The following is a 128,878-nucleotide window of genomic DNA, read 5'->3' on the forward strand; positions in this document are numbered from 1 at the left end:
CTTTTCTCTTTCCCAATACAACTTGTTTTTGGCCACTCTGCACTGAGCAACAAGACTAGAAGGAAAAACCTTACCTCAAAAGAAAGAATCAGAAACAGTCCTCTCTTCCACAGAGTTACACAATGCCAAAGTTAAGACATAATTCGATAATACTACACTTATACTTGGACTTATACTTGGTGACTTCAATCTAGCACTTTCTACACTCAATAGGTCTTCTAAACACAACATCTACAAAGAAATGAGAGATTTAAATGATACACTGGACCAGATGGATTCCACAGATACCTACAGAACTTTACATCCAAACTCACCTGAATACACATTGTTCTCAAGTGCACATGGAACTTTCTCCAGAATAGACCACATACTGGGTCACAATCAGGTCCTTAACTGATACTAAAAGATTGGGATCGTCCCCTGCATATTCTCAGATCATAATGCCTTGAAATTAGAACTAAATCACATAAGAAGTTTGGAGGACTTCAAACACGTGGAGGTTAAGGACCATCTTGCTAAAAGATGAAACGGTCAACCAGGAAATAAGGAAGAATTAAAAATATTCATGGAAACTAATGCGAATGAAGATACAACCATACAAAATCTTTGGGATACAGCAAAAGCAGTCCTGATGGGGGAAATACATCGCAATACAAGCATCCATCCAAAAACTGGAAAGAATCAAATACAAAACTAACCTTACACCTAAAGGAGCTAGAGAAAATACAGCAAATAGATCCTCCACCCCACAGAAGAAGGGAGTTAATTAGATTCGAGCAGAACTCAACGAAAATCGAGACCAGAAGACTGTGGAACAGATCAACAAAACCAGGAATTGGTTTTATGAAAAAATTAATAGGATAGATAAACCATTAGCCAGCCTTATAAAAGAAGAGAGAGAAGACTCAAATTAATAAAATCATGAATGAGAAGGAGAGATCACTACCAACACCAAGGAAATACAAACGATTTTAAAAACATATTATCAACAGCTATACGCCAATAAATTAGGCAATCTAGAAGAAATGGACCCATTCCTGGAAAGCTACAAACTACCAAAAATCGAACAGGAAGAAATAGAAAACCTGAACAGGCCAATAACCAGGGAGGAAATTGAAGCAGTTTATCAAAACCCTCCCAAGACACACAAGTCCAGGGCCAGATGGCTTCCCAGGGGAATTCTATCAAACGTTTAAAGAAGAAACCATACCTATTCTACTAAAGAGATGGAGTACTTCCAAATTCGTTCTATGAAGCCAGAATCACCTTAATTCCAAAACCAGACAAAGACCCCACTAAAAGGAGAATTACAGACCAATATCCCTGATGAACATGGATGCAAAAATTCTCAACAAGATACTAGCCAATAGGATCCAACAGCACATTAAGAAAATTATTCACCACGACCAAGTAGGATTTATCCCCGGGGAACAAGGCTGGTTCAACACTCGTAAAACAATCAGTGTGATTCATCATATCAGCAAGAGAAAAACCAAGAACCATAGGATCCTCTCATTAGATGCAGAGAAAGCATTTGACAAAATACAGCATCCATTCCTGATCAAAACTCTTCAGAGTGTAGGGATAGAGGGAACATTCCTCAACATCTGAAAGGCCATCTACGAACATCTCACAGGAAATATAATTTTCAATGGGGAAGCACTGGGAGCCTTTCCCCTAAGATCAGGAACCAGACAGGGATGTCCACTCTCACCACTGCTATTCACCATAGTATTGGAAGTCCTTGCCTCAGCAATCAGACAACAAAAAGACATTAAAGGCATTCAAATTGGCAAAGAAGAAGTCAAACTCTCCCTCTTCACCGATGACATGATACTCTACATAGAAAACCCAAAAGACTCCACTCCAAGATTGTTAGAACTCATACAGCAATTTGGTAGTGTGGCAGGATACAAAATCAATGCCCATAAAACAATGGCATTTCTATACACTAACAATGAGACTGAAGAAAGAGAAATAAAGTAGTCCATCCCATTTACAATTACTTCACCCAAATTAAAACGATATAAAACAATTCAATGAAACACTTCTATTTTAAGTAATTTTGAAGTTTTGCTCCTTATGTGCAATCTCATTTTTTTTAAACATAAAGATACTCTTAATTTAGTAAAGAATAAGAAAGAAGAAAATCTTTACAGTGTCAACCTTGGACTGAGTGCCAAATGTGGAGCATTTTTCTCTTTCTTCAAATTTTTGTTCATTAGATTTTTTGTTGTTGTTGTTCATTAGATTTTTTTAAAATGTTTGTTGCCAAATAAAAAATCATATTGGCTGTAATTTGGAAGATGATCTATAAATATGAAAGAGTATTAAATACCTTATCTTCTCACTTATGTAAAAGGATGTAAAAGAAATCAGCTTAATTTTCCACATGAGATCAACTAGAAAAGTAGATAGTTAAGAAAAATTTTTTAGAATTTTTTTTATAATAAATTTATTTTTATTGGTATTCAATTTGCCAACATACAGAATAACACCCAATGTTCATCCCGTCAAGTGCCCCCTCAGTGCCCATCACTCATTCACCCACACCCCATGCTCTCTTCCCCTTTCACCATCCCTAGTTCATTTCCCAGAGTTAGGAGTCTACATGTCCTGTCTCCCTTTCTGATATTTCCCTCTCATTTTTTCTTCTTTCCCCTTTATTTTATTCCCTGTCAATTGTCTTCCTCAATTTCTTTCAGAAGTGTTCTATAGTTTTTAGGGTATATATCCTTTACCTCTTTAGTTAGGTTTATTCCCAGGTATCTTATGCTTTTGGGTGTAATTGTAAATGGGATGGACTCCTTCATTTCTTTTTCTTCAGTCTCATTGCTAGTGTATAGAAATGCCACTGACTTCTGGGCATTGATTTTGTATCCTGACCCCTCCCGGCCTCTGACTGTCCCAAGGGGAGGCTGGATCCTGGGCTGTGTCCCCAGCGCCCTGTGCTCCTGGGCCTGTGCTGTTGGATTCATGCTCCTGGCCATGCAGCCCCTTCTGAGCTGATCCTGTGTCAAGCCCTGCTCATGCTGCAGTGCTATAGGGACCTCGGTGCACTCTCCTGGAGGTGCAGGTGCTCTGTTAGTGTCCCAGGGAGCCTGGGGGCATCCCCGCCCTCCTGGGGTCCTGCTCTAACTCACTGCGGGCTCCTTTTTCCCCGGGAAGATTGGTGAAGCTCCTGCTTCTCTGGGACGGGGCTCTCCTGTCCTGGGGACACTCGCCCCGGCCTTTGCCTGGCTCCTTGCGGGGCCCCTCCCGCTTGGATGCCTTTTGTTTCTTTATTTCTTTTTTCCCCGTCTTCCTACCTTGATAGCAGCACAAACTCTTCTCACTGTAGCATTCCAGCTGTTCTCTCTTTAAATCTCAGGCCAAATTCGATGATTTGAAGCTTATCTAGGTAATTTGGTGGGGACAGGTGACTTGGGGACCCTACTCTTCTGCCATCTTGCCCCTCCCTTCTGACCGCATCGTATTTTAACTATTTATTTTGTTGTGGCCCCAACTTGTTAATAAACTCCTTGGGAGCAGTCAGTGCGCCTTTTGTCTGTATGCACAGTGCCTAGTGTTTAGCACATTGTAAATGGGCAACGAATGTTTTTTGATTGGGAAAAAAAAAGAAAGGGATCCCCTGGTGGCTCAAGGGTTTAGCATTTGCCTTCAACCCAGGATGTGAACCTGGAGATGCAGGATCGAGTCCCACATCGGGCTCACTGCAGGGAGCCTGCTTCTCCCTCTGCCTGTGTCTCTGCTTCTCTCATGAATAAATAAATAAAATCTTTAAAAAAATCAAATTTGTTCGGGCTATTTTTTTTCTAATTCCTTTAACCCTTACATGATACAGACGTTATTTTCTGATTGGTTACCTCTGAAAATGTACATGCCTTTTTTTTAAGACTTATTCATTTACTTGAGAGTGAGAGAGAGATTGAACACAGGTGGTGAAGGTGCAGAGGCGCGAATCTTCAAGCAAACTCCCTGCAGAGCCAGCTCAGGGTTAGCAGTGGGTCTCAGGGTCCTGAGTTCTTAACCTGAGATGAAACCAGGAGTCTGATGGTTAACCAAGGGAACCATCCAAACACACTTTATTTTTTTTAATTTACATCCCTTTTAAACAAAGTCTAAAGTTGAAGTCTCAGCAGAATCAGCCTATAATATTTAATTCCACTCATTCAGAATATTTGGGAACTTTGAAATCCACAAATAAGACTTTTTAAAAATAACATCATGAATGCTTTATTTTGTCAGGTTTATTGAAGCATAATTTACTTGCATCATGTTCACCTTTTTGAGTTTATAGATCAGTGAGTATTCTTGAGCGTATGTAGGTAGGTACATATGCCACAATCAAGATACAGAGCAATTCTGTCCCCTGAAAATGTCCTCTCACAGCATTTTGTAGTCAATCTCCTTTCCCTGTGTCTTGGTGACCCTGGCCTGTGTTCTGCACCCATAGTTCTGTCTTTTCCAAAATGTTATTATTTAAATGGAATCATATGGGACATCTGGGTGGCTCAGTGGTTGAACGTCTGCCTTCGGCTTGGTTCATGACCCCAGGGTCCCAGGATCGAGTACCACGACGGGCTCCCAGCAGGGAACCTGCTTCTCCCTCTGCCTGTCTCTGCCTCTCTCTCTGTGTCTCTCAGGAACAAATAAATAAAATATTAAAAAAATGAAACTGAGAAATTGTATTCCATGTTGGTCGAACCATTTTGTATTCCCACTAGCAATCAATGTATGAGAGTTACAGTTGTTTTGCATCTTCATCAGCACTTAGGATGTTTTTTTTCCTTGCGACTCTAATAATAATAATACTTAATGGTATTTAATGGTATTCAATGGTATATAATGGTATTTAATTTTGGTTATAATTTGCAAATCCATAATTACTAATAAGCCAATCAACTTTTCACGTGCTTATTTGCTATCCATATCTCCTCTTTGATGAAATCTCTGTTAATTACATTTTATCATGTAATATTTTTAATTCCTGAGGAATTATAAGTAGATATGGATATTTTTAAAGACAATTTTACTAACCCAGTATAAGTAAACTCAAGTGCTTTAAAATCCAAAAGTAATAACCTCATAATTGACATTACCTTGTTGCAGCAAATAATTTGTATCTAAATAATTTTAAAAGGTTAAAGTAGAAATGAAGATATATCTCAGAGCTCGAGTCACTACCTTTAAAACTTTCATGACTAATAAAAATCAGCCAGTTTCCAACCACATAAAAATGCTTCTGATTTCTATTACTTCATACTTAGCCAAACATGTATAAGAATTAAATATGACAGTTAAAAACATCATGTGTTTCAAGCATTTCACACTAAACTGCTACAACTCAGGGACTGATGTGGAAAGCCTCTCTCGCTTTCTTTTTCCTCAAACAGCTAAAAAAATGTATTCCACTCATATTAAATACTGAAATGTTTAATACATACATAATATCACAAATAAAAATATATAATTGGCAATATATTTGGCAAAATATATATTGGCAAATATATTATTGGCAATATATTTGGCAAAATATATATTGGCAATATATATATATATACTGATTATAAGCAGTAATCAGATACCAAGTTATTATTTGATAATCAATAATCAAGGTTTCTTCTTTTTGTCATGATCCTCAAATATTCTTTTCTTTAAAATATTTTATTTAGTTATCCATGAGAGAAAATGCCGAGACATAGGCAGAGGGAGAAGCAGGCTCCCTGCGGGGAACCTGGTGTGGGACTCGATCCCAGAACCCCAGGATCACAACCTGAGCCAAAGGCAGATGCTCAATCACTGAGTCACCCACCCTCCTCTTTTTTTCCCCCAAACACGTACTCCAAATGCTTTATTATTCTGTTCAGATGCTTACAAATACTGAAAGTCACCCAGCCTGGGGCCTAGCAGCCACTGCCCAGTGGTGGGCAAGGAGGTGGGCTTAGTGTTAAGGTGTGAAGGGCCAAGGCCAGGCAGCTGGTGGCCTGGTCCTCTGCTCTCCATTTCTGTCACCCTTCTGATGCTGAAGGGAGGGCAGCCACACCTCAGGATCCTCTCTCTCTGCTGCCTCCTCTCCTGCTCAGGTTCTCCCTGGAGCGTCTGAGCAGCCCTCCAACCCTGTTAGAAACCCAGCCTGTACAGAACCCGTGTAGCCGCAGTTCCCATCAGCTCCCTTCCTCTTCCAGTCTCTGGATGTCAGGGGCTTCGTCCCTTCTGGCTCTAAGCAAGGCACCAGTGGAAGGGAGAGGGCTGGGCTGGGGGGCCACATGCTGTGCATCAGGCCTGGAGACACAGGTGGAGGGCAAAGAGGGGGTGTCTGGTCCCTTCCCCCACTCCCAGCGTGAGAAGCACAAGGTCCTGGGCTGGAGAGATGGCAGGAGGTACCCTCAGGTGGGCCCACAGTAGAAGCATGGGCAGAGCCACAGAGCCCAGGCTAGGAGTCTGTAACCATGGCGGTGAAGCAGTCACCATGGAGATCAGAGTTTGGGGTCTGCAAAAAGGGGACGGGGCTGGGACCTCAAGGATGACACCTGAGGTCTCTGGCCCTTGAACAAAGTAATAAAATGCAGGAGAGCAGGGTGGAGCGGGGTTTGACAAGTGCACCGCCTGAGCTGGTTCCCCAATCTGGATGTGGCTCTCCTCAGCCTCCGAGGCCCCTGCAAAGGGGGGCTGAGGCAGGAGGGGATCTTTGGCAGATTCCGGTACCATAATTTGTCCTTTGTGAAAGAGAACACGGGCTGGGGAGCGCAGGGGCCGGTCAGAGCTCGAGGCCCCCTCTGCACCGGCTCCTCAGCCCGGGCAGGCCTGGGTCAGGACCCCGAAGGGTTATTGCAAATTCTGAGTTCCCAGGAGCCTCCCCACTTTTTATCCATTGGCCGGTACGTTAGGGGCCGAGCTCCGTACAGAAGAGCACGCAGCCTGGCACAGGAGCCCCGGCGGCGCTCCGCTCCCCCCACCCCCCAGGGCCCGGGGAGCGCTCCCGCGTGGCCGAGGGCCCAGCGTGCGGCTCTGTCTCGGGGGGCAGCAGGAGTCCGGGCCCCGACCACAGTCAGTTCAGGAGCTGAGTGTAGGCCTCCGCTCCCGGGACGATGACGTCCGTCCAGGTGCGCGTGGCCTCTGCGGGCGGGGCCACCCTGCAGCACCGCGGCGGGGCTTCACCCGGAGGTGAGGGCTGGGTTCGGGCTCTTGGCCGCACTGCGCAGGGGGTCGGCGTACACTTCCGCGATGGCCTGGAAGCAGATGACCCCCTTCAGCTCCGGCTCGTGCCTGTCCACATAACGGGAAAGGGTGCGCCTGAGCCGGTCGAGGCCAACCCGGCGCTTCTGCCAGGACTGAATCTCGCCAGCATCTCGACCGAGGACCGGCAGACCTGGCTGCTAAGCACCGCGCAGGCAGCCAGCGGCGCCGCCGACACTCGACGTGGGTCTTCAGGTCAAAGTCCTCCTTCGGGACTGGCACGTAGCGGGGCAGGGGTCGTGCCTGGGAAAACTGTTTCTCTCGCATCTTGACCTCCTTCTCCACCAGCTGCTGCCTCCTGCGCTCTCCTGTGTCGCCTCCGCCGCACCGGTTCCCGCCTCCTCCGCTCCTCCGCCCGGGCCTGCCGGGAGCTCCGCCTGCGGCTCCCTGGGCTCCAGGAGCCGCTCTGCTCGGCGGGCGCCGCTTTCAGCATCTTCTCCATCTCCTCCGGGAGGATCACTCCCGATCCTCAAACATGCTTGAGCGATTCTCCAATTATCTCTCCAGAAAATTTAAAAATAGTCTCATACAACAAAATGAGGAGTTATACCCACCTTCCATATAATTTGACAGGAAGCCTCCTTAGTGGCGTGAGGAATGCTAACTGATCCTTCCCATTTCTTTTTCAGTAATTCAAACTGGAGAAAACAAAATGAAAGTCAAACAGCAGGAAATGTGATCTGTCCTTTCTAACTAAACCTTCTGTCATCTCATGAACAGAAATCTCACAGAGGAAGACACAGACATGGCCAACACGCACATGAGAAAATGCTCTGCATCACTTGCCATCAGGGAACTACAAATCAAAACCACAATGAGATCCCACCTCACACCAGTGAGAATGGGGAAAATTAACAAGACAGGAAACCACAGATGTTGGAGAGGATGCGGAGAAAGGGGAACCCTCCCGCACTGTGGGTGGGAATGTGAACTGGTGCAGCCACTCTGGAAAACTGTGGAGGTTCCTCAAAGAGGTAAAAATAGACCTGCCCTACGACCCAGCAATTGCACTGCTGGGGACTTACCCCAAAGATACAGATGCAATGAAACGCGGGACACCTGCACGATGTTTCTAGCAGCAATGTCCGCAATAGCCAAACTGTGGAAGGAGCCTCAGTGTCTATCGAAAGATGAATGGATAACGAAGATGTGGTGTATGTATACACTGGAATCTTCCTCAGCCATTAGAAATGACAAATACCCACCATTTGCTTCGACGTGGATGGAACTGGAGGGTATTATGCTGAGTGAAGTAAGTCAATCAGAGAGGGACAAACATTATATGGTCTCATTCATTTGGGGAATATAAAAAATAGTGACAGGGAATAAAGGGGAAAGGAGAACAAATGAGTGGGAAATATCAGAAAGGGAGACAGAACATGAGAGACTCCTAACTCTGGGAAATGAACTAGGGGTGGTGGAAGGGGAGGTGGGCGGTGGGTGTGGGTGACTGGGTGATGGGCACTGAGTGGTCACTTGAGGGGATGAGCACTGGGTGGTATTCTATATGTTGGCAAATTGAACACCAACAAAAAATAAATTTGTAAAAAAATAATAATAAATTTAAAAAGCCCCCTCCTTTCCACGCAGTGGCCCAGTGCCGCAGCTGCCTCCTCCAGGCTGCCTTCCATGAACTCAAAGAGATGGAGAGCTGGGATATCAAGCCGGAGAGCAAGTACTTCCTGCCCGGGAGCTCCTCCACGATCATCAGATCATCGCTTGTGCTGTGGGAGGCCAGGGTGTTCCTGGCAATGGTTTCAGCCTCACCGGGGTCCACCCGGACAGTCCCTGCCTCCGGGTGCAACGGCGCTCCCGCCGTAGCCAGGTGGGCTTCCAGCAGGTTGGCGTGGAGACCTCTGCTGTGGGATCTGGAGCACCCGGTCCGACGGGGACCTGACCTTGACTGGACGCGTCCTTGTCAAGTGCCCTCCCTCAGGCCGGCTGGGTCAGCGGCTGGGGCACGTGCACCGGCCCATTCTCCCCATCCCCCACCTGGCCATCCCTCTGCCGTGAAATGTCAACGAGAACTTTGGGCCCCACAGGGAGCTGCCCTTAGTCCCCATTCTTGCCGCAGCTGTCCCGGAGGAGCTGGAGAAGGGGACTCCTGAGCCTGGGCTTCTCAATGCTGCAGATGACCGCCACCACTCCTTCTCATGTCCCTTCTGTGGCCCCTCTGGGACTGAGCCCCGAGGAGATCTTGGAGGTGGAGCTGGGCCTTGCTGGCACGCAGCCTGCGGTCCTGGCTGGTGCCTATGAGGAGTTCATCTTTGCGCCTGGCTAGACAATCTGCACAGCTGCTTCTGTGCCCTGCAGGCTTTGATCGACTCCTGTGTGGCCCCTGCCTCTTTGGCCCTGGAGCCCCACTGTGCATGGTCGCTCTCTATGACAACGAAGAGGCGGGCTCCGAGGGTGCCCAGGGGGCTCAGTCACTGCTGACAGCTGGTGCTGCGCCGCATCTCGGCCCCCTCCCAGCACCTGACGGGGGTAGAGGAAGCCATCCCCAAATTCTACATGATCAACGCAGATGTGGCCCACGCCGTGCACCCCAACCACCCAGACAAGCACGAGGAGAACCACAGGCCCCTTTTCCACAAGGGCCCTGTGATCATGGTGAACAGCAAGCAGCGCTGTGCCTCGAATGCGGTTTCCGAGGCCCTGATCTGACAGGTGGCCAACAGTGTCGGGGTGCCCCTGCAGGATCTCATGGTGCGGAATGCCTCTCCCTGTGGGACCACCATCGGACCTCTCTTGGCTTCTCGGCTGGGCCTGCAGCTTCTAGATTTAGGCAGCCCCCAGCTGGCCATGTACTCCATCCAGGAGACCGCCTGCACCTCAGGAGTCCTCCAGACCATCAGCCCCTTCCAGGGCTTCTTGGAGCTCTTCCCTTCTCTGAGCTGTAACCTCTTAGTGGATTGAGGCCTCTTGGAAAGACTTCTCTTACACTTGAGAAGTTGTCAACTGAGCTGAAGCTAGATTATTAAAGTGGATTTTTCGCATAAATAAATGGAAAGAAAGAAAAAAAGAAAGAAAAAATGCTATTATGAGTTAGAATAAGCACAAGTGGATTGCCACAGTTCTATTCTGGTATTTGGTATTATAAAGAATGACTGTATTTAAAAAAATGCTTGTATTTTAAAAATCTCATCTTACCGGACCTCTACCTTATCTACCAAATTTGGCCTTAAAACCTTGCTTAAAAAAGTAATGTAATCCTATACATTCACCAACATTTAAGTCTTGTGAAGGGTAGGAAGTAATTAGTATCAAATGTTTCTTAAATTAAAGACTATATGCTTTTAATTTTTCCTCAGCTGTCTTATCCACTTTCACTATGGAAAATATTAACTTTCCACAGATTAGACACGATTGAAACAATTTTTAAGAGGGGAGAAGTATTGGTAGAACTATTATACAATAAAGTTGAAATGAAAACATCTCAAATATGCAAGTGAGTGCTTTTTTTCTTAACTACTTTGCAAATGTTTCAACTCAATGCTTCTTATTATATGACTACTCGCTTAAAAAAGGAAATAAATATTCATGTGGCCTTCTGAATTATTTTATGTATCACATTCAGGCATAACTGATGAGGTCTAGCAATCAGATTTTGAACATTATGTAAAATAATTTACTGAAGTCTTAGAGATTTTTTTTGTTATACCATAGTGAAATGTATTTCACTATATTTCAACACATATTAAATTAGTTGTTTCGAGCAAAATAAAGTCAATCTATAGTTTTTACTTAATATACAGCTTATAAACTTCAATGTTAAATGATTTTTTCCTGATTTCAGAGTTGTCTTGCACACTGCTCATTGACGCATGATGTGAATAAGAACTGAAAAGGCATTAGACATGAAGGGAGGCATTTGCAGATTCGTGTAAATGTAGGCCAAACAATAAATATAAGAATCCTGTTAACTTGCCATTGTAGTTTTCAGTTTTAAAAATGCTAACCCAATAATTAAGCTATACTCCTTAAGAAGCATATTTAATTAATATGAAGCTCACTAACTAAAAACATATTCACTAGTTTTAAATGTTATCAAAATCACGGTTTAATTCAAATGGACATAAAAATGTTTTTCTTCAGATAATTCCATTTATATACATGTTGATGTTCTCACAGGCTGTATAAAGTCCCTGCCATGTTCATTTCAAGATGGAGATATACAGCATTTACTTCAGTTCACAAAGTGTGGGCATAAAACAATCTACAGAAGCATTTTATAGGGTTTAAAAGAGTTCTAATCACCCATGCCAACTGCACTCCTCTCTCAACACAAAACTGCTTTTGAAACCAAGCATTCATTTGCTAAAACAAGGCATCTGCTGTTAAAGAGATTGATTATCCTGGGGCCTGACCTAATTGGAAGATTAGATATGCTTCTCTACTATGGATAGCATGGTTTATAAAGAAAAAAAAATTAGACCAAAAAAAGAGCAAACTTCTTTTGGACTCCAAGTGCACTTTTATTTATTTCTAATTTTTTTAATGATAGTCACAGAGAGAGAGAGAGAGAGAGAGAGAGAGAGGTAGAGATACAGGCAGAGGGAGAAGCAGGCTCCATGCACCGGGAGACCGATGTGGGATTCGATCCCGGGTCTCCAGGATCGCGCCCTGGGCCAAAGGCAGGCGCCAAACCACTGCGCCACCCAGGGATCCCTCTAATTTTCTTTAAATGGAAACAAACAGTATTACAAATGTCAGGTTGGTGTGTTACAAGTTAAAAATTCATTGGGTTCATGTCATTTCTTTGGTAACAGGTACACATTCACTTGCATCACATAAACCAAACATTAACAAAAAATGACATGTTGTCATATCCTACTGAGTTAAGATCATTATGTAATACATACACACACACATGCACACACACAAAATCTGGCCTTTTACTGATTCATTTCAGTGTTTTCTATTGCCAGTTAGGTGTCGATTTTTTCCCCCAAACACAGACATCACCTCATTGCTGTGGCTAATTGCATTTTTCTTTCTAGCCTTTGACAACCAGACCTTTGTTAATGCTATTCACCAATATATCAGACTCAGGTCATCCATCCAAAACATGACAAAAGACCCAGATGCTCATGTAAATTGCACTCCCCAAAAGTACTGCCCTCTGCCTCCATACAGATACAGATCTGTGACCCCCCCTTTTTTGTTCACTCCCTTTGTTTTCACTTAATCTTTCATGGTTGGAAAAAGTGATTATTTATAGGCTTTCAGAAACATTATACTTTGTTTACATAATAAATCAAATAATCAAGTTAATTATGAAGTTGGATAAATTGTCTACCCAAAATTCAAAAATTGCTTATTCCAGTTGAACTTCAAAATGGATTCATTTTCCACAATAAAGACTTCTTTCTACCCATTTTTTACCCTTTCTTGAGCTCTTGAGATAAAACCAAGTTTGTCCTCTTTCACTGAAGAAAAAGGAAGAAAAAAAAGTTCATGTAGAAGCGTCCAAGCAGAAATGCAGGAGTGAATCATTTATGAAATATAATTTAAAAGACGATCTTAGGTACTCGATGTTTTCTTACTGCCTTTGGCACAATTTGCATTAAGCATTAGTTACTCAAAATTTCTACTTTCCTAAAGCCTTAAAGATAATTTTGAGATACTTAGAAACTAGTGTAATGATGCTTTTAAAGGAAGGTTATTATGGATTCAAATGGCAGAGGGAACAAACTGTTGTGTAGATATATCCACATGCCAGATCCAAGACTACTTTCTATTCATTTCCATTCATTTTTATATACATTTTCACCTCATATACTTAAATGTTTACTATGTTTCAGAGTCTAAGTCACTGTAAGGGAAGGCAGAAACTGAGAATTTATTAAATAAGAAAACAATGTATCCAGACAGAAAACCAATGGCAATATTTTAGTATTCCAAGGTGAGCTTCAAGATCAAGTTAACATATATGATTTTCTGAATTTAATTTTAAAGACTTTCAAGTCCGAATACAATTATGTGAAAACTTAATAAACGTATAGGGTTACTGGAGCAACTATCCTTATCTCCTACTCAAAAATACAACCACACTAAATTTGACATGCTCATCTGTTAGTTATAATCCCATGGAAAAAAGAAGAAATACTTTATTGAATTTATTCAATAAAATGACATCAAACATTAGTGACCATTACAGCTTAGCAAATATTATGGAATATGGCAGTAACATTAGGAACGGAACATCAGGTCCTCAGTTGATTGGACTCTCCTGTGGCTAGGCCCAAATGTGCAGGCTTACTCTCTGAATCAAGTAAGAACAGAGCAGAACAGCTCATACAGATAGAGCAGTGGAAGACAAACCAAACAAGGCCAACAGCAAAGGGTAGGAGCTAAGAAGAAGACTGAAAGTTTGGAAGAATTAATGAAGCAGAAATCAAAGATACCGAAGATAGGAAAAAGTGAGGGGGGGGAGTGATGACTTTATGATGATGGGGTAAAACAGGCTTCTCCTGGTAATTACAACATTCACCAGATTTAAACAGTGAAGAAAGTCTTGAGTGCTTCTTGCCTAGACTGTTACAGAGCTTTCCAATCTGTATTTCATGGCAGCTACCATCATGTTACTAAAACATCACTTTAGTTACATTCTTCCCGAGTTTCAGAACTTCCAATGGCTTCCTCATGTCTCCTGGGAAAAGTCCCAACTTTTCCACCTGCCACACAAGGCTCTCTAGAAAGGGGACCCCGATGTGATCTAATTACATGAAGACTGTGTCCTGGGTAAAAAGTGAACTGGTTTGGCCCTTCCATACTTTTGGTCTGTTGATTTTAAGTTCTGTGCTTGTAATGTCCTACCTATATGTCTACATCCAAAAAGGTTATTGTCCTACCTTTTCTTTATGATCCACATAAGACTTCATGTGCTCAATGTAACCTTCCCCAACAGCCACCCACCATCTTTGCCTGCTGAAGTTCCAAGTACCCTTCAAGAACTACTATGTCCTCCAAGAAACAGTCCCATAGTTACCTTTGCATTCATTTTGCATTTACAGCATATATTCACTTGGTTCTTATGTTATACCTCTTCCCTTTACAGCTATTTTTGTGTATTGGCTCCCCAGATAGATTTACCTGGAAAAGAAAAGCTGTTTTCTCTCCCTCTTGTATCCATACAGCTCCACATCATGTGATAAATAGTACTCGGGAAACATCTATCGAGGAACAATGCTCTGTGCTATTTTTTTTCCCTTGGTTGATTTATCTTCCCATTTCTCAGAATGGCTACCCCCAGAATCTTTCCAATCCCTTTTCCTTGTTTGCCTATCTTTGCCCTCCCCAACTTCCCTATCTTACTTCCTCCTCCATTGAGAAACTGAAGGTCATTCCGCACTTCATGTAATGCTTCCCAAAAAATAAAAGTTCATCTACACTCCTGCCTCTCCTTTCTTATATATTTTGATTTTCCAAGAAGGAAATGTCTCTTCTAAGGCTTATTCTCCAGTTGGGTCCTTGATGTCACTGCTTTCTGTGGTTTCCAGTGTCTGGCTCTATTAGTTCCACCTTTCTGACCTTCAACTTTAGTTTTTATATTGCTCTGGCTCATCCTTCCTCTTTATTTTATTCCTAAAAATAATTTAAAATTAAAATTTAAAAGAATAAATTAAATTAAAAACACATATTTCCTCTTTGTTTTATTTCTAAAACTAAAATTCCTCAAACCCAGCAATGGCTCATGTTATTTCCCCACTCTCCAATTTTCTTATTCACGAAACTTTTGCTTCTATCTCCTCATCCCTCACTTCAAAACTCAGCAAGACTTCTGTCCCTACCACGTGGCCCAAATTGCTTCCTCTTAATTCATCAAAGATCTTCTAAATACAAAATCTGATGATGTTTTCCCTTTCTTATTTGTGTATAGTGTACTAAGCTACTAAAACTTTTTTTTCACCTAACTCAAATAGGTGCCTCTAACTAAATAGGTTTTTATGACATTCATCTCCCATGATTTGCCTCCTACTTCTTCTGACTTTCCTTCATCGCCTTTTTTTCCTCTGTGTGACATTTTATTAGTTACTACCCCTAGATCCTTCCCTCAGTCTCTTCTCTTCCTGACCTAAACTCACTTGAAGGAAAATGAATCTGATCCCACAAACTTAGTCATCATCTCCATGTATACAACTCTACTATGATCTCTAAGATTCCAGACTTTATTTATCAGAGATCAACCAAACACATATGAACACATTTTCAAAATGTCTCTCAATATCTCATCTTTTTACATTCTTTAAGATATTTATTTATTTATTTATTTATTTATTTATTTATTTATTTATGGCACACACACATGTGTGCAAGAATGGTGGTGGTGGGGAGGACCACAGGGGGAGGGACAGGATAGGGGAAAGAATCCCAGGCCAACTGGTTCTCACGCCCCTGAGATTCTGACCTGAGCCAAAGCCAAGAGTCCTGCACTTAATGGACTGAGCCACCCAGGTTCCCCCCCCTGCCCTTTACACTCTTACTGTACTGGATATTCTTTCTCATTTCCTTTTGCCAGAACTATCCACAGAATTGGCGAGCTGAGCAATAGACTGGATTTCAATCATTCTGTCCCTGGCCAGGGCATTTGTAAACAGCACAAAATAGAAAACAACTTCTAATGTTGTAACCCTACTCGGGATACCCCTTGGGCTACCTACTCAGAAAAGCTGATACTCCAACCTGGATCCCACTTCTGGTCTCTCTTACTCTACTTAGGACCTCTTCCCCTCATTTCCACCCTTTAAGATAATATCTTAAAGTGCAGGGTCTTCTCTTTGAGTGTCCACTAGGTTTCTGGCCATTCATCTACATTGTATTTCACTGCTACATGACTCCAAGGAGTTTTATGTCAAGAATGGAGGGGGGGACAGGACATAAGGGCCCACTGCCCATCACCTCAAAGGAGATTATTTAAAATATAGCCAGACTTTTCATATTTTCAGGATTCACATCCTGCTGCAATCTAGATTGTCGGGACTTGACCTCGGTTCTCTAAGTTGGGTGACCTTGGATAAATTTTTCAGATTCCTTCTATAAGTTAATTTTCTTAGCTATAAAATGCAGGCAATAATAGTACCTAACTTGCATGCTTGTGAAAGGATTAAATAAGTAGATTCACATAAAGCCCTTGGAAGAGTGCCTGGCAGAAAAGAAGTGCTCAAAAAATGCTAGCCATTATAATTCCACCTTGTTTGCCATAATGGTAAGAGAGTGTCTGTTCTCACCTTTTCCTTAGGTTGCATCATCTGAGGACTCCTTTAGTTATCCTAGATGTATCAGGATATGCTGGAGAAACTTGGAAAAAAGCTATCTAAATAAGAATGATAATTAATAAGAAGAATAGAACAAGAATAATATATTTAAAATAACCAAAGCTTCAGTTTTATTATCTCCTGTAATCCTCACAAAAATTTTATGTGACAAGTTCTATTGTTTTCTGGCGCATGTGCCCATGAACTATGCTTTTGGTAGACTGATTGGAGATTGCTGCTCCCTTAGATGATCCCATGACATTCCACCTCTGTGCTACCAGTAGTAAAATTATTTTACGGGATCCAAATGGACTTTTACCACATGAGAATTGTTGAAACTCATAAGAGGGTTTTTATTCTGTGCCTTCAGTAAGCTTAAGTGGAAAATGAATGGTGTCCAAAAGTCTGGGGCACCCTTTCCCAAAGAAATAATGTATTTTCCTCACAGGATTGGTCTGGCAGAGGCGACATGGAAAATGATAGCTCAACTTTCCACACAGGCAGGTCAGTCATCCAAGCTGCTTCCTGAAGGAAAATGTCTCTCAATTTCTCATGTCTACCTGAGAGTGGGGGCAAGCAGGGAACACTACCATCCCCAACTCAGGATGCCTTATCCTTCAGGCAATAGGATTTCTGTACACATACTTTCAACTAATGATTTGCAAAGTGAGATATGTGTACAAAACAATCCCTTGTGGGTATCCCCAGTGGTTCAGTGGTTTAGCACCACCTTCGGCCCAGGGCATGATCCTGGAGACCTGGGATCCAGTCCCACATCAGGCTTCCTTCATGGAGCCTGCTTCTCCCTCTGCCTGTGTTTCTGACTCTCTCTCTCTCTCTCTCTCTCTCTGTGCCTCTCATGAATAAATAAATAAAATCTTTATAAAGAAAACAAAACAAAAAAACAGTCCTTTGGGGGTATACAAAGAACTCTTAGAACTTCTACTTAGGTTGATTTTTTTAATCTAAGAAAATAAACTAAACTGTAATAAAATGTAACAAATGGATTGACACCAGCACCCTCAAGCAGCCTACACATCAGAAAGTTACAGGTCACTATTGGTATCTTGAGGAAATGAAAGTCAACTGTTTCAAGTTTGCTCACCCTTTCTCTATGGAGGTAACACGTGGTACTGGGCTATCTGACAAGAATTTCAGAAAAATTAACACCCAAAATATTCTTTTAAAGAAAACGTGACTTTTTTAAATGAATGAGCAAATGTTTTTCAAAAGACAGTCATGCTGCTGAGAGAGCATGTTGTATCAATTATTAAAAAAAAAAAAGAACAGGGGCAGCCCCGGTGGCACAGCGGTTTAGTGTCACCTGCAGCCCAGGGCATGATCCTGGAGACCCTGGATCGAGTCCCATGTCAGGCTCTCTGCATGGAGCCTGCTTCTGCCTCTGCCTGTGTCTCTGACTCTCATTCTCTCTCTGTGTCTCTACGAATAAAAAAAAACAACTTCACCTGTACAATTGAAAAACTTGGAAACAAATTTTTCTAACTTGTTTATAATTTTTCTAAATTACAAATTATTTCCAAAGGCAATTAAAAGATGGGAAACATTTAGTTCTAAACTAATAGAAAGATGTATTTTCATATTTTTAAGAAATGGGTCAAAACTGATTAATTCTTTCTTTTTAGATACATTCATTAAAATTAAAAATACAGATAAATAAAAATAAATAATAAGTCAATAATGAACTTTTTCCATTTTCATCTTCATATCTTTGTAATTTATCTTTTTAACTTTAATGGTCAAAAAAATTCAAAAACAAACAAAAAATATAACATTTGAAATACATTTGGTGTTAAAATAAACCAAACTCAGTATCCGACTTTTAAATAATTCTTTACAAATAATTAAATCAACTTTTAAAAAAGTGAGGCATATTAACCACATACACTTTAATATAGTTACTAATACATGAAGTGAAAGTAAAAATAAATTATCTTTCAATGTTATAATAAAAGTCATTTTTAAAGATTTTATTTATTTATTTTAGAGAGAGAGAGAGAGAGAGCCTGAAAGGAGGGAGGAAGAACCGAGTGGGAAGGAGAGAGAGAGAGAGAGAGCCTGGTGCAGACTCCATGCTGAGCTCAGAGCCAGACTTGGGGCCTGACTTCACAACCCTGAGGTCACAAGCTGATCTGAAACCAATGATGCTTAACCAACTGAGCCACCCAGGCTCTCCAACAAGAATCATTTTGAAAAGAAACATTTATCTCATCGTTCTCCAATTTCTAACTTTAGTATGTTTTAATATATATATTTATTTATTATGTTTAAATATAACATATATAAAATATAACAGTTGAAATACACATGTAAATATATATTTTAAATATATATAAAGTATAATAGATAGCACAAGTGCCTAATAGCCTGGAAATGTTTATAATTTCGAGATAAATAAACCATATTGGTGTATATTCATCACTTTTTCTGTTACTAATGGGATACACTATTTTAAACAAGATCTTTGAGAAAGAAAAGAGGCAGGTATATTCACATTTCCAGAGTCCTTCAAGCAACCTTCCTTCAAGTGCCAAGTGTACTTGGGGCATTAAGTAATGGCCTGCTTTTCCCATACTCCTTATCATTATCCTAAGGCAGGCAGCCATCCTAGGGATAGAAGCACAGAACTTCCTAAGTCCCTAAGATGTTTAGCTGTATTACAGTAGCATATTTGGCTGCCCTTAGGAGCTAAATATTATAATTTCTTATTAATTCAATGGAAAATAAAAATAACTCAAATTTAATAAGAATCTTGATGTAAAATTCCAAAACTAAAAAGGAACCTATCTTATTAATAACTGTTTAATTATATGAACTCATATCATCACTTTTAAGAATAACAAAATTCTGTGAATATCTAAATGCTTCAGCCTGTTGTGTCTCATACTAGGGTCTGCAAGAATATTCTTGGAGACCTAGAAATTAATGAAACTTCATTTCAAGTTTCCTTTGATACTAATGTAACACAAGCTTAAAAAGGTATATTCTGGATCATCCAAAAGACTACCTGTCAAAAGATGATTGCCATCTATTTCAGTGTGAAAAGTTAGCATCTTTATTTATAACTATACTGAGACCAAGGAATAATAAAAATATATCATTTAACTTTTAATCCACTTGATCTCCAACACTAAACCAAAAACTCTAGGGTTCAGTAAGTCTTTTTGTTGTCAGTTGATGTTTTAAAGACTATGTACATTACTCCAGAATAAAAAACACTGTCATATTCAATTTTTAAGGGGGAAATCCCAGCAGAAATAATAGAATTAATGTGCATGACTGATCTGTAACCTGATAAATATAGCTTGACTACTACATTGTTTGAATGAGTTATAAATACAAGGCAGGTTATAAGAGAATTGTTCCAGTTGAAAAAACCAAGTTTATCCAAAGAGAAAAAAATATAAATTTAAAGTAAAGTGATTTTCCATGTTTTCACAAAGCTTTTTCTTCTCATAAGTATTTTATAAATTGGTATTCACAAATATTTGATAAAGACCCGTAGGTATGGTTTCTTTATTTTGTCTGTAAAGCTCAACAAGTATCTTTCCATTCACTCAGATAACATCTTAGTCTATTAGTTGATAGATTTACCAGAACCAATTCACCTTTACTTACATATAGATAAATAATAAAAATAACCCTACAAACAAAATATTCAGAAACGATAAGCTAAAAATGTATCATGGGCAAACGATGTTTGATCAAATTTAGTATATAATTATAAAATCATTTAGGAAATTAAATCTATTTTATTAATTTAATAACAACCATGGCTTGTTAATTTTTCATAGAGGCTCTGTATTGATAGTTTCTATATCTGAAACTGTTCTAAGTTGTTTTGAATTTCAATTATACTTTAAACACACTGTGCTGTCAAATCCAACTGACTGCAGAACCCATTCTTCATATATACATCATACATACACACATACACATTCCATCAAACAGTCTCCGGGGATTAAATATGAATAAGATTATCACCTACCTTTCAAATTATACCTTTGGTACCTAACATGGTTGAGCCATGAAAAGACTTCTAAGTGACTATTTGCCATTACCATAACAGAATTAAAATATCAAAACAAAATCATAACAAAACATGGTAATACTTTCTGATAAGAAACAACCCATATTGCTCTTTATAAGAACTTATGGAATTATTAATATGTTCTCAATAATACTTGGTTCTTAATTTTTACTAAAGATTATATTCTGTATAAGCAACTGGATTGTTAAAAAATATAAATTATTCCAGTATGGAGATATATTTGTTCACTTTATTAAACCATTACTTATTAATACAATGTCATGATTCAAATTTGTTTTGCTACTTTTTTGAACATGTGGGCCAACAATCAAAGAAAGTTCTTAGCAGGAAATATCTAAGGGAAATAAATGTTTATAACAACATCCATATTTTAAAAAGAAAAAAGCAAATTCCCCAAAATGACATAATTGTTAATTTATTAACTAGGTGCACAAGAATCTTATTCAAAATTTAGTAAATGCATTTATTATTCTTCTTCAAAAACAAAGGAATCGGGTTGGGGTTAAAGGGGTGAGCCGCAGCCCTTGTCCTGTGCTGTCAGCCGGGAGCCGCAGGGGCAGCCTCTGTGCCCGGGAATAAGTTGCTCGGGAATAAGTTCCCCCACCAAACAGGCCCAGACACACTGAAGAAGTTGTCAGGGAATTTTGACCCACGAATTCACGGATTTACCTTAGGATGAGAAGCTTGGAAGAGAGCGCACAATCCATGTCAATTGCAAAAACAGTGTAGTCCTTGAAGGAGCTAGAAATATTATTTGTAAAACTCAAGCCTCGAAAACTACCTACCAGACATGCTATCCTACTTGCTTAAATGAGAAATGCCCTAGTGTCTTACTGTTCTATGATTGCATGACAAGTTACTGCAAATTGATGGCTTAACACACATTTATTATGGTCGGGTAGATCAGGGGTTGGTGTGACACAGCTGGATGCTCAGCTTAAGAGTCTCACGCAGTTGAAATACAGGTGTCTCTGCAAGTGGAATCTCATCCACTTGCATCCATCAACCCAGAAGATCCAGGGTTCTCTTCCAAGCCCCTTGGTTGTTGGCAGAATTAATAACTTTGTGTTTCTTGGACTGGCGTTATTGTTTTGCTCGTTGGCCAGAGGGGAGTCTTGTGCCTTAGCCAGATGGCTCTTCCATAGACCTTCTCATACTGTGAGTCTCTCTGACTTCATGGAGATCTCTTTTAAGGATTCATCTGATTGGATTAGACCTAGTCAGTTAATTTCCCCTTTGATGATTTTTTTTTTTTTTACCTTTGACGAATTTAATCCGGGAAGTGAATCCCATCATAGTCATGGGCTCTGGCCACACTCAAACAGAGATTATCTAAAATGTGCAGAAATGAAATTTCTAAAGCTAAAATCAAGTGGAACTTTAGAGGCCATGGATTTTTCTGCCATCTTAGAATGCTGCCTATGACAGTGTTACCATATATTGATCAGTTTGAATCATAGGTAATAGGTCAAGTAGCCCTACCATATTTTCCTTACACCCTTTAGTCTTTTGTACCTGTGTATATACACAGGTGTGTTTAAATCACCATCTTTTCACTCCTTCCACCAGGAATTTAGAGGCAGAACTCAGGCATCATACCGGTAGAGCCACATGCTCAGCTTACTACAAATAAAAATTGTTTCTCTTTCTGAGGAATTTTATATCGATACTCAGCACTTAAGGAAAAAATTTTCTTCGGTTTCATTTATCTGAATATATAAATAATTTTTGGTATAATTTTGGATATTCTAGAATTTAAAAGGCTGGCAAAGTATGTTTTTCATGTATAGAAGAAGCACTTATTAAATGCTTTTTTAAAGATTTTATTTATTCATGAGAGACACACAGAGAGATAGAGGCAGAGACACAGGAAGAGGGAGAAGCAGGATCCACGCAGGGAGCCCCACATGGGACTCCATCCCGGGTCTCCAGGATCATGCCCTGGGCCGAAGGTGGGCACTAAACCGCTGAGCCACCTAGACATCCCTTATTAAATACTTTTTTTGTGCGCTATGAGGAGATGTGAAATATTTAAGTTTAGAAGACCAGGTCTATACCTTTGGAGGAGTTTGTAATCTAGTTTTGTTTAAGTATGCACACTTGAAAAAAAAAAACCAAAATTGAAGTCTCATAAACTTGGCTTTATCTGGCTTCTGCCTAACTCTATGGCTGTCTTTCAGATTACTTTACCAATCTGCGTATTCCTTTAGTCACTTTTCCATCTCAGGGCTTTTCATAATGTGCTTACTGCTGCCTAGAAATTTCTGCCTGTTCAAATTAATTAATTGATTGATTGATTTTTACTTAAATGTAACTGTATTCTAGAAATTTCCTTTGGCCTCTCAGGACTATAAGATCCTGCCCTTATGCATTCTCCTAGCATTTCAGAGCACTATTTCAAAGCAATGCTTCCATTGTTACAATGAAAACGATGACATTGTAATACTTCTGTAATGATTTGTGTTATATCTTCCCTGTTACCATGGAGGATCCATGATGAGATTTAGTGGGTACTCCATCAATATTTGTTGAATGAATGATCATTTGACTATTTGCCTAGGAAAATTTCATGGAAGAACCCAAGACCTTTTCAAATTGGAGAGCAGGTTGGATGGATGAGGTGAGGCCACATTTTGGGAGCTTCAAATATCCACCTGAGTTGGATGTACCAGGGATTTCTAGGCTCTTAGAACTGACATAATTAAAGGGGCATTTTTTTGAAGTGTAAATTCAATAGTGGTTGTAGAGTGGATTGTATATAGGTCAGTCTAGAGTGGTGGTCCTCAAACTTGAGAGTGTGAAAGAATCACTTGGGTATTTTGCTATATGTAGACTCCTGACTTTTATTCTCTTTTCTTCGAATCTGATTCAGTCCAGTACCATAGCCACTAGCCACAGCTGGCTCGTAGGCACTTGAAATGTGCTTGTCTGAACTGAGATATGCTACAATTATAAAAATACCAGATTTCAAAGACTAGTATAAAAAAAAGAATGTAAAGTTTCACACTGATATGGTTTTTAATTGATTACATATTGAAATAATATTTTCACATGCATCAGGTTAATTTTACTTGTTTCATTTTAGTTTTTGAATCTGACTACATGACTATTTAAAATTACGTTTGTGACTCATCTGAAATTTCTGTCAGACAGTGCTGGTATAGGAGATGACACACTTTAACCAGCATCCCAGATGATCCTTACATTACTTTTAGAAAAGCTTTTATGCTTTTCAGATATTCCATAACGGATATTTTAGTAATGCAGGCCTAGGAAGTTGAGAGCCTAGACTAGATGGATGCCAAAGAGTTTGAATAAGAAGGTATATGTGTATTAGAACAAGATATTTTGAAAATTGAGTTAATGACTCAAAGGAAGAAGGGTACACTAAATAAATCCGAGGGGACAAGCCTGTAATACAGGCTAGTGTTGGTAAAATCTATGGGGATGTTAGGAAGAACTGCCCAAACTTGAGCCTATTCTGTTTCTTATTTATTTTGTAAACACTTAAGAATCCAGAAGCTTTGGAGAGATTTCTTTTTTTCTTTTTTAAGATTTTATTTACTTATTCATGAGAGACACAGAGAGAGAGGCAGAGGCAGAGGGAGAAGCAGGTTCCCCACAAGGAACCCGATGTGACTCCATCCCAGATCCTGGGATCTGGACCTGCGCCAAAGGCAGATGCTCAACTGCTGAGCCATCCAGGCATCCCTGAGAGGTGTCTTTGCTATTTTAATTGCTCGGTTTGACATTGACATCTTATTTAAATCATCATGAAAGTTTTTAAAAACTTGTTTTCAGTTACTTCAGTTTAGTTTTATTTACAATTCAGTGATGTCTTTCTAATGTGTAGGAGAAGGCTATTTGGGCAATGAGAAGGATAAATATAAATTAAGATTTATTTCTGTAGAAAATTCAAGCAGAGAGCATAACCAGACAAAACCACATCAGTAAAAGAGATAACTATGAAAAAGTGTCATAAACAGGCCTACACTCAATATTGGGATGCTAAAACCAGAAATGAAATTTTTAAACTAAAAATCAAGTGGAACTTTAGACTGAAAGTAACTTAATTAATGACTTAGTTGAACAGTTGAAGAGTCTTATTTCCTCAGTTGAGGAGACTGAGGTCCTGAGTAGATATGTGATGAGTTTAAGATTCAATATCTAGTTAGAATATTTAGTAGTAGAATCTAGAGTTCCTGACTTAATCCCTTTTTAAATTTTATCAATTTAAAGACATGGTAATGAATGCTTTTATTTTTAAAGGCTATTTAAAAAAAATCAACTGATTTTAGTTTAAAGTTATTCCCCCCAAGACTTATTTATTTATTTATTTATTTATTTATTTATTTATTTAGAGAGTATGCATGAGTGGGAAGGGCAGGGGGAGAGGCAGAGAATCTCAAGCCGACTCAGAACTGAGCTCTGAGCCCCATACAGGGCTCAATTCCAGGACCCTGAAATCATGATCAGAGCCAAAACCAAGAGTCGGAACTTTAACTTCCTGAGCCAACCACATGCCCCAAGATTATGGGTTTTTATTCGTTAAACTACACATTACTTGCCAAGAAAACGACAGTACAATCCATAATGAATTGTAGGTCAATACACAAATAGTTTCAACTGCCAGAAGATGGCACTGTTTACATGTGAAATAATACCTCTTAAAAATTCAGGGTATATGTTTAAATTCAGCTCAAAGTAAAATGAAGGAAAAATGTATTTAATGGCTTCCAAGCTATCAGTATATGTGAAATACATCAAAATGAAAAGCTGAATCATAATACATTACATATTTCATATCCTTGTAACTATTATAGGGATACCATTTATATTTACATTCACTTTGCATATTAATTTTTTACATGGACAAAGTATTGAATCATTTTTCTTCTTTTTTTTGAATCATTATTCTTATAGAAAGGTTTCTTTCAAATCACTAAGTGTTATTTTATTCTTGAGGCCAACATCTTGTCATAAAGCAAGTTTGTTCTAAATCTGAGAAGAATGTATTTATTCACGATAGACACACAGAGAAAGAGAGAGAGCGAGGCAGAGACACAGGCAGAGGCAGAGGCAGGCTCCACGCAGGGAGCCCCACGCGGACTCCACCCCTGGGCTCCAGGGTCAGGCCCAGGCTGAAGGCGCGTCAACCGCTGGGCCGCCCGGGCCGCCCCCAATTTCTTAAAAGCTGCGCTGGCAGACAGTCACCAGGCCCTCTCCAGCTGTGCTCGGTGCCACGCAGGCGGCTTCTTGACTGGCTCGAAGCATCTAAGCAAAAGTTTGCGGGGGGGGGGGGGGGGGGGGTCCCTGGGGCCACGTTAAGATGCAACCGGCGCGCAGTTCACATCACTTTGAAAACAAAAGAAAACAGAAAATCGCTTTGAAACTGCCGAACTGGGATCCTGGGCCTCACTCCGCAGGCCTCGGAGCGGGCGTCAGAGCCAGGTTTTGCAGTCCTCTCGCCTCAGCTGCGGCCCCGCGACCACAATTCCAGGTGCCCGCCAGGACCCTTCGAGCCCCGACAGCCCGGAAGCGCCTGACCACGCCTACCCACTGCGCCTGCGCGAGGCGCCCCCTCCGGCGAGCGGGGAGACTGGCGCTGGGCGGGCCGAGAGGCTCGTCGCGCCTGCGCGAAGGCCCCGGGGAGCAGCGTCGTTACTTTCCAAACGACTGGCGGGAACCGTTGGAGGCCGTGCGGTCGCCGTCTGGTCTGCCGGGCAGCAGCGCGCTCCCTCGTCCCTAGGCCTGGCCGTGGCGCCGCAGCTCTCCCGCGAGCAGAGGCGGAAATCGTGGCCCAGTTCTTCTGTGAGTCCCCCTCCCGCAGGCCAGAGGGCGGGGACAGCTGAGGCCAGCGGCCCTGGAGGCCCGGCCGGCCCGGAGGCGGGGGCCGGGGGTGGGGGGCGGCTCTGCTCCAGCGCCCGCCTGGCTGGAGAATCTAATCTAGGCGCCTTGCTCCTGGGGGAGCGGGAAGCCCAGGTGCTGCCCGGCCTGCCTCGCGCCGCGCCCCTGCACCAGCAGCCTTGCGGGAAACTGCGGATCCCACAGGCCGCCCAGCCCGGCCGCCCGGCACCACCCCGAGCGGTGGAGCCCAGTGCACTTTGAACAGCCCATCCACCAAGCTTTGATTCCGGTACTGAGGGCGATGGGCTAGATTTAGGACCAGGCCATGCTTGTACCCTCTGATAGACTCTGGCAGGAGAAGAGGAGGGAAAAGTGAGGGAGAGGCTTGCTCTGGAGCATCCGACCGGTTAATCAATCAATTGCTAATCCAGACGCAAAAGCCTATTTCCACACCCTGTGATCACGTAACCTGAATTGGGGCTTGCATTACCCTGAGCTTGTAGTTCTACTTGGACGCTAGGTTAATGCAGTTTGGCATTTTTATTTCCGCATAAACGCAGGTATCGTGTTCTTTTGATTTAGAAGCAACATTTTTAAGGATTTTCAGTGGCACTTTTCCCCTACTCTGCTTTCCGCAAGACACGCACAAACGCACGTTTAGGCTTTTTCAGTTTGATGCCATGAATGAAACCGCAGCCACATCTAAATAGGCTTTATTTTCCAGAGTTACAAAGTGGAAATAACTTTAACATTCCTTTTGTTTTCAGCATTTGGCATCAACAGCATTTTATATCAGCGTGGCATATATCCATCTGAAACCTCTACCAGAGGGCAGAAATACGGACTCACCTTGCTTATAACAACAGATCCTGAGCTCATAAAATAATTCAATCATGTAGTGGACAAGTGAAAGGTATTTAATTGTTGAAAACCAATTTGAGTTTTGCAGGTCTTCTTGGACCCGTACTTTCTGGCATCTTGGTGTTCATTTTTCAGCTCTATACAAAGAGGTGTAGAACACTGCAATCTCAAATATAGTGATTCTCCATCGGAAGGAAGCAAATAATAAAGTGAAAGAAAGTCCACTCTTCCCTACCACATTTTGAGTGGGTTAAATATGTTGATGTTAGGAATCTGATCTGGCTTCACAAAACAATCTCTATCAACTCCTTTTGAAGTGATTTTTGCAGTTCGTGTAGCCAGGTGGAACAAGTTGGAATTTTACATAACTATGATGATGTTTATTATTGGAGAGAAATCCACTACATATTTTTAATATGATATATTTTCTATAGCTGCCTAGAGTTTAAAACCGTCATTTAAGATAAATGAAAATGAAATTGGATCCAGCCTGGGAACTAAACTTAAAAAAATACTACTAATAGAATACCCAATAAAGTTTTTTAATGTCTTACTGTCTTCATTTGTCTTTGTTAAAATCCTGCCTGTCCGTTAGCCATTTCTAACTGAACACCCCTTGTTTTTTCTTAGCTCAAGAAATTACTGAATACTTGTTGAATGGATACTTGTTCTCCATCTATTCTGTCTCTTTTTTCCCCCATGTTTTTCTCTACTTAGGATTCTCACTTCTAATTTTTCTGTGTTATAGGATGTTTCTCCCTGGCTCCTCATTTCACCTTCCAAAACTAGTTCCAAAAAAAAAAAATTACAGTAATTTTTTTATACCTGAGTCATATATATATATATATATATATATATATATATATATATATATATTTTGTTTGTTTGTTTGTTTCAAGAGGCTTTATTTTTAAAATTCTATTAATTGTGTTTTTATCATCTTCAGGGCTAAATCACCCAGGGCGATACTCAGATTACTTAGCCTGAAACATAGAAGTAACTAAGAATCTATGTCACCTTAATTTGATGAAGAAGCAAGCCCTGCCTAAGTTACTGGTTTTTAGGTTGTCTCCTTTAAGACTACACTTAGGACATTTCACCTCAGTTGTATGTAGACCTTCCTATTTAATTTGTCCCTTTTATTTTAGTTAGAATGGAGGAATTGCTCTTCTTAGAGGCAAATTGTTCAATCTCTTTGAATCCCCATCCCTCTAGCCTTCTTAAGGAATCTACCCTAGTTCTTCTCTGGTATTTCTGATTTCTTTGTTTTGAGATATTTTCATTGGTTTCATTTGTCTTCAGTTTTAAAAGAAAAAAATTTCCACCCACCCCAGATCTTTAAGTGACTACCCAATCTCTTCCTTTTCCGAGCAAAATTGAGACAAGGTTGGTTTTTGTCAAGGGGTCAGCAAACTGATGGCCCATATCCAGCAAGTGGCCTATTTTTGTACTACCTGCAAACTGAGTGTTTTCAGATTTTTAAAGGCTAGTTTTTAAAAAACTATGCAAGAGACCTAGGTGGCCCACAAGTCCTAAATATTACAAGATTGTTTTTGTGTCTTAAAAAAAAACAAAACTGTGTATTCTTGAGTATATTATCCCAAGTTCCAAGATTAATTCAGGGCTCATTATGAGGCCCCCTTATTATAATCTCTAAGATGACTTCTGACACATACATAACTTTACTAACAATCTTTGTGTAGTTGACTCATAAACATACATCCAACCCAAGTCTTCTCTTTGCTCATATAGTAAGTGGCTCCCTTGATATCCACATGTGGCTAACCTAGTGATACTTGAAAACTAAATTTAAGGGGGTCCTGGCTGGCTCAGTCAGTAGAGCATGCAACTCTTGATCTTGGGTTGTAAGTTCCAGCCCCACATTGGGTGTGGAGATTACTTAGAAATAAAACCTTAGGGCAGCCCGGGTGGCTCAGCAGTTTAGCACTGCCTTCAGCCCAGGGCATGATCCTGGAGACCTGGGATCGAGTCCCACATCAGGCTCCCTGCATGGAGCCTGCTTCTCCCTCTGCCTGTATCTCTTCCTCTCTCTCTATCATGAATAAATAAATAAAATCTATGAAATCTCTTGACTCTACCTATACTGATCCATCTCTACCAATTTATCCTTCTATAAGCCTTCAGTACCTCTTGCTTGAATTACTAATCAATTAGCATCCCTAGATCCTCTCTTTACTTCCACTCTACTTTCCACACATCACAGCCTAAAGGATAGTTCTGAAATATAAGTTTAATCACATCACACCGTACTTCAGACACAGTAATGACTTCCCTGATTCTTGAAGTATAAGTTCTTTAATTTACCCCATGTGACCTTGCGTGGTCTGGCCCCTATGTATCTTGCACAAACCGACCTTGTTCATTCTCCCTTTCTTAACTGTATTTGTATTACCCTTTCAATCCTCTGGTCAGATACTTTTCGCTTTTCAGTATTTTAGACCTGTACCCTTTTCTGTAATCTTTTGCATATTTAATGGTATTTAAGTGTAGAACTGAAGTCAAGTGAGAATTCCCTGAGTCAAGTTTTCCTATATTCTCTCATTGGATCACATACTGCACCTTCTTAACATTTATTACAATTAAAAATTTGCATTTATTGCTGCAGTGATTAGATTAATGCTCATCTTCTGGAATTTACCTTGGATTAGAGTATACTGCATGTTCACTACTCTGTGCTTAGCATTCAGTACTAACTACATCTGGTACGGATACTGAGAATTGGACAACGGGAGCTAGGTTATTGTGAGGCAAGTTTTCTGTACAGGTTGGAGGAGTTCCAAAATACCAGTGGTAGGAATTTGCTAAGGGCAGAAAGTGAGACCTGGGAAGAGTTACTTTGTAATGCAGTGAACCAAAAAAGATGCCTTGTTCTGTATTGCAGATTGGTTATACAAGTGTTCAGTTCAGAAACTGGTGGTATTCATCTCAAATATTGAAAGCGGTGAAGTCCTTGAAAGGTGGAAGTTTGATATTGAGTGCGACAAGACTGCAAAAGATGACAGGTAAGTATGAATTAAACTGCTTCCACCTTCATAGATTTTTTTTCCAAAACTTGTTTTCTTGACTCAATGAATTCTAACTATATTGAACTAGTTTCGTATAAGGTAGTTTGTTTCTAACTATGTTAGATCTCCCGTGGAGAAGAATAAGACTCACAAACTGTGCTCACAAAAGAGTCGTGCCTATTATGGACTTGTATAGTGTACTTTTAACATAACTGCCCTTAGTCTAAAATCCATAAATTTCACCCTTTAGTATTTATGGTGCTATATGTAAGCTACACATGATGTATTAGGTGGGCCATTTAATGGATTGTGTCAAGGTACTTTTAACCATGAAGTATTATCCTAGATTTTCTCCTAGCTTGATATGCAGCTCTACTGTATTTCATTTAACGCTATTAACTTCCTAAGACACTCTGAACTGAAGTTCTTAGATCCTCTGGATGGGAAATGCCCCCTCATTATATGCTAATTCTTAGCATTGTCCCAGGCATGCTTACCTGTAAACTCAGAACTCTCTCTCATAATGAAATGTAGTTTGTTCCTGAAGCCTTTGGTCTGTTTTAGAAAATGTTTATTTTATTTTTTTAGTAAATTTATTTTTTATTGGTTTTCAATTTACCAACATACAGAATAACACCCAGTGCTCATGCCGTCAAGTGCCCCCCTCAGTGCCCACCACCCAGTCACCCCCACCCCCGCCCTCCTCCCCTGCCACCACCCCTAGTTCGTTTCCCAGAGTTAGGAGTATGTATGTTCCGTCTCCCTTTCTGATATTTCCCACACATTTCTTCTCCCTTCCCTTATATTCCCTTTCACTATTATTTATATTCCCCAAATGAATGAGAACATACAATGTTTGTCCTTCTCCGACTGACTTATACTGCACTCAGCATAATACCCTGCAGTTCCATCCACGTTAAGCAAATGGTGGGTATTTGTCATTTCTAATGGCTGAGTAATGTTCCATTGTATACATAAACCACATCTTCTTTATCCATTCATCTTTCGATGGACACCGAGGCTCCTTCCACAGTTTGGCTATTGTGGACATTGCTTCCAGAAACATCCGGGTGCAGGTGGGTGCAGGTGTCCCGGCGTTTCATTGCTTCTGCATCTCTGAAGTAAATCCCCAGAGGTGCAATTGCTGGGTCATAGGGCAGGTCTATTTCTAACTCTTTGAGGAACCTCCACACAGTTTTCCAGAGTGGCTGCACCAGTTCACATTCCCACCAACAGTGTAAGAGGGTTGCCATTTCTCCGCATCATCTCCAACATTTGTGGTTTCCTGCCTTGTTAATTTTCCCAACTCTCATGGTGTAAGGTGGTATCTCATTGTGGTTTTGGTTTGTATTTCCCTGATGGCAAGTGATGCAGAGCATTTTCTCATGTGGGTGTTGGCCATGTCTATGTCTTCCTCTGTGAGATTTCCCTTCATGTCTTTTGCCCATTTCATGATTGGATTGTATGTTTCTTTGGTGTTGAGTTTAAGAAGTTCTTTATAGATCTTGGATGCTAACCCTTTTCATCTGATATGTCATTTGCAAATATCTTCTCCCATTCTGTAAGTTGTCTTGTAGTTTTGTTGACTGAATCCTTTGCTGTGCAAAAGCTTCTTATCTTGATGAAGTCCCAATAGTTCATTTTTGCTTTTGTTTCTTTTGCCTTCATGGATGTATCTTGCAAGAAGTTATTGTGGCCGAGTTCAAAAAGGGTGTTGCCTGTGTTCTACTCTAGGATTTTGATGGAATCTTGTCTCACATTTAGATCTTTCATCCATTTTGAGTTTATCTTTGTGTGTGGTGAAAGAGAGTGGTCTAGTTTCATTCCTCTGCATGTGGATGTCCAATTTTCCCAGCACCATTTATTAAAGAGACTTTCTTCCAATGGATAATCTTTCCTCCTTTATCGAATATTAGTTGACCATAAAGTTCAGGGTCCATTTCTGGGTTCTCTATTCTGTTCCATTGATCTATGTGTCTGTTTTTGTGCTGGTACCACACTGTCTTGATGACCACAGCTTTGTAGCATAACCTGAAATCTGGCATTGTGATGCCCCCAGATATGGTTTTCTTTTTTAAAATTCCCCTGGCTATTTGGGGTCTTTTCTGATTCCACACAAATCTTAAAATAATTTGTTCTCTCTGAAGAAAGTCCATGGTATTTTGATAGGGATGCATTAAACATGTACATTGCTCTGGGTAACATTGACATTTTCACAATCTTAATTCTGCCAATCCATGAGCATGGAATATTTTTCCATCTCTTTGTGTCTTCCTCAATTTCTTTCACAAGTGTTCTATAGTTTTTAGGGTATAGTTCCTTTACCTCTTTGGTTAGGTTTCTTCCTAGGTATCTTATGCTTTTGGGTGCAATTGTAAATGGGATGGACTCTTTAATTTCTCTTTCTTCAGTCTCATTGTTAGTGTATAGAAATGCCATTGATTTCTGGGCATTGATTTTGTATCCTGCCACACTGCCAAATTGCTATATGAGTTCTAGCAATCTTGGGGTGGAGGCTTTTGGGTTTTCTATGTAGAGTATCATGTCATCGGCGAAGAGGGAGAGTTTGACTTCTTCTTTGTCAATTTGAATGCCTTTAATGCCTTTTTTTTTGTCTGATTGCTGAGGCTAGGACTTCCAGTACTATGTTGAATAGCAGTGGTGAGAGTGGACATCCCTGTCTTGTTCCTGATCTTAGGGGAAAGGCTCCCAGTGCTTCCCCATGGAGAATGATATTTGCTGTGGGCTTTAGGTAGATGGCTTTTAAGATGTTGAAGAATGTTCCCTCTATCCCTACACTCTGAAGAGTTTTGATCAGGAATGGATGCTGTATTTTGTCAAATCCTTTCTCTGCATCTAATGGGAGGATCCTATGGTTCTTGGTTTTTCTCTTGCTGATATGATGGATCACATTGTTTGTTTTATGAGTATTGAACCAGCCTTCTGTCCCGGGGATAAATCGTACATGGTCATGGTGAATAATTTTCTTAATGTGTTGTTGGAACCTATTGGCTAGTATCTTCTTGAGAATTTTTGCATCCATATTCATCAGGGATATTGGTCTGTAATTCTCCTTTTGGTGGGGTCTTTGTCTGGTTTTGGAATTAAGGTGATGCTGGCCTCATAGAAAGAATTTGGAAGTACTCCATCTCTTTCTATCTTTCCAAACAGCTTTAGTAGAATAGGTGTGGTTTCTTCTTTAAACGTTTGATAGAATTCCCCTGGGAAGCCATCTGGCCCTGGACTTTTGTGTCTTGAGGGGTTTTTGATGACTGCTTCAATTTCCTCCCTGGTTATTGGCCTGTTTAGGTTTTCTATTTCTTCCTGTTCCAGTTTTGGTAGTTTGTGGCTTTCCAGGAATGTGTCCATTTCTTCTAGATTGCCTAATTTATTGGCCTATAGCTGTTCGTAATATGTTTTTAAAATCGTTTGTATTTCCTTGGTGTTGGTAGTGATCTCTCCTTTCTCATTCATGACTTTCTTAATTTGAGTCTTCTCTATCTTCTTTTTAATAAGGTTGGCTAACGGTTTATCTATCTTATTAATTCTTTCATAGAACCAACTCCTGTTTATGTTGATCTGTTCCACAGTTCTTTTGGTCTTGATTTCGTTGAGTTCTGCTCGAATCTTTCTTAACTCTCTTCTTTTTTTTTTTTTTTAATTTATTTATTTATGATAGTCACAGAGAGAGAGAGAGAGAGAGGCAGAGACACAGGCAGAGGGAGAAGCAGGCTCCATGCACCGGGAGCCCGACATGGGATTCGATCCCGGGTCTCCAGGACCGCGCCCTGGGCCAAAGGCAGGCGCCAAACCGCTGCGCCACCCAGGGATCCCCTTAACTCTCTTCTTCTACTGGGTGTAGGATCTATTTGCTGTTTCTTCTCTAGCTCCTTTATGTGTAAGGTTAGCTTTTATATTTGAGATCTTTCCAGTTTTTGAGTGGATGCTTGTATTGCGATGTATTTGCCCCTTAGGACTGCTTTTGCTGCATCCCAATGATTTTGAATGGTTGTACCTTCATTCTCATTAGTTGCCATGAATCTTTTTAATTCTTCCTTAATTTCCTGGTTGACCCTTTCATCTTTTAGCAAGATGATCCTTAACCTCCACGTGTTTGAAGGCCTTCCAAACTTCTTGTTGTGATTTAGTTCTAATATCAAGGCATTATGGTCTGAGAATATGCAGGGGACGATCCCAGTATTTTGGTATCGGTTCAAGCCCCATTTGTGACCCAGGATGTGGTCTATTCTGGAGAAAGTTCCATGTGCACTTGAGAAGAATGTGTATTCAGTTGAGTTTGGATGTAAAGTTCTGTAGATACCTGAAGTCCATCTGGTCCAGTGTATCATTTAAAGCTCTTGTTTCTTTGGAGATTTTGTGCTTAGAAGACCTATCCAGTGCAGAAAGCCTTAAATCGAAGTCACCAAGTAGAAGTGTATTATTATCTAAATATGTCTTAATTTTGGTTATTAATTGATTGATATATTTGTCAGCTCCCACATTCAGGGCATATATATTGAGGATTGTTAAGTCCTCTTGTTGGATAGATACTTTAAGTATGATATAGTGTCCCTCTTCATCTCTTACTACAGTCTTTGGGGTAAAGTTCAGTTTATCTGATATAAGGATGGCTACCACTACTTTCTTTTGAGGACCATTTGAATGGTAAATGGTTCTCCAACCTTTTGTTTTCAGGCTGTAAGTGTCCTTCTGTCTAAGATGAGTCTCTTGTAGACAGAAAATAGATGGGTCCTGCTTTTTTATCCAGTCTGAAACCCTGCACCTTTTGATGGGGTCATTAAGCCCGTTCACATTCAGAGTTACTATTGACAGGTAGGAGTTTAGTGTCATCATGATATCTATTCAGTCCTTTTTTTGTGGATTGTTCCACTGAACTTCTTCTTAAAGGGAAATTTTAAGAGTCCCCCTTAAAATTTCTTGCAGAGCTGGTTTGGAGGTCACATATTCTTTCAGTTCCTGCCTGTCTTGGAAGGTCTTTATCTCTCCTTTTATTCTGAATGAGAGCCTTGCTGGATAAAGTATTCTTGGTTGCATGTTCTTCTCATTTAGGACCCTGAATATATCCTGCCAGCCCTTTCTAGCCTACCAGGTCTCTGTGGAGAGGTCTGCTGTAACCCTAATACTCCTCCCCATAAAATTCAGGGAATTCTTGTCTCTTGCTGCTTTAAGGATCTTCTCTTTATCTTTGGAATTTGCAAGCTTCACTACTAAATGTCGAGGTGTTGAGCAGTTTTTATTGATTTTAGGGGGGGAACACTCTATCTCCTGGATCAGAATGCCTGTTTCCCTTCTCAGATTAGGAAAGTTTTCAGCTAGGATTTGTTAAAATACATATTCTGGCCCTCCGGCCCTTTCGGCGCACTTGGGAAACCCAATTAAATGTAGGTTTTTCTTCCTCAGTCTGTCGTTTATTTCTCTTAATCTATCTTCATGGTCTTTTAATTGTTTGTCTCTTTTTCCCTCAGTTTCTCTCTTTCCCATCAACTTGTCTTCTATGTCTCCCTCTCATTCTTCTGCCTCATGAACCCTCGTTGTGTGGACTTCTAGTTTGGATTGCACCTCATTCAATTGATTTTTAATTTCTGCCTGATTATATCTAAATATTGCAGTCATGAAGTCTCTTGAGTCCTTTATGCTTTTTTCTAGCCCCCAGTAGGTTTATAATAGTGCTTCTGAATTTCCTTTCTGACATTGAATTGTAATCCAGATTTTGTAACTCTGTGGGACAGAGGACTGTTTCTGATTCTTTCTTTTGAGTTGAGGATTTCTTTCTAGTCATTTTGCTCAGTGCAGAGTGGCCAAAAACAAGTTGTATTGGGAAAAGGAGAAAAAGAGAGGAGAGAAAGAAGGAAAGAAAAGAGAAAAAGAAATAAGAAAAAAGGAAGTAAAAAAGAAGAAACAGAGATAGAAAAATAAAGAAAGGAAAAAGAAGGGCAGGGTAAGCAAACAGAAATCAAAAAGCAAAAAAAAAAAAAACAAAAACAAAAACAAAACACAGGGGAGTATCTTCTGTTTCTGTACTTTAATTCCCTTGACATCCCCTGGAATTTGTCCGTCTAGTTGGTCTTCTGGGGGACGGGCCTGTTGTGCTGATTTTCAGGTGTTAGCACTTGGGGGAGCTGCTCTGCCCCCTGCCTGGTGCAGGGCTCAGTGGGGATTGTTTACCCCTTGAGGCTCCAGAGGGAACAACTGCAGTGGTGGCGGCCAGCTCTGGAGCCCTGGAGTCAGCTCCCGCAGTAACTACAGAGCTCTCCATCTGTAGGGGCCTGGATGCTCCAGGGGCATGGCCGCTATCTGCTCAGTTCGGGGCAGGAGCGTCCTTCCCGTCCTGGGCCCTCCTGGCCTCTGCCTGTCCTTGGGGGAGGCCGGATCCTGGGATGTTTCCCTGGTGCCCTGTGCTCCCGGGCCTGCGCTGTTGGATTTGCGCTCCACCGCATAGCCACCTCTCCGCAGAGCTGCCGTCTGAGCCCCTCTGAGCTGCTCCTGGGTCCAGCGGTGCCACGCTGCAGCCCTTTAGGGAGCTCAGCGCACTCTCCCCTGGGCACAGTTGCTCTGTTAGTGTCTCAGGGAGCCTGAGGGCATCCCCACTTTTCTGCGGTCCTGCTCCAACTCCCTGCGAGGCCTTTCCGCCCAGGAAGATTGGTGAAGCTCCTGCTTCTCGGGGCCTGGGGTCTCCTGTCCTGGGGACACTCACCCCGGCCTTAGCCCGGCTCCTAGTGGGGCCCCTCCCCCTCGGATGCCTTTTGTTTCTTTTTTTTTTTATGATAGGCACACAGTGAGAGAGAGAGAGGCAGAGACACAGGCAGAGGGAGAAGCAGGCTCCATGCACTGGGAGCCCGACGTGGGATTCGATCCCAGATCTCCAGGATCGCGCCCTGAGCCAAAGGCAGGCGCTAAACCGCTGCGCCACCCAGGGATCCCGCCTTTTGTTTCTTTAGTTCTTTTTGCCCCATCTTCCTACCTTGATTGAAGCATGAACCTTCTCACTGTAGCATTTCAGCTATTCTCTCTTTAAATCTCAGGCCGAATTCATAGATTTTCAGGATGATTTGAAGATTATCTAAGTAATTGGTGGGGACAGGTGATTTGGGGTCCCTCCTCTTCCGCCATCTTGCCCCTCCCCTAGAAAATGTTTAATTATAAATACACCTTGATATAACATCTTCTTTGAAGCACTACAGAATTAGACATTTAGGTATTCCTAAAAATACCAAAATGATTATACCAATTAAAGATCTTAGATACTAATTGTTATCTTTATTTTACAATATGCTGAATGTTTCTTGACTTGAAGCACTCTGCAGGTTTTCTGGTCATCTGTTATTTAATGACCTGATACTAAGATCAGCCTTAATAACTGGAATAATAAATGAAATTATAATTGTTTTTTTAAAAACTCGTTTGGAATGCATTACTTAATTTGAGTTTTGAAGCATTTAATCAAACAAATAATCTTACCAGTGTTTTAAATAACTTGTTAAAACTTAAAATGAATCAAATCATTTAGTTTCTTTGGTAGCACACCCAGAGAAATGTCTCAGAAGGCCATCCAGGATGAGATCCTCTCCATAATCCGACAGATCACAGTTACCGTGACGTTTCTGCCCTTGTTGGAAGTCTCTTGTAAGTATTATATGACTTCACGTTGGTTCAGATTTCTTGTGGAAAGACTAAGGTATTACTTTAAGAATTAACCGTTTTGTTGAATTTTTTCTTAATTATCCATGTCATGGTATATAAGTGAGAAAAACGTCATGAATCTAAGGCAATGCTGGTTGTGTTTTTTTTTTTAATTTTTTTTTTATTTATGATAGTCACAGAGAGAAGGAGAGAGAGGCAGAGACAAAGGCAGAGGGAGAAGCAGGCTCCATGCACCGGGAGCCTGATGTGGGATTCGATCCCGGGTCCAGGATCGCGCCCTGGGCCAAAGGCAGGCGCCAAACCGCTGCACCACCCAGGGATCCCCTGGTTGTGTTTTATTTACAAGTGCTGAATAGGGAAAGAATGAAAGTTTTCTACAGTACTCCTGAATATTTAGATTTAATTTCTTCCATTACTTTTATTTTATACACATTTCCTTGTATATAATTAAGACTTAGGTATAACTGTGTCTTTCTTTTCTAGCTTAGTTACTCCTTCATTAATCAGATATACCCTAAATGCCTACTGTATGCCTAACACGGTTCTGGGCATTGGGATACAGCAGTCACAGAACCAAGATGTTCTTTTTCTCTGGCTTAGATTCATGCTGTCTCGTGATTAATTATATACTTTCTGCAAATATCTTTAGTGGCTCTTTGAAGAAAAAAAAATCAAGTTTTTCATTAAGTAAAAGGGAGTACAGTATTTTCTGTACTAAAATTTCCATTGAAGAAAAGCAATTAGCTAATATAACTGATTAGAGATCAAGCTAAACTAGCTTTTCTGACATGATAGCTGGCTCACATGTGAGGGAGACAGGAAGGATAGTTGTACCTTTCAAAAAATAATTGTACTTTAATGATCTTATCCAATTTAGGTTCATTTGACCTACTGATTTATACAGACAAGGATTTGGTTGTACTTGAAAAATGGGAAGAGTCAGGACCACAGTTTGTTACCAATTCTGAGGAAGTCCGTCTTCGTTCATTTAGTACTACTATCCACAAAGTAAATAGCATGGTGGCCTATAAAATTCCCACCAGTGACTGAGGATGAGATAAGGACAGTGATGTACTTGTAGTTCTCAGATGCGGTTTTCCTGAAACCAAGTCAACTATAGTTGATAAATTTTGTATCACTGGTTAATTTTTAGACTGGGAAAACTTAACATTCTACATCTATTGAACTGTGCATAATTGTCCAATTTTTTCTACCTGTATAACTTTATACAGGGTTGACATAAATTATTGCACATTGTTCAAAAGGGAACTAGCAGATCACATCAGCATTGTTGTCAATTCCTTGAAAGTGGTAACTGTAGATGGATAACTTTTGCCATAAAACTAAATGCCTTCTTAAATCAGACCTTTTGGTCAAGGACTTTGACTCTGGAATATAGGTAGGAAGATATTAAATGTAAAATACAGCAACAGAAGTCTGAATATTGAGAGTGTTTGTTTAGATTCTGAAATTATCTAACGATAACTTGCAAGTAATGAAACATTGCTCATAATAGGTCTCTGCCATTTATTTTATTTGTATATTTTCCATATTGAAAACATTTCCAATGATTTGATTTTAATTTGTTGTAGAACTCGAACCTACAAAGCTACGTATATTGCCACTGTTTAAATTCCTGTGATACAGAACTCTTAATTTTTTTTATGTTTTCTAAAATCAAGCTTTAAATGATGATGAAATAAAGTTAAATATGTATGTTTAAAATTTGTCTTAAAATATGTTTATATTGGTGTGGTATTAACACATACAATAGAATGGATTCAGTATAGCAAATAATATCTTGTGCTTACTGAGGCCTAAGGATACAAACTTGAATAAATCTGGAGGTACTTTCAATTTAATGAACAAGCTTTGATTATATCTCTTTAATCTTATAACCTTAGACTTAAAATAAGCATCATTCTCTGTAAAAAATAATAGATGTCATTGGAATTAATTCATTTTAGCATGTAGTGTACTGGAGAACTTTTCTATCCTCTTAGCCTTATTGCCAGCCTAGTTTTCCTTATTTTTTAAGGGTCAGTTTAAGGCAAACTTCTGACGTCTTTTCTCATCTCTATTCTAAATGTTACCTTGTTTTGTAATTAAGTGCTTAGTATCAGACACCGTTCTAAGCTTTTTATATGATTTAACTCATTAACCTTCACTATAAAGTAAAAACACATGGCCTGTATCACTCATTCAGAAATTACAAAGTGAGCACCTGTTAAAGTGCCAAGTATTAGGATGAATGAAATAAAGTCCTGGTCTTTCTAAAGCGTGAGATATGGAGAGGAAAATAGATGGCAATCTTCCAGGCAGTTACTACACAGGTTTATCTCATTATGTATTTGTCTTTGTTTTTTCACCTGAGTAATCTAATCTCTTTGATCCAGTTGCCTGCTTGTTAAGAATAAAGGGCAATTCTCTCATTGCAAGACAAATAAGTGCCAGTAATTGATGACAGGTATCGTGAATGCTATTGTGAAAGCCCATTGCCTTGAGAATTGTTGAAGCTATCTAATTGAGGTCCACCCACATGTGTCCTTTTCCTGAATAAGAAAAGTAGTTCTAGGGATCCCTGGGTGGCGCAGCGGTTTAGCGCCTGCCTTTGGCCCAGGGCGTGATCCTGGAGACCCGGGATCGAATCCCACGTCGGGCTCCCGGTGCATGGAGCCTGCTTCTCCCTCTGCCTTTGTCTCTGCCTCTCTCTCTCTCTGTGTGTGACTATCATAAATAAATAAAAAAAAATAAAGTAGTTCTGCAGAAATGAAAATGATGTTGAATTAAGGTATGGTCAAGAGTCTGGTTTTCCAAACATGAGGTATGTTACAAAGTGAACACTAGTAAGATTAAAACATTTAAATACTGGGCTGTTTGTAACCTCTAAACATGAAACATTAGGTTGAGAAGGAAAACAGAACTGGAAGTTCAGTAAAAATATGAAGAGTTAACAATTCTGGTCCTACTTTTGGGACAAAAGTTTGAAATTCTTTTTAGAAAGCAGTAACTGCTTTAGGAAACACTAAATGACTCTGCTAAATAACCAGAAATAATGTGGTCATTCCCTGAAAAATGTTCACCAGTAGCAACTTTCTTAATAGGTCACGGATAATACTTTAATTTCTGTCAGTTGTTTTTATTCATCAAATTAAACTGTCCTAATATTGCCACTTATACTTTGTGGCTTATAACACTACTGACTCCTACTAGTACATCTATTAGAGTTGAGTGGGAGCCAAGCTACAAGCTTTATTGGCAAAGCTCAATCGGAAAAGCTTTGGCCTATGGCTCCAACTAAACTTGTCCTGCCCTCTTTTCCTATACCTTGAAGTCCACCTTAAGAGGAAGATATTTATTTATTTATTTTTTTAAGAGGAAGATATTTAAACCAACAGATGCAAGAATTGCGAATGACCTATGAACAGTGGGTATTATGTGTAATTGATGAATCACTAAATTATACTCCTGAAACCAATATTACACTATATGTTAACTAAAATTTAAATAAATGTTTGGAAGAAAAAAAGAGCCCTACATGACTTCCACACCATGTTATACAGAGAAACCAAGATTCTAAGAGAGCCTGATGGGCCTGCCCTGGACTCTTGACTCAGTTTTGCTTACCATAGGTGGAGGAATGGAAACATGTTCCGACTGGGCCTATCAGGGTCTGAAATAGAGCCCCAGAAGGGACTGAACCACACGTCTCCAGGATTCTTCTCCCAGTGTCATCAATTGGAGAGAGGAGTCAAGCCTCCATGGGAATTCACACAGAGGTGTGTAATAGTCTCATGTATTAATTGGCTTTTACACAAACAACCATAGAATAACAATTTTTTCCCTGTAAGTCTGTGGGTTATCTGGAGTGCTTGTCTTCTTCTCCTGCAAATCTGCAGGGCACGTGTCTCCTTCTATCATTGAAGGGGCAATGCCTCACCAGGACTGCTAAAGCTTATCTTCAGAACTTTCACACTGACATTTTTGCCCATATTCCACTGATGCAGGTAAGTCTTAAGGCTAAGCCAAACTTCAATGGGGCCAGAAAGTACACTCTTCTCATGGACTTGGGGAGAGGGCTGTGTGAAAATCTGATGAAAGTGATAGTATAAAAAAAAAAAAAAAAAAGAAAGTGATAGTATAAAGGAAAGATCAGGATACCTAAATAATGCTACACTGTAACTCATTTTCCACCAGATGTCATTAATGCTACAATATTCAAATTAAGGTGAACTTTTAACTTTAATGTTCAGCCTTTCCTATTGGAAATTAACTTTGGGATTTCTGGCTACAAAGATATAAAGACATCAGAGGAAGAAAACATAGCACCTGTATTTGTTAGGTAATATTTCATTTAATTTTCCTGCTTTAGTGCACAAGTAGAATTGCAGGATCAATGGACACACAAACAGCTCTACATTTTTTAAACTTTAGATGGTCTCTTCTGTCCATGATCAAGAAGCTCATTTGGCTCCTCAGCAAGCTCATCAAGAGCAGTGTTTCTTCACCTTTCCTAATGGCTCCTACCCTTTTACATCCTTTTAGCAATTGAATGTCCATAACACATTACTTTCCATTTACTGTACTTTACAAAGCTCCAGGTTTCTTTTTTTTTTTTTTTTTAATTTTATTTATTTATGATAGTCACACAGAGAGAGAGAGAGGCAGAGACACAGGCAGAGGGACAAGCAGGCTCCATGCACCGGGAGCCCGACGTGGGATTCGATCCCGGGTCTCCAGGATCGTGCTCTGGGCCAAAGGCAGGCGCCAAACCGCTGTGCCACCCAGGGATCCCAAGCTCCAGGTTTCTTTGGGAGCATTGTAATTACACTGTCCTCAGATGACTTTAACCAATTAATGGCAGGAACCAAAAGACAGAAGACTTAATCCTGTAACTTATCTATATCGTTCAAAGAATAAATCAAGTGTGAACTTGTAAAAAAAAAATAAAAAAAAAAAAAAAAAAAAAGTGTGAACTTGTGAGCTGTGGTGCAACACTTTCCCAACCAGTCAAAAGAATTGTTTATTAAATAGCCTTTTACTCTTTAGGGAATTAATTTTTGGCTAAAGTTGTAAATAATATCTTCATCTTTTTATTAAATATGTAAAGTTCTGTTTTAATTAATTTTTGTTCAGTGTAACCATGATAAAAACTTGGTGTTGGAATAACTATGGAATAGAAATGCTGCTAAATTTCAAATTTTATTAGTTACATCTTCTTAGAGCAGATCTTTATTTTTTATTTCTTTTTTTATTTATTTTTTACTGGAGTTCATTTTGCCAACATAGAGCATAACACCCAGTGCTCATGCCATCAAGTGCTCCCCTCAGTGCGTGTCACCTCGTCACCCCATCCCCCTACCCACCTCCCCTTCCACTACCCCTTGTTCATTTCCCAGAGTTAGGAGTCTCTAAGAGCAGCTCTTTAAAGATCTTTCCATTCTTCATGAATATGGCTTTGAAAGCCCGCAGCATTAACTGATGCTTATTTTAAAAAAATCTAGTTGGGAAAGCTACTTAATCTTCATTAGAGTTGACAATCCTCTTCCAATATGGCAAAAACATTGTAGCCTTAGCAAGAAAACTATTAGAAAAAGCTTAGAGAGGAAAATGTCAAGAGTTGACTCTCTGATTACACAAGTCAGTTTATGTTACCATTTCACCTACTTTTGTGCTCTTACCATTTGATCTATTTTTATACTAGAGAAACATTTCATTTATTTGTATAAAGTCCATTCATCTGCGTTTATCTGCACCATTTTGCTAGGCAAGCTTGTTTGCACAAAGGAACACATGAGATCAAAATCTTTATTGTTTTGGCATTTTATCTGTGCTAAAAAAAGCCTATGAGTATAAGCACGACCACACATACTCCACTATCCATGCAAGGGAAAGATCTCAAACCTCTTCAAAAACTATCTAGTTATGGATATACCCAGTGGATACCTAGACATGGATCTAAATTTCTTTCTGAACGGCAGTGTCACTGACTCACATGCATTATTACTTAATCCTCACAAGAAATCTAGAGGGGTTATTGTTCCCATTTTACACGTATAAAACCTGAGACTCAGGAAGGCTAGGTAATTTGCTGAACTTCAGACATCCAGGGTCTAGCCCCAGGCCTAACCCTAAACCAATATTCTTTCTCATTGGTTTTCAGAAACTAGACAACAGCGGAAGGTGCCCTGCTCCAGCTGCAGGGACTCAGCCAGAAAGACTGGAATACTACATGACTCTACCTGCAAGTTGGGGAAGGAGAACTCAACACTATTTGAGTATTGAGTTGCATTCATTTTTTTAAAAACACTTTTTCAAAATAAGCTATCATTAAATTTTATATATACATAGTATTTTTGCTGTATAATAGCATCATGCATTTTCTTCCATCAATGTTTTCTTCTCTCATTCTTTCACTTGTTTTTGTAACTACATGCTGTGTTGGAATTTGCACTTCTTTACGGGTTGGAACCAGTTTGAGAAAGGGGAGACAGAAGGCAATTGAAATGTATGTTATCATCCAAATGATAGGGTTCCCTAGTAAAGCTGGGTAGAGGCTTAGACCTCATGCAAAAACAGGGTTTGCTACTGCATCTCCATAAACAAGCCATGGGATGGCCAGAAACTGCAGTTGTCCTCACTCAAGCCCACTCCAATAGGGGACCAAGAAACACTTTAAGTACAAAAGCTCTACACAGCTTCTATAGGTCTTAAAAAAGGTCTGTTCTACGTTGCTTGGGATGGTGTGAGAAAGTGAAGAGAGCGACCCCAAATCTCTTCTCCAACACCATGTTCTGTCATCAGGATTGGAGTCGAATCCTGAAGAGGGGAATAACGCGCATCCCTCTGAATGTTTGCCAGCTTTTTAATTTTTTAAATATATTACATTGTGGGTTCCACTGGCATCATGTGAGTTGTTTAAGTAGCATACTCACAGGCATATTTTTTTCAGTTTTAGTAATTATGTATGTATTTTCATCTGTAGTCAGAAAGATACCTGTTTTTTTTCCTAACATGTTTTAACACATATTACCCTGAGCAAAGATTGTAAAGTCCATGCTGAATACTTAAAAACATGTATTTGTAGAAAAGTCATGAAGGTGGTGTACACATGATGGAAGGCTGAGAAACAATGTCATAACCCTTTGTACTCAGGCATCAGAAGGGGACCAGGCAGCTGTCCCTCTCAGCCGAGTGGTGCATGCTCACAGTGCTGCTGTGCTCACACAGTCCCCAAGTCTGCTTCTCCCTACACAGAGTCCTTCTGGGACTTCTTGAAGGGCATTTTGCTTTTTGCCCATAAAAGACTAGCACCATGAGTCAGATAGTACTAAGCTGAAAGTTCACTCTCTAATTCTATTTCTTATCAATAATTATGCCCAGTCATGTTGTCCAAAATAGCTCACCAGACTTTATGATATGAATACAGAGAACTATATCCATATTAAAATGTCCCAAATTTGAACAATATGAAACTCATTTTTGTTACTCAACTTCCCCACAAACTAAATCCCCTTGCAAATAAAAGCTCTATGAGCTTTTATTTAAAGTCCAAATGCTCTCACTCTCCATTTTATACAATTGGCTCAGTGTCAGCCAGAGGCTTTTACTCAGAGCCAAGGTTCCTATAGCTGCAGCTGTGTCCTGGGATTTCACAGGAATGAGTATAGCTTCTTCAGCTTCTTCAAAGTTGCTTCAAATCTCTAATTAGTTCTAGTCTCCAAGGGGTCAGCAATCACAAAAGAAACTGTCCACTATAGAAGTTGTCACAAACAAAACTGTGGTACCCCACTTAAGTGACTATGTAATGTCACCTGACACTGCTATCAGAGCACAGCAGATAACTTAGTAGCACCTATGCTGGAGACAGCGAGGACCTGGTCTCAGTCTGGTGGCAAGCCAGCCAGCTGCACCAGCACTGAATCCACGGCCTGTGAATCTGTATGACTGAGCAGAAAGTGCCCATCAATAGTTGTGCTTCCACATGTTTAATATAGGTATTCCTTTGCTTTTGCTGTTGTTATTGTTTTGTTTTGGTGATGTGTCCCGGGTCTCCCATATATATTACCTACTTTCTCTCAGAGAGTGACATTTGAGACATTATTGCCTTCTTCAAAAATATAGATAGGTATTCTGGTTTCTTCATTTTTTTGTGTCTTGTGTCTCATGTTTTGGCTACTTTGGTACAAGATTGTGAGACCACAAGTCTAGAGAAAACCTCTACTCCCAAATTCTTCCAAGTCTGTTCTCTCTAGAACAGGGAAGTACACTCTCCTCTGTAAATGCATGAGGAATGGGATGATGAACATCACCCTACTCCCTTAGTACTATGTTTAACTTACTAGTATATGACGTTTCATTTATTCTGAAAATGATAATTGTCATCTCTTTTCCACAGACATTTCATTCCTACCTAGGCAGGTTGAGTTGGGCCAGGCAAAGCAGTAGTTGGCCAGAATCAAGATTCTAAGAAAATAAAATACTGTGATCACAGTAAGAGGCAATGACTCAGGATTAGTCTTTTGTCAAGAAGTAAAAGAAGCTTGAGGGATCCCTGGGTGGCGCAGCGGTTTGGCGCCTGCCTTTGGCCCAGGGCGCGATCCTGGAGATCCGGGATCGAATCCCACGTCAGGCTCCCGGTGCATGGAGCCTGCTTCTCCCTCTGCCTGTGTCTCTGCCTCTCTCTCTCACTGTGTGCCTATCATGAATAAATAAAAAAAAAAAAAAAAAAAAAGAAGTAAAAGAAGGATAACAAAGTTTAGCAAAACTTTAAGGAGATTCTAGATATCACAGATTAAAGTAGTCAAAAGTTAGTATTCCAAAGAGTTCCACCATTGAAAAGATAGAACCCAAGCACAAACCAAAAAGATTCCAAAAAAAAACTTAAATTCAGGACAGAAACTTTTCTAGTCTCTTTTATTCCTTCCTGCCTCCATAGGATCTGACTACTGGTGTGAGGAGAGAGATTGCAGATGGGAAGGAAGTGGTGCCAAGAGCTGCAGCTGCAAAAAGTTGAGTTGGTTTTGTTTCTTCTAACTTTTCAACTTAAAATTAATACATACACACGTTTTAAAAATCAAGCAGTAGAGAATGATACCAAGTGAAAAGTAAATTCTCAGCCTGAACTTGTTCCCCGACTCATTTCCAGCTCCCTGTTTTTAAGTATTTTCTGTTCTCCTGGTGGTTATCACAGTACCTCTGAAATATATGTTAATACTTGATTTCTCCTTTTATCTTGTTTATCAACTTTAGATAGCATCTATTGGAAGATGAGAAACTTATTTCTTTGATCCATCCATGTCTATGTTTTTCCAGTTACATTGCTTTGATATTTCTGGTGATTATCATTTTAAAGAGTATACTTAAACTCTATTTTGTTACATCAATTTTAGACAGTATATAATTGATTTCTTGCTATATAAATAAATAGGTGAGAAAAATCTGTGACATTATCTTCCATATCTCTCTGCTGCTTTAATATTCAGACTTCCATTGTTTCATATTATCAGTGTTACTATTAGTCAGATTCTCTTTTACAGTTGTTGTCTTCCAAGCTTTGTTTGTATGTTGATTCTACAAATTAAAATAGCATTTCCGTTATTCCAATGATTAAAATTACTCCTTACTGAAGGACTAAATAGCTCTAGTTACTGAGAAAAAAAGGGTAACCTTAGGTCAGGAAAACTGAAAGATGAATGTTCCAAGTGCCAAGGTCAAATGGGATTCCTTGAACTCAATCTTCAAGACTTTCTATTAAATTCAATTTGGTCGATGATACTTTTAATATACAAGAAATATTTATCTGCCTTTGTTCTTATTTCATAGCCACCTCTTTTTTGGCTTCTTGACTCTAAAGATGTTAGTTGGTTTTGTTTTCTTAATTTTTTTTCCATTCTCTTGTTTTCCTCAGGAGTCTACTGTTATAATATCTGTTCCACTTGCACCTTTTTTTTTTTTTTTTTTTGGTTTATTCTAAATTTTATGGGTCTTTTTCCCAAATATGCGAGTGATGAAAAAGGTTCATCAGCACTGGTAGCATGATTTTCTACTGTGGTATTAGACTTCTTTCTTGAATGAAAAGATGGATGGCAGGGTCTTTGTACACATAAGCTAGTAGTACTGTTTTAGGGTACATTTTGGTAGTTTGTTCATCATGTATCTTTTGAAAATTGACTTCTAAAAATATTAAATTAAAATATCATATCTTATTTACTTAGTTTTTTGGTGCATCTCAAATTTTGTGTGCCTGGTTTCACTCACTGCAGTATCTCTATCTGCTTTGGGACATGGACCTGGAAGGTTAAATGTAATTTCCAGATATGGTCAGTAGAGGGCAGCAAAGGGTAGTAGAGTGAACACTCAACTGCCAAGGCCTGGGCATCCCTTTTTTCCTTCTTTATAGAGATCAATTAGTGGTAGTAGAAAATTCAGAGTGCCAGAATCAGGATAGAGATTACTCATAATACTGATCCAGGATGGGTATCAAGCTTAGAAGGCAGTGGAAATGTTTAGCCACAAATTCATAGCCTGGTATCTATCAATGAGATGTGAACCACTGGACATTGGGAGGGGAATCATTAGGCTTTCACAGTCCTGACTCTTACTCCCAGCCTGTCTAAAACCTAAGATCTTGTTCTGTAAAGTCCCAGGAATCTCCTATCCACATTGAGAGCTTTGCAAATTTCCTGTCTGACAGTCAGTTCATGGTACTAGCAGTGGCTCTGGGATCCACAACCAGCCATTTCCGGGAGAAGAGACAGAGTGGGACATGGGCACCTTACGTAAACACTGACAATTGATGAAAACACTCACTTATGTTTAAGTTAAATAATTTGTGAGCCAACCTAAATGGGATGTGGCTTAAAATATATTTTCTTTCCTCTTCCAGGAGGGAAACATTCTTTAGGCAAGGAAATATTATAGGACTTTGAAATTAGACAAACTTGACTCTATGAATTATTAGGTATGTGGTTTTCAGTGCCTTAACTTTACTAAACTTCAGTTTTTCCAACTATAAAGTGGAAATAATGATTCTTACCTCACAAACCTGCTGCAAGGAAATGAGATGATGTCCATAAACTGCCTGGCAAAGAACTTGGCAATTTGCATTACTCAATTGGCATTACTACAATCTCTCCCTATCTTTGGTCATGGAGAATACTCATGATATTGTTACTATTTCTGAATAAAAAGTCTCATTGTCTCCTATAAGCATAAGTAAATCATTTGAAGGATTACTCTGTTAGATATCATACTAAGATTTCTGCGGTATGATCTCATTTAATTCTCATAACAGCCCTATGAAGCAGGTGCTTTTATCACCATCCGGATTTTATAAATGATAACAGTGAGGCTTCAGAAGTGTAACTAGTTTACCCAGTGTCATGTAGGTAGTAAATTATGAGGAAGGATTAAAACTACGTAATTTGATTCCAGACCTCGTGCTCTTGCCATTACATAATGTTTTCTGATGAACACATGTAATCAAAGATTTAAAATTTTAAGCAAAGAAATCAAAGAAGAAGTTTAAAAATACTTGGAGACCAATGAAAATGAAAACACACTGGTCCAAAAACTTTGAAATCCAGCAAAAGCTGTTCTAAGAGGGAACTTTAGAGCAATCCAGCCCTACCTCAAGAAGCAAGAAAAGTATTAACCTAACCTTACACTACAGAAGCTGGAAAAAGAAGAACAAATAAAACCCCAAACCAGCAGAAGAAATAAAATAATAAAGATTAGAGCAGAAATAAATGAAATAGAACCAAAAAAAACAATAAAACAGATCAATGAAACCAGGAGCTGGTTCTTTAAAAAGATCAACCAAATTGATAAAACTTGAACAAATCCTAGCTGAAAACTTTCCTAATCTGGGAAGGGAAACAGGCATTCAGATCCAGGAAATAGAGAGATCCCCCCCTAAAATCAATAAAAACCCCTCAACACCTCAACATTTAATAGTGAAGCTTGCAAATTCCAAAGACAAAAAGAAGATCCTTAAAGCAGCAAGAGACAAGAAAGCCCTGACTTTTATGGGGAGGAATATTAGGGTAACAGCAGACCTCTCCACAGAGACCTGGCAGGCCAGAAAGGGCTGGCAGGATATATTCAGGGTCCTAAATGAGAAGAACATGCAACTAAGAATACTTTATCCAGCAAGGCTCTCATTCAACATGGAAGGAGAGATAAAGAGCTTCCAAGACCAGCAGGAACTGAAAGAATATGTGACCTCCAAACCAGCTCTGCAAGAAATTTTAAGGGGGACTCTTAAAATTCCCCTTTAAGAAGAAGTTCAGTGGAACAATCCACAAAAAAAGGACTGAATAGATATCATGATGACACTAAACTCCTATCTGTCAATAGTAACTCTGAATGTGAACGGGCTTAATGACCCCATCAAAAGGCGCAGGGTTTCAGACTGGATAAAAAAGCAGGACCCATCTATTTGCTGTCTACAAGAGACTCATTTTAGACAGAAGGACACCTACAACCTGAAAATAAAAGGTTGGAGAACCATTTACCATTCAAGTGGTCCTCAAAAGAAAGCAGAGGTAGCCATCCTTATATCAGATAAACTAAAACTTACCCCAAAGACTGTAGTGAGAGATGAAGAGGGACACTATATCATACTTAAAGGATCTATCCAACAAGAGGACTTAACAATTATCAATATATATACCCCGAATGTGGGAGCTGCCAAATATATCAATCAATTAATAACCAAAATTAAGACATATTTTGATAATAATACACTTATACTTGGTGACATCTAATAGTGCTTGGTACACTCAATAGGTCTTCTAAGCACAACTTCTCCAAAGAAACAAGAGCTTTAAATGATACACTGGACCAGATGGATTTCACAGATATCTACAGAACTTTACATCCAAACTCAACTGAATACACATTCTTCTCAAGTGCACATGGAACTTTCTCCAGAATAGACCACATACTGGGTCACAAATCGGGTCTGAACCGATACCAAAAGATTGGGATCGTCCCCTGCATATTCTCAGACCATAATGCCTTGAAATTAGAACTAAATCACAACAAGAAGCTTGGAAGGCCTTCAAACACGTGGAGGTTAAGGACCATACATGTACAAATCCTCAACAAAGTATTAGCCAACCAAATCCACCAATACATTAAAAAAGTCATTTACCATGATCCAGTGCGATTTATTCTTAGTATGCAAATGTGATTCAATATTCACAAATCCATTAACATCATACATCTCATCAACAAGAGAAGGGTCAAATCCATGATCATTTTAATAGATGCAGAAAAGCATTTAAAAGTACAACATCCATTCATGATACAAACTCAACAAAGTAGGTTTAGAGGGAACATACCTCAACAGAATGAAGACCATATGTGAAAAAAACTATAGCTAATGTCATACTCAGTGGTGAAAAAGTGAGAGCTTTTCCCCAGGATCAAGAACAAAACAAGGATTTCCACCCTCACTACTTTTATTCAGCATAGTACTGGAAGTCCTAGCCCCAGCAATCAGACAAGAAAAAGCAATAAATGGCATCCAAATGGGTAAGGAAGAGGTAAAACTTTCACTATTTGCAGGTGCCATGATACTATATGTAGAAAACCCTCAGGATTCTACCAAAAATGGACTAGAACTGATAAATGAGTTCAGGAAAGTCACAGGATACAAACCAATATACAGAAACCCACTGCATTTCAATACACTAATAATGAAGAACAAAAAGAGAAATTAAGAAACAGTCCCATTAATGATTGTACCAAAAATAAGATACCTAGAAATAAATTTAAACAAGGAAGTGAAAGACGTGTATATATATATATATATATTGAAAAAAATTGAAGACATTCAATATATATATATATTGAAAAAAATTGAAGACAACACAAATGGAAAAATATTCCATGCTTATTGATGAGAGAACAAGTATTAATAAAATGTTCCATACTCAAAATAATCTACTGATTTGATGGAATCCCTATCAAAGAACCAATAGTATTTTTCACAGAACTAAAACAAGTAATTCATAAGCATGCATGGAACCACAAAAGACCCCAAATAGCCAAAGCAATCTTGAAAAAGAAAAAAAAAAAAAACTGGAGGTATCACGGTCCCAGATTTCAAGATATATTACAAAGCTGTAATAATCAAAACAGTATGGTATTGACAAAAATTGACAATAGATCAATAATATGGTATTATGGGCATAATGATCACCTTAAAGTATCTCTTCTATTTGATATTTAGGCTGAAAACATAGGTGTTCGGTGAAATAGATGAAAACAGACCAGGGCAGCCCGGGTGGCTCAGCGGTTTAGCGCTGCCTTCAACCCAGGGCATGATCCTGGAGACCCGGGATGGAGTCCCACATCGGGCTCCCTGCATGGAGCCTGCTTCTCCCTCTGCCTGTGTCTCTGCCTCTCTCTCTCTCTCATTCTGTGTCTCTCATGAATAAACACATAAATAAAGTCTTTAAAAAAGAAAACAGACCCTATCATTATTATTCTATTTAGAGCTCATTCATCAAATTAAAATAAATCACAATGGTATTATGGGAGAAATTAAGCTTTAGCTATTACTGCAAAGGTAACTGTGACCTGGTAAAAGAAGCTCCCTTTATCTTTCTCAGACAAACTTTTCTCTCCTTTGCTTTACTACAAGGAGAAGATACTATCAAACACTGTATCTTTCTCAATTAATTCCTTAAAACCAGTGACTCACAATCCTGGTTACATGTAAGAATCACTCAAAGAGCTTTTTCCAGATCTGATGAATCAGAACCTCTGGGGGAGGCAGTTTCAGAATGAGTGCCTGAAAAGCCTCCCAAGTGAGTCTGATGCATATCAGAATTGATCAACAGGACGAGATTCTAAAAGGAGAGAAGTTTTCCCGGCCTCTAAATCTCTAACCTCTCTGAAGGGAGATGCAGAGAATGGGACATAATCTGAGAATTGGGGAAGGTGCAGAGATAAGTCTGCCTATATTTTTTACCTGAAATAGATTATTTTTTACCTGAAATAGATTTTGACAGGTGCTTGATGGGAGGCCAGAAAGTGTTGCCCAATGAGCCTCCATGGTTCTAAATACAGTCAAGCATGGCCAGACTAGCACTTGTCCTTTAAAAGTGGTGAGAAGGGGTGCCTGGTGGCTTACTTGGTTAACTTTCTGACTCTTGATTTTGGCTCAGGGTTATGATCTCAGGGTCATGAGACAGAGCCACAGCTCAGAATCCACACTCAGCACCATTTGTGCTTCTTCCTCTCTCTCTCTCTCTCCGCCCCCACCTCTTGTGCATATGCACTGTCTCTTTCTCTCTCTCTCTCTGTCTCTTTCTCTCTCTCTCTCTCAAATAAATAAAATATTTTTTAAAAATAAATAAATGTGGTGAGAAGCCTGGAGGCCACTATCTACATGCCACTTCTGTGTTAGTTTGGTTTTAAGATGAGAAGCCTTAATAAAGTCTAAAAGGACTACCAGGACTTGTGCTCTCACCTCTACCTAATTTACAGGCCGATTTCACTCTCCTGAACCTTCTGCCTGTGTCTCCAATCCAGCAAAGTCTTCCATGTTTCTGAAACATCAGTTAGTCACATTCTGTCCCTTCAACTGACAAATGTATCTTCCCTCCCTTCCCCCTTCCTTCCTCTTTCTCTCTTCTAAGTAATCCCAAGTTATTCTTTAAAGGTCATTTCAAATGAGCTCGTCAAAGAAGCCTTCCTCTCCATAATTGAAATCAGGTGTCAAGTCCCTCCCTAAATTTCTCACCTCAATCTTTAATTTTCCTCTGCAGTACTTTCCAGAGGTTGTGTTAGGCAGTTATTGATGACATTCTCTGTTTAATATCTGTCTTCCCCCTCCTCACTTAAATCCTGTTTTTGAGAGTTGGGCCTGGCTCCCTGTTGCCCAGACCTATCAAGTGCCTTTCTCCTAGTACAGGTCCAAACACTATCTGTTGAATGAATAAAGTAAATAAGAGAAAGACTATTTTATGTCATGCCTTTTTCCCTGTCCATCCCTGCCAGAAAACTATTTCATTCACTTGTTCAATACAGAATTTTTTTATTCCTCTGATGTGCCAATGTTTGTGTGAATTTAATAATAAATCAGACATAGACTCTTTCCTTGAGGTCCATAGAGTCTAGTGGGGCATAAAAGATAGGTTTTCACATGCCTGTTACAGGAGCCTGTAAGGGAAACCACAAACTTTGTCTGTAGGATCAAATTTCTGTCCTCCACAGTTGTCAAAGAAAGACACTGTCCATGGTGGGGGTGGGGGGCCCTCACAAGAGGCTGTGTGACCTCCTGAGTCAGTTGGATTTGAATCCTTCATATTATGTCACGGCTGCTTGGATTCAGAGTCCAACCTGTATGCGCAGGAGCCTCCTAATCTGTAAAACCATCAGTTTCCTAGTGGAAAGGGAACACTGTCTTCATGTAACATGTTTTTAACAGGCTCCTGTAGGTGCTTTGACACTGAAGGAGATGTCCAGGTGGCAAATCAATGGTTAGTATCACTAACCATTAGGGAAATGCAAGTGAAATCCACTGTGAGATATCACACTACACAGCTATCAGAATAGCTAAAATAAAAAATGACAACACCAAATGTTCGTGTAGATGAGGGGAAACTGAATGACTCACACAGTACTGGGGAGAATGTGAAATGGCACAGCCATTCTGGAAAACAGTTGGACAGTTCCTAAGAAATAAAAAATAAAACTATAAAAAAACAAAAAACAAAAACAAAAAAACATACCTAGCATATGACCTGGCTCTTCCCATCCTGGGCATTTAGCCCAGAGAAGTGAAGACTTCACGCTGACACAAAAACCTGTACACAGATGTTTATAGTAGCTTTATTAGTGACAGCCAAAACCTGCAGACACTTCGAACTCCTTCAACAGGTAGTTAAGCAAACTGTGATACATCCATATCATGATGTACTACTAAGGGACACCAGGAAATGAACTGTGAATCCTTGCAGCCATCTAGATGAATCTCCAGTTACATCAAATGGGAAAAAGGAAATCCCCAAATTTCATAAACTATGTGATCCCATCTGTATAACATTCTTGAAATGGCAACATTATACACATGGTGAACAGATTTGTGATTGCCAGGGATTAAAGAGGTGGTGGAGGGGGAAAGAAATTTGTGTGGTTGTAATCGGGGAATAGGAAGGACCCTTGTGGTGATGCAAGTGTCTCTGGAAGACTCCATCTGTAAAAAAACTGATGTCATCTCTCTGTGTTATTTATTACAGCTGCAAATGAATCTACAGTTATCTCAAAATAAAATGATTACTTTTAAAAAGTCAAAACTTGGAGGCCAAGATAAGGAAACCAGTATGTCAGTTTGGCAGTTACAACATGAGCTTTGAATATGTGACATCATAATGGCAGTGACCGCGGACCGCTGCGGAATCTTCAGGCTTCAAGCATTTGACAGTACTCTGCCAAGTGCTGTAGACTCACTCGATTTCCCGTCCCGCGAATTGAAGAGAAAAGGATGTTCCCGTCAATCAGAAAGCACGCTGAGCTTACAGGTGGACATTCAAGGCTTCAGCGCATGAGGTAGTCTTCTGATCCACTATTTCTGACCATCCAAACAGACCGGCAATAACAGGAACTGTTCTTTTCTTTTGTTTCCTCTAATACATAGAAACTAATTAGTAACTCCAGCACCAGCTTCCTGAAAAGCTGCTCCTGTTCATAAGATTCAGTGCTGCTGAGCAGAAGGGAGCAGGCTTTATACATCCTTGGGGGAGGCGGAGACACTTTCTTGGCTCCATGAGAGAGCCAACTCTCTCTCTCTGTGAGACAGTTTTCAGTGGGTCTATGAAAATACCTGTCTTAGTTATGAAAGAATTTTTACACTCTGCTCAATTGAGTTGTTTTATTACCTATTTTGACCAGGAAGTCCTGTCAGAGCTCAGCCAAGTAATAGCTAAACTCTTGTGTTCAGAAACTTTCTGAGGTTTCCAATATTTTTGTTGATCTTTGAGAATTTTTACCCCAATTTTGAATATTGAATTAGATAAGATGGGGGTCAACTTCCAGGATCTTCAGTTATCTTCATTTTATCTTAACATAAAAGCAATTTGTAATTAATTCTTCACACGTTGTTTTATTTTATATTAGGCCACAAGTTGTCCTGTTTGTTGTTGTTGTTCATTCTCCTTCTTGTAATCTGCTCTACCTTTGGCTTCTTGGCTCTCGCCTACCTAATGGCTCACAATTAGCTCTGCAGCTTTCTCCACCACACCTCTAAGTGTTCGCATGCCCAAGGGCTTTGTCCTTGAAACTGTCCTCCCTCTGCATCAGTTTCCCAAGTGACCTCACCTCTTTCTATAGCTTTCTGTAACTCAGGGATCCCTGATTCTGAGCTCTGGAGCTCTGCTTTGGGGGTTGAGACTACATTTTAGTGTTGTGTGAACCTTGAAACTTGGCATTAAACTATATTGTGTATTTGACCAGTAACTAACTGCTCTGTGTTTGATGTGTTGCAGGAAGACCTCGTCTGTGGAGGTGGACACCCACAGCGAAAGCACTACATCATCTGAGGGTGCCACTCGTACCTTGCTCATCCATGGCCCCGTTGAGCTCAAGAAAGGCTGGAGGAGGCAGAAGTGGCAGCTTTTCTTGTACAGCGATTTATTACTGATGTCTAATACCAAGTAGGTGTACCATGTTTCGTGCTCTTGTGAATCTCAAAAAAAATGCATTCCCATTAACCCTTACTATACGAAAACATAACATTTTTTCCCTTTTGTGTTTGCCAATGCTTGAGTCCTTCATTCCATGAGTACTTCTGGAGGTCTTCTTTTGTGTCATGTCCCTGCAGCAAATACAATTGACAATGTGACAGACCAATGTCTCTCCTGCCTGGGACTAACAAATGATAAAATAAGAGGGGGAATGATAATGATTAGTGCTGCTGATAGAAGGTGGATAGGGGGCTGTGCAGAGAGGGTGGGAACATGTTAGGAATAGTCTAGGAGGGCCTCTCTGAGGTGGAGCATTAAAATCAAATCTATGAGAGGAGAAGCAGCCACATTGTGCCTGAGCCATCGAGGCTGAGAGACTTGCAGGTCTACATGGGTACAATCTGACCCCTCAGAGAGAGGGGCTCAGGGAAGCCTGATTTGACTAGAGCCCAGAGCATAGGCCATGCTATCAGATATGATACTATGCTCAGGGGTCTAGTCACACAGGGTCTTCACAGGCCATGGTAAGAAAGTGGAGATATTTTGCCAAAGGATTTGTAATTAGGGGACTAACCAAATCTGATTTATATTTCTAGCAAATTTTTCTGACTGTTGCTAGATAATAGATGGATGGGTAAGCAAGAGTGGAAGCAGGGAGAGTAGTTAGGGGAGGCAATAGTCCTGATGGATGGTATCAGGGCTCTATCTTAGCAGTTTAGTAAAAAGGAAAGATGGAGCAGGGTAGCCCGGGTGGCTCAGGGGTTTAGCTTCGCCTTTAGCTCAGGGCATGATCCTGGAGACCCAGGATTGAGTCCCACATCAGGCTCTCTGCAGGGAGCCTACTTCTCCCTCTGCCTGTGTCTCTGTTTTTCTCTCTCTCCTCTCTGTGTTTCTCATGAATAAATAAATAAATCTTTAAAAAAAAAAAGATGGAGCAGATAGATGGAATGTAGGAGAAAGAATTGACTGTGTGTACTTTCCTCTCAACCCTGAACACAAATGCATTGAATATCCAGTCTAGAACATGATGATTGCTCAATAAATGTCTGGGAGCAGGTCATGGAAGGTCACCTGTTTACTTACTCCATCTCTGTTTGCATTATTCACAAAACGTGGAAGACCAAGAACACTCCCACAAACAAAATATCAAGAAGTTTTTTGGTCATGAGAAAAAACTAACTCCCTCTTTTTTTTTCCTGCTTTCACCCTAGATCTCAGTTATGCCATGTCATAGGTACGACATGCTAGTAATAATTTGGCAAAATGATATACTCATCTGAGTTACATTAATAACAATTTATCAGGGGCTTACTACATGTCAGATATTATGCTAAAAAACTTTATGTACCTAATTTTGTCTAACTTTACAATGACCCTGTGAGATGGGAGTATTTTTATATTGGAGAACCTTGATGCTCAGCAGTCTAATGGATCTGCCCAGGTTACCATATTAGTAATGGACAGAGTCTACATTTGAAATCAGGTCTATTTATTTCAAAGCACAGGCTTTTATTCACTATGTGATGCTACCATTTCTATTCTCTCTTTTTTCCTGAATTTCATACAACATTCCATGAACACCTAGATTCTTTCATTATTGAAATCGACCCTTCCTTTACATTGAGTGAACAACTAACTCCAATCTGCTTGGTAAGAAATAGATCAGAATGCTTAGTGAATTGAAAAATGAAGCAAGTACAGCCATCAAAAAAATCAGAGTCAAAGATAGTAGTAAAATATATTTGAGACTAGGGAAATTGCCCATAGATGTAACCTTGAAGGTGGTGATGTCATAAGGAGGACAAAGAGAAAAGGAATGTCCAGGCCTTGGCATGAGGTCCATATGAAAGACTCTCTTCCTCCTGATAGAAGGCCAAGTCATTATTTTAAAAATGCAGGCTAGTTACCATTCTCTTTATTTAACCAAGGTGGGTATGGGAGACCAAAATATGTGGGATGCATGCTGGGAACCACACTAGGAACATCACAGATGCCTCACCCACCTGGGTTTCTCAGTGATTGAGCATCTGCCTTTGGCTCAGGTCGTGATCCCTGGGTCCTGGGATCGAGTCCCACATCGGGTTCCCCACAGGGAGCCTGCTTCACCCTCTGCCTATGTCTCTGCCTTGCTCTGTGTATCTCTCATGAATAAAGAAAATTTTTCAGGGGAGGAGGGCGGGGGGTGGGAGTGAATGGGTGACGGGCACTGGGGGTTATTCTGTATGTTAGTAAATTGAACACCAATAAAAAATAAATTAAAAAAAATCGAAAAAAAAATTTTTTTTCTCACAGCCCTCCAAGGCCCATATTTTTTATCATCCACAGGCTGCAGAGATGAAAATGGGAACAGAGGAAGTCTCAGAAATGGTCCAGTCATACATAGGGAAATCATGCAAGAGGTTCCAACCCAGGCCTGCCTTCATCAGAAGGCCATGTTCTTCCTTCCATACCATGTTGTACCCTTCCATCCTTAGCCCAAGAGACATGCTAACAAATAGCAAACTCATTTCCTGGTTGTTAGGACCTTGCAGACCATATTCAATTTATAAGGGGAATATGTTCTTCTTTTTTTTTTATCTTTGTAATTATTATAGCATTTAGGGACAGGAGAAGACTTTCCTTTTCTTACTAGAACTATTTATTGTCCTGGGTGCTGCTTACCTCTCAGCGGGTTTTACAGAGCCTATGATGTTCTACTAAAAAGATTTTTAGGGGATCCCTGGGTGGCGCAGCGGTTTGGCACCTGCCTTTGGCCCAGGGCGTGATCCTGGAGACCCGGGATCGAATCCCACATTGGGCTTCCGGTGCATGGAGCCTGCTTCTCCCTCTGCCTGTGTCTCTGCCTCTCTCTCTCTCTGTGACTATCATAAATAAATAAAAAAATTTAAAAAAAGAATCTTTAAAAAAAAAAGATTTTTATATAAAGATAGTGTTGTTTTTCCACTAGAGAGTTGCATCTATTGAAGGGCTGAATTTTTATTTCGAATGGTTCATTATGACAAAACAAGTTGAACATTTTTCATCTTTCACATATTGCTTTTGAGATATGTCCTTATGTCTATTCAAGGGTTTTTATGTGACAAAATCTTTATCAATTTATTTGTTAATGTTCTTTGAAAGAGACTCAGTTCCCAAAAGATTATCTTATATACTTTATATTATACATTGGTAATATTAGAAAATGTAAGTGATCACAGGCATGTTAACTTCATATTTAACCCAAGGTCTTTGATATAGAGAGAACACAGATTTTTAGAATTCCAAGTTCGGGATATCATCATGGTCAGGTTCTGGTGAGAGCTCTTTTTCTGCTTGCACGCGGCTGCCTTCTCACTGTGTACCCCAAGGCATGTCCTCAATGCATGTATGTACACACATACAGATCTCTCCCACTTCTTACAAGACCATCCATCTTACTGGATTAGGACCTGACCTTGATGATCCCATTTAAACTTAATTACCTTCAAAAGCTCTATCTCCAAACATGATGATACTGGCAGAGAGGGCTTTATGGTAAGAAGGCGGGAAAGCAGTGGGAGGGAGACACAATTTCATCCATAGCAGTAGCAAGCAGCACTTAATGCTTGCCACAATCTTTAGAAAACTACTATGAGATCATTCCCATAGTAAATATTTTGGTATATTTTTGATCACTGTTAATATGAAAAAATTTACCTTTTTTTCTAGAAGGAAAAAACTAAGAAGAAATAGCCCCTGAAATAAAAAAACATATTTCATCCCTGTCATGCCTTGGTCTTACATGGAGGAATCAATACCCTCAATCAATCTATTCAAATGAATAATCTGAGTTTAGTGCCTAATTTTTCCAATTAGCCATAAAAAAGGGGGTAGGCTGACCCAGGTTCCATTTTACCTCAGCTCACCCTCAGGCTTCAGCTGGAGACTCTCTCATCTTTAGGTTGACACTACAGAATTTAACAGAATTGAATAAATAGTTGATTAATTTCTACCTATTTTTCAGTCAGAATTAGTGAATTTTGGCTTGTGTGTAATAATGAGGGGAATTAAATGTTTCTTCACACAGAAATTCTATTTCTCTAGTTGTACAAGATGTTACTAATAGTGAAAATTGGGGATTTTTCTCACTTCTTTCATACACTAGAAACTTGTGTTCACAAGAATTGAAGTCAAATGGAATCTTCCTTATCATTTTTGGTATTCATTAGAATACTAAATAAGTTATTTTTCAAATAAAAATTACTTTAAAAATTAAAGTACTTTAAAGTACTTTAAAAATTAAAAATAAATAAAATTACTTTATTTTTAAGAACAGTATCTACTTGGGGCCCTTGGGTGACTCAGTGGTTGAGTGTCTGTGTTTGGCTTAGGTCATGGTCCCAGGGTCCTATAATCAAGTCCCTCACCAGGCTCCCCAGAGGGAGCCTGCTTCTCCCTCTGCCTATGTCTTTGCCTTCTCTCTCTCTGTGCCTCTCGTGAATAAATAAAATAAATATTTTAAAAAGAGAGAAGAGTATCTATTTGATAAAATATTAAGATATTTGTACTAGTAGAAACCCGTGAAAAATTTAGAAAAAGGGACTGAACTTAGCTCACACCCTCTTTAGACATCACATTCCTCATCATTAGTTATTAAGGAATGTAGAAATGAAATAAAAAATGAATTTAATTTGGTCAAAAGATGAAGATGACTATTAACTCACTGTCATGAAATGACGAATAGTTACAGAATAGACTATGACCCCTGCTCCCAACATTTGTAAGAGAATGCCTCTATCTTAGAAAACAGGATATCTCCCTAGAATCCTGCAAAACTCCCCAGTTCACTGGGGCTTACCTTCTGGCATAAAGATTAAGGTAGTGGAAAGCAAGAAGGACATCATGTTAATACAACTATAATAAATGACTATTTTTATAAATAAAAACTGCAGTTCTCCTCCTCTTCTTCTTGAGTCAGTTTACAGTAGATTAACACTTTCTAATTTCTGCTTAGATAATCCAATTGGGTCAGTGATTGAGAGTAAAGAAACACAGTAAGACCTTAGAAGAATCTATTGAAGTATAAAGCTTTGTTGTAACACGTTTTAAATATTTCCAAGCTAGCAACTGGCTTTATTAATATAATGCCTTGAGATTTATCCTCTCACTCCCAATATAAATCCCATGAGAAAGCTGGGCTGATGGCTCTGGGGACAGAAATGAGGCTGAGGTTAGGAAAGATGAAAAGGTTACTTCACGGTCAAGTGGTTACAAACATGGGCTTATGAGTTAGGCTGTCTGGGTTCAAACCCTGTTTCCTGCATTTGACAATTTATTTAAACTTTCTGTGAGTTTCCTTATTTGTAAAATGGAGTTATTAGAGATCATCTAGTGTAGTTGCTTGAGGATTAAATTTTTTATATTTATATTTATAAAATATTTAGAACAGAGCTTGGCATATGATAAGTGTTCAAAACGTTATAGGAGAGTAGAAACCACACTCTGGGCTCTAGGATAATTCCTTGGTTCAACTAATCCTGGTGCTTTATTGAACTAAGGTTATTGGATGGCTTTTTCCAGGTCAATGTATTTGGAAGTTTCCACACAGGATCTTAGGTGTCTGTATATACACAGATACCTATATTAGAAAGAAAAAAATCTGTAAAAACAAGCAGATACCTGTCTATCATTCCCCTTGGGCATATATTTCTGACATGACAATGCCTTTGGAATTACTATCTAGAAAAATGATTTTATCTGTTAATTGACTATGTTCCATAAAAATCTTCAAGCACATAGATACAGGCACTTGGCTGTAATGTTGAAATAAAAAAATGTTGAAATAAAAAATGTGGAAAGATGTTGGTATCCATCATATTCATATTCATTGTGTCCTAAGCTTTGAATCTACATTATCCTTCAAGTGGGCTTCCTAAAAGATTATTTTTATTTCATAAATCCCACTGAAGTGTTTTAGCTCTAATTGTTCCATGAATCAGTGGAGTCGTAGGGATTTTTGCACATGAGGTGTCTTTCATCTCAGTTTAGTTCAGTGTTTTCCACATGTGTTTCTGAATACTAAGGAGTTCCAGAGTGGAGGATCCAAGTTCCCCAGGCATTCCTTATAGGACCTGTAACTGTTTAAATCTCAAGCCCACCTGCGAGTCAAAGTTGTGAATTAACCAAATTAATCAATTAATTAATCAACCAAAATAAATCAATGGTGGTTTTCATCTTTGAGGTCAAAGAAGATTAGGCAGAAATTAACAAAAACCCATTTCACCCCTTCTTACTCCTCAGAGAAATGGGAAGTATCCATGACTTACATATAAGACCTCCGGACCACTGATCTTGGATTGATTGATGGACAGATGGATGGATGGACGGATGATTTTTCAGTTGGGCTCAGTCTGTAGGCTAACAATTTTTTTTGTTTTAGCCAGAATCTATGGGAAAATGGTATGGACAAAATTTTAAGAAGGCAAATTGAAAATAACCTATGCTTTAAAGGCTAGAAAATATTTTTAAAATTAAGGTTGAAAGTAACTTTTAAATCTTTCTGATCCAAGCTTGTTTTTTTTTGTTGTTGTTGTTTTGATTTCATCTCTCTCCCTCACACTCTTTAAAAGGTTTATTTATTTGTTTGTTTGTTTGTTTGTTTATTTATTTATTTATTTATTTATTTATTTATTTATTTATTTTAGAGAGAGAGCAAGCATGAGTGGGGGGAGTGGCAGAGGGAGAGAGGAACCCGACTCCTCATTGAGTGGTGAGCCCTACATAGGGGCATGATCTCAAAAGCCTGAGATCATGGCCCAAGCCAAAACCAAGAGTTGGATGCTTAACTGACTGAGCCACCCAGGTGCCCTTGGTTTGTCTCTCTTAAGAAAAAAATTGTATAACTATTTTTATAAGTCATGTATCAGGTACCTTTGTTCAGCCCCTCAAACACTTTTCGAAGTATGCAAGTCATAAATGAATAATTAACTGCAATAATAGCCATAAAAATTATGTGTAATAAGTACCAAATCCAGCAATAGCAAATGAATTAATGGTTTTCCTACAAAGCTCTAAAATATACAGTGGTTACTCAAAACTCACCATTCAAAAATATGGCTGCTTGCTGCCATTAGAGTGTTTTCAGGTTTCCAAGCCAGAGTTTGCTCAACACACACATTGCAAAGGCCCATCTAACCATTTGCTGTGTGTGCACAGAGGGTAATAGAGATGTGGGAGACCTGATTTGCCCCAGAGCATGAGAACTGGTCTCTAATAAGCACAGCTACTCCCATAACATTTTTGAAATGTACTAACAGAGGTCATGTTTGGGATCTTTCTAGGTATAAGAAAAACTTTAAGATAAAAAAGAAAATACCACTGAACACCATGTGGATTGCCAACTGCATGGATACAGTGGGAGATGCCAACATCCGTTCTGGGAGGTCCTTTGTGTTGGGCTGGCCCACGATGAACTTCGTGGCCACCTTCAGGTAAGACCGATGCCTTGGTGTCCTGTATCTACATGGCTTGAAAAGGATAACATTGTAATCTATTGTCTACCAAGCTGGTGACTCACTTTTTGACCTCCCATGACACTTGTTTTGCCTTGTACTCGGCCTAAGAAGGTGCTTATATCCACATGGAAACAAGTTATGTATAGTGGGAACTACTGGAGTAATTTCCTTCAGTTTTGATCAATGGTTTTTCAAATGGGCTCTAGTAGCCACCTGAGGAGTTAGGAGTTCTAGTTCTGTGGAAGGAGAATCAACAGAATGAGGTTCAAAATCTCCTCTCCAAGATCCTGCCCTCTGATTCCCAGGGAGTATCTGCATTTTTAAATCACCGGAATAGATTTCTTGAGCAAGTACTATTAAAGGGTCCAATTAAACTTGAAAAATTGCTTTTACACTCCCACGTTAATTCCCTTAACAACAGTATGTAATTATACAAATAAACTGATCATGCCGTTGAATACTAGGTTGCCTGAATTGCTGTGTACAGATTATCTTAGTTGGTGATGATCTAAAACAAAATATGATTCCATTGAGTAGAGGTTAGTTGTGTAAGACACATTCTTAGGCTGACAAGAGGATGGGGAATGTGGATCTCGACCCTGGATATCCTGAGTAGACACCTCTGAGTTTACAGGGATCATGCCACACTTGCATCTCTGTTTGAAACATCCACACCCCAAGCCTCATTCCTGTTTTATGTGGTTGTACTTAACATACTGCTTTCTTCTCCTCACCCCACTCCACCAAAATCTCACAGGTCATCATAAATGTAAGACAACAAAAATCTTTACAAGTTGTTAATTTATTAATCCTATAATGCAGCTGTTGATTTAATGAAAAATTTTCAAATCTTATTAGGAAGAAACATGTATTTATATCCTCTCTGCAGGTCTTCTTTTCCATAAAGATCATCAGTTCCCATTGCTTAATATCTTCTCCAGGTTGCAAGAGGATGGAAAGAGTTTCAAATGGGAATTAAAAAGAAAAAGGGAATATATAAAGTGTTTGGTAGGGGGATGTCCAAAAAAAAAATTCCCCCTAATAGGAGGAAAATGTGGAAGCCATTTAACTATTAGTTAAAAAGCTGTATAAATATATAGAAGGCATTTATAACAACATCTGGCACCTAATGCTTTTGTTATTGATTATTATTACTGTTCTGTGGATTGGCACGAGTAACTAGAAGCTGTGTCTATGCACCTAGGCAGGTTGGGACACTAAATGGGCATTCTACTTTCTTGATGCGACAGGTCCTGAAATGGTGATGGAGAGGGTGCGGAGTAGTGTTGCTGGTAGAATTATACAATGTGACAGCCACCGTGGACAGTTTGATGGCTCCTCAATAAGTGAAACACAATTACATATGACCTCCAGACACATATCCAAGAGAAAGGAAAATATATGTCCATGCAAAAATTAATACACAAACATTTGTAGCAGCATTGTTGACAATAGCAAAAGAAAGAAAGAAAGAAAGAAAGAAAGAAAGAAAGAAAGAAAGAAAGAAAGAAAGAAAGAGAAAGAAATAAACCAAGTGTTTATCAACAAATATACGAAATGTGGTACAGGAGCTAGGGACAGGAGGGAAGGGAGAGTGACTGCTTAATAGACACATGTTTGCTTTGGGGTGATAAACATGTTCAGTCACGATGATTGCACAGAACGATGAATATACTAAAGGTCACTAATGGTCAATTTTCTTTTATGTGTAATTTACCACAATAAAAAAAATGCTGGTAAGTGGTAAGCCCACGTGTGAATGAGCCTTAAGACATTTGCAACTTTGGATATTAAATGCTGTGAAAATTTTAGCAGAGAACATACTGATCTTTAGTAGTTTTGCATCAAGGGATTGATCTTTCTCAGAAGATCACAGTGATGAAGAATACGGTTTTTAGGAACTAATTTAACATATTACAATCTGCCATATGTATAAAGAAATAAAAATATTACAGGTGTTTTTTCTGAAAAAGATATTCTTGTTTCTGAGCCAAGACAGTTCCATCAAATTGCTAAATTTCTTAAATGTGATTTAATTTGAATGGTAATATTCTTTATATCCGAATAGCCCTTGCAGCTGCAGGAACACTCTGAGCTATAATTAACCTTTTTCCAGTTCTGGAAACTAAATATCAAAGTGGTTAACAACATGCCCGTGATCACATAGCTTGCATCACATAGTCACAATTAAGTTTTCAGATTTGAAATCAACTTTTCTTCCTCTTTAGGATCTACTTCCCATTGCTTTAATACCACTCACAGATGAGTGGTATTAAAGAAGAGTCCACCAAAAGCCCAACTCTAAGGGGAGTACAATTTACACATCGACATCCCTTAACAATGGGCTCCTGATATTTTTAATCTGGAATGGTGATCTTAATATGTTATAGGAGTATTGTACATTCCTCAATTTTTTTCTTCTCATTTTTTAAATTGCAGTTCTTCAGAACAAAAGGAAAAATGGCGTTCTTACCTTCAAAGGTATTTTGTCAGTGTATTATTATAAGTCTTTAACCCATGATGGAAAAAATGTAGATCTCTTCAAAGCAGTGCCCCCAAACTATGTTCCCTCCCCTTAGTAGAAATTGTTACACTATCCTCCAATGATTTCTTATTTAATTGTACCCTGGCCATTACTACAAATAACCTGCTCTCCTTTACATGCATATATTGCTTATTTTTTATGAAATTCTGGTTATCACTCTCATCTTCCCCCACTCTCCAACCTCATGATTATAGCTAACATTATTCTCAAAACATATATTAAATTTCCATAAGTGCAGTTTACCCTACTGAGTAATGCTGAAATCAACTTCTAATTCCTACATTTGAAGGTGCTAGTATGCCCTCTGGTCTGGCTAGGCAGGAAAGCTTTGGTGACTGGATCTGCTGGTCAAATCTCACATGACGAGAGTGATCCATTGTTTTCCGAGTCACAGCTTATTTTCCTGAAATATTTTTGCATGTTTCCTTCCGACCCAAAATTTGGTTTTGCTGAGCTTATTTATATGCATTTAAAAATAACAAAGTACGTTGAAAATATGATCAACATAAATTGATTGGAAAATAAGGTAATTTATCCTACTCTATTTTGGGTTACTATCAAATTCGATTAGGTACATCATGCTAGCCAAAGAGAAGGAGCAGCCAAAAAGCATTCTCCTCAAAATCTTCACTGAGAACATCAAGAACTGTGCCTGTGTGAGTATTTTTAAGACCAACAATTAAATTCTGAGTTCCTAATTCTGACTGAATGAAAAAGATGGAGATAGAGGTGGAGACACAGAGAGGGAGGAAGCAGTGAGTTGGGGAGAGAGGAAAGAGAGAGCAAAAGGTAGGAAGAGAGAGAGAATATTTAGAAAAGTACCATGAGGAAAAATGTATTTTCCCCCTCTCCATGTACCTCTTTATAGACCTAAAAACTGCGTCCTAGGTAATATGAAGCAAGAGGAATACATACTACAGTGCTTAAGCAAGGAAAGAGTATTGGATGTTAAGTGTCTATAACATTTCTCTGGATCCTTCTAATTGATTATAGTGGCTTGTAATACAGTGATTTAGAATCAACCTTTTTTTTTCCAATGGCCAGCACTTACATACAGAATGGTCTGGATTGTCCCCACAGTCCTTTTTCCCCTCCAGATATTTTATTTGGTATAACTATAAACTCAGAGAAAAGTTGTAAGTATAAAAGTAATACAAAAAGACCCCGTATACTCTTTATCTAGATTCACCTAATGGTAACACTTTATTCCATTTGCTTTATCACTTATTTTCTTTCTGTCTATTACATGTATGTGTATACTTACGTTTGAGGGTCATACATACACTATGGCCCTTTTTCCTTAAACCTAAGCATTTCTTAAGAATAAAGATATTCAAAAAAAAAAAAAAAAAAAAAAAAAAAAAGAATAAAGATATTCTACAGTTATCACCTTTAGTGAATTTAACCTTGGCATAATACTTTACTCTGCCATTCCCATTCTCATTTTGTCAGTTGACCTCAATAATGTCTCCTTTCTAGTACAGGATCCACTTAAGGATCAGGTGTTTCATTGAGTAGTTATGTCAAACCAGAGGAGTTTTGAAAAGTCTTTTGTTCCAAGGAATATCAAGATTGAATTGAACTAAGAGGGATGACACTTTTAAGGGATCAGCATATTTCTATTTCTATTTCTTTATACCGTGGGGAGAAAAAAATCAAACCAATTGGCCCAGTTTTGTGTGTAAAATTTGATTTCTGAAATTGTAGTACAGTAGCCAAGACATTTACAGTGATGAACAAGATACTTTGGGTATCTTTAAATGGTATTTTTTTTGTGGTTGTTGTTATAGTTTGAAGTAGCTCTAGATCACACAAAACATTATTTGAAGGAGGAAAAAAAAGGTATTCCTGGCTAAAGCAAAAGCCATGCAAATATTTTGATCTGTTGCTAAGTGCAGGCTAGATGCACTGCATGAAGGAGAGAGAATTCTCTAGCAGCAGAGCACATTCTCGTCTCTGCCTTTGATATCAATTGTGGCAGTGGTTTACATTCAGAACTTTCCTTGGAAAATTACCTTGAATTTTTTAAAAATCAACTTTATTGAGGTATAGTTTGGGTGAAATAAACATTTCTGATGTTCTTTCAACCATTCTTAAAGATCCAAGTTTCCCACTGCACTGTTTCACTTCATCGTAGAAAGATGATTCTTAGCATTCCTTGTGCAAAACTGGTGCAAACAGATTTACTTAATTTCTTTTATCTGAATATGGCTTTATTTCACACTGACTCTTGAAGGATATTTTTGGGGATGTAGAATTTTGTTTGCAGATTTTTTCCTTTTAGTCCTTTAGAGATGTTCCAGTCTTTTGGTCTTGATGCTTTCTGATGAGTAGCCTGTGATTAAACATTAACCCTCAGTAGGTGATTTGTCATTTTTTCTCTAGCTGCTTTCAAGTTTTCTCTTTATTTTTGGTTTTTAGCAGTGTGGCTAGGAAGTACCTAAGCATGGTTTTCTTTGAATCTGTCCTATTTGACATATTCTGAATTTCTTGAATTTATAAATTGATGCCTTCACCAAATTTGGGAAATTTTAATCATTATTACATCAAATATTTCCTTCCTCATTATTTCTCTTTCTCTCCTCCTGACAGTTCCATTCTTTGCATATCAGACACTTTCACATTGTTCAGAGATCTCTCAGGCTCTGTTAATTTTTTGAATCTTTTCCCCCCCTTTTCTTCTTCACACTGGATAATTTCTAGTATCTATTTTCAAATCACTACTTCTTTTCATCATCTCCATTATTCAATGTAGCCTCGTCAATAAATTTTTAAAAAATATTTTTTCAGATAGAAATTTCTATTTTTAAATATTTTTCCTCTCAAAAAAGGAAAAGTCATAAATACTTCTTATTTCTACAAAAATAGAGGCAATAGATGCCTCTATTTTTGTTTATTGTGAGCACATTTTCATTTGTATCATTGAGCATTATTGTAATAGCTGTTTTTGGCTAATAGTCTAAGCATCTAGATCATCTCAGGTGTGGCTTCAGCTCCTGAAAATTGATCTCATTTTCCTGGTTCTTCACATATTAAGTAACAGTTTGACTCATGAACAAAAACTAACTTTTCTTTTTCTTTTGAATTATTTCAAAAAATAGTTTGTTTTTCTGAAGTTATTTGTTTAGAGAGAGTTCCTTCTAATGGAATTTGTCTGTTGGGAGATCTTACAACATGCAGGAAAATATACATACATCCCTTGAATTACTATTTGAATGACTATTGAATTACTTTTGGACCATCTGTGATATCAAGCAATTGCATTCAATTCATAAGAAGAAAAATACAATGAAAGGACAAGGAATGAATTATGAAAGAGTTTCTTTTAACTTTGCTTTTAATATTTTCAAGGCCTGTGGGTGTCCACTTGTGCTGTTTCTTCTTTATGCACTGTTTCCTGAAGGACACAGACCCCATTGCCTAAAAATGTTACAAAAACTGTATGCATAGTAAATGTTCTGGTTACATATTCTCTTATTTTAAAATGACTTTTATAATTGAGATAGTTTTATAGATCCATCTCAGATTCCTATTAACTCCTTTCAGAAAATTTTCTGTAAACTTTTCCTAGTTGTATGGAGCAGTTTCTCAATGTATGGTCTGATAGAGAGCTATTATAAGTATCTACTCACTGGCAGAGTTGTGAATGGAACATAAACTTCTAACATTTCCAGTCTCATTTCCTAGATTCATTGGTTTTATTTGTCTTAACAGATTGCAACAATGGAAGTCTTAGTTAACCATGATGCCTGACAAAGAAAATACAGACTAAATAGTAGTTTTTAAAAAGTGTCTTTCATAGCCCGTTCTTATCTGATTTTACTGAAACCGACTATGTAATTACAAAGGAACTAAGCCATACTATACAAACACAACTCAGTAAGAGAGGAAAGTATCTAGTGCTTTCCTTTAATACTATCCCCCTCCCACCATTTTGGAAATAGCCTTATGGAGCTGAGGGTCACCCCATGTGCCCTCTTGGAATTCTCAGTTTTTCTCTTCCTTGCTTCAGCTGCTGTATTTTGTATGCCACAAATTCTTGGAGGGAAATATATGTTTTACATGTTTCCTACTAGCTTCATGTTATATAAAAAAATGAAAATATAATTAAGGGTTCGTGTTCTACACGTGCTTTACTTTGTCATTACCTGAAAACAAGCTTTACCTCTGGAGTATGGATAATAATTTGACATTTGGTCAGATGCTTTAAATCTAAAAACATTTGTAGCAATTTTTCTTATTTATTTTTTACAGTCTGTAACTGTAAGAGTGACAAATTCTGACACGGCAAATGACACTATCAACATGTTACTAACAATGCTGGGAATAACCGTAAGTTGCCTACAAACTATTTTTAGTTTACCAACCAACTTTGACTTTTGAGATTTGTGTCTGTGTGTATGTGTGTGTATGTGTGTGTTGTGCACCTCCCATCATAAGACAGCTGATTATTGTAGATAACATAGTCATATTTTGTCCTTCCAACTTTAAAAATTGAAGGCAGCAGAGCTATAGTATTAGCTTATAAATGAGTGCTATTCTTATATTCCCATTTTAAATTTTCTGCAAATTCAAAGTCATAGCCTAAAATTGGGCTATAATTTGAGAATGCTAATAACAACATGCAGTTTATTCTTTATATTTTTAATACAGACAATAAAAATGTTTCTAAATTTCTTTTTTGTTGTTGTTGTTTCTAAATTTCTAAATATTTCCTCCTCTATTGGACTCTTCTTTCTGTGTTTTCAATTCTGATACGTCCCCATCCCTATTGACCCTAGTTATCACACAAGGAAGAACTCAATCTGTTTAATGAATCCTAAATTACATGTTCTGTTGTACCTTTTGACATAAAGACTACATGGCTACAAGCTACCTCCTTTTGATGCAGATCCTGAGGATGAAGCAGCTCATATCCTTTAGGAACTGGTAAAGACAAAGACAAGTTCTGAATAAGACCATGGATCTGGGGCATTTGTACATAGCACTTTCATCGTGTTTTGGCTTTAACTCTCTGTTCTTTACCTTTTGATGGTGCTCGTGTGAGTTGCTGATATCTTTTTATGAAAGAGAAATAAATTTGAGGATGAGGTTTTATAAGGGAAAAGAGAAGGACAGTGATAGATGGAGAGAACCAAAGGGAGCACTTGGAAAGCACAGCTTCTTATCCAAAATCCTCTGTAAATGTGACGTGACATAATCATAAGATTGTTTGTAAATTCTATCTGACCCAATGGTATAATAAAGCCCTTTAAAACTTCAGAGCAACTAGAATTTGGCAGAAGAGATCAATGATTTCTGTACAAACAACATTTAATAATACATCCAAAATAAAATTGAATTTATATGTACTGACTAAAGCACATCTTTACATACATTTCTACCCTGTATGATATATAAACCCCAAGTAAGAATTAAATCCTGGAAAAGAGAGTGAGTGGTTTGAGAGATGAAGGTGGGGAGATTGATTAATGATTTAACTCATTTTATTTCACGTTTGTGATTTTCTTTGCTTAAAGTGATCAATGTCACTAGGCAAAGAATTTCTATTTTAATGAAGAACTGGGGTTATTTGGCTTTATGTATACCTGATTTAAAGGATTCCAGCATGGCATTTCCAAACCCTACCCTACCTTATTAGCTCTTACTTCTTATTTGCAACACAATCTTGAGCAGATTTAGCTGTGTGTGTGTGTTTGTGTGTGTGTGTGTATCTGTGTCTGTGCCCATCCAAACCTGTGACATTCCTTCATAAGGTGAAGGCCATGATTTTTAATCAAGAGTCAAGGGCACATGGTAACTATTACCAATAATTCCATTTCAAACATTTTTTGTTTTAGTCTCCTGGAAGACTCTTTAAAATAGTTCAGCAATCTTTATAATTTACAATTGGGATTTCCGGTACTACTGGGCAATAATTCTGCTGGGAGTAATCGTTTTCTGCATCTGACATGTTGTCTAGAGTCCTCATCCTTTCTCTCCCTAAAGTGGGGTTTGCCTGCCCCAAAGCCAGTGGCTGACTTCCATCCACTATCTCCTCAAGGTCTCTTGGGCATTTGTCTCCTTTTGCTCAGGGCTGCTGAGCTATTGATGCCTCTCAAGTTACTTTGCTCAGGATTAGTCATAGCAGAGTATATGGCTCTCTGGACAACATGCATCTCTGGGCAGGGACATTTGGAGACAAAAGCCAACACTACCCAAGGAGTCTAGAGACAGCAGAAGAGAGGACTCTGAGATGAGACTTTTACTCCATAGTAAAGGGACACAAATCTCATTTCTTATGCCATGGATCACCCACAAAGTGAGGGGCTGGCTGTACTGTGGTTTCCCGGTCTTTATCAAAAATTACAAGAATCTGGGACAGTCTATTGGAAGCTGTGAGGGGAACTAGTTAACAAGTACTATAGCTACCTCCATGGACCAAATGCCATTTATCCTGGCCCCAATTCTTTCTTTTTGGAAATACAGATATGCTAAGGAAATGTGTTCTTCAAGTACTGTGAAAGATTTGTTTTGACACCTAGTTCTTTTTGTTTCCAAGGGCTCTGAGAAAGACTTCCAGCTGTGGGTGAGTTCTGGCAAGGAAAAACTTCCACTAATTGGTAAGTGTCAGGGAAAATCTAAGATGGGATTGATTGGGTTCAAAATTGTAACTCTAAGATTCAAAGTAATGGTTGTTCTTTCTTAAGCTTCAAAATCCTTAAAAGTGAAAATCACATGCTATATTCACTCACATGTTTATTAAATAATTATCAGGTACTGTTTCCCAGGCATTGATAACATCTCTTCATTCAGCAGCTATGGTTTAGTGAGGGAGAGAAATGTAAATTTTTGTTTCTACTTCTTGTTACCTGACAAACAGAGCTGTCTTGAAAAAGTGTGATTATTTACTATTTACTTACTTATTTTCTCACTTAGGTATGAAAGCAAAATGGATTGGAATTTTTTCCCATACATTTATTTTTCATATTTCAATCTTGAATTCTAGTTCCTAACTACTAAGAAGCCTCTATTTTGTGAGAATCCTCTAAAATCCAGTTATGTACCTGAATCCAGGTACAGATATGTATTTAACACCCCTGCCCTGTGCCCAGTTTTCTCTGCATCATAAAGAAAATGAGATAATCACATTTAAACTCTAGTCTTCACTGATGAAATCGCCTGCACTTTGCTGTTTCTCAGGTTTTTTCCATCACTGTTCTTAAGGTTATTGATAAACAGATTGCACCTCTTCTAAAATAGTTATTAGCACAAGTTCTCTGAAAAAAAATCTTTGGATTAGCAAAATTGTTTAGTGTTTCCAGTAATGGAAGGATTTTAAAAAAAGAAAAAGAAGACAGGGTCGGTAGCAGACCTTGAAGTATAGTAATGGATGGTAATGGTGACAATAATCTCTTCTAGAAATCTTAAAGCATTCCTTCTTACATGAAATTCTTTATCCTTTTAATAAACCTGTGAAGCTATAACTCTTTTTCAAATAATCTGGAAATCTAAACAACCAATTTCCTTTTTAAAAAAAAAACAACCAATTTCTTTCTGCAAAATATATATTCCCAGTCTTAGACTATAGAGTCACAAAGCTCATCACTGAGATCAAAATCCCCCAGTACCACTTCCTGTTTTGAATTAATGTTGACATCTTTGTAAAAGTTGGACAGGGGCAGCCCTGGTGGCTCAGCGGTTCAGCACTGCCTTCAGCCCAGGGTGTGATCCTGGAGAGCTGGGATCGACTCCCACATTGGGCTCCCTGCATGGAGCCTGCTTCTTCCTCTGCCTGTGTCTCTGCCTCTTTCTCTCTCTCTGTTTCTCATGAATAAATAAATAAAATCTAAAAGAATGGTTAGCAGTAAAAAGGAAAAAAGCTAAATACTTATATATGTTTTAATAAAGTACATTAATTTAGATAAAAATGATGTAGATGATAACTTTTTAGACTTTGAATAGCTTCACACACGAACGCAGCTCTAAGGAATCTGAAGAGCCTGTTGTTCATGATGATCCATTACAGCATTCAAAATGCATTTTTTTAACATACTCTCAATTCTCAATTGTGGATTAACTCCTGGTTATCTTGGTTTGGTTGTATTGCTGTCATAGAAGCTTCTTTTTCCTTAATGGAGGGAAGTCCCTGTGATTCTTGCAAACATTGCATTTATGATGGATGAAAAGAACAGCAAAAGCTCCTTTAGGTACATTCAATAATAAATCTGAAATGACAGAATGAGAATTTTCATTCTATTCTTAAAAAACGAAATCCATATCATTGCATAGGGTCTTTGAGAATTCTCTAGAGAGGAAAAACAATTTAAAGCATAAAAGAGCAAAACAAATCACTTGGCAGGCAATTCTGGATGGCTCTGGGTGTGGTTTTCTATTCTCTAACCATCGTTTTACAGTTTGCTTCTGGGTTTCCCACTCTGCACACCCTTCCTTCTGATCATTGCCTGGCAGGACACCCATAGAGGGAGGGCAGCAGTGGGAGGGAACCATAAAGCATAAGGGCAACACATCCCACTACTCTCGAGTAGCTCTGGCTGGAGAATTGACAAAAGGAAATGAAAAAAAAAATCTGTTCGACTGACATTCTGTTGGAGAGAATAGTGAAGATAGCAATTCTTTATATATATACTCCAAATATTTAAAAATTTATTAACCAGGGATCCCTGGGTGGAGCAGCGGTTTGGTGCCTGCCTTTGGCCCAGGGCGCGATCCTGGAGACCCGGGATCGAATCCCATGTCGGGCTCCCGGTGCATGGGGCCTGCTTCTCCCTCTGCCTGTGTCTCTGCCTCTCTCTCTCTCTCTGTGTGTGACTATCATAAATAAATAAAAATTTAAAAATTTAAAAAAAATAAAAAAATAAAAATTTATTAACCAAAAAATAAAAATAAATAAAAAATAAAAAATATAAACCACCAATGCTTATTAATATATTCACTCTGATAAGTTTGTGTGTGGACAAGCATTTCAAAGAATGAATGTAAGGCTCGACGGGGTCAAGTAATTTGCCTAAGATGTATAGATCTAGTTAGTGTCAAGGCACAAACTAGAAAACCTTAAACATTCTCAGATAGAAACACAGCAAAAGTCGGCATTGTTTAATGCACTCATGAATATATGTATTTCATGTAACATGCTTTAAATTGTTTTCTCTTCTTAAAATCTTTCCCTTGGGCACACGCTTTCTGTAAGGTGTTCCCACAAGGGTGCATATGATGCTCACTCAGGAGGCACAGCCTTCTTTATCTAGAAGTCCCAGAAAAATACCAACATATACAAATAGGGTGATGCTTACACGCGTGGTAAGGTAGGTTTGATGACAGCCATCACCATCAGCCTAAATATTCAGGTTTCTTTCCATACAGGACATGAACATCCCTATGGAATTAAAATGAGCCATCTTCCATCTACTAAACCTCTGCCAAAGGAAGCAGAGGACTCCGTCTCTCCTTCCCCAACTCAGGAGTCCCTCCTTCTGGAGCAGAAGATCACAGACGTGCAAATCCATTTCATACTGAAGCCCAGGCACCCAGCCCAGAACAAGCAAGAGAGAGGTGAGCCACTTGCCTTTCTTCAAGTGCCTTCCCTTGGCTCATGTCTCCATGCTTAAACACAATTCAGACACACAGTTTATTCTTTCTGGGTGAGCTTATTGTCATCAATGAGGAGGAACAGTATAGGAAAGAATGCAAACACTACCCAAAATCAAGCTTAGAAAAATTCAAAAGTCTGACATCAAGACCCAACTCATTTCTATGAAGGTTGTTTTCTTGTTTTAAATCTTTTGGGAAGACCATTAACTCCTGTCTTTCTCTATATCCCCAGAGCACTTTCAAGGCTGCCCTGAGCCATGCCTTGTGCTGAGTAGTATATCATATATTTAGTTTAACGAGTTGTAGGCAGCATCATTTATGTTAAAGTTGAGCAAACTGAAGCTTTAAAATGCTAAGCTTCCTCAGTGGCAGGACCAGGATGCTTCTGGTGCAGGGCTGGCACCCACATGAGTGGAGGTGGTGATGCACTCACTACATCCCAGAAAAGCCAAGTGGCCGGGTGTTCAAGGTTATTTGGTGAAATGTTCCTCATTTGTTTCTCCTTCGACAACTTGGCTCATCTGCTGACTCTTAAATCAGTTATTTAAGCAATGTTAAGGTATCTTCAAAGGGAAACATTCACAGCTGAGCACTAGAAACTTTGAACTCAGCTTCTCACTGCTGGTCACCTTTTCTTTGGAAAGCTCTTCCTTCATAGGGAATGTTGAGTAATTAAAAATCATCTCTGGAAACTGGTGCATATGCATTCATAACCTCTATAAATGCATTCATAACCTCTCATTGTTTTGCTTTTCTATGATTTCTTTCAAGCCTTGTACTTGTGTGTAGGTGTATATTTACATATATGTTTGAGTGTGTGTGTGAGGAAGTGTGTTTCCACACTTCATTGTGGTTTAGTCTCTTTTCAGTAAATGTTCAACCTATTTAACCGAAAACATCATCTCTGGGTGGGTTGGTGGGGTATGACAAGAAAACACAGCCACCAGAGGGCCAGCATGTAATGACAACATCCCAAGGACCCTGACTGCAGCAAGTCATCCTTGAAGATGGCCCAGAGCAGAGGAACATGGAAGTAGGGCTCAGGCAGATTGTGTCCTGAGGAGCAGATCCTTTGGATGGTAGAACTTGAGCACTCAGAAAGCCAAAGAGGAAATCTGAGGCTGAGGGGAGACTGGCTGTGAAAGCAGAGGATTACCACACTCAGCCGATTTGCATACCAAATCCTTCTAGCTTTTAAAATCAGATCTGACACCTGAACCCACTGATCACTCCAGTAGAAAACACATCTACAGGGGATCCCTGGGTGGCGCAGCGGTTTGGCACCTGCCTTTGGCCCAGGGCACGATCCTGGAGACCCGGGATTGAATCCCACGTCGGGCTTCCAGTGCATGGAGCCTGCTTATCTCTCTGCCTCCCTCCCTCTCTCTGTATGACTATCATAAATAAATTTAAAAAAAAAAGAAAACACATCTGCAGGTTCAGTGCCTCCTGATGCAGTGTAACCGGCAGTAACTGATGGCACAGGAAATACTGACCTTCAATCTGATCAAGTCCCAAAGTTTAACCATCAGTCTGAAGGATATGGGTAAGAACTTATCAACACCATGAGGATGCAGTTAGCCAACATCAGAACGAGGAGAGTTCTACAAATAAATGACTCAGTTTCCCTCTTCTAGCCACTACAATGAACACACTGTATAATGACAATGGTGAAAATAATGCTAAGTGAATTAAAATACACTAATCTCCCTTCTTCCTTAGATTCAGGCCAGAAGACCATGAAAAGCACTGTTTTCAGAGACTGGGCCTTTTGGTGGTGCGCTGGCACTTGCCAGAAAAACCACTGCAGAGTTGCACCATCTGCAAAACCACGACAACTCTTTGGGGTTTCCCTCACAGATATCTGTGATAAGGACAACTTGCCCTTCCCAATACTGGTAGGTCTCAGTTAGGTCTTTTATTACCTTCCTGAGGAGAGGGACCTCGGAGAAGCCAAGTGTTCTCATGCAAACCAACCCTCAAATGGAGAAATCATTAGACAGACCCTGGCTTTGGCTGAGAAGCTTTGCTAGTGTCATTTGATTTACCTACTGCAGAGTCATTTGGCCAATACAACAGAACGACGTTTTGTCCATTCCACTTGTTTCCACAGAGACCCTTGTAGGCCTGTTCAGATCAGTCAAAATGGACTCTGTGTGCATGAATCATCTTCACATTCTGCTATTGTCTTCCTGAACTCACAGTAGTCTCAGGTCTCCTTCAACTGAGTCTACTTAATCTAACAACTGAGAACACCTTACCTAAGCATAAAGACTCATCCTGAGGCATATATGAATCTGCTAATTCTAAAAGAGCATGTTAAATGACAGCCACAGCGTTTGGTCTGTGTTATCTCAAATCGGTGTACTGAATTGTCAGTGTGGAAATTTACTGAGTACCCAGTACCTCTGCAACCCTGCACTGGATTTGGGAATGTTATCCTAGGTGTGAAAAAATTTACCATGTTAGTTACATGCTTGCTACTACCCCAGTCCTTGCATCACAGCAATTTTAGGGGGTAGCTAGAACTATTATCCTCCACACTTTACAAATGAATTAGCTTTCAATATAGTTCGCATGTGCCCCAGGTCACACAAATGATCAGAATGATAATAGGTTTCCGATCCCTTGGTCTATCAGACTCCAGCCCTTATTATCTTTCTACACTGCAGGGAGACAACATGAAGATAGAGCAAAAGACAGTGAAAGACTCATGAAAGAAATGTAATCAGATAATAAGAGAGCATTAGAGGTTTTGTTTGTTTTTTTTTTTTTTTTTAAAGAGGAAGGGAAATAGAGATAGTAGGAATGGAGGATACAAACACTTAAAGAGGAATCAACAAATGGGAAATGAGTATGGCAAAAAGATTTGAAAACATGGGGAAGGGCATCTATGTAAGGGAATAAGGAGCCAAGACTGGTAAAGTAGGAGACAGGCGAGGATTCCACAAAGGCCTAGAAACACAGAAGTTTGATTTAAAAGGGTAAATTCAATGAAAAAATCTGATTTAAATAAGTGATTACAAAGTTTCAGTGTATGTAAGGTGGATTTTGGGTAAAACTATAGAGAGACATTGACTAAAGAATCTAAATTGACTTTAGTCTTCCAGCTCTAAAACCGTAAACCATCCGATAGCCTAGCTCTTTCAAAAAGGAAGCAAGCTTTTGCTCTGGGCTTGGGATATGAAATGCCATATACTCTTCTTTTTTTCCTACAGGATATGCTTTCCGTGATCAATCGGAAAGGACCACTCCTGGAAGGCATCTTCAGAAAATCAACCTGTATAAATTCATGCAGAAACCTAAAAGAGAAACTAAATTCTGGGGACAGAGTTAACTGTTATAGCAAATCTGTTCATGTGGTAGCATGTGTTTTAAAGGTGGGGAAAGTTCTAGCTTTACCACACATGGGTAACTGAAGCTGTGATTGGTGTCTTTCATTACGATTGCCCAGGAACCAACATAGGCATCACTGATTAAGAACTTGTCAAACTGGAAAACACTTCCTGAAATCAAATTTAAGGAAGCTACTGTAGGAGTTAAAAGCCCCATACATTAGAAATACTTTCTGTTTTCACCACGAACAGCCTACCTGAGGACTCCATGCAAAATACTAATACTAATATGACTACTAGTAATAATAATAAATTTCAAAATATACACTGACACATACATAATATTTACCAAAGCAAACATCCTGCTTTGGATGACATCCTCACCACGCTCCTAATGAAGGCAGTTTCCAAAAGAAAAATCATATGAAAAATTTGAGAATAGGTAGGGAATTTCACAATAGTAAGCAAATGTTTATGAGGAATACAAAAGGAATACAAAAGGAATACAAAAAGGCTCAGTGAGGTGACCAATCATTCTTAACCATCACTGTCTCCTGTTTCTTGATGCCTTTTACTTTATAACTCATGAAGGAAGGATTTTGCCATTTGTGTCTCCTTTCACCACATCCTAGGCATCCTTCAGTTAATATTTGTGATGTCTAGCCCACCATCCAAGGTTATAATGACATGTTAACCAGCTCTTGCTACATGCCAGTTTGGATAAATCGAACTTTTGGAGTAGGTGCAACAGACAAAAGTAGTTTGGAATTCTGGAAAGCCAAGAGATCGATTCAAGAACTAGATTAATTTGGAAATTATACAGCTACATCACAGATATCCTGTTCTATTGCTAAACCGTAATGGAGAAAGACGTGAGAACTAGAATAGAGAATTTAATCCATCGACCTTGGCACTTGCTAACAGTTCTCAACAAAACTAAGTTAAGGCAGTAATGATGACACTCTTAGAATCAAGGTCATATTTGGTCCTTCCTTGTCACATTTGGTCTTTTCTTGTCCCCCATTTCTGTTCAACTATATGAAAGATACCAATAGTCCCTGACCACTACTACACTGGACTACAGTAAAACACACCAGTAAATATATATATAGGCATCAAGAGACAGGGGAAAGAATGATGATACATTAGGTACTCAAATAGCATGATAAGTGTTGCCCTCTTGAAGGTGCACACATGGAATTGATGTTTCTAGCAAGACTTAGTAGGATCCTTTCTATTTCCGTGTTATAGGCACAGACTAGGAAGATGGTGACCACGTGTGCATAGAGTTCTTAGACATTTCTGAAGCTTTCCCTACCTAAAGTTGACTAATCTTTGTGGAGAATCAGACTCTGCAACCTTGGCCTGAATAGTATCATGTCAAACTATCTGGAGAATTGGTCTACACTAGAAATGAATATGTCCTCAGGACCATCATGAGTTTGCCATTAGACTCTCTACTTTTGTACAGTACAGGAAAGGAAGAATGAAGCGATTATGAGAGTAGCTTTTGTAGTAGTTTGCAGAAAAGCACACAAAAGTGTCATATGATAGAAGGGAGCTTTGTCCTCATTTACACTGAAACCTAGGCTCTGCTTAGATGCTTTCATTTTTGTTGGAGAAAATCCACACACCTGCTTTTCACGTGCAAGTCAATAGAGAATCAGAGCAGAGTTCCATGTGGGTCACAGTTTGGGTATCTATGACGTAAGTAGAGACTGAACTGAAGTTTGCAACTGTTTTCTCTGTAATATTTCCAATATCTATATTGTATATGTGAGTGCATCTGTGTGTATTTTTCTTTTATCCACATAAGGATTTTCTTGAAAATATCGAAGGAAGTTTACTTTCATCCAAACTCTATGAAAAATGGCTTGGTGTTCTTAACGAAGTGACTGAGAAGGAAAAAATAAATGCAGCCCAGAGGTAATGATGCAATAATTACTCTACTCTGGTCATGGCTCAGAAATACAGCCAATATACTATTAGGAAAATATTGGCTTCCTTCTTGCCACTTTGACCACTAAAATAACATTCAATGCCAAATAGTTTCGATTCTTCTCACCAATGGAGGCCAGTTTCAGAATACAAGCATGCCTTATGGCTATTATTATACTTCTCCTGACCTTATTAACATTGACTCCTTAGTCATTGTACAACTTCTGAATATATGAAACTGGTAGACAAAAGTCAGTGGCCTGAGAGATGCCAGTGCATCAACAGCCAGTGGCATAACCTAAAGTTTGTCAAACATTTAACCAGAGAGGGTTAGCTCAGAAATTGAATTTGGTAAAACATTTTTGTGTACGTTCATGCCTGGAACTCTGCTACAGCAGGTTGTATACTAGACCTAGAAAGATGTTCTCTGCTCTCCGTCTTTATACTTCCAACTGCTAAGTGCAATGACTTGCCTTATTCAAAAGTGCATCTTTCTGACTTTAGGCTTCTAACACAGCTGCCAAAAGCGAATGTTGTTCTCTTGCGATACCTTTTCGGTGTGTTATACAACATTGAGCAACAATCCTCATCCAATCAGATGACAGCTTATGATTTATCAGTGTGTATAGCCCCAAGCATTCTTTGTCCACCTAATACCTGCAGCTTGGAATTGGAAGACAACTTCATTAAAAAGGTAGAGAGATCTCTCATATGTGTCCCCTGGGGTTTAGAATCCATGCTTTGAGTCTGAAATGTGTAGTAGTAATTGCGAAGGATCAGTTCTGAAAAGTGCACATCTTCATAGGCTTTCTTGGAATGGCAGAGTTTGCTATCCTTCTCTGGTGGAATATGGGAAGGGGTGTTGTTAAAGTGGGAAACGCAGAGCAGTTGAGTCGCTTCTTTCCCATCCAGGAGATTCAATACTAGACTGACTAAACAAAAGAGAGAGAAGAGTGATGTAATATGATAAAAAAGACCTGGGCTCCGGAGTTTGACAAGCCAAGGTTCAACTCTCAGCCTGATCCTGGAGGGGGGAGCTTGTAACCTTGGGCAAAGCCATGGCTTCCTCATGACACAATGGTAACAAGACCCAGCTCCTGTGGTCATTACTGGCACATCCTAGGTGATTCAGTCACTATGAGCGCCCATGGCTCCAAACACATTGGCTTTGCTCTGCAAGTTGTGGCTCATTTAGAATAATACTTGGCTACTCTTTTGCCTCTGCTACATCAGACAGAAACTAGTGAGATATTGCAGAACATCCTAATGAAGCCACAGATTCCTAATAAGATGACAGCTTTTCCCCAAGCTCATGCCGAGAGCCAGCATTAAGCAAAGCAAGACATGAGAAGGGACTGTGGTTAGACAGACAGACATGTTTTCCCCCAGCCCTGTGAGTTTTTACTCAAAAAAAAAGAAAAGAAAAGAAAAGAAAACATCAAAAAAAAAATCCACAAGAATATTCATTTTCCAAAAACTATTCTTCCCTATTTAAGAAATGGATTTCATAGGACTCTGTCTATGCTTTATACATTTTAATCAGATATGATACTAAATTACAATCCAATATTTTCTGGAAGCAAAATTTTACAAAATACGTAAACTTTTAGAAGGTACCTTACTTTGAAAACTATCCTAGTTTTAAAGATGTAACCTTTGGTATCACAATGTTAGGTATTAAATTAGGCGACAAATTAGGACTTTAGTCCACTGACTAGTAATATTTTAAAATCTGTACCCAAAGTACAACGGAAAGTATTACTCTTTCTTATTTTATTAGAGAATTGGGTTTCTATATATTTTTATCAACTCTGAATTTTTCATAGAAGTCTTTCACATTTTTGGTTAGATCCAAGGTCTATAAACAAAATGTGACTTATAACTCTTCCATATGAAAAAGAGCACCCCATTGTGTTCTTTTTGCATTACAGGCTTCTCTTGTACAGTTTTTGATTGAAAATTGCCTCAAGATATTTGGAGAAGACATCACTTCTCTCTTGGGAGAGAATTCAAAGAGTTGTCATAACAATGAGAAGGCTGCAGGTACTGTGAATAGTTTAATAGGCTTTAGGGAGACACAGACAGCAAGGTTGCCAGGGGTCATGGCAGATACTTAGCCCTGTTCTGGAGCCCAGAGCATCCCCAGGGCAATGATACCCATCTGCTCCTTCTTCTGAAGACTGGCTAGCAGGTCAAGGGAGGTTTCACACTGTTGGAGACCCAAGAAAGCATAGAAACTTCCAGATGTTTCTGGCAGTATTAGGAGATAGCATGGTATGATACAGTGTTTGGGAATTTTTTTAACACAATTTTAAATGGATCCCACATCTATATTATATGATATATGTAGTTAAACATATAATGCATAATTATTTTTTTCTACTTATAATATATAAATGTGCTCTGGTTGAAACCAGAGCATGGGACTTTTATTCCTGCTCCATCCTCTTTTTGATCAGTGGCTCTTGAGGCACCACAGGATTCCAGTGCTCTTTAAAATGAGTTGAAAGGAAAAACAATGAGTTGAAAGGAACCAGCATCATTGAGAGAAAAGGACTTGACTTGATGTCAATCATCTCTCCAGAGTACAAATTCCAGTGTCCCCATTTATCAGCTATACAACCTTTGGCCAATTACTAGCTTGGTATCACTCTATTCATGCCTAACATGTGGATAAAAGTAATGTCTAAATCTTAGAAATGTTGTCAAGATTCAATAAGATAAGGGATGTAAAAACATTTCTAAAAAGCAAATATTAGAACTAGGAGAAGTTCCCCTGAGACTAGTGCGAGTATTATTGGAGCCTAGCTAATCACAGCTCACTGGCAACACCCCATTTTTTGTAAAACGGAGTTTAGATTCAGAACCTGGAGACACACATCATCAATCCCTCCATACTTTTGACATGTCTTCGTTTTACGACATATACCTCATTGTGTTGAGGGAAGCTTTTGGACAATCCGTGTCATCAGGAATTAAGATGAGTCTAGTGCCATGTCTGAGAATATGCTGGTGCAAGACAAGTGTTTGTTTTTCATGTCCTCAGTGACAGAAAAACAAACTGTTGAATCCAAGCCAGTGAGAGTGATAGTGATTTCCAAAAGAGCACAACTGCAGAATGCTACCAAGTCCCCATGTGGTCCATCCACCTACATGTCTACAGTTTAGTAAGTCACTGAAGACTGGAATCTCCATAATGACCCTTGACACTTCCTCTTTATCTGTTTTTCCAATGAATGAGAAATGAACCCCTTCCAAGACCCAGCTATTTCCATTTAAAGTTTTTTCCTTGGTCCCATATATTTATATTGAGGAAATCTTCCTACAAATTATCTCCTCTTTCTTCAATGCCTATCATATCCTATGACATACTTTTTGAATTGTATTGTACTGTGTTGTATACTTTTATATGGATAATAAAAATCATTCCATAACTCAGTAGTTTACACAACCAATTCTTTGGTTATGATTCACATAACACTTCAGTGGAGACTCATCTGTGCAGTTCTGGTCTCAGACTGGATGTGAAAGCAGAGGATTTCCAAACTCAGCCTGATTTGGATACCAAATCCTTCTAGCTTTTAAAATCAGATCTGACAGCTGAACCCACTGTTCACTCCAGTAGAAAACAAACATCTACAGGTTCAGTGCCTCCTGTTGCATTGCAAAGACAGTAACTGATGGCACAGGAAATACTGACTTTCAATCTGATCAAGTTCCAAGGTTTAACCATCAGTCTGAAGGATATGGGCAAGAACTCAACAATGCCATGAGGATGCTGTTAGCCAACATCAGAACATGGAGAGTTCTACACAACAAATGACTCAGTTTCCCTCTTCTAACCCTGCAATGAACACACTGTATAATGGCAATCGTGAAAATAAGGCTAAGTGAATTAAAACACACTAATCTCCTTTCTTCCTTAGATTCAGTCCAGAACACCTTGAAAAGCACTTCTTTTAGAGACTCGGCCTTTTGCCAGCACATTGGCACTTCCCAGTACAACCAGTACACAGCTCTACTGTCTGCAAAACCAGGACAGCTCTTTGGAGTTTCCCTTATGGATATCTTTGATAAGGACATCATGCCCTTACCAATACTGGTAGGTCTCAGTTAGGTCTTTTATTGCCTTCCTGAGGAGAGGGACCTCGGAGAGGCCAAGTGTTCTCATGCAAACCAACCCTCAAGTGGAGAAATCATTAGACAGTCCCTGGCTTTGGCTGAGAAGCTTTGCTAGTGTCATTTGATTTACCTACTGCAGAGTCATTTGGCCAATACAACAGAACGACGTTTTGTCCATTCCACTTGTTTCCACAGAGACCCTTGTAGGCCTTGTTCAGATCAGTCAAAATGGACTCTGTGTGCATGAATCATCTTCACATTCTGCTATTGTCTTCCTGAACTCACAGTAGTCTCAGGTCTCCTTCAACTGAGTCTACTTAATCTAACAACTGAAAATATCTTACCTAAGCATAAAGACTCATCCTGAGGCATATATGAATCTGCTAATTCTAAAAGAGGATGTTAAATGACAGCCACAGAGTTTGGCCTGTGTTATCTCAAATCAGTGTAATGAATTGTCAGTGTGGAAATTTACTGAGTACCCATTACCTCTGCAACCCTGCACTGGATTTGGGAATGTTATCCTAGGTGTGAAGAAATTAACCATGTTAGTTACATGCTTGCTACTTCCCCAGTCCTTGCATCACAGCAATTTTAGGGGAAGCTGGAACTATCATCCTCCACACTTTACAAATGAATTTGAAAGCTTTCAGTACAGTTCGCATTTGCCCCAGGTCACACAATAGATCAGAAGCATAATAATAGGTTTCCGATCCCTTGGTCTATCAGACTCCAGCCATATTATCTTTCTACACTGCAGGGAGAGAACATGAAGATAGAGCAAAAGACAGTGAAAGACTCATGAAGGAAATGTAATCAGATAATAAGAAGAGAGCATTTGAGCTTTTTTTTTTTTTAAAGAGGAAGAGAAATAGAGATAGTAGGAATGGAGGATACAATCACTTAAAGAGGAATCAACAAATGGGAAATGAGTATGGCAAAAAGATTTCCATACTTGGGGAAGAGCATCTATGTAAGGGAATAAGGAAACAAGACTGGTAAATTAGGAGACAGGCGAGGATTCCACAAAGGCCTTGAAACACGGAAGTTTGATTTAAAAGGGTAAATTCAATGAAAAAAATCTGATTAAAATAAGTGATTACAATGTTTCAGTGTATGACTCTAAGGTGGATTTTGGGTAGAAACTATAGGGAGACATTGACTAAAGAATCTAAATTGACTTTACTCCTTCCAGCTCTAAAACCATATACCATCACATAGCCTAGCTCTTTCAAAAAGGTAGCAAGCTTTTACTCTGGGCTTGGGATATGAAATGCCATATACTCTTCTTTTTTTCTTACAGGATATGCTTTCCTTTATCAATGAGAAAGGACCACTCACGGAAGGCATATTCAGAAAACCAGGTAGTATAAAGTCATGTGGAATCCTAAAGAAGAAACTAAATTCTGGAGACAGAGTGAGGCATTACAGCAAATCTGTTCTTGTGGTAGCATTTGTTTTAAAGGTGGGGAAAGTTCTAGCTTTATCCACACATGAGTAAGTCAAGCTGTGATTGGTGTCTTTCATTATGATTGCCCAAGGAGCGACATGGGCAAAACTGATTAAGAACTTCTCAAACTGGAAAACACTTCATGAATTCAAAATTTAAGGAATCTACTGTAGGAGTTAAAAGCCCCATACATGAGAAATACTTTCTGTTTTCAACACACACCACCCCCCTGAAGACTCCATGCAAAATACTAATACTAATATGACTACTAGTAATAATAAGAAATTTCAAAATATACACTGACACCTACATAATGTTTACCAAAGCAAACATCTGCTTTTGATGACTTCCTCACCACACTCCTAATGAAGGCAGTTTCCAAAAGAAAACTCATATGAAACATTTGAAGATAGGTATAGAAGTTCACAATAGTAAGCACATGTTTACTTTATGAGGAATCTAAAAAAGGCTCAGTGAGGCAACCAATCATTCTTAACCATCATTGTCTCATTGTCTCCTGTTTCTTAGTGCCTTTTATAAGTCATGGAGGAAGGATTTTGCCATTTGTGTCTCCTTTCACCACATCCTAGGCATCCTTTAGTTAATATTTGAGATGTCTATCCTGCCATCCAAGGTTATAACGACATGGTAACCACCTCTAGCTACATGCCTCTTTTGATAAATCTAACTTTTGGAGTAGGTGCAACAGACAAAAGTACTTTGGTATTCTGAAAATTCAGTAGATCGACTCAAGAAATGGATTACTTTGGAAATTATACAGCTACATAACAGATATCCCATTCTATTGCTAAAATGGTAATGGAGAAAGATGTGAGAACTAGAATAGAGAATTTAATCCATCTAAATTGGCACTTGCTAACAGCTCTCAACAAAACTATGTTAAGGCAGTAATGATGACACTCTTAGAACCAAGGTCATATGTGGTCCTTCCTTGTCACATTTGGTCTTTCCTTGTCCCCCATTACTGTTTAACTATATGAAAGATACCAATAGTCTCTGACCACTACTACACTGGGCTAGAGTAAAACACGCCAGTAAATATATATATAGGCATCAAGACACAGGAAAAGAATGATCATCCATTAGGTACTTGAATACCATGATAAGTGTTTCCCTCTTGAAGGTGCACACATACAATGATGTTTCTAGCAAGACTTAGTAGGGTCTTTTCTATTTCCGTGTTATAGGCACAGACTAGGAAGATGGTGACCACGTGTGCATAGAGTTCTTAGACATTTCTGAAGCTTTCCCTACCTAAAGTTGACTAATCTTTGTGGAGAATCAGACTCTGCAACCTTGGCCTGAATAGTATCATGTCAAACTCTCTGGAGAATTGGTCTACACTAGAAATGAATACATCCTCAGGACCATCATAAGTTTGCCATTAGACTCTCTACTTTTGTATAGTTCAGGAAAGGAAGAATGATGCAATTATGAGAGTAGCTTTTGTAGTAGTTTGCATAAAAGCACACAAAAGAGTAAGTGCCATATGATGGAAGGGAGCTTTGTCTTCCTTTCCACTGAAGGCTATGCTCTGCTTTGATGCTTTCATTTTTGTTAGAGAATATCCACAACCTGCTTTTGCATGTACAAGTCAATGGAGAGTCAAGCTGACCCCTATGTGGGTCACAGTTTGGGTATCTATGAAGGAAGTAGGAACTCAACTGAAGTTTTCAACTAAGTGTTTTCTCTGTGATATTTCCAATATATATTTTGTATTATATATGCATATATATGTGTGTGTGTGTTTCTGTGTATATTTGTGTGTATTTTTTTTTATCCACATAAGGATTTTCTTGAAAATATCGAAGGAAGTTTACTTTCATCGGACCTCTATGAAAAATGGCTTGGTGTTCTTGACGAAGTGACTCAGAAGGAAAAAATAAATGCTGCCCAGAGGTAATGATGCAATAATTACTCTACTCTGGTCATGGCTCAGAAATACAGCCAATATACCATTACAAAATATTGGTTTCCTTCTTGCCACTTTGACCACTAAAATAACATTCAATGCCAAATGGTTTCTTTTTTTTTAATAATAAATTTATTTTTTATTGGTGTTCAATTTACCAACATACAGAGTAACACCCAGTGCTCATTCCGTCAAGTGCCCCGCTCAGTGCCCATCACCTATTCACCCCTAGCCCCTGCCCTCCTCCCCTTCCATCACCCCTAGTTCATTTCCCAGAGTTAGGAGTCTTTATGTTCTGTCTCCCTTTCTGATATTTCCCACACATTTCTTCTCCCTTCCCTTATATTCCCTTTCACTATTATTTATATTCCCCAAATGAATGAGAACATACAATGCCAAATGATTTCAATTCTTCTCACCCACGGAGGCCAGTTTCAGAATACAGGCATGCCTTATGGCTATTATTGCTCTTCTCCTGACCTTATTAAGTAGACTCCTTAGTCATTGTACAACTTCTGAATATATGAAACTGGTAGACAAGTCAGTGGCCTAAGAGAGATGCCAGAGCATCAACAGCACTGGTATAATCTTAAGTTTGTCAAACATATAACCATAGAGAGTTAGCTCAGAAATTGAATTCGGTAAAACATATTTGTATACATTCATGCCTGGAACTCTGCTACAGCAGGTTGTATACTATATCTAGTAAGATGTTCTCTGCTCTCCATCTCTATACTTCCAGCTGCTAAGTGCAATGACTTGCCTTATTCAAAAGTGCATCTTTCTGACTTTAGGCTTCTAACACAGCTGCCAAAAGCGAATGTTGTTCTCTTGCGATACCTTTTCGGTGTGTTATACAACATTGAGCAACAATCCTCATCCAATCAGATGACAGCTTATGATTTATCAGTGTGTATAGCCCCAAGCATTCTTTGTCCACCTAATACCTGCAGCTTGGAATTGGAAGACAACTTCATTAAAAAGGTAGAGAGATCTCTCATATGTGTCCCCTGGGGTTTAGAATCCATGCTTTGAGTCTGAAATGTGTAGTAGTAATTACGAAGGATCAGTTCTGAAAAGTGCACATCTTCATAGGCTTTCTTGGAATGGCAGAGTTTGCTATCCTTCTCTGGTGGAATATGGGAAGGGGTGTTGTTAAATTGCGAAATATAGAGCAGTTGAGTCGCTTCTTTCCCATCCAGGAGATTCAATACTAGACTGACTAAACAAAAGAAAGAGAAGAGTGGCATAATATGATAGAAAAGACCTGGGCTCCGGAGTTTGACAAGCCGAGGTTCAACTCTCAGCCTGATCCTTGAAGGGGGAGCTTGTAACTTTGGGCAAAGCCATGGCTTCCTCATGACACAATGGTAACAAGACCCAGCTCCTGTGGTCATTACTGGCACATCCTAGGTGATTCAGTCACTATGAGCGCCCATGGCTCCAAACACATTGGCCGTGCTCTGCAAGTTGTGGCTCATTTAGAATAATACTTGGCTACTCTTTTGCCTCTGCTACATCAGACAGAAACTAGTGAGATATTGCAGAACATCCTAATGAAGCCACAGATTCCTAATAAGATGACAGCTTTTCCCCAAGCTCATGCCTAGAGCCAGCATTAGGCAAAGCAAGACATGAGAAGGGACTGCGGTTAGACAGACCGACATGTTTTCTCTCCAGACCTGTGATTTTTACTCAAAAACAAAACAAAACATCAAAAAAATCCACAGGAATATCCTCTTTCCAAAAAACATTCTTCCCTCTTTAAGAAATGGATTTCATAGGATTTTGTCTATGCTTTACACATTTTAATCAGATATTATCCTAAGTTACAACCCAATATTTTCTGGAAGTAAAATTTTACACAATAAGTAAAGTTAAGAAGGTAGGTTGCTTTGAAAACTATTCTAGTTTTAAAGATGTAACCATTGGTATCACAATGTTAGGTATGAAATTAGGCGACAAATTAGGACTTTAGCCCACTGACTAGTAGAATTTTAAAATCTGTACCCAAAGTGCAACGGAAAGTATCACACTAAGTTATTTTATTAGAGAACATGGGTTTCTATATATTATTATCAACTCTGAATTGTTCATAGAAGTCTTTCACATTTTTGGTTAGATCCAAGGTCTATAAACAAAATGTGACTTATAACTCTTCCATATAAAAAAGAGCACCCCATTGTGTTCTTTTTGCATTACAGGCTTCTCTTATACAGTTTTTGATTGAAAATTGCCTCGGGATATTTGGAGAAGACATCACTTCTCTCTTGGGAGAGAATTCAAAGAGTTGTCATAACAATGAGAAGGCTGCAGGTACTGTGAATAGTTTAATAGGCTTTAGGGAGACACAGACAGCAAGGTTGCCAGGGGTCATGGCAGATACTTAGCCCTGTTCTGGAGCCCAGAGCATCCCCAGGGCAATGATTCCCAGCTGCTCCTTCTTCTGAAGGCTGGCTAGCAGGTCAGGGAGGCTTCACACTGTTGGAGACCCAAGATAGCATAGAAACTTCAAGACGTTTCTGGCAGTATTAGGAAATAGCATGGTATGATACAGTGTTTGGGGATTTTTTTTAACACAATTTTAAATGGATCCCACATCTATATTATATATGTTGTTAAGCATATAATGCATAATTATTAATTTCTACTTATAATATATAAATGTGCTCTGGTTGAAACCAGAGCAGGGGGGTTTTATTCCTGCTCCATCCTCTTTTTGATCAATGGCTCTTGAGGCACCACAGGATTCCGGTGCTCTTTAAAATGAGTTGAAAAGAACCAGCGTCATTGAGAGAAAAGGACTTGACTTGATGTCAAACCTAGGTATTTGTGTATTGGTGCTGGCTCTCAATTGGTCCCCATGTCTTCAATAAGGTAGCTTCTCCTCCTTTCATATGGTGGAGGAAGAGTTCCCAGAAGCAAGAGGGACTTTTCAAGAGTTAATGTGGGAGAGGACTGTGCAAAGGACCACGCCAAAGGTGGTGGTTTACAAGATGAGGAGGCATTATTTCTTAAGACCACACATCATAAAACTCACAGCAACACCATTACACACATATCCTTTCCTTCACTGGCTTTTCCTCCTCAGTTCTGTACACCAGCATTTCCTAAGGGGTATTCCAAGTAGGGTAGGAAGAATCTTTGAAATACTAACTCATTTTTTTTTACCTGAGATATTCCTTCCCTCATCCTTCTTCCTGTCTTAAGCTGCCTTAAGAGACAACTCACCTCCTCAGGGAATAGAAGCAAGAGGAGAATATGAGGAAAAGGGTGCTCTTTGATGCTTATGAGTCTTAAAGACTTAGCTTTCTAGGAAACAGAAATGATTCATGGCATAGAGTAGAAGATTTAGGTGGCAATCCCAAGGGGAAAAAGCCCAAAACCACTAGGTAGGTACATGGGATATCTGCACCATTTCCTGCATGGAAACCAAATGGAAGCAGAAATTCCTCACAGAACAGTGAGCTGACATGTCTAAGAACAATGGGACCCTCTATGTCCATGCAGAGTTTCTTATACCTCAACATGGAACATGTATCTCCTTCAGTCCCAGAAGAGTATGGAAGAAAAAGAAAGTCACTGGGTGTGAAAGACATGCCTCAGCAATAGGAGTACAGGCCAATTTCCCAGGACCAGAGAGCAGTCTGGACCCCGCAGCGGCTATTTATATACATCAATGACACAGAGCAATCAGATAAGTGGCACTTCACCATTTTACAACCTGTCTGGCACCAGAACACTCCAGAACAGACACACTCATGGGGGCAATTAAGAAAACCTAAATCTCTACCAGTCTTGGAACAGAGAATCAAACTGGACAACAAGTGAGCTATTTAGAACTACAGAACTGTACATTTCTGACTTATGCCAGTGTATAGACGGAGATTGCTATCAGTGCATATAGAATATATGATCCATGCATTGTTTTCCCTTTCCCAGAAAGGGTTCTCTCGTCAAATAGGCTTGGGAAATTCATATTTTCCTTTTGGAAGTCAAATGCACCAGTTTTTCCCAGATTTATTTGACATTATTCGACCCTTTTGAAGCGACCCCATTCATTAATGATCCTGGAAATATTTATTGCCTTGTGCCGAGTAGTATCTTATATATTTAGTTTAACTTGGTGTAGGCAGCATCATTTATGTTACAGTTGAGCAAACCAAAGCTTTAAAATGCTGAGTTTCGGGATCCCTGGGTGGCGCAGCGGTTTGGCGCCTGCCTTTGGCCCAGGGCGCGATCCTGGAGACCCGGGATCGAATCCCACATCGGGCTCCCGGTGCATGGAGCCTGCTTCTCCCTCTGCCTGTGTCTCTGCCTCTGTCTCTCTCTCTGTAACTATCATAAATAAATAAAAATTAAAAAAAATAAATAAAATAAAATGCTGAGCTTCCTAAGTGGCAGAACCAGGATGCTTCTGGTGCAGTGCTGGCCCCACACGAGTGGAGGTGCTGATGCACGTACTATATCCCAAAAAAGCCAAATTGCCCAGTGTTTAAGGTTATTTGGTGAAATGTTCCTCATCTTTTTATCCTTCGACAGCTTGTCTCATCTGTTGACTCTTAAAGCAATCGGTTATTTAAGAAATGTTAAGATATCTTCAAAGGGAAACATTCACAGCTGAGCAGTAGAAATTTGAACTCAGCTTCTCGCTGCTGATCTCCTTTTCTTTGGAAAGTTCTTCCTTCAATAGGGAATGTTGAGTAATTAAAAATCATCTCTGGAAACTGGTGGTCTATCAATGCACTCCTAACCTCTTATTGTTTTGCATTTTCTATGTTTTCTTTCAAGCCTTGTACTTGTATGTAGGTGTATATACACATGTATGTTTGAGTGTGTGTGTGAGGAAGTGTGTTTCCACACTTCATTGTGGTTTAGGCTCTTTACAGTAAATGTTAAACATATTTAACCAAAAACATCATCTCTGGGTGGGTTGGTGGGGTTGACAAGAGAACACAGACACCACATAGCCAGCATGTAATGACTACTTCCCAAGGACCCTGACTGCAGCAAGTCATCCTTGAAGATGGCCCAGAGCAGTGGAACCAGAGAAGTAGGGGTCAGGCAGATTGTGTCCTGATAGGCAATTCCTTTGGATGGTAGAAACTTGAGCACTCAGAAACCCAAGGAGAGAATCTGAGGCTGAGGGGAGCCTGGTTGTGAAAGCACAGGATTAACAACCTAGCTTGATTTGCATACCAAAAACTTATAGCTCTTAAAATCAGAAAAAAATAAAAAAATAAAATCAGATCTGATACCTGAACCCACTGATCACACCAGTAGAAAACAAACACCTACAGTTTCAGTGCCTCCAGATCAGTGTAATGGCAGTAACTGATGGCAGAGGAAATAATCACTTTGAGTCTGATCAAGTCCCTAGGTTTAACCGTCAGTCTGAAAGTTATTGGCAAGAACTCATCAATGCCATGAGGATGCTGTTAGCCAACATCAGAACATGGAGAGTTCTACACAACAAATGACTCAGTTTCCCTCTTCTAGCCTCTACAATGAACATGCTGTATAATGGCAATGGTGAAAATAAGTCTACGTGAATTAAAACACACTAATCTCCCTTCTTCCTTAGATTCTGTCCAGAACACCAAGGAAAGCAGTGCTTTCACAAACTCGTCCTTTGGCCACTGTGCTGGCACTTGGCAGAACAACCAGTGCACAGCTGCACCGTCTGAAAAATCAGGACAGCTCTTTGGAGTTTCCCTCACGGATATATTTCATAAGGACAACTTCCCGTTCCCAATACTGGTAGGTCTCAGTTTGGTCTTTTATTGCCTTCCTGAGGAGAGGGACCTCGGAGAGGCCAAGTGTCCTCATGCAAACCTACCCCAAATGGAGAAATCATTAGACAGCACCTGGCTTTGGGTGAGAAACTTGGTAGTGTCATTTGATTTACCTACTGCAGAGTCATGAGGCCAATACACTGAACGACGTTTTGTCCATTCCACTTGTTTCCACAGAGACCCATGTAGGCCTGTTCAGATCAGTCAAAATGGACTCTGTGTGCATGAATCATCTTCACATTCTGCTGTTGTCTTCCTAAACTCACAGTAGTCTCAGGTCTCTTTCAACTGAGTCTACTTAATCTAACAACTGAAAACATCTTACCTAAGCATAAAGACTCATCTGGAGGCATATATGAATCTGCTAATTCTAAAAGAGGATGTTAAATGACAGCCAGAGTTTGGCCTGTGTTATCTCCAATCGGTGTACTGAATTGTCAGTATGGAAATTTGCAGAGTACCCAGGACCTCTGCAATGCTGCACTAGATTTGGGAATGTTATCCTAGTGGTGAAGAAATTAACCACGTTAGTTACATGCTAGCTGCTACCCCAGTCCTTGCATCACAGCAATTTTAGGGGGTAGCTAGAACTATCATCTTCCACACATTATAAATGGATTAGAAAATTTTCAGTACAGTTCGCATGTGCCCCAGGTAACACAGTAGATCAGAAGCATAGTAGGTTTCTGAACCTTAGGTCCATCTGACTCCAGCGCTTATATCTTTCTACACTGTAGGGAGAGGACATGAAGATAGAGCAAAGGACGTTGAAAGACTCATGAAGGGAATGTAATCAGAGAATAAGAGAGTATTTGAGCTTTTCTTTTAAAGAGGAAGGGAAATAGAGATAGTAGGAATGGAGGATACAATCACTTAAAGAGGAATCAACAAATGGGAAATGGGTATAGAAAAAGATTTCCATATATGGGGAAGAGCATCTATGGAAGGGAATAATGAGAAAAGACTGATAAAGTAGGAGACAGGTGAGGATTCCACAAGGCCTTGAAACACGGAAGTTTGATTTAAAAAGGGTAAAGTCAATGAAAAAAATCTGATTTAAATAAGTGATTACAAAGTTTCAGTGTATGTAAGGTGGATTTTGGGTAAAACTATAGAGAGACATTGACTAAAGAATCTAAACTGACTTTACTTCTTGGAGCTCTAAAACTGTATACCATCCGATAGCCTAGCTCTTTCAAAAAGGAAGCAAGCTTTTGCTCTGGGCTTGGGATATGAAATGCCATATACTCTTCTTTTTTTCCTACATTATGTGCTTTCCTTATCAAATCAAAAATGACCACTCATGGAAGGCATCTTCAGAAAATCAGCCAGTATAAAATCATGCAGAATCCTAAAAAAGAAACTAAATTCTGGGGACAGAGTGAACTTGGACAGTGAATCTGTTCTTCTGGTAGCATCTGTTTTAAAGGTGGGGAAAGTTCCAGCTTTATCCACACATGAGTTACTCAAGCTGTGATGGTGTCTTTCATTATGATTGCCCAAGAAAAAACATAGGCATAACTGATTAAGAACTTGTCAAACTGGAAAACACTTCATGAAATCAAAATTTAAGGAAGCTACTGTAGAAGGTAAAAGCTCCTTACATTAGAAATACTTTCTGTTTTCACCAAACACCTCCCACCTGAGGACTCCATGCAAAAGACTAATACTAATGTGACTACTATAATAATAAGAAATTTCAAAATACACATTAACACATACATAATGTTTACCAAAGAAAACATCCTGTCTCTGATGACTTCCTCACAATGCTCCTAATGAAGGCAGTTTCCAAAAGAAAAATCACATGAAAAATTTGAGAATAGATCTAGAAGTTTACAATAGTAAGCAAATGTTTACTTAATGAGGAATATAAAAAGGCTCAGTGAGGCGACCAATCATTGTTAACCATCATTGTCTCCTGTTTCTTGATGCCTTTTACTTTATAAGTCATGGAGGAAGGATTTTGCCATTTGTGTCTCCTTTCACCAGATCCTAGGTATCCTTTTGTTAATATTTGTGATGTCTAGCCCACCATCCAAGGTTGTAACGACACAGTAACCAGCTCTAGCTACATGCCTCTTTTGATAAATCTAACTTTAGGAGTAGGTGCAACGGACAAATGTAGTTTGGAATTCTGAAAATTCAGTAGATCGACTCAAGAACTAGATTAATTTGGAAATTATACAGCTACATCACAGATATCCCATTCTATTGCTAAAATGGTAATGGAGAAAGAACTGAAAACTAGAACAAAGAATTTAATCCATCTACCTTGGCACTTGCTAACAGCTCTGAACAAAACTATATTAAGGCAGTTATTATGGCACTCTTAGAACCAAGGTCATATTTGGTCCTTTCTTGTCGCAAGTGGTCTTTCCTTGCCCCCCATTACTGTTCAACTATACGATAAATAGCAATAGTCCCTGACCACTACTACACTGGGCTAGAGTAAAACACACCAGTAAATATATATATAGGCATCAAGACACAGGGGAAAGAATGATGATACGTTAGGTACTCGAATAGCATGATAAGTGTTGCCCTCTTGAAGGTGCACACCTGCAATTGATGTTTCTAGCAAGGTTTAGTAGGGTCTTTTCCATTTCCATGTTATAGGCACAGACTAGGAAGATGGTGACCACGTGTGCATAGAGTTCTTAGACATTTCTGAAGCTTTCCCTACCTAAAGTTGACTAATCTTTGTGGAGAATCAGACTCTGCAACCTTGGCCTGAATAGTATCATGTCAAACTCTCTGGAGAATTGGTCTACACTAGAAATGAATACATCCTCAGGACCATCATGAGTTTGCCATTAGACTCTCTACTTTTGTACAGTTAAGGAAAGGAAGAATGAAGCAATGATGAGAGTAGCTTTTGTAGTAGTTTGCAAAAAAGCACACAAAAGAGTAAGTGCCATATGATAGAAGGGAGCTTTGTCTTCCTTTCCACTGAAGCGTACGCTCTGCTTTGATGCTTTCGTTTTTGTTGGAGAAAATCCACAACCTGTTTTTGCACATGCAAGTCAATGGAGAGTATGAGGTGAACTCCGTGTGGGTCACAGTTTGGGTATCTATGAAGAAATTAGGGACTGAACTGAAGTTTTGAACTAAGTGTTTTCTCTGTGATATTTCCAATATATATCTTTTATCATATATACATATATTTGTGTGTGTGTGAGTCTCTACATCTCTGTGAGTGTGTCTGTTTGCATGTATTTATTTATTTTTCTATCCACATAAGGATTTTCTTGAAAATATCGAAGGAAGTTTACTTTCATCGGAACTCTATGAAAAATGGCTTGATGTTCTTGACGAAGTGACTGAGGAGGAGAAAATAAATGCAGCCCAGAGGTAATGATGCAATAATTACTCTACTCTGGTCATGGCTCAGAAATACAGCCAATATACTATTAGGAAAATATTGGCTTCCTTCTTGCCACTTTGACCACTAAAATAACATTCAATGCCAAATAGTTTCAATTCTTCACACCCACGGAGGCCAGTTTCAGAATACAGGCATGCCTTATGGCTATTATTGCTCTTCGTCTGACCTTATTAACGTGGACTCCTTAGCCATTGTACACCTTCTGAATATATGAAAATGGTAGACAAAAGTCAGTGGCCTAAGAGAGATGCCAGAGCATCAACAGCCCATGGTATAACCTTCAGTTTGTCAACATTCAACCGGAGTGGGTTAGCTCAGAAATTGAATTCGGTAAAACATATTTGTATACATTCATGCCTGGAACTCTGCTACAGCAGGTTGTATACTAGATCTAGTAAGATGTTCTCTGCTCTCTGTCTCTATACTTCCAGCAGCTAAGTGCAATGACTTGCCTTATTCAAAAGTACATCTTTCTGACTTTAGGCTTCTAGCTCAGCTGCCAAATGTGAATGTTGTTGTCTTGCGGTACCTTTTTGGAGTGTTATACAGCATTGAGCAAGAATCCTCACCCAACCAGATAACACCTTATGATTTATCAGTGTGTATAGCCCCAAGCATTCTTTGTCCACCTAATTCTGGCAGCTTGGAATTGGAAGAGAACTTCGTAAAAAAGGTAGGGAGAGCTCTCATATGTGTCCCCTGGGGTTTAGAATCCATGCTTTGAATCTGAAATGTGTAGTAGTAATTACGAAGGATCAGTTCTGAAAAGTGCACATCTTCATAGGCTTCCTTGGAATGGCAGAGTTTGCTATCCTTCTCTGGTGGAATATGGGAAGGGGTGTTGTTAAAGTGGGAAACACAGAGCAGTTGAGTCACTTCTTTCCCATCCAGGAGATTCAATACTAGACTGACTAAACAAAAGAGAGAGAAGAGTGATGTAATATGGTAGAAAAGACCTGGGCTCTAGAGTTTGACAAGCCAAGGTTCAAATCTCAGCCTGATCCTTGAGGGGGGGAGCTTGTAAACTTGGGCGAAGGCATGGTTTCCTCATGACACAATGGTAACAAGACCTAGCTCCTGTTGTCGTTACTGGCACATCCTAGGTGTCTCGGGCACTATGAGCACCCATGGCTCCAAACACATTGGCTTTGCTCTGCAAGTTGTGGCTCATTTAGAAAAATACTTGGCTACTCTTTTGCCTCTGCTACATCAGACAGAAACTAGTGAGATATTCCAGAACATCCTAATGAAGCCACACATGCCTAATAAGATGGCAGCTTTTCCCCAAGCTCATGCCGAGAGCCAGCATTAGGCAAAGCAAGACCTGAGAAGGGACTGCAGTTAGACAGACAGACATGTTTTCTCCCCAGCCCTGTGAGTTTTTACTCAAAAAAAAAAAAAAAAGAAAAGAAAAGAAAAGAGAAAGAAAAAGAAAACATCAAAAAAAATCCACAGGAATATCCACATTCCAAAAAATATTCTTCCCTATTTAAGAAATGGATTTCATAGGATTTTGTCTATGCTTTATACATTTTAATCAGATATTATCCTAAGTTACAACCCAATATTTTCTGGAAGCAAAAGTTTACAAAATAAGTAAACTTTAAGAAGGTAGGTTACTTTGAAAGCTATCCTAGTTTTAAAGATGTAACCACTGGTATCACAATATTAGTTATTAAATGCCACAAATTAGGACTTTAGCCCACTGACTAGTAGTATTTTAAAATCTGTACTCAAAGTACAACAGAAAGTATCATTCTTTCTTATTTTATTAGAGAACTTGGGTTTCTATATATTTTTATCAACTCTGAAGTTTTCATAGAAGTCTTTCACATTTTTGGTTAGATCCAAGGTCTATAAACAAAATGTGACTTCTAACTCTTCCATATGAAAAAGAGCACCCCATTGTGTTCTTTTTGCATTACAGGCTTCTCTTATACAGTTTTTGTATGAAAATTGCCTCGGGATATTTGGAGAAGACATCACTTCTCTCTTGGGAGAGAATTCAAAGAGTTGTCATAACAATGAGAAGGCTGCAGGTACTGTGAATAGTTTAATAGGCTTTAGGGAGACACAGACAGCAAGGTTGCCAGGGGTCATGGCAGATACTTAGCCCTGTTCTGGAGCCCAGAGCATCCCCAGGGCAATGATTCCCAGCTGCTCCTTCTCTGAAGGCTGGCTAACAGGTCAAGGGAAGTTTTACACTGTTGGAGACCCAAGAAAGCATAGAAACTTCAAGACGTTTCTGGCAGTATTAGGAGATAGCATGGTATGATACAGTGTTTGGGATTTTTTTAAACACATTTTTAAATGGATCCCACATCTATATATATGATATATGTAGTTAAACATATAATGCATAATTATTTATTTCTACTTATAATATATAAATGTGCTCTGGTTGAAACCAGAGCACGGGACTTTTATTCCTGCTCCATCCTCTTTTGATCAGTGGCTCTTGAGGCACCACAGGATTCCAGTGCTCTTTAAAATGAGTCGAAAAAAACCAGCATCATTGAGAGAAAGGACTTGACTTGATGTCAAACTACCTCTCTAGAGTACAAACTCCAGTGCCCCATTTATCAGCTATATGACCTTTTGCCAATTACTCTAGCTCGGTATCACTTTATTCATGCCTAAAATGTGGATAAAAATAATGTCTAAATCTTAGAAATGTTGTCAAGATTCAATAAGATAAAGGATGTAAAACACATTTCTAAATGGCAATGAATAGAACTAGGATACGTTCCCCTGGACTAGTGCGAGTATTATTGGAGCCTAGCTAATCACAGCTCATTGGCAACACCCCATTTTTTGTAAAACGGAGTTTAGATTCAGAACCTGGAGACACACATCATCAATCCCTCCATACTTTTGACATGTCTTAGTTTTACGACATATACCTCATTGTGTTGAGGGAAGCTTTTGGATAATCCGTGTCATCAGGAATTAAGATGAGTCAGTGCTGGTGTAAGACAAGTGTTTGTTTTTTGTGTCATCACTGACAGAAAAACAAACTGTTGAATCCAAGCCTGTGAGAGTGATAGTGATTTCCAAAAGAGCACAACTGCAGAATGCTACCAAGTCCCCATCTGGCATGGGTCCATCCACCTACATGTCTATAGTTTAGTAAGTCACTGAAGACTGGAATCTCCATAATGACCCTTGACACTTCCTCTTTATCTCTTTTTCCAATGAATGAGAAATGAACCCCTTCCAAGACCCAGCTATTTCCATTTAAAGTTTTTTCCTTGGTCCCATATATTCATATTGAGGAAATCTTCCCACAAATTATCTCCTCTTTCTTCAATGCCTATCATATCCTATGACATGGTTTTTGAATTGTATTGTACTGTGTTGTGTTGTATACTTTTATATGGATAATAAAAATCATTCCATAACCTAGTAGGTTAGACAACCATTTCTTTGGTTATGATTCACATAACACATCAGTGGAGGTTCATCTGAGCAGTTCTGGTCTCAGCTGAGGGAACTTGTGCACTTGCAGTTAGCCTGCAGCTCATCTGGAGCTAACCTAGGTGTTTGTGTATTGGCGCTGGCTCTCAATTGGTCCCCATGTCTTCAATAACGTAGGTTCTCCTCCTTTCATATGGTGGAGGAAGAGTTCCCAGAAGCAAGAGGGACTTTTCAAGAGTTAATGTGGGAGAGGAATGTGCAAAAGACCACGCCAAAGGTGGTGGTTTACAAGATGAGGAGGCATTATTTCTTGAGATCACACATCATAAAACTCACAGCAGCACCACTACCGCACATATCCTTTTCTTCACTGGCTTCTCATTCTCAGTTCTGTACACCAGCATTTCCTAAGGGGTATTCCAAGTAGGGTAGGAAGAATCTTTGAAATACTAACTCATTTTTTTACCTCAGGTATTCCTTCCCTCATCCTTCTTCCTGTCTTAAGCTGCCTTAAGAGGCAACTAAATCACCTCCTCGGGCATAGAAGCAAGAGTAGAATATGAGGAAAAGGGATCTCCATGTTGCTTATGAGTTTATCAGAGTTAGCTTTCTAGGAAACAAAAATGATTCGTGGCATAGAGTAGAAGATTTAGGTGGCAATCTCATGGGAAAAGCCAAAACCACAGGGTAGGAGTATAGGATATCTGCACCTTTCCATGGATAGAAACCTAAAGGAAGCAATAATTCCTGACAGAATAGCAAGCTGACATGTCCAGGAAAGATGGGGCACTCTATGTCCATGCAGTTTCTTATACCTCAACATGGAACAGATCAGTTAGTAAAAGTATCTCCATCAGTCCCAGAATAGTTGGGAGAAATAGAAAGCCACTGGGTGTGAAAGACATGCCTCAGCAACAGGAGTACACACCAACTTCCCAGGATCAGACAGCAATTTGGACACTTCAGCAGCTACTGTATACACCAATGACACAGAGCAACCAGATAAGTGGCACTTCACCAATTTACAGCCTCCCCAGCACCAGAAGACTCCAGAACATAGACACACTCATGGGGGCAATTAAGAAAACCTAAATCACTACCAGTCTCAGAACAGAGAATCAAACTAGGCATCAAGTGAACTATTTAAAACTACAGAACAGTACATTTCTGACTCATGCCAGTGTATAGACAGAGATTGCTATCAGTGCATATAGAATATATGATCCATGCATTGTTTTCTCTTTCCCAGGAAGGGTTCCCTTGTTAAATAGGTCTAGGAAATTCTTACTTTCCTTTTGGAAGTCAAATGCCCCAGTTTTCTTCCACATATATTTGACATTATTCCACCCTTTTGAAGTGACCCCTTTAATTAATCATCCTGGGAACATTTATTGCCTTGTGCAGAGTAGTGACCAGGTGTTTAAGGTTATTTGGTGAAATGTTGCTCATCTGTTTATCCTTCGACACCTTGGCTCATCTGTTGACTCTTAAAGAATTCAGTTATTTAAGCAATGTTAAGGTATCTTCAAAGGGAAACATTCTTTTGAGCAGTAGAAACTTTGAACTCAGCTTCTCACTGCTGATCAACTTTTCTTTGGAAAGTTCTTGCTTCAGTAGGGAATGTTGAGTAATTAAAAATCATCTCTGGAAACTGGTGGTCAATAAATGCATTCATAACCTCAGGATACCTTGTTTTCCTTATTCTATGTTCCCTTTCAAGCCTTGTGCTTGTGTGTAGGTTTATATATACATGTATGTTTGAGTGTGTGTGTGAGGAAGTGTGTTCCACACTTCATTGTGGTTTAGGCTCTTTTCAGTAAATGTTCAACCTATTTAACCGAAAACATCATCTCTGGGTGGGTTGGTGTGGTATCACAAGGGAACACAGCCACCACATAGCCAGCATGTAATGACTATTTCCCTTGGACCCTGACTGCAGAAAGTCATCCTTGAAGATGGCCCAGAGCAGAGCAACAGAGAAGTAGGGTCAGGCAGATTGTGTCCTGAGAGGCAGATCCTTTAGATGTTAGAACTTGAGCACTCAGAAAGTCAAAGAGGAAATCAGGCTGAGGGGAGACTGGCTGTGAAAGCAGAGATTACCACACTCAGTTTGATTTGCATACCAAATCCTTCTAGCCTTTAAAATCAGATCTGACACCTGAACCCACTGATCACTCCAATAGAAAACAAACATCTACAGGTTCAGTGTCTCCTGTTGCATTGCAAAGACAGTAACTGATGGCACAGGAAATACTGACCTTCATCTGATCGAGTCTCAGATCAGTCTGAAGGATATGAGGAAGAACTCTTCAACACCATAACGATGCTGTTAGCCAACATCAGAACGTGGAGAGTTGTACACAACAAATGACTTCCGTTCCCTCCTCTAGCCACTACAATGAACATGCTGTATAATGGCAATGGTGAAAATAAGGCTAAGTGAATGAAAATACACTAACCTCCCTTCTTCCTTAGATTCAGGCCAGAAGACCACTAAAAGAAGTCTTTTCAGAAGGTTAGCCTTTTGGTGCTGCGGTGGTATTTGCTGGAAACAAGTGCACAGCTGAGCCTTCTGCAGAACCCAGAGAGCGCTTTGGAGTTCCCTCTCGCGGATATCTGTAGTAATGACAACTTGCCCTTCCCAATTCTGGTAGGTCTCAGGCTGGTCTTTTATTGCCTTCCTGAGGAGGGGGACCTCAGGGAGGCCAAGTGTTCTCATGCAAACCTACCCCAAATGGGGGAAATCAATAGACAGCCCCTGGCTGTGGCTGAGAAGCTTTGGTAGTGTCATTTGATTTAGCTACTGCAGAGTCATGAGGCCAATACAGCAGGACAACTTTTTGTCCATTCCACTTTTTCCCAGAGACCCATGTAGGCCTGTTTAGATCAGTCAAAATGGACTCTGTGTGCATGAATCATCTTCACATTTTCCCATTGTCTTCTGAACTCACAGTAGTCTCCGGTCTCTTTCAACTGAGTCTACCTAATCTAACAACTGAAAACATCTTACCTAAGCCTAAAGACTCATCCTGTGCCAAGTATGAATCCATGAATCCTAACAGAATATGTTAAATGACAGTCACAGAGGCATCTTCAAAAAATCAGCAGTATAAAATCATGCAGAATCCTAAACAGAAACTAAATTCTGGGGACAGAGTTAACTTGGATAGTGAATCTGTTCTTGTGGTAGCATCTGTTTTAAAGGTGGAGAACTTCTAGCTTTTCTGCACATGAGTATGTGAAGCTGTGATCGGTGTCTTTCATTATGATTGCCCACGAACTGACATAGGCATAACTGATTAAGAACTTGACACACTGGAAAACAGTTCATGAAATCAAAAATTTAAGGAAGCTGCTGTAGGAGTTAAAAGCCCCTTACATTAGAAATACTTTCTGTTTTCACCACACACTGCCCACCTGAAGACACCTTGCCAAATATAAAATACTACTATGACTACTAGTAATAATAATAATAATTAATAACAATATAATATCAGTCCATTCATCCCTAAAATGTGGATGAAACATAATGTCTAAATCTTAGAAATGTGGGATCCCTGGGTGGCGCAGCGGTTTGGGCCTGCCTTTGGCCCAGGCACGATCCTGGAGACCCGGGATCAAATCCCACATTGGGCTCCCGGTGCATGGAGCCTGCTCTCCCTCTGGCCTGTGTCTCTGCGCCTCTCTCTCTCTGTGACTATCATAAATAAATAAAAATTAAAAAAAATAAAATCTTAGAAATGTTCTACAGATTAAATAAAATAATATATGTTAAAATACATTTCTGAAAAAGCAGTTAATGGAACTAGGAGAAGTTTCCCTGAGACTAGTGTGAGTATTATTGGAGCCTCGCTAATCGCAGCTCACTGGCAACACCCAATTTGTTAAACGGAGTTTAGATTCAGAACCTGGAGACAACATATCCTCAATCCCTCCATACTTTTGACATGTCTTCATTTTTTCTTTAGTGTAATCCATATCATTAGGAATTAAGATGAGTCTAGTGTCATGTCTGACAGTATGCTGTTATAAGACAAATGTTTGTTTTTTATTTCATCAGTGACAGAAAAACCACCTGTTGAATCCAAGCCAGTGAGAGAGAGGAGTGATTTCCAACAAGGCACAACTGCAGAATGCTACCAAGTCCCCATCTGGCATGGGTCCATCCACCTACATGTCTACAGTTTACTAAGTCATTGAAGACTGGAATCTCCATAATGATACTTGACACTTCCTTTTTCTTTATTCTTCCCATGAGTGAAAAATGAACCCCTTCCACGATCCAGCTATTTCCATTTAAAGGTTTTTCATTGGTCCCATATATTCATATTGAGGAAATCTTCCCACAAATTATTTCCTCTATCTTCAATGCCTACCATATCTATCATATTACATAGTTTTGTATTGTGTTGTGTTGTATGTATTTATATGAATAATAATCATTCCATAACTCAGTAAGTTTGACAACCATTTCCTTTGGTTATGATTCACATAACACTTCAGTGGAGGCTCATCTGAGCAGTTCTGGTCTCAGCTGAGGTCACCAGTGCACTTGCAGTTAGCCTCAAGCTCCTCTGGAGCTTACCTAGGTGTCTATTGTTGCTGTCTCTCAATTGGTCCCCATGTCTTCAATAAGGTAGCTTCTCCTCCTTTCATATGGTGGAGGAAGAGTTCCCAGAAGCAAGAGGGACTTTTCAAGAGTTAATGTGGGAGAGGACTGTGCAAAGGACCACGCCAAAGGTGGTGGTTTACAAGAAGGAGGCAATATTTCTTGAGACAACACATCATAAAACTCACAGCAGCACCAGTACCACACATATCCTTTCCTTCACTGGCTTTTTGGAAGGGTTGTTTGTAAAGTGGGAAAAACGCAGAGCAGTTGAGTCCGCTTCTTTCCCATCCATGAGATTCAATACTAGACTGACTAAACAAAAAGAGAGAAGATGGTAATATGATAAAAAAGACCTGGCTCCGGAGTTTGCAAGCCAAGGTTCAACCTCTCCAGCCTGATCCTGGATGGGGGAGCTTGTAAACCTTGGGCAAGCCAGGCTATCCCCATCACATGACCACAATGGTAACAAGACCCAGCTCCTGTGGTCATACTGCACATCCTAGTTATTCGTCACTATGAGCGCCGCATGGCTCCAAACCAATTGGGCCTTGCTCCTGCAAGTTGTGGCTCATTTAGAATAATAACTTGGCTACTCTTATTGCCCTCTGCACAATCAGACAGAAACTAGTTTGAGATAATTGCAGAACATCCTAATGAAGCCACAATCCTAATAAGATGACGCTTGTTCCCCCAGCTCATGCCGAGAGTCCAGCATTAAGCAAAGCCAGACTGGAAGGGACTGTGGTTAGACAGACAGACAGTTTTCCCCAGCCCTGTGAGTTTTTACTCAAAAAAAAAAGAAACGAAAGAAAAGAACACATCAAAAAAAATCCAACAAGAATATCTTTTCCTCCAAAAACTATTCCTTCCCTTTTAAGAAATGGATTTCATAGACTCTGTCTATGCTTTAATACATTTTAAATCAGATTGATACAAGTTACAATCCAATATTTTCTGGATCACAATTTTACAAAATACGTAAACTTTTAGAGGTACTTACTCTTTGACAAAAACATCCTAGTTTTACAGATGTAACTTTGGTATCACAATGTTAGGTATGAAATTAGGCCGACAAATTAGGACTTTAGTCCACTGACTAGTAAAATTTTAAATCTGTACCCAAAGTACAAACATGAAAGTATACTCTTTCTTATTTATTAGAGAATGGGTTCTTTATTTTTATCAACTCTGAATTTTTCATAGAAAGTCTTTCACATTTTTGGTTATATCCAGTCTCTAAACAAAATGTGACTATAACTCTTCCATATGAAAAATAGCACCCCATTTGTGTTCTTTTGCATTACCGGCTTCTCTTGTACATTTTTGATTGAAAATTGGCCTCAAGATTATTTGGAGAAGACATCACTTCTCTCTTGGTAGAGAATTCAAAGAGTTGTCAAACAATAGAGGCTGCAGTCTGTGAATAGTTTTAATAGGCTTTAGGAGACACAGACAGCAAAGTTTTGCCAGGGGTCATGGCGATACTTAGCCCTGTTCTGGAGCCCAGCGCATCCCCAGGGCAATGATACCCCATCTTCTCCTTCTTCTGAAGACTGGCTACAGGTCGGGAGGTTTCACCCTGTTGGAGACCCAAGAAAGCAGAAACTTCCAGATGTTTCTGGCAGGTATTATAGGAGAATAGCATGGTAGATACAGTGTTTGGGATTTTTTTTAACAACAATTTTAAATGGATCCCACATCTATAATTATATGATATATGTAGTTAAACCTATAATGGCCTAATTATTTTTTTTTCTACTTAATAATATATAAATGTGCTCTTGTTGAAACCAGAGCATGGACTTTATTCCCTGCTCCATCCTCTTTTTGATGCATTGGCCTTAGGCACCACAGGATTTCCAGTGCCTTTAAAATGAGTTGAAAAGAAAAACAATGAGTTGAAAGGCAACCAGCATCATTGAGAGAAAAGGCTTGACTTGATGTCAATCTCTCTCCAGAGTGCAAATTCCATTGGTCCATTTATCACTATACAAACCTTTGGCCAATACTAGCTTGGTATCACTCTATTCCTGCCTAAACATGTGGTAAAAGTATGTCCTAAATTTAGAAAGAAATGTTGTCCAAGATTCAATAAGATATGGGATGTAAAAACATTTCTAAAAGCAAATTCTTAGAACTATGAGAATTTCCCCTGAGACTAGTGGCGAGTTTATTGGAGCCTAGCATCACAGCTCACTGGCAACACCCCCATTTTTGTAACACGGAGTTTAGATTCAGACTGGAGACACACCATCATCAATCCCTCATACTTTTTGACCTGTCTTCGTTTTACACATATACCCTCATTGTGTTGAGGGAAGCTTTTGGACAATCCGTGGTCTCAGGAATTAAGATGAGTCTAGTGCCATGTCTGAGAATATGCTGGGTGCAAGACAATTGTTTGTTTTTCATGTCCTCAGTGACAGAAAAACAAACTGTTGAATCCAATCCATGCTAGTGATAGTGATTTTCCAACAGAGCTCACAACTGCAAATGCTACCAGTCCCATTTGGTCCTCCACCTACATGTCTACAGTTTGTACGGTCACGAAGACTGGAATCGCCCTATGACCCTTGACAACTCCTCTTTATTCTGTTTTTTTTCCATGAATGAGAAATGAACCCCTCCAAACCCAGCTATTTTCCATTTAAAGTTTTTCCTGGGCCCATATATTTTATATTGAGAATCTCCCTACAAATTATCTCCTCTTTCTTCAATGGCCTATCATATCCTATGACTATTTTTAATTGTATTGTACGGTGTTTGTATACTTTTATATGGATAATAAAAATCATTCCCTAACTCAGTAGTTTACCACACACCCATTCTTTGGTTATGATTCACTAACAACTTCAAGTGGAGACTCTCTGTGCCGTTCCTGTCCTCAGACTGAGGTAAAGCAGAGATTTCAAACTCGCCCTGATTTGGGATAACGCAAATCCTTCTAGCTTTTAAATCATATCTGACATCTTAACCCACTGTTCACTCTCCAGTAGAAAACAAACATCTACAGGTCAGTGCCTCCTGTTTGCATTGCAAGACAGTAACTGATTGGCACGGACTACTGACTTTCAATCTGATCAGTCCCAAGGTTTAACCATCAGTCCTGAAGATATGGGCAAGAACTCAACAATGCCATTCGGATGCTGTTAGCCAACATCAGAACATGGAGTTCTACACAACAAACTGACTCAGTTTCCCTCTTCTAACCCTGCATGACACACTGTATAATGGCAATCCCCGTTAAAAATAGAGGCCTAAGTGATAAAACCACGAATCTCCTTCTTCCTTAGATTCAGTCCAGAACACCTTGAAAAGCACTCTTTTAGAGACTCTGCCTTCTTTGCAGACATGGCACTTCCCAGTACAACAGTACACACAGCTTCTACTGTCGCAAAACCAGACAGCTCTTTGAGTTTTTCCCTTATGGATATCTGTTGATAAGGACCATCATGCCTTTACCATACTGGTAGGTCCTCATTAGTCTTTTCTTGCCTTCCTGAGGGAGGGGACCTCGAGAGTCCAAGTGTTCTCATTCAAACCACCCCTCAAGGGGAGAAATCATTTAGACAGTCCCTGGCTTTGGCTGAGAACTTTTGCTAGTGTCATTTGATTTACCTACTGCTGAGTCATTTGGCCCATACAACGCACGACGTTTTGTCCCATTCCACTTGTTTCCAAGCAGAGACTCCTTGTAGGACTTGTTCGATCAGTCAAAATGACTCTGTTGCATGAATCATCTTCACATTTCGCTATTGTCTTCCGAACTCACATATCTCAGGTCCCTTCAACTGAGTCCTACTTATCTAACAACTGAAAATATCTTCTAAGCATAAAGACTCATCCTGAGGCATATATGAATCGCTAATTCTAAAAGAGGCTGTAAATGACAGCCACAGAGTTTTGGCCTGTGTTATCTCAATCAGTGTAATGAATTGTCAGTGTGGAATTTACTGAGTACCCATTACCTACCTCTGCAACCCTGCACTGGATTTGGGATGTTATCCTGGTGTGAAGAATTAACCAGTTCGTTACATGCTTGCTACTTCCCAGTCCTTGCATCACAGCAATTTTAGGGAAGCCTGGAACTATCTCCTCCACACTTTACAATGAATTTGAAAGCTTTAGTACAGTTTCGCCATTTGCCCCAGGTCACACAATAGATCAGAAAGCATCAAATAATCGGTTTTTCCGATCCCTTGGTCTTCAGACCTCCGCCATATTATCTTGCTACCCTGCGGGAGATGAACATGAAGATAGATCAAAAGACGTGAAAGACTCATGAAGGAAATGTAATATATAATAAAGAATAGAGCATTTGAGCTTTTTTTTTTTTAAGAGGAAAGAGAATAGAGATAGTAGAATGGGGATCAATCACTTAAAAGATGAATCAACAAATGGGAATGAGTATGGCAAAAGATTTCCATCTTGGGGCAGAGCATCTATGTAAGGGAATCAGGAAACAAGAACTGGTAAATTAGAGACAGGCGAGGATTCCACAAGGCCCTTGAAACACTGAAGTTGATTTAAAAGGTAAATTCAATGAAAAATCTGAATTAAAATGTGATTTAACAATGTTTCAGTGTATGACCTAAGGTGGATTTTGGGTAGAAACTATAGGGAGACATTGACGAAAGAATCTAATTGACTTTACGCCTTCCAGCTCTAAAACCATATCCCTCACATAGCCTAGCTCTTTCAAAAAGGTACAAGCTTTTACTCTGGGCTTGGGATCTGAAATGCCATATACTCTTCTTTTTTCTGACAGGATCTGCTTTCCTTATCAATGAGAACGGACCACCTCACGGAAGGCATATTCAGAAAACCAGGTAGTATAAAGTCATGTGGATCCTAAAGAAGAAACTAAATTCTGGAGACGAGTGAGGCATTACAGCAAATTCTGTTCTTGGGGTAGCATTTGTTTTTAAAGGTGGGGAAAGTTCTTAGCTTTATTCCACACATGAGTGCAGTCCAGCTGTGATTGGTGTCTTTCATTATGAATTGCCCAAGGAGCGACATGGGCAAAACTGATTAAGCACTTCTCAAACTTGGAAGAACCCTTCATGAAATTCAAAATTTAGGAATCTGCTGTATGAGTTAAAGCCCCATACATGAGAAATACTTTCTGTTTTCAACACCACCACCCCCCTGATACCATGCAAATACTATACTAATATACTACTAGTAATAATAAGAATTTCAAAATATACACTGACACCCTACCTAATGTTTACCAAGCAAACATCTGCTTTTGATGACTTTTCCTCACCACAAATCCCTATGAAGGCAGTTTCCAAAACGAAAACTCATATGACACATTGAAGATAGGTATAGAAGTTCACACTAGTAAAGCAACATGTTACTTTATGAGGAACTAAAAAAAGGCTCAGTGAGGAACACCAATCATTCTTAAACCATCATTGTCTCATTGTCTCCTGTTTCTTAGTGCCTTTATAATTCATGGAGGAAGGATTTGCCATTTTTGTCTCCTTTCTCACCACATCCTAGGCATCCTGAGTAATATTTGAGATGTCTAAAATCTGCCATCCAAGTTTATAACGACATGGGTAACCACCTCTAGCTACATGCCTCTTTGATAAATCTACTTTTTGGAGTAGGTTTGCAAACCACAAAAGTAATTTGGATTTCTGAAAATTCATGTAGATCGACTCACGAAATGGATTACTTTGGAAATGAAATACAGCTCTCATAACAGATGATTCCCATTCTAAATTGCTACATGGTAATGGAGAAAGATGTGAGAAACTAGAATAGAGAATTTAATCCATCTAAATTGGCCCTTGCTAACAGCTCTCACAAAACTATGTTAAGGGCAGTATGATGACACTTCTAGAACCAGGTCAGATGTGGTCCTTCTTGTCACATTTGGTCTTTCCTGTTCCCCCCTTACTTTTAAACTATATGAAAGATACCATATTCTCCTGACCACTACTCTACACTGGGCTAGAGTAAAACACGCCAGTAACTATATATATAAGGCATCAAGACACAGGAAGAATGATCATCCATTAGGTACTTGAATACCATATAAGTGTTTCCCTCTGAAGGTGCACACATACAATGATGTTTCTCGCAAGACTTAGTAGGTCTTTTCTATTTCCCGTGTTATAGGCACAGACTAGGAAGATGGTGACGCCACGTGTGCATAGAGTTCTTAGACATTTCTGAAGCTTTCCCTACCCTAAAGTTGACTATCTTGTGGAGAATCAGACTCTGCAACCTTGGCCTGAATATATCATGGTCAAACTCTCGGAGAATCTTGTCTACACTATAATGAATACCTCCTCATGCCATCTAAGTTTCCATAGACTCCTCTACTTTTGTATAGTGTCAGGAAAAGGAAGAATGAGCAATTATGATAGGAAAGGAGCTTTTTGTAGTAGTTGCATAAAAGCACCAAAGAGTACGTGCCATATGATGGATGGAGCTTTGTCTCCTTTCCACTGAAATCTAGCTCTGCCTTTGATGCTCCATTTTGTTAGAGAAATCCACAACCTGCCTTTTGCATGGACAAGTCAATGGGAGTCAAGCTGACCGCCTATGTGGGTCACAGTTTGGTATCTATGAAGGAATTAGGAACTCAACTGAAAGTTTTCAACTAAGTGTTTTCCCTCTGTTATATTTCCAATATATATTTTGTTTAATATGCATATATAGTGTGTGTGTGTTTTTCTGTGTATATTTTGGTGTGTATTTTTTTTATCCACATAATGAGTTTCTTGAAAATATCGAAGGATTTTACTTTTCATCGGACCTGTCTCATTAAAAATGCTTGGTGTTTCTTGACGAAGTGACTCAGAAGGAAAAATAAATGCTGCCCAGAGGTTAATGATTAGCAATAATTTACTCTACTCTGGTCATGGCTCAGAATACAGCCAATATACCAATTACAAATCTTGGTTTCCTTCTTGCCACTTTGACCCCTAAAATAACTTCAAGCCAAATGGTTTCTTTTTTTTTAAAATAATAAATTTTATTTTTTTATTGGTGTTCAATTTACCAACATACAATAACACCCATTGCTCAGTCCGTCAAGTGCCCCGCTCAGTGCCCATCACCTATTCACCCCTAGCCCCTGCCTCCTCCCCTTCATCACCCCTAGTTCATTTCCCCAATTAGGAGTCTTTATGTTCTGTCTCCCTTTCTGATATTTTCCCACACATTTCTTTTCTTCTCCCTTCCCTTATATTCCCTTTCACTATTATTTATATTCCCCAAAGAATGAGAATATACAATGCCAAATGATTTCAATTCTTCTCACCACGGAGGCCAGTTCATAATACAGGCATGCCCTTATGTCTCTTATTGCTCTTTCTTCCCTGACCTTATTAGTAGACCCTTAGTCATTGTACAACTTCGAATTTATGAAAACTGGTAGACAAGTCAGTGGCCTAAGAGAGATGGCCAGAGCATCACAGCACTGGTATACATCTTAATTTTGTCAAACATTAAACCATAGAAGGTTAGCTCAGAAATTGAATTCGGTAACACAATTTGTATACATCATTGCCTGGAACTCTCTCAGCAGCAGGTTGTATACTAGATCAGTAAGATTTCTCTGCTCTCCATCTCTTACTATACTTCCAGCTGCGAAGTGCAATGACTTGCCCTTAGTCAAAAGTGCATCTTTCTGACTTTAATGCTTCTGAACACAGCTGCCAAAAAGCTGACTGTTGTTCCTCTTGCGAAAACCCTTTTCGGTGTGTTTATACAACTTGAGCAACAATCCGCACCAATCAGATGACAGCTTATGATTTATCACGTGTGTATACCCCCAGCATTCTTTGTCCACCTAATAACTGCAGCTTGGAATTGGGGAAGACAAACTTCATTAAAAAAAGGGTATAGAGAATCTTCTCATATTGTCCCCGGGTTTAGAATCCATGGCTTTGAGTCTGAAATGTGTAGTAGTAATTACGAAGGATCATTCTGAAAAGGCACATCTTCATAAGGCTTTCTTGGGAATGGGCAGAGTTTGCTAATCCTTCTCTGGTGAAATATGGGAAAGGGTGTTGTTAAATTGCTAATTAGAAGCAGTTGCGTCGGCTTCTTTCCCATCCAGAGAATTCAATCCTAGACTGACTAAACAAAGAAAGAGAAGAGTGGCATATATGATAGAAAAGAGACTGGGCTCCGGAGTTTGACAAGCCGAGGTTCCACTCTCATCCTGATCCTTGAAGGGGGAGCTTGTAATTTGGGCAAACCATTGCTTCCTCAATACCCAAGGGTAACAAAGACCCAGCTCCTGTGGTCATTTCCTGGCACATCCTAGTGATTCAGTCACTATGAGCGCCCATGGCTCAACACACTTGTTGGCCGTGCTCTGCAAGTTTTGGGCTCATTTAGAATAATACGGGCTACTCTTTTTAAGAGGTCCTCTTCTACAACATCCAGACAGAAACTATGAGATATTGCAGAACATCCTAAGAAGCCACAGATTTTCCTAATAAGATTACAGCTTTTCCCCAAGCTCATGCCTAGAGCCAGCATTAGGCCAAAGCAAGACATGAGAAGGGACTGCGGTAGACAGCCCGACATGTTTTTCCTCTCCGACCTGTATTTTTACTCAAAAACACAAAACAAAACTCAAAAAATCCACAGGATAATCCTCTTTCCAAAAACATTCTTCCCTCTTTAAGAATGGATTTCATAGGATTTGTCTATGCGTTACACATTTTACATCAGATATTATCCTAGTTACAAAACCCAATATTTTCTGGAGAAAAGTTTCACAATAAGTAAAGTTAAGAGGTAGTTTGCTTTGAAAACGATTCTAGTTTTTAAGAAAGAATTATACCATTGGTATCACAAATGTTAGGTTGAATTAGCGACAAATTAGTCCTTTAAGCCCACCTGACTAGTAGAATTTTTAAAAAAATCTGTACCCAAGTGCACGGAAAGTAATCACACAAGTTTATTTTATGAGAGACATTGGGTTTCTATAATTATTATCACTCTTGAATTGTCTAGCAGTCTTTCAAACATTTTTGGTTAGATCCAGTTCTATCAACAAAATGTGACTTATAACTCTTCCATATAAAAAAGAGCACCCCATTGTGTTCTTGTTGCATTACATACATGCTTCTCTTAATACATTTTTTGATTGAAAATTGGCCCTCGGGATATTTTGAGAATACATCACTTCTCCTTTGGAGAGAATTTCAAAGAGTGTTCATAAAACAATGAGAAGGCTGCAGGTAACTGTGAATGTTTGTTAATAGGCTTTCGGGAGAACAGACAAGCAAGGTTGCCCAGGGTTCATGCAGATACTTATCCCTGTTCTGGAGCCCAGAGCATCCCCAGGGCCATGATTCCCAGCTGCTCCTTCTTCTGAAGGCTGGCTGCAGGTCCAGGGAGGCTTCACCCTGTTTGGAGACCAAATATAGCATAGAAACTTCCAGACGTTTCTGGCAGTATAGAAAATAGCATGGTAATGATACAGTGTTTGGTGATTTTTTTTAACACAATTTATAAATGTAATCCCACATCTATATTAATATGTTGTAGCATATAATGCATAAAATTATTAATTTCTACTTATAAATATATAAATGTTCTCTGTTGCACGCAGAGCAGGGGGGTTTTTTATTCCCTCCATCCTCTTTTTGATCAATGGTCCTTGAGTGCGACCACAGGCTTCGGTGCTCTTTAAATAGTTGAAAACCGCGTCATTGAGATGAAAAGGACTTGACTTGATGCAATCTAGGTATTTGTGTATTTGGTGCGGCTCTCAATTGATCCCCTGTCTTCAATAATGTAGCTTCTCCTCCCCTTTCCATATGGTGGAGGAAGAGTTCCCAGAAGCAAAGGGACTTTTCAGAAGTTAATGTGGGAGAGGACTGTGCAAAGGACCACGCCAAAGGTGGTGGTTTCAACAAGATGAGGAGGCATTATTTCTTAAGAACCACACATCATAAACTACACACCACCATTACCACATATACCTTTCCTTCACTGGCTTTTTCCTCCTCATTTTCTTGTACACCAGCATTTCTACGGGGGTAAAATTCCAAGTAGGGTAGGAAGAATCTTTGAAATACTAACTCATTTTTTTGTTTACCTGAGATATTCCTTCCCTCATCCTTCTTCTGTCTTAATCTCCTTAATAGAACAACCAACCTCCTCAGGGATAGAAGGCAGAGGAGAATATGAGGAAAAGGGTGCTCTTTGATGCTTATGAGTCCTTAAAGACTTAGCTTTCTGGAAACAGAAAATGATTCATGGCATAGAGTAAAGTTTAGGTGGCATCCCAAGTGGAAAAGCCCAAAACCACTATGTGGTACATGGGATATCTGCACCATTTCCTGCATGGAAACCAAATGGAAGCAGAAATTCCTCACAGAACGTGAGCTGACATGTCTAGAACAATGGGACCCTCTGATGTCCATGCAGGGAGTTTCTTATAACCTCACATGAACATGTATCATCCTTCAGTCGCCCAGAAGAGTATGGAAGACACAGAAAGTCACTGGGTGTGAAAGACATGCCTCACAAAGAGTCACAGGGACAATTTCCGTCAGGAGCGGGCGAGAAGCAGTCTGGAGCCCTCGTCAGCGGCTATTTATATACATGCAATGCACTAGAGCAATCAGGATAAGTGGGTGCAGCTTCACCATTTTATTACACGTCTGTCTGGCTATCGAGAAGCACTCTTCAGGACAGTATCACACTCATCGGTGCAATTAAGAAAACGCTAAATCTCTATCAGTCTGGAATCAGAGAATGCATTAACTGGACAACAAGTGAGCTTATTTCGAACTTAGCAGAATTGTACTTTCTGACTTATGTGGCCAGTGTATTAGACGGAGATTGCTATCAGTGGGCATATAGCATATTGCATCCATGGCATTGTTTCGCCTTTCGGGCCATACACGAGGTTCTGCCCATCGTCAAATAGGCTTTGAGGAATTTCATATTTTGCGGGCGCTTTGGAAAGTCAAATGCACGCAGTTTTTTTCCTTAGATTATTGACTTAAGTCGACCCTATTTGAGAGTCGACCCCCATTCTAATTAATGATGCCTAGGAAATTTTATTGCTTGTGGCCAGAGTAGTATCCTTATATTATTTCTTGTTTAAGATCTCTGGTGTAGGCAGTGGCATCATTTATGTTACAGGTTGAGGGGCAAAACCAAGCTATTTTAAATGCTGAGTTTCGGGGATCGGTCTGGGTGCGCAGTCGGGTTTGGGCGCCTGCCTTTGTCCCAGGGCGGGCGCTCCTGGAGACCGCGGTATCGAATCCCAATGCTATCGGGCTCTCCGGTGCACTGAGGGCCTGTCTTGCTGCTTCTCCTCTGGCCTGTGGGTCTCTGTCCTCTGTCTCTCCGTCTCTGTGAACTATCATAAATAATATAAAAATTAAAAAAAATAATAAAATAAATGGCGAGGTCTTGCTGAAGGGCGTAGAACCAGGAATGCTTCTGGTGTCAGTGCTGGCCCGCACAACCGAGTGTAGGTGCTGATGCAGCGTAGCTATTATATCCCAAAAAGCCTAAATTGCCTCAGTTTTTAGGTTCTATGGTGAATGTTCCTCATCTTTTTTATCCTTCGAACAGCTTGTCTGTCTATCTGTTGCTCTTAAAGCAATGTTTATTTAAGAAATGTATAGATATTGCTTCAATGGGGGAGGGAACATTGCAGCGAGTCTGAGTCAGTAGAATTTGAATGAACTCAGCTCTACGGCTGCTAGATCTCCTTTTCTTGGAAGTTCTTCCTGTCGATAGGAATTGAGTAATTAAATATCATCTCTGGAAACTGGTGTTCTATGCAATGGCAATCCTAACGCTCTTATTGTTTGCTATTTTCTATGTTTCTTCAAATGCCTAGTCCTTGTATGTAGTGTATATACACCTGTATGTTGGTAGGTGTGTGTGTGGAGGAGTGTGTGTTTCCACACTTCATTGTGGTGTTTAGGGCTGCTTTATCAGTAAATTTATAACATATTTAAGGCCAAAAACATCCTCTCTCTGGGTGGGTGGTGGGGTTGCAAGAGAACTACAGACTAACCACATAGCCAGCATGTAATGCTACTTCCGGCAAGGACCGCTCTGTACTGCGGCATAGTCATCCTTAGAAGATTGGCCCAGAGGCTTTATGGAACGGTGTCCGAGAAGTAGGGGTCAGGCAGATTGTGTCCTGATAGGGCAAAATTCCTTTGATTTAGAAACTTGATCACTCTAGAAACCCAAGGATAGAATCTGCAGGCTGGGGGACCTGGTTGTGAAGCACTAGGTATTAACAACCTAGCTGATTTGCAGCATACCAAAAAGCTTATAGGGCTCTTAAAATCAGTAAAAAATAAAAATAAATCAGAATCTGATTATCGCTGATATGCCTTGCCATGATCACACCAGTGAAGAAAACCAACACCCTACAGTTTTCAGTGCCTGCATTCAGTGTAATGGCTAGTACTGATGGCAGAGAATAATCACTTTAGAAGTCTGATCAAGTCGCCTTATGTTTAAGAACCGTCAGTCTGTAAGTTATTGGCGAGAACTCAATATTATGCCATGAGGATTCTGGTAGCTCATTACATTCAGAAGCATGGTAGAGTTCTACACAACAATGACTCAGTTTCCCTCTCTATAGGGCTCTATCAATGAATCATGCTGTATTAATGGCAATGGTGAAAATAAGTCTTACGTGAATTAAAACACTACTAATCTCAATCGTCGCCTTTCTTCCTAGATCTGTCCAGACACCGAGGAAAAGCAGTGCTTCACAAAACTCGTCCTTTGGCCTACTGGTTGCTGGCACTTAGGCATGAACACTCAGTGGTCACAGCTGGCCGCCGTCGGAAAATCAGTGATCAGCTCTTTGGTAGTTTCCGCTCACGGATATATTTGCATAAGGACAACTTTCCCGGTCCCAATAACTGTAGGTCTCAGTTGGTCTTCTTATGCCTTCCTGAGGAGTAGGGACCTCGGAGAGGGCCAAGTGTCCTCATAGGGCAAGACCATACCACCAATGGAGAAATCTTATATAGGCACGCTGGCTTGGGTGAGAAACTTGTTAGTGTGCATTTGATTTTACCTACTGGCAGTAGTGCTGAGGCCAATTAGCACTGAACAGACGTTTTGTCTCTTCCACTTGTTTCCACAGAGACCCATGTTGGCGCTGTTCGATGATTCTCAAATATGGACTCTGTGTGCATGAATCATCTCATCATCTCTGTTGTCTTCCTAAACTTCAGCAGTAGTCTCAGTCTCTTTCAACTGGAGTTCTATCTTAATCTTACAACTGAAAAGCATGCTTACTAAGCAAAAGCTCATCTGGGATGCATGATATGAATCGCTAATTCTAAAAGAGGATGTTAAATGACAGTCCGTAGAGTTTTGGCCTGTGTTATCATTGCCAATCGGTGTATGAATTGTGACAGTATGGGAATTTGCAGGAGTAGCCCAGGAGCCTCTGCAATGCTGCATCTAGAATTGGGGAATGTTTTATCCTAGTGGTGAAGAATAACCAGCACGTATAGTTACATCTAGCTGCTACCCGCAGATCTCCTTGCTCACAAAGCTAATTTTAGGGGGTACTAGGAACTTATCATCTTCGCACAGCATTATATTATGGATTAGAAAATTTTCAGTACAGTTTTTTTTTTTTGCGTCAATGTGCCCAGGTAACACAGTAGATGCAGAATCATAGTAGGTTTCTGAAACATTTCTTAGGTCCATTGACTCCAGCAGCTTATATCTTTCTACACTGTAGGGAGAGGGACATGAAGGATAGAGCAAAGGACGTTGGAAAGACTCTATGAAAGGAATGTAATTCGAGGAATAAGAGAGTATTTGAGGTCTTTTCTTTAAGTGAAGGAATGGGAAATAAATAGTATGATGGAGGATACAATACTTAAAGAGAAGCAACAAATGGAAATGGGGTTATAGATAAAGAAGATTTCCATATATCTGGGGAAGAGCATCTATTGGAAGGGAATAATGACAAGACTGATAAAGAGGAGAGCAGGTGAGGATTTCTCACAAGGCCTTGGAAACACGGAAGTTTTGGATTTAAAAAGGTAAAGTGCTTATATGATAAAAATACGATTTAAAAAGAAGTGATTACAAAGTTTCAGTGAGTAAGGTGATTTTTGGGTAAAACTTTAGAGAGATCATTGCTAAGAGAATTCTAAAGCTGAGCTTACTACTTCTTGGGAGCTCATAAACTGTATACGCAGTCCGATAGCCTGAGCCTCTTTCAAAGGAAGCAAGCTTTTTGGGCTCATGGGCTTGGGCTGATGAAATGCCCATATACTCTTCTTTTTTTCTCTAGCATTAGTGCTTTCCTTATTGCAAATCGAAAAATGACCGACCTCATGAAGGCATCTTGCAGAAAATCAGGGCCTAGTATAAAATCATGCGACTCCTAACAAAAAATACTAAATTCTGGGGACAGAGTGAACTTGGACGTGAATCTGTTCTTCTGGTAGCATCTGCTTTTAAAGGTGGGGAATAGTTGCCTAGCTTTATTCGGCATCACATAGAGTTACTCCAGCTGTGATTTTGTCTTCATATGATTGCCCAGAAAAACATAGGCTATAACTGATTAAGATACTGTCTAAACTGTGAAAACCCTCGATCATGAAATTCAAATTTAAGAAGATAGCTGTAGAAGGTATAAAGCTCGCTTACATTAGAAATACTTCTGTTTTTCACACCATACACCTCCCATGCGCTGAGAGCTCCATTTCAAAAGACTAATACTAATGTGACTACTATAATAACAGAATTTGCAAAATTACACATTAACACAGTAATACAATAATGTTTACGCAAGAGAACATCCTGTCTCTATGACTGTCCCTCACAATGCTCCTAATGAAGGCAGTTTCCATAACAGTAAAAATTCAGCATGAAAAAATTGAGAATAGATCTAGAAGTTTACAATTAGTAGGCAAATGTTTACTTAATGAGAATATCAAAGGCTCAGTGCGGCGACCAAGTCATTGTTTAACCTAGCATGTCTCCTGTTTCTTGATGCCTTTTACTTTATAAGTCATGGAAGGAGGATTTGCCTTATTTGGTGTGTCTCGTCTTTCATCCAGATCCTATGTCTCCTTTGTTAATATTTGTGATGTGCTAGGGCCACCATCCTAAGGGTTGTAACGACAACAGTAACGTTACCGGCTCTAGCTGACGACTGCATCGTTTGATAAATCTAGAACTTAGGAGTAGGTGGCAAGACGACAAATGTCGTTTGATTCTGAAAATTCAGTAGATCGACTCAAGAACTTAGATTAATTTGGATAATTCATACAGCATACCATTGCACAGTATTGCCCTATTCTAATTGCTAAAATGGTACTGTGAGAGAAGAACTGAAAGACTAGAACAACGAATTTATATTCGCATCTACCTTGGCCACTTGCTAACAGCTCTGAACAAACTATATTAAGGCAGTTATTATGGCACCTCTTAACAGGTCATATTTGGTCCTCTTCTTGTCGTCAAGTGGTCTTTCCTTGCTCCCCCATTAACTGTTCACAACTATACGTAATAGCAATATTCCCTGACGCACTACTACCCTGGGCTAGAGAAAACACTTAAGCTAATCACACGGCAGTAAAATATATATATGGCATCAAGACACAGGGGAAAGATGAATGATACGTAGGTATTACTGTCACAAAAAAACAAAAAACAAAAAAAAAAGAGAAGCATGATAAGTGTTGCCCTCCTTTGAAGGTGGGCACACACCTGGCAATTGATGTTTCTAGCAAGGTTTAGTAGGGTCTTTATCCATTCCATGTTTAGGCACTGACTAGGAAGTATGGTGACGCGCACGTGTGCATAGGTTCTTAGATCCTTTCTGAGGCTTTCCTAACCTAAAGTTGACTAATCTTTGTGGAGAGATCAGGACTCTGCAACGCTTTGCCTTAATATATGTCTATTTCAAACTCTCTGGAGAATTGTCTTAGCATCTAGAAATGAATATCATCCTCAGGTACCATCATGGAGATTTGGGGGGGGGGCCATTAGACTCTCTACTTTTGTACAGTTTAAGGAGAAGGGAAGATGAAGCAATGATGATTAGTAGGCTTTTGTAGTAGTTTGCAAAAAAGCACACAAAAGAGTAAGTGCCATATGATAAGAAGGAGGCATTTGGTCTTCCTTTCCTACTGAACGCTTACAACTCTGCTTTGTATTGGCGTTTCATAGTAGAGGTTGAGTGTAGGGAGTATGAAGAGGAGGAGGGTAGTTTTGGTGGAGAAATCCGCAACCTTTTTGCAGCCATGCAGTCATGGAGATTATGAGGGTGAACTCCGTGTGGGTCACTAGTTTGGGTATCTATGAAGATAATTATGGACTGAACTGAAGTTTTGACTAAGTGTTTTCTCTGTGAGATTTCCAAGATTATCTTTATCATTTGATACATATATTTGTGTGTGTGTGAGTCTCTACATCTCTGTGAGTTTGTCTGTTTGCATGTATTTATTTATTTTTTCTATCGCACATGTAAGGATTTCTTGTAAAATATCGAAGGAGTTTTACTTTCTATCGGAACTCTATGAATAAATGGCTTGATGTCTTGACGAAGTGACTTGAGGAGGAGAAAATAATATGCTGCCGCAGAGTGTAATGATGCAATACTTACTCTACTCTGGTCATGGCTGCAGTAAATACAGCCTAATATACTATTAGGTAAATATTGCTTCGCTTGATTGGCCGACTTTGACCACTTAAAATACGCATTCAATTCCAAATAGTTTCATTCTTCAGAGCAAGGAACCCACGTAGGGCGGCAGTTTTCAGAATACAGGCGCTGTCTTATTGCTATTATTGCTCTTCGTCTGACCTTATTAACGTGGTACTCCTAGCCATTGTACACACCCTTCTGTAATATATGAAAATGGTAGACCAAAAGTCAGTGGGCTAAGAGTAGTCTGCCAGAGCATGCACCAAAACAGCCCTATGTATACTTCAGTTTTGTGCGACATGAACTATGCAACGGCGAGTGGGTTAGGCTCGAGAAATTGAATTCGTAAAGAACATATTTGTATATCATTCATGGCCCTGGACTCTGGCTACAGGGGCAGGTTGTATACTAGATCTAGTAAGTATGTTCTCTGGGGCTCTCTGTCTCTATACTTCAGCAGCTTAGTGCAATGACTTGCCTTATTCAAAGTACATCTTTCTGTACTTTAGGCTTCTAGCTCAAGCTGCCAATAATGTGAATGTTGTTGTCTATGGGCGGTACTTTTTGAGTGGTATACAGGCATTGAGCAAGAATCCCTCACCCAACCAGATAACACCTTATGATTTATCAGTGTGTATGCCCCAACATTCTTTGTCCCACCCTAATTCTGGCAGCTTGGAATTGGAAGAGTAACTTCGTCAAAAAGGTAGGGAGAGCTCTCATATGTGTCCCCTGGGGTTTAGAATCCATGCTTGAATCTGAAATGTGGAGTAGTAATTACGAATGAATGGGGCAGTTCTGAAAGGTGGCAGCATCTATCATAGGCTATCGCTTGAATGGGCTAGAGTTGCTATCCTTCTCCTATGCGTGGAATATGGGAAGGGGTGTTGTTAAATGGGAAACACAGAAGCGTGTTGAGTCACTTCTTCCATCCAGGAGATTCATACTAGACTGCTAAACAAAATAAGAGATAGATAGAGTGATGTAATAATGGTAGAAAAGACCTGGGCTCTAGAGTTTGACAAGCAAGGTTCCAAATCTCTCAGCTGATCCTTGAGGGGTGGGACTTGTAAACTGGGGCGAAAGGCAGATGGTTTCGCTCATGACATCAATGGTCAACAAGACCTTAGCTCTCTGTTGGTCGTACTGGCAAATTCCCTAAGGTGTCTCGGGCACTATAGCACCCATGGTCTCCAAACACATTGGCTTTGCTCTGGCAAGGTTGTGGCGGCATTAGAAAAATACTTGCTTACTCTTTTGCCTCTGCTACTCTCAGACTAGAAACTAGTGAGGATATTCAGAACTTATCTAATGAGCACACATATGGCCTTAATAATGATGGCAGCTTTTTCCCGCAAGCTTCATGCGAGGAGCCTAGCATTAGGCATTAAGGCAGTACTCTGAGTAGAGGACTTGCAAGTTAGTACAGACAGTACATGTTTTCTCCCCAGCTCCCTGTGAGTTTTTGAAGACTCAAAACAATATAAAAAATAAAAAAAGAATAAGTAGAAAGGAAAAAGAAACATCAAAAAAAAATCCAGGCAGGAACTCGCACTATTCTGCAAAAAATATTCTTCCGCTATTTAGAATGGATTCATAGGATTTTGGTCTATGCGTATACATTGTTAAATCAGATATTATCCCTAAGTTACAACGGCAATATTTCTGAAGGGTCAAAAGTTAGTCAAAATCGTAAACTTTAAGAAGGTAGCTTACTTTGAAACTATGTCCTAGTTTTAAAAGATGTAACACTGTAGCACAATATTAGTTATTAAATGCGTCACAAATTAGGACTTTAGCCGCACTGACTAGTAGTATTTTAAAATCTGTAGCTCCAAGTACAACCCGAAATTATCATTCTTTCTTTTTTATTAGATAACTTGGTTTCTGTATATATTTTTATCAACTCTGTAGTTTCATAGAAGTCTTTCCATCATTTTTGGTTAGATCCAAACAAGGGTCTATAAGGCGAAAACGTGACTTCTAACTTTCATTATGAAAAGAGCACACATTGTGTTCTTTTTGCATTACAGGCTCTCTCTATATTCATTTTTGTATGAAAATTGCCAGTGGAGATTATTTGGAGAAGTACTTATCAGCTTCTCTCTTGGGAGAGAATTCAAAGAGTTGTCATAAAATGAGAAGGGCTGCAGGTACTAGGTGATAGTTTAATAGGCCTTTAGGAGATCACGTACTAGTCAAGGTTGCCAGGTCATGGCTAAGAACTATAGCCCTGTGTTCTGGACCCAGAGCATCCCTTCCCCAGTGGCAATGATTCCCAGCTGCTCCTTCTCGTGAGGCTGGGCTAACAGGTCGAAGGGAAGTTTTAGACTAACAACTGTTGGAGACGGCTCAAGAAGCATCGTAACTTCAGACGTTTCTCTGGCTAGTATTAGGGAATAGCATGGTATGTATACTATTGTTTGTGGGATTTTTTTAACACATTGTTTAAATGGATCCCACATCTATATATATGATATATGTAGTTAACATATAATGCATAATTATTTATTTCTACATTATAATATTAAATGTGGCTCTGGTTGAAACCATAGCACGGGAACCTTTATTATTCCTGCTCCTCCTCTTTTTTGATCAGTGGCTGCTTGTAGGCACCCAGGATTCCAGTGTCTCTTTAAAATGAGTCGAAAAAAACGCTAGCATCATTGAGAGAAAGGACTTTGACTTGATGTCAAACTACTCTCTAGAGTACAAAATCCAGGTGGCCGGCGGGGCCCATTTATCAGCTATATGACCGTTTGGCCATTACTCTAGTCTCGGTATCACTTTATTCATGCCTAAAATGTGATAAAATAATGTCTAAATCTTAGAATATGTTGCAAGATCAATAAGATAAAGGATGTAAAACACATTTCTAATGGCTAATGAATATAACTATATACTTTACCCTGACTAGTGGCGAGTATTATTGGAGCGCTAGCTTATGCACAGCTCATGGTCTACACACCCCATTTTTTGTAGAAAGCGGAGTTAGATCAGAACCTGGAAGATCACACTATCGATCAATCGCCTGCCATAACTTTTGACATGTCTTAGTTTTACGACATATACCTTCTTGTGTTAGGGAACTTTTGGATAATGGCGCGTGTCATCAGGGTAATTAAGATGAGTTTCAGTGGCTGGTGTAAGACAAGTGTTTTGTTTTTTGTGGCACACTGACATAAACAAGCTGTTTATATCCAGCCTGTGGAGAGTGATAGTGATTTCCAAGATGCACACTGCAGAATGCTACGTGCCGAAGTCCCCTCTGGCTTATGGGTCCTATCCAACCTATCATGTCTATAGTTTAGTTAAGTCACTGACGACTGGAATCTTCCTGAATGACCCTTGGACACTTCCGCTACTTATATCTCTTTTTCAATGAATGAGAATATCCCCTTTCCCCAGAAAACCGCAATCTATTCGCATTAAAAAAGTTTTTCCTTGGTCCCATATATTCATATTGAGTAATCTTCGTCACAATTATCTCTTCTTTCTCATATGCCTATCATATCCTATGTGCATGGTTTTGAATTGTATGTCTGTGTTTGTGTGGTATACTTTTATATGGATAATAAAATCATTTCCATAACCTTAGTAGGTTGAGTACAACCATTTCTTGGTTATGATTTCACATAAGAACATCAGTGGCGGTTCATCTCGAGCAGTTCTGGGTCTCAGCTGCGGGAACTTGTGCACTTGCAGTTAGCCTGCCGTCTCTCTGGAGTGCTAACCTAGGTGTTTGTGTATTGGCGGCTGCCTCATATTGGTCTCGCCATGTCTCATAACGTAGTTTCTCGCTCCTCCTTTCTCCATATGGTGGAGGAAGAGTCCCAGAAGGCAAAGAGGGACTTCAAGAGTTAATGTGGGAGAGGAATGAGTGTGCAAAGGACCCACGCCTACCAGGTGGTGGTTTATGGCACAGATGCTGAGGCATTATTCTTTGAGATCTACACAATCATAAAACTCACAGGGCAGCACACTACCTTATGCGCGCACATTATCCTTTTCCTTCACTGGGCTTCTCATTCTCAGTTCTGTACTACCAGCATTTTCTTAAATGGTATTCTCATTAATGGTAAGCGAAGAATCTTTGAAATACTAACTCTCATTTTTTTTACGCTTAGTATTCCTTCGCCTCATCCTTCTTCCTGTCTTAAGCTGCCTTAAGAGGCAACTAAATCAATGCCTCCTCGGGCATAGAAGCAAGAGTAGAATATGAGGAAAGGTCTCATGTTGTCTTATTGAAGTTTATCAGAGGTTAGCGTTTCTATGGAACAAAAATTATTCGTCGTGCATAGAGTAGTAAAGATTTAGTGGCACTCTCATGGGAAATCGCCAAAACACAGGTAGCGAGTATAGGATATCTGCACCTTTCCATGGATAGAACTAAAGGAAGTCTATAGATTCCTGACAGATGGCAAGCTGACAGTCCAGAAAGATGGGGCACTCTATGTCCATGGTGCAGTTTCTTATATCCTCAACATGGAACAGTCAGTTAGTAAAAGTATCTCCCTCATTCCCAGAATAGTTGGGCTAGGTAAAAGAGTAAAGTCCGACTGGGTGTGAAAGACATGCCTCACAACAGAGTAAACACTCAGACTCCCAGGATCAGAGCAGGTCATTTGGAGACACTTCAAGTACTTTCATGCAGCTACGTATCACTACCATATGTAACACAGAGCCCATATAGTGCACTATCAACCAATTTAGCATGCTCCCCAGCACCCAGAAGACCTCCAGAACATAGACACCTCAGGGGGGCATTATAGAATATACCTAAATCACTACCAGTCTCAGTAACAGAGAATCAAACTAGGCATCGAGTGAACATTTATAAAATAACTACAGACAGTACATTTTCCTGACTGCTATGCTCAGTGTATAGACTAGAGATTGCTCTCAGTAGCTTGATATAAATATATGGAGCCTATGCATTGTTTTCTCTTTCCCCAGGAAGGGTTCCCCTTGTTAAATAGGTCCTAGGAATATTCTTATCTGCCTTTGGAAGTCAAATGCCCCAATTTTTCTCTTCCACATAAATAAAATTTGACATATTATTCCACCCTTTTGAATGACCCCTTTATTATCATCCTGGGAACATTTATTGGCCTTTGGCAGAGTAGTGCCCCGGTTTTAAGGTTATTTGGGTGAAATGTTGCTCATCTGTTTATCCCTTCGACACCTTGGCTCATCTGTTGTACTCTTAAGGAATTCAAGTTAGTAAGCAATGTTAAGGAGCTATCTTCAAGGGAAACAGTCTTTTGAGGCAGCTAGAAACTTTGAACTCAGCTGCTCCTGCTGATCAACTTTCTTGGGAAGTTCTTGCTTCGTAGAGGGAATGTGAGTATTAAAAAAATCAGCGTCTGGAAACTGTGGTTCATATAATGCATCAAACCGCAGGAAATACCTTTTTTCCTTATTCTAGTTCCCTTTCAAGCACTTGTGTCTTGTGTGTTAGGTTTATATAATACATTTATGTTTTGAGTGTGTGTGTGAGGAAGTGTGTTTGCGCCCACTACTTCAATTGTGGTTTAGGCTCTGTTTGCATTAAATGTCAGACGGCTATTTAACTACGAAAACAGCATCTCTGGGTGGGTTGGTGTGGTAATCACAAGGGAACACCCAAACTTCATCCAACATATAGCCAGGCTATGTAATGACTTAATTTCCCTGGACTCCTGACTGGGCTATAAAGTCATCCTTGAAGATGGGCTCGTAACTCAGAGGGAAGAGCAATCAGAGAAGTAGGGTCAGGCAGTATTGTGTGCCTGAGAGGCAGATCCTTTGAATGTTAGTAACTTGATACTACGTCAGAAAGTCAAAGAGGGAAATCAGCTGAGGGGAAGACTGGCTGTGACAGGGGCAGAGGATTACACTGACTCATTTGATTTTGCATACCAAATCGCTTCTAGGTGCTTTACATCAGGATCTACACCCTCTGAACCCGACTGATGGCACTAC

General features: G+C 39.5%; 1 protein-coding gene and 1 pseudogene across 9 annotated transcripts; both read left to right on the plus strand.

The window, feature by feature from the left end:
• The first annotated feature begins 7,091 nt into the window (after positions 1-7,091).
• LOC119878402 lies at positions 7,092-10,621 on the plus strand (annotated as a pseudogene).
• Positions 10,622-26,146: 15,525 nt separating this feature from the next.
• Positions 26,147-106,106, plus strand: LOC119878403 (rho GTPase-activating protein 20-like). 9 transcript variants are annotated; one of them, XM_038589033.1, is made up of 30 exons: positions 26,149-26,376; positions 27,180-27,325; positions 30,176-30,296; positions 37,828-37,943; positions 41,594-41,740; positions 44,125-44,239; positions 46,900-46,972; positions 56,465-56,632; positions 63,961-64,110; positions 66,574-66,615; positions 67,251-67,335; positions 70,934-71,011; positions 73,221-73,281; positions 76,043-76,231; positions 77,993-78,168; positions 79,489-79,650; positions 81,422-81,531; positions 82,048-82,237; positions 83,475-83,586; positions 85,470-85,645; positions 86,969-87,130; positions 88,926-89,035; positions 89,843-90,032; positions 91,253-91,364; positions 94,633-94,808; positions 98,088-98,197; positions 98,715-98,904; positions 100,159-100,270; positions 104,124-104,298; positions 105,709-106,106. In XM_038589033.1, the coding sequence occupies exons 5-29, from the start codon at positions 41,723-41,725 to the stop codon at positions 104,213-104,215; spliced, it is 3,159 nt and encodes a 1,052-aa protein (XP_038444961.1). In that variant the 5' UTR covers positions 26,149-26,376; positions 27,180-27,325; positions 30,176-30,296; positions 37,828-37,943; positions 41,594-41,722; the 3' UTR covers positions 104,216-104,298; positions 105,709-106,106. The 9 variants fall into 9 exon arrangements, with proteins under 9 accessions (XP_038444964.1, XP_038444967.1, XP_038444968.1 ...); XM_038589035.1 differs by having other exon boundaries at positions 37,840-37,943; XM_038589034.1 differs by lacking the exon at positions 26,149-26,376 and adding an exon at positions 26,535-26,701.
• The last annotated feature ends 22,772 nt before the right edge of the window (positions 106,107-128,878 follow it).

Source organism: Canis lupus, unplaced genomic scaffold, assembly GCF_011100685.1.
Source record: "Canis lupus familiaris isolate Mischka breed German Shepherd unplaced genomic scaffold, alternate assembly UU_Cfam_GSD_1.0 chrUn_S1580H1769, whole genome shotgun sequence".
Taxonomy (NCBI): Eukaryota; Metazoa; Chordata; class Mammalia; order Carnivora; family Canidae; genus Canis; species Canis lupus.

What these genes read in the sequence shown, in the direction of transcription:
- LOC119878403 (XM_038589036.1), top strand. An exon ending in TTACTGATGTCTAATACCAA is followed by an intron (nt 56,633 to 63,960) that starts GTAGGTGTACCA and finishes GGATCTTTCTAG; the next exon opens with GTATAAGAAAAACTTTAAGA. An exon ending in TAACAATGAGAAGGCTGCAG is followed by an intron (nt 83,587 to 85,469) that starts GTACTGTGAATA and finishes TTTCTTCCTTAG; the next exon opens with ATTCAGTCCAGAACACCTTG.